General features: G+C 41.9%; 20 protein-coding genes across 43 annotated transcripts; 10 read left to right on the forward strand and 10 right to left on the reverse strand.

The window, feature by feature from the left end:
* Positions 1 to 609: 609 nt before the first annotated feature.
* On the reverse strand, positions 610 to 24,003 carry pikfyve (phosphoinositide kinase, FYVE finger containing). Of its 15 annotated transcripts, none has more exons than XM_067515296.1 (45): positions 23,867 to 23,964; positions 22,047 to 22,132; positions 21,430 to 21,626; positions 18,848 to 19,015; positions 17,780 to 17,889; positions 17,389 to 17,560; positions 17,002 to 17,209; positions 15,729 to 15,752; positions 15,544 to 15,570; positions 15,261 to 15,350; positions 14,995 to 15,151; positions 14,728 to 14,885; positions 14,293 to 14,404; positions 13,890 to 14,037; positions 13,569 to 13,742; positions 12,792 to 12,854; positions 12,565 to 12,694; positions 12,247 to 12,427; positions 12,065 to 12,139; positions 11,656 to 11,763; positions 11,411 to 11,551; positions 10,762 to 10,888; positions 9,823 to 10,667; positions 9,114 to 9,518; positions 8,909 to 9,009; positions 8,757 to 8,828; positions 8,425 to 8,596; positions 8,129 to 8,307; positions 7,698 to 7,811; positions 7,074 to 7,182; positions 6,839 to 6,990; positions 6,401 to 6,497; positions 6,097 to 6,154; positions 5,868 to 5,996; positions 5,505 to 5,625; positions 4,940 to 5,035; positions 4,758 to 4,838; positions 4,357 to 4,451; positions 4,210 to 4,269; positions 3,716 to 3,892; positions 2,787 to 2,890; positions 2,377 to 2,505; positions 1,829 to 2,090; positions 1,673 to 1,747; positions 610 to 1,140 (listed from the first exon to the last, which is right to left on the reverse strand). In XM_067515296.1, the coding sequence occupies exons 3-45, from the start codon at positions 21,620 to 21,622 to the stop codon at positions 1,025 to 1,027; spliced, it is 6,315 nt and encodes a 2,104-aa protein (XP_067371397.1). In that variant the 5' UTR covers positions 21,623 to 21,626; positions 22,047 to 22,132; positions 23,867 to 23,964; the 3' UTR covers positions 610 to 1,024. The 15 variants fall into 15 exon arrangements, with proteins under 15 accessions (XP_067371397.1, XP_067371394.1, XP_067371399.1 ...); XM_067515293.1 differs by having other exon boundaries at positions 21,430 to 21,629; XM_067515298.1 differs by lacking the exon at positions 23,867 to 23,964 and adding an exon at positions 22,880 to 22,966.
* A 912-nt stretch (positions 24,004 to 24,915) lies between these two features.
* Positions 24,916 to 30,308, forward strand: sgo2 (shugoshin 2). Of its 4 annotated transcripts, none has more exons than XM_067515313.1 (9): positions 24,916 to 25,260; positions 26,226 to 26,345; positions 26,476 to 26,651; positions 26,751 to 26,825; positions 27,201 to 27,271; positions 27,392 to 27,549; positions 27,671 to 29,707; positions 29,885 to 29,996; positions 30,088 to 30,308. In XM_067515313.1, the coding sequence occupies exons 2-9, from the start codon at positions 26,270 to 26,272 to the stop codon at positions 30,221 to 30,223; spliced, it is 2,841 nt and encodes a 946-aa protein (XP_067371414.1). In that variant the 5' UTR covers positions 24,916 to 25,260; positions 26,226 to 26,269; the 3' UTR covers positions 30,224 to 30,308. The 4 variants fall into 4 exon arrangements, with proteins under 4 accessions (XP_067371414.1, XP_067371413.1, XP_067371412.1 ...); XM_067515312.1 differs by having other exon boundaries at positions 24,996 to 25,589; positions 29,882 to 29,996; XM_067515311.1 differs by having other exon boundaries at positions 24,996 to 25,573; positions 29,882 to 29,996.
* A 523-nt stretch (positions 30,309 to 30,831) lies between these two features.
* LOC137132954 (uncharacterized protein C2orf80-like) lies at positions 30,832 to 33,871 on the forward strand. The gene is made up of 8 exons (XM_067515990.1): positions 30,832 to 30,842; positions 31,043 to 31,166; positions 31,491 to 31,573; positions 32,180 to 32,270; positions 32,396 to 32,473; positions 32,656 to 32,743; positions 33,396 to 33,514; positions 33,746 to 33,871. Exons 1-8 carry the CDS (start codon positions 30,832 to 30,834, stop codon positions 33,800 to 33,802), a joined length of 651 nt encoding a protein of 216 aa, XP_067372091.1. The 3' UTR covers positions 33,803 to 33,871.
* A 480-nt stretch (positions 33,872 to 34,351) lies between these two features.
* On the forward strand, positions 34,352 to 35,722 carry LOC137132579 (gamma-crystallin M2-like). The gene is made up of 3 exons (XM_067515314.1): positions 34,352 to 34,455; positions 34,901 to 35,143; positions 35,287 to 35,722. The coding sequence occupies exons 1-3, from the start codon at positions 34,444 to 34,446 to the stop codon at positions 35,560 to 35,562; spliced, it is 531 nt and encodes a 176-aa protein (XP_067371415.1). The 5' UTR covers positions 34,352 to 34,443; the 3' UTR covers positions 35,563 to 35,722.
* A 288-nt stretch (positions 35,723 to 36,010) lies between these two features.
* LOC137132580 (gamma-crystallin S-1-like) lies at positions 36,011 to 38,612 on the forward strand. Its single transcript, XM_067515315.1, has 3 exons — positions 36,011 to 36,260; positions 36,343 to 36,585; positions 37,557 to 38,612. The coding sequence occupies exons 1-3, from the start codon at positions 36,252 to 36,254 to the stop codon at positions 37,827 to 37,829; spliced, it is 525 nt and encodes a 174-aa protein (XP_067371416.1). The 5' UTR covers positions 36,011 to 36,251; the 3' UTR covers positions 37,830 to 38,612.
* Positions 38,613 to 38,937: 325 nt separating this feature from the next.
* Positions 38,938 to 40,614, forward strand: LOC137133546 (gamma-crystallin M2-like). Its single transcript, XM_067517255.1, has 3 exons — positions 38,938 to 38,949; positions 39,157 to 39,399; positions 40,206 to 40,614. Exons 1-3 carry the CDS (start codon positions 38,941 to 38,943, stop codon positions 40,476 to 40,478), a joined length of 525 nt encoding a protein of 174 aa, XP_067373356.1. The 5' UTR covers positions 38,938 to 38,940; the 3' UTR covers positions 40,479 to 40,614.
* Positions 40,615 to 41,182: 568 nt separating this feature from the next.
* On the forward strand, positions 41,183 to 42,100 carry LOC137133545 (gamma-crystallin M2-like). Its single transcript, XM_067517254.1, has 3 exons — positions 41,183 to 41,264; positions 41,370 to 41,612; positions 41,760 to 42,100. Exons 1-3 carry the CDS (start codon positions 41,256 to 41,258, stop codon positions 42,033 to 42,035), a joined length of 528 nt encoding a protein of 175 aa, XP_067373355.1. The 5' UTR covers positions 41,183 to 41,255; the 3' UTR covers positions 42,036 to 42,100.
* Positions 42,101 to 43,503: 1,403 nt separating this feature from the next.
* Positions 43,504 to 44,242, forward strand: LOC137133555 (gamma-crystallin M2-like). Of its 4 annotated transcripts, none has more exons than XM_067517278.1 (3): positions 43,504 to 43,539; positions 43,638 to 43,880; positions 43,970 to 44,242. In XM_067517278.1, exons 1-3 carry the CDS (start codon positions 43,531 to 43,533, stop codon positions 44,240 to 44,242), a joined length of 525 nt encoding a protein of 174 aa, XP_067373379.1. In that variant the 5' UTR covers positions 43,504 to 43,530. The 4 variants fall into 4 exon arrangements, with proteins under 4 accessions (XP_067373379.1, XP_067373376.1, XP_067373377.1 ...); XM_067517275.1 differs by having other exon boundaries at positions 43,531 to 43,551; positions 43,638 to 43,893; positions 43,977 to 44,242; XM_067517276.1 differs by having other exon boundaries at positions 43,531 to 43,539; positions 43,638 to 43,893; positions 43,977 to 44,242.
* Positions 44,243 to 46,898: 2,656 nt separating this feature from the next.
* Positions 46,899 to 47,675, forward strand: LOC137133554 (gamma-crystallin M1-like). 2 transcript variants are annotated; one of them, XM_067517274.1, is made up of 3 exons: positions 46,899 to 46,944; positions 47,056 to 47,298; positions 47,386 to 47,675. In XM_067517274.1, exons 1-3 carry the CDS (start codon positions 46,936 to 46,938, stop codon positions 47,659 to 47,661), a joined length of 528 nt encoding a protein of 175 aa, XP_067373375.1. In that variant the 5' UTR covers positions 46,899 to 46,935; the 3' UTR covers positions 47,662 to 47,675. The 2 variants fall into 2 exon arrangements, with proteins under 2 accessions (XP_067373375.1, XP_067373374.1); XM_067517273.1 differs by lacking the exon at positions 46,899 to 46,944 and having other exon boundaries at positions 47,038 to 47,298.
* Positions 47,676 to 52,261: 4,586 nt separating this feature from the next.
* Positions 52,262 to 53,043, reverse strand: LOC137133589 (gamma-crystallin M3-like). Its single transcript, XM_067517362.1, has 3 exons — positions 52,999 to 53,043; positions 52,669 to 52,908; positions 52,262 to 52,556 (listed from the first exon to the last, which is right to left on the reverse strand). The coding sequence occupies exons 1-3, from the start codon at positions 53,011 to 53,013 to the stop codon at positions 52,278 to 52,280; spliced, it is 534 nt and encodes a 177-aa protein (XP_067373463.1). The 5' UTR covers positions 53,014 to 53,043; the 3' UTR covers positions 52,262 to 52,277.
* A 2,699-nt stretch (positions 53,044 to 55,742) lies between these two features.
* LOC137133539 (gamma-crystallin M3-like) lies at positions 55,743 to 56,803 on the reverse strand. The gene is made up of 3 exons (XM_067517244.1): positions 56,667 to 56,803; positions 56,243 to 56,485; positions 55,743 to 56,151 (listed from the first exon to the last, which is right to left on the reverse strand). The coding sequence occupies exons 1-3, from the start codon at positions 56,676 to 56,678 to the stop codon at positions 55,876 to 55,878; spliced, it is 531 nt and encodes a 176-aa protein (XP_067373345.1). The 5' UTR covers positions 56,679 to 56,803; the 3' UTR covers positions 55,743 to 55,875.
* Positions 56,804 to 58,331: 1,528 nt separating this feature from the next.
* Positions 58,332 to 59,206, reverse strand: LOC137133538 (gamma-crystallin M3-like). The gene is made up of 3 exons (XM_067517243.1): positions 59,040 to 59,206; positions 58,712 to 58,954; positions 58,332 to 58,607 (listed from the first exon to the last, which is right to left on the reverse strand). The coding sequence occupies exons 1-3, from the start codon at positions 59,067 to 59,069 to the stop codon at positions 58,332 to 58,334; spliced, it is 549 nt and encodes a 182-aa protein (XP_067373344.1). The 5' UTR covers positions 59,070 to 59,206.
* Positions 59,207 to 60,754: 1,548 nt separating this feature from the next.
* LOC137133543 (gamma-crystallin M3-like) lies at positions 60,755 to 61,577 on the reverse strand. Its single transcript, XM_067517251.1, has 3 exons — positions 61,515 to 61,577; positions 61,178 to 61,420; positions 60,755 to 61,073 (listed from the first exon to the last, which is right to left on the reverse strand). The coding sequence occupies exons 1-3, from the start codon at positions 61,545 to 61,547 to the stop codon at positions 60,795 to 60,797; spliced, it is 555 nt and encodes a 184-aa protein (XP_067373352.1). The 5' UTR covers positions 61,548 to 61,577; the 3' UTR covers positions 60,755 to 60,794.
* A 3,056-nt stretch (positions 61,578 to 64,633) lies between these two features.
* LOC137133544 (gamma-crystallin M3-like) lies at positions 64,634 to 65,468 on the reverse strand. The gene is made up of 3 exons (XM_067517252.1): positions 65,394 to 65,468; positions 65,057 to 65,299; positions 64,634 to 64,952 (listed from the first exon to the last, which is right to left on the reverse strand). Exons 1-3 carry the CDS (start codon positions 65,424 to 65,426, stop codon positions 64,674 to 64,676), a joined length of 555 nt encoding a protein of 184 aa, XP_067373353.1. The 5' UTR covers positions 65,427 to 65,468; the 3' UTR covers positions 64,634 to 64,673.
* Positions 65,469 to 68,475: 3,007 nt separating this feature from the next.
* Positions 68,476 to 69,239, reverse strand: LOC137133541 (gamma-crystallin M3-like). The gene is made up of 3 exons (XM_067517249.1): positions 69,188 to 69,239; positions 68,845 to 69,087; positions 68,476 to 68,756 (listed from the first exon to the last, which is right to left on the reverse strand). The coding sequence occupies exons 1-3, from the start codon at positions 69,200 to 69,202 to the stop codon at positions 68,484 to 68,486; spliced, it is 531 nt and encodes a 176-aa protein (XP_067373350.1). The 5' UTR covers positions 69,203 to 69,239; the 3' UTR covers positions 68,476 to 68,483.
* A 3,104-nt stretch (positions 69,240 to 72,343) lies between these two features.
* On the reverse strand, positions 72,344 to 73,114 carry LOC137133542 (gamma-crystallin M3-like). Its single transcript, XM_067517250.1, has 3 exons — positions 73,061 to 73,114; positions 72,697 to 72,939; positions 72,344 to 72,619 (listed from the first exon to the last, which is right to left on the reverse strand). The coding sequence occupies exons 1-3, from the start codon at positions 73,067 to 73,069 to the stop codon at positions 72,344 to 72,346; spliced, it is 528 nt and encodes a 175-aa protein (XP_067373351.1). The 5' UTR covers positions 73,070 to 73,114.
* Positions 73,115 to 75,837: 2,723 nt separating this feature from the next.
* Positions 75,838 to 76,605, reverse strand: LOC137133513 (gamma-crystallin M3-like). Its single transcript, XM_067517191.1, has 3 exons — positions 76,561 to 76,605; positions 76,205 to 76,447; positions 75,838 to 76,129 (listed from the first exon to the last, which is right to left on the reverse strand). Exons 1-3 carry the CDS (start codon positions 76,567 to 76,569, stop codon positions 75,851 to 75,853), a joined length of 531 nt encoding a protein of 176 aa, XP_067373292.1. The 5' UTR covers positions 76,570 to 76,605; the 3' UTR covers positions 75,838 to 75,850.
* LOC137133512 (gamma-crystallin M2-like) lies at positions 76,041 to 84,752 on the forward strand. Of its 3 annotated transcripts, XM_067517188.1 has the most exons (4): positions 76,041 to 76,057; positions 77,755 to 77,788; positions 83,707 to 83,949; positions 84,439 to 84,752. In XM_067517188.1, exons 1-4 carry the CDS (start codon positions 76,041 to 76,043, stop codon positions 84,712 to 84,714), a joined length of 570 nt encoding a protein of 189 aa, XP_067373289.1. In that variant the 3' UTR covers positions 84,715 to 84,752. The 3 variants fall into 3 exon arrangements, with proteins under 3 accessions (XP_067373289.1, XP_067373290.1, XP_067373291.1); XM_067517189.1 differs by lacking the exons at positions 76,041 to 76,057; positions 77,755 to 77,788 and adding an exon at positions 83,571 to 83,579; XM_067517190.1 differs by lacking the exons at positions 76,041 to 76,057; positions 77,755 to 77,788 and adding an exon at positions 83,571 to 83,579 and having other exon boundaries at positions 84,451 to 84,752.
* LOC137133511 (gamma-crystallin M3-like) lies at positions 78,791 to 79,588 on the reverse strand. The gene is made up of 3 exons (XM_067517187.1): positions 79,533 to 79,588; positions 79,183 to 79,431; positions 78,791 to 79,079 (listed from the first exon to the last, which is right to left on the reverse strand). The coding sequence occupies exons 1-3, from the start codon at positions 79,539 to 79,541 to the stop codon at positions 78,798 to 78,800; spliced, it is 540 nt and encodes a 179-aa protein (XP_067373288.1). The 5' UTR covers positions 79,542 to 79,588; the 3' UTR covers positions 78,791 to 78,797.
* Positions 84,753 to 85,939: 1,187 nt separating the features above from the next.
* On the forward strand, positions 85,940 to 88,376 carry LOC137132955 (gamma-crystallin B-like). Its single transcript, XM_067515991.1, has 4 exons — positions 85,940 to 85,955; positions 86,077 to 86,161; positions 87,283 to 87,580; positions 87,997 to 88,376. The coding sequence occupies exons 1-4, from the start codon at positions 85,940 to 85,942 to the stop codon at positions 88,267 to 88,269; spliced, it is 672 nt and encodes a 223-aa protein (XP_067372092.1). The 3' UTR covers positions 88,270 to 88,376.
* Positions 88,377 to 103,982: the final 15,606 nt, after the last annotated feature.

A 103,982-nucleotide genomic window follows, 5' to 3' on the forward strand; every position in this document is an offset into this window, starting at 1 on the left:
CATGGGTAAAATAAATATACAGCAGAGGGAGAAATCACGTCATAGTTAAATGTGTATTGTAAGACTCCATTGGACACACATTGATTTAAATCAAGCAATTGTGTTTAGTTAGCAAGAGCTGAGCTAAGCTGTTCGCTGAAGTTCAAATATCAGAGGGTCAATGAGAAGCCGCAGAGTTTTGGTATCATTTTAGTATGAATTGGCCCAAGTATGTAACGTTTGCATTAATGTGTCTAAAACAGGTGAAGTCACATCACCACTGTCCTCCCTTTCCTAACCCCCCCCCCTTTTTTTCCCACCAAATTTACATTCATTGAAAAGCTAAGTTTTTTTTTTTTTTTTTAGCATCCCTCAATTATTCATTAGTTTGCAATAAAATATCCACTGATTAGCAATTCTAAACCAAAATTAAATAATTTTGTTACTAAAAGCAGCAAATATTTGCCATTTTGCTTAGTTTCTACACTGAATGATCAAAACTCAATTGTTGTCTTTGAAGCTTCTACACCAACCGGGAGTAATATTTGATGACTCCAGCATTTCTAAAGTGTGTGTGGATGCAGCCCCCATATGAAGAAAAACAAAGAAAACAGATGTAACTTCAAGAAATCTGTGTTAATGATCTTTTAATAGTTACATAATCTCTGTACATTTACAAACTTTAAATTACATTAATTAGCTTATGGACCATAATAACCACAGGAGGTTTGTAGCTGGTCCTTTTGAAACTGTGGAGTCATGTCACTAATAAAATAACAAATCCGCTGTGAATGGATCCACGAGAAGATAAATGATAACTTCAATGAGTCCCCAGTGATTAAAAAAAAAAAAAACTGATTTCAGTGGTCTCATGAGTCCCAGAGTGACTCTGCTCCTATGGAATGATATTGTGCTGTGTCCCTGCCGAGCCTCAGTCTGCACAGACCCACTCAAACGTACTGTCCAGGAAACAGATTTGTGTGCGTAGAGACTCCAAGGTGGAGCCCCCTGTGTGTTTCGCTGCACCTGGACACACCCACACCGCTCAGCAGTTGATGCCCAGGCCTGTCCAGTGGTCAGGTACCATCAGGAAGTATTTGTCCATGGCCTCGCAGAAACGAGCTCTGTACAGCTCCGGAGAAACAACAGTGGGCATTTTTCCTGGAGACGAAACAAGATTCATCAGGCCGTGCACACGTGGGAGGTAACTGAGTACTCGAGTACTTAAGGTACTTGTACTTGACTGGAATATTTCTATTTACGTTACCTTTGTAACAAAATAACAGCTGTGAAATGCTCTTCTCTACCAGTTTTACTGCTGTGTAGCCTCCAACATTTGCTTTTTTAAATTGCTTCTAACTTACTTCATTAAAGTTATTAAAAAGGTACATTTTAGAACGTGCACTTCAAGTAGAGTAAACTTTTGAAATTTTTTAAATCTTCTGAGTAAATCACATTACTTATCACCCAACATAGATACCAATTTATCTAATATATGATTATCTGGGTAAACTGGCCACAGTCAGCGACTAGTTCACTCTCACTTTTGTTTAAGTTAACATTCATGTTTTTCCTGTGTTCTCTCAGTTTCTGTCGAAGAGCCATTGATAGTACAAAATACTAGTACATCATAATTAAAACTGAGAATTCAAACAATTAAACTATTTGCCGATTGTGGACTGAAATGATTTACCTTGACCTCCCAAGATTCCGGTGGATTTGACCACCATTTCCAGCTTCTTGTCCCAAGTAAATGTCCTGATATAATCTGCAGAACAACATGAGGAAAAAAAACATTAACTTAAAAATGACCACACGATCCTTCAGATGTTTCCATTGCTCCTCTCACCAATGATCCCGACTACGAGCTGGTCGGTGGCATCGTCCCGCCCCACAAGCAACGAGTAGTCGATGATGAGGTGGCTGGAGAGAAAGTAGGCGTCGCTGTGTATGGCGGCTCGCAGGATCGCTTTGCAGTGGGAGCGGATGTACAGCGGGTTGTCATGGATCAGCTTCAGGAGGTTCTCGTCCAGCAAAACCACCTCACAGCTTTCTTTTCCCGAGTCGGTCTTCACATTACGGTTCCTCAAAGAACCCTTCAGGTCAAACACCTGTAGAGGAGATGCCACAGCTTAGGACAGTGTGAAGATCTGAGGATGTCGTAATATCAGACGATATTAAAAAACCTCGTATTAAACTAGAACATGCGAAAACTGAGGTTAACGTGGCAAAAAGTGCTCGATAAAGAGAACAGCCAACTAAATTCAATATTTTAGACCTTTTACAGCCTTTAAAGTGTTTAAAATGGGCTAAACCTAATACAACATGGGAAACGATATGTATTTCCTTATTACATAAAAGATAAAAAACTGTTTTTAAACAGTGGCCAAGTCTAACCTGAGCCATCTTGCGTCCGTAGAAGAGATTTTCCATCACAAGCAGGTCCAGTTTCTTCTCCGTGTTGTTCTGAGAGTTCTTGTAACCGATTCGATAAACACCCAGGATCTTTGCCAGAGCAGTCGGCCTCTGTGGTGCAAAGATAGTTAGTTATTTCTCCCCATGACCTGGGAAAAAAAAAAAAGTGTCCACACGCTCATCTCCTCTACAACTGTTTACATGTAGAAGAACTAGCTTTAATGCTTCTTAACTGATCTCTTCTCAGTAAACATCAAACGCTCTAAGTTCTGATTCCTCCTTCACGTGATTTCTGATCACTACTTTAAACGCTGCTATATAAAAGAAAGAAAAAAAAAAGCCATTTACTAGTAATAAACCTCAGATAGAAACACTGTCTTTAGGCTGCCTACTTTCTGCTGCACAGCTCCAGTGATGTAGGTGAAGTAGTGAGGTGCGAAGTCCAGGAAAGACTGGACCTCCAGCCTTGGCATCTGCTTCAAGATGAACCGGTCGTCTGACAGGACACATGAGAAGAATTACGTCACGAGGACGACACAGCAAACTCCTGATTATTAGTTTTACAAAGCTAGTTTTGCTTTGTCCATTTTCAGTTATTAATTCATGTATTTTTTTCAAACCTGAAACTCATTTGCTCTGGTCAGAATAAGTGGACCAGTTTGTGAATTTGGGCTGTTTTCTCCATTCGGTTTCCTTTCATACAAAAAAAATCCACACAAACCAACATGCATCACTAGACGCCACGTGAGAATAGCCCACAAATGACCATGTCCGGTTAAAGGGTGATATTGGTTCACATCCGAGTGTGATTGTTTTGTTGAGATCTGCCCATACAAACTGTGCCAGGGGGAAAACCAAGCCAGAGATCGATCCATCCAACTGGACTAAAACAGGTAGGTTTGAAACGCCTTTAAAAACTCCTTCGATAACTCGCTGTATTCTTGAAATAAGACAATACAATGTCTGAAAACCATTGTCTTGCATTCCACTCATTAATAAGCAAACTATGATTTGTCTATAATATATGAGCAATCTTGTCTTCTCACTTCACAAAAATACAAACCTCCTTACAATAATGTTTAGGTTTTTTCTTCTCGGTTTAATGCCAGTGTTCGAGGATCTTTGTGTGTGTGTGTGTGTGTGTGTGTGTGTGTGTGTGTGTGTGTGTGTGTGTGTGTGTGTGTGTGTGTGTGTGTGTGTGTGTGTGTGTGTGTGTGTGTGTGTGTGTATATATATATATATATATATATATATATATATATATATATATATATATATATATATATATAAAAAAAAAAGGGATGGAGATATTTAGAACAACCTTCTGTGGCGTAGAAAACCGCTCCGGACTTCCCACCGCGAGCTTGCCAGTTGACGCAGTGAGACAGCGAGCGGATGAAGTCCTCCTCTGTGCTCTCCATGATGACCTCGCGCATCTTGTGAAACTCCTCGGCGTAGTAGACCCGGCAGTAAAACTTGGCATTGGCATCAGAGAACTCTGCGATTTCAACAACGGACAACGAAGAGGATAGGAAAGCTTTTATTTCTCATCCTTGTCTGGCACAAAGTCCAGATCTATTCCACATTTCTCTCAGCATTATTCTTTCATCCAGATAAAGCCTGATGACCCATAATTACTATTTCACAATTCAGCTTTTCAGTTTTTAATTTTCATTTGAAAGGAGCAGCTTTCAATCTTGCTTTTTTAATGAATCTTCACTGGGCTCGTAGTTTTTCTAAGAGCAGAAATTCCAAGCGTGTTATTGTTAAAGGTTTACAGGTTTCTCCAATTGTAGAAAATGAGCAAGCACTCACGTAGCTCAATGTGTGGATTCAAGGTCTGTTTCTTCTGTTTGTCTGCCAGTTCTGCATCCTCTGCACAAAACAGTGATGAAAGTGACCTTGAAGTAAACAATCGCAACTTAAACTGCTAGATTAACAGCAGCGGACCCGAACACTTACTGAGGGGATCGGCTTCAACGCTGCTGCGGCTCTGCAGGGATGAAGCCGACTCACTGGGCCTGGCAGGGCTGCTCTTAGCCCGACTCTCCCCCCCACTGAGGAGAAAACAGAATTTTTTTTTAATAAAATGTATTTGGTTTTTTGACATCTTGCCACGTTTCCCTGCCTGATGACCAAATGAATTTTTTCCACATTTCACTAGACCAACAAACATTTTTTACATAAATCTGCTGGAGGTTTATCCAGAGTTCCCATTGGAGGCTTAGCGAAAGTTATTTGCCCCCATCTCTAAAAATAAATAATTAAATCACACAAATCTGCTTCCTGGACAGTATGTAGACTGAGGCGTGGCAGGGACATGGCACAATATCAGACTACAACTCAACTCAACTCCTGCGTACCTGGTGACCATGGGCATCTCATCGCCTGCTCCATTTGACGCCTTGGACAGATCATCCAGTGCTGTCTTATACTCCTTACAGCTGGAAGTCCAACACATAACACAGTGTTTAAAAAAAAAATAAAATAAAATTTCTGAAGTTAACAATCTGAGCTAAGTCAGAGGGAGGATGCGGGCAGTCACCTGAGAGCGAATGCTATAATGGAGCTCGGCTCTCTCTCACACACCGCGATGGGCACTCGCTCGTGTTCGTACATCAGGTAGTGCTTGTCTGGGTCACTGTTAACGCAGACCACACCACAGTCAGACATGAAGCTTGTAGTGATTTCTGTGCACAATCTGTACTTAGTTATCAGTAAAGTTACAACGTGATAAACTGAACGGTTTAAAAAGAAATATGTAAAATTAAATTAAGTACCAATATTTGATCACTTGCACGTTTTATTTTACAGGTCACCCTTTTCAATTAAGGTCCTATTTTTCCTCCAAGCCCACACTCATTGCTGTTTGTACAATCTGCGAGCATGTACACGGTTTGTTCCTCTGAATTACCTTGTAGCACGAGTGGGTAAGGAATTTATAGTCACACGATGCAAAGATCCGACGTTTGTTTTGTATTAATACGTTTAAAAAAAAAAAAACAAGGGAATTTGCACCATTAATTAATGCACAAAGAATGGAGCATAATATGGAAGCATAAACATATTATTGTGTTGTGCAGCGCTCTTCCCTCTGGAGCTGGTCTTACAAAGGTAAGGGGATGGGGTTGTAGCTGTTGCCAGGGAGGAAGTTGGCAAGGATTGCTTTCATGGTGGATTTCTCCTTCACCTGGCTGTCAGTGGAGCCCAGTAAATGTCCATCAAACACATCTGGAAACAAGCAAACACAGAGGAAATATTAGAGATACAGTGTCTTACAATGATAAAAAAAAAAGAGGCCACTACCCACTTTAGCCCCAATAACAAACACATAGTAGAATTATCAGCTTTCAAACTGTTTTCACCTAAAAACTCAGAAATGATAACCTTGTAATTAAAGCATTAAATTGCAGAGGTGCTCATATTGTCAGGCCTCATTGGGGTATGCAGCAGAGCAGAGTGTGTGAGCCTACCCTCTGGGGGGCTGACAGGGTCCTGCTCAGTGAAAGAAGGAACAGGTGTGATCGGTTCAGCTCCAGGGTCTCCTGGTGATGGCAGCAGGGAGGAGGAGACCGACGGCATGGTGCTGAGGAGACGATCCTCTGTCAAAGAAAACAAAATCCTCAGCTACAGCCCAGGAACGAAGTGCCATTCAGTCACCGTAGGCCGGGACGCAGTTTACTTGTTGGACAACTAACTCACCCTTGTCTCCATTCTGTACCACAGGAGATGGGTTACGAGGGGAGGCATCAAGGGTGGTCTGTTAAAAATGGATAAGATAATCCTATCAGTAAATTAAACTTGAAGGCTCTCCAAAGCAAAAATTATAATAATTATTATTAATTTAAAAAATAAAATCTAAATTTTTTAAATACAAGCGACTTAGATTATATTACACAGCAAATATGATGACAATGAATTTTATTTTCCTGAAAATAGGACCTGTGTGTTGAGATTTTGTTTCGTTTCTTGATTACGGACATAAAACGGGTTCCTTGTGACCAACCTTGCTGTCTTCTGTGTTGGTCTGTCGGTGCCTGCCTGGGCTGGGAGGGACCGACAAACGCTTTCTGCCTTTCTCCTGCTGGAACAAGTCCTGAAGCCTGGGATGGCAGCAAACAACAAAGCAAGACTTAAAAGAAGGAAATGAAGAGCTTTTGTAATACATTAAAACATGAATTAAACACTTCTCTCTTACAGCTTCATTTCTGGTGAACTCTGTCTTTCACATGCAACATTGATAGTTTAAAGATTTAGTCAGACTTGTTTAAAGAGAAAAAGGGCATCAACCTGGGTTAGGGTCTCTCTTTTCAACCCATCAATCCATCTCCAAATTCCTTGAAATCTTTGTCCAAGTGAGGAGGACTGGTGCTGTTTTTTTTCTTAACATTACTGTTAAAGGTAATTTTGGGGGCGGAAAAGCACTAAAAGCCGTGATTCTGACCTGCTGTTCCACGACTGTAACATCTCACACAGGCTCTGTTTCTTCATCACCAGTGACTCCAGAACAGCTTGCAGTTGCTGAGGAGAATCACCACAGGCCTGCAGTCGAGCTTGAAACTTGTCAAAGCAGTTCCGCAGCTCGGCCTCTTCCATCTGCACACACAGGAACAGCAGTGTGAGCCTACAAATGAGCACAGTACACGCAAATACAGACACAGTGGTGGGGAAGAGCCTACGTCTTTCTGAGCAAAGAGGTCCTCCATCTTTTCCTCTCGCGTCTTACTGAAGGTATCGGTCTTGAGGGAGGTGAGGCGGTCATCAATGGCCAAGTAAACCTGAGTCACTCTAAGATGAGACCAGAGGGAAACAGTGTTGGTTGGATGACATGTGAAAGTAAACTGCAAAGTGAAGGTGGTCTAATCACTGCTGCATTAACATACGGCTTCATCTTCTTCTTTAAGCCGCGACTATTCTCAACCGTACACAGACTAAAAAAAGGCATGAACTGAGAGCTGACCAAGCTGAAAGAGGCCACAGAATTTTAACTTCTTAATTTTTTTTTTTTACTTTCAACACTGTTAGTTGTTGCTTTAAGTTCTCAGTTAGCAATATTGGATTTTAGCCTCCTGCATGAAGATATCAACAACTAGCTGCCAATCAAAGTTTGTGAACTTACGATAAATAACCCAGAGCACATGAATGCAAAAGGGATTAGACCGTTTGATGTTAAGGCTTTTGTGGACTTTTCTTTAAACAGGACTTTGTTTAGACTGGGACCAGCAAGTCAAAGTACATCATTCACTAGCGTCTTTCCTGTGTGTTTGGTTTGCACAAACGAATGTGGACTGATGAGGATTTACTTTTGAGAGAAGTCCTTCAGGTCGTGCTGCAGGTTTGTTTTGGAAGGTCCCAGGTTCCTGATGAGAATCTTGGGACGAGGAAGACAAATCTCTAACAGCCTTACTGGAGTGTAGCTTAAGAGAAAACAGGAAACTTTTGTTAGTTATTTCCATTCTAAAAGCTTTGTATTTTATTTTTTTTTTAAGTATTTGTCATAATTTTTTGTCTCTCTTTTCATATATAGAGTCACTTCACATATTTTCTTTGTATGTGGTTTGATTTGATATTTCTTGTTTTGTTTTAATCATGTGATGCAAAAGAGTTACTTATTCCTCAATATCTTTCCCAATTTTATTAATGATTTTAACACCATCTGCTCCATCTTTTTGCTACAGATTAACTCGCTGGTGGGCAAATGAAGGACACAAGGACAAACTGAGAGCTGACACACCTGAAGGAGGCCACCATCTGGTTGTATGAGAAGTACTGGTGGTAGTCTTTGTGGATGGAGTGTCCACAGGGCTCGGCATTAGCCCGTCTAGTGTACTGATGGCCATAGAAGCGAAGCTCCAGGTATTTGGCAAAAGACATGGACCACGAGTCATTGGACAGAGGCACCACTGGGGTAACCTTAAAAAAAAAAAAACAAAACAAGGAACAGGGCAAGAAATTTCATTCAAAGTTCCATTAATGCAATGAAATTGAAACCTGCAAATGTATGTTTGTGATTATTAGATTTTAACTGACCTGTTTGCAAACGCGACACCAGGAGTAGTTGAGAATGGTGTGCTGATAGCCAGGCACAGGGGAGTCCAGCTCCTTCAGCACAATCTGCACACAGCCGTTGCCGTGCACAAACCGACGGATGTGGTGCACCATGGGAGTCTCACAGAACATGCTGGGGCACTGGTAGGACGGCCTGTAGAAAACAAACAATCCTGAGAAACGTACTTTGGGTCGAGCAATTCTCTCTTTTTCTAGCCACACATTTACATGTTGTACTTACTCTGTGAAGGTCTCATAACATTACACGTCTATCCGTATAAAAATGAATTTGAAATGCACTACCATCGCCTTACCTGAAGCAGTATCTTTCCAAGAACACGCCAAGAGAGAGGTCATTCTTGCCATAGAACTCCATCGTGACAATCCTGGAAAGAGAGAAGTTGGTGAGTGAAAACGAGAAACGAGGTGAAAGATTGATTTCGTTGTTGAAGTCTAAACAGATTACCACGGGCTGACGCAGGGGTTGGGTGCATTGTTGGACTGAGCTGACGAACTGCTGAAGAGTACACACAGTCTCTGATGGTTGACAGGGTTCAGACAGTCCAGCTGAAGACATGAACAACAAAGGAGATAAAGGCCACAGAGACCAGTGTGCGCGCTCACATCCTGTCACCTACAGTTTGTAAATGTTCGAACTACGTGCCGCTCACCTTGGGAGACAAGCTCAAATCATTGTGTTTACTTGGCTTCTCCTCTTCACTGTCACTCTTCACTGGTTGTTTGACCGCTGCCTCCCCCATCCTGCTCTGGCCACTGACGGGAGCTGCCGTACATGCAGTGCTGAAGGGGTCTGTGGCTTCCCTCTGCCGTATGCGGCCCCCCTTTGCTCTGTAGTCTGCCAACATCTTGGCCAGATCCTGGCTGCTGCTCAGCTGCTCCACAATACGGGTGCCGGTAAGACTGTGGCAGGGAAGGACACAGAGAGCCTTTTGTGGCCCACTGCCGTTAGGCTGGCCTCCAACCAGGGAGGAGGGGGCCGAGTCTTTAAGAAGCTGGCGTTTTCTGCGGCTGTCCAGCCTCTTAAACTCCTTGTTTAGGAGTAGAGAGAGGTAGACCTGTGGAACAGGAAAAAACTGAAATAATAAAAGAAATCTAGGAAGTTTTTAGAACATGACTTTTTCATTTTCAGCCTTACAAAGACTAGGATTTTGTACTTTTATCAGTTTTAAAATAATTGACGGAAAATTGTTGCTGGGACAGACAAAATCAAACATTCGTCATCACCATGAACCTTATAAACAATCATCAATTAACCTGCTGATTGTTAACCTTTTGAATTAAAATTCAAGTTTTGCTACAGCTTGTTTGGTTAGTGTAAAGTAAACCGATGGTTCGAAGAACAGCAACTATGCTCCGTACCTGCTCAGGGAAGTAATCCCTGCTGGGACAGTGCATGCCCGCAGACGTGAGAAGGAATGGTTCTTTAAATGTGATGAAAGGAGAAATGCACAGGATGATGTCCTTAAGCTCCTGCTTGAAGACCGCAGAGATGGTTTTCAGACGGTCTTCAGATGAGGTCACCTGCTCGGCCACAAACATTCCTGTGTCGTCCTGCAGCGGGTCTCGAAACAACCTGGTTGTAGGCGTCTCGGAACTTTCCCTGTCCTCCATACAAACCGACTCCCCCTTCACCAGGCCTCCTTCTCCACCCGTCTCCTCCTCAGACCCCCCAATGACAGTATCTGAGTGTGTCATCTCCTGCTCTTCCTCAATGAGGTACGGTGGAGAAAAATGTGGTGCAGGTAGAGTGGAAAATGCAGAGGATGTCACTGTCCCCGTGTTTGCAGCCACCTCTTGGATGGAGGAAGTGCATTTGGGGTTCAGTTTCTCTTGAAAACTGTCCGTCTCTCCATTTTCAAAAGAAAACTCTGAGGGGAGCCTGTCCTCCTCGGACTGCCCTCCCAGTGCAGAGTCTTCCGTCCCTGCGATTGTCTCCTTCCCTCTCCTTTCTCCACCGGCCTCCTCCAGCACAGTGGCGCCTTCCAGCAGGCAGGGAAATGGGGTGCTCTGGGCCAAACTGGGAGGCATGGCAAACTCATCCATGAGGAAAGAGATCTCCAGCTGGGAGTGGTAGGCTACACACATCATCAGCAAAATGATCTCCTTCACTCGGGACAGCTCGTACTCTGAGGCACCACGCAGCTTGATGGAGCAACCAAGGTGAGGAAGACAACCTTCGAAAAACATCAGAGTCTTCACCTCATCTGAAAGGACAGACAAAAAAAATAAAAAAATTACAAGGTCTAAAAAAGGTCTCGCAATAGATGTCACTCAGGGGTGTAGAGGGAAAGTACTTACTGTTGGCCAGGGTGAATGGCTGCATGTAGAACTTGTGGCAAGTCCCAAGACGAGGTTTTGTGAGTAGCTGGTCCATTGACATTACCAAGTCTCCCTGGGTCATATGACTCACCCGATCCAAGACTTGCTAAATTGAAAAAGGAATATAAAACAATTCACTTTAAACAACAGACAGTGTTGCACAAAGCATTAGGAACAACTAAACAGGAGTAAATAGAGAAATTAGTATTCATCACATTTTATCTAAATGTACTGTTGGTGATAAGGTGTTCAGCACTAAACTGGTCTGTGCTGTAGACAGAGTTTCAATTAAGCAGGGCCCAGATGTTACCTTGCTTCCTTGCTCTGATCAGACTGATCACATGCTACATGGAGCTGTGACTTGCTGTGAGAGCATTTCAGTTACTCTTTAATGAAATGTTAATAAATACTATGGTGAAGGACTTAATTTGTTAAAATGTGTAACCAGTTGCTTGGAGTGCATACTAGTCTACTCTGTGCTTGCACTAAAAGTATGTTCCGTTCTTGTATAGTGTTTAAATATAATATTCCTTTTTTGCATTTGAAGAGTAAGGTTTTATGGGAGTTTGACAGGGTTTTACAAAGCTATAATAAAAAAACAGCCACTGACAGTACAAGCATCACTGACCGGTTTGACATTAATGACCAGTGTGATGCCGTGCTCCAACAGCAGGTCCTGAGCAATGCGCGACACAGTCTTCTCCACTAACACCAGGTTTGGACGGACGTCGACTATTCGCTGAACATAGTTCTTCAAAAACTCTCGTTCCTGGGGGAAAAGAAAAGCAAAATCGTTTTAGTTCCACATAACAGTGAATTTTTTCTTTTTTTCCCCCACTTTTCTGTGAGAAATGCAGGCAGTGGCTTAGCGACCTGAAGCACGATGGGGTCGATGCAGGTGAACTTCGTCTCCTCCCTGTACAGATACTCTATGGAGCACTTCAGCAGCAGGATTTTGGGATTCTTGATGTAGGGGTTCATCTGATTATAGACAAACAAGACAGACAAGTATTATAACCGTTAACTAAAAAGTATACGAGACAATGTTGATATTTAACAAACTTATTTTTATATCTGAAAGTTAAAATACATTTACATATATTACATAAGGGTCTTTGGAAAAGAGGTTACTTTGTTTCTGAAATTTCATGAGTGATTATTCATATTAGATAAAATACTCTTCAAACTCTAGTTGAGAGGCTTCTCTAGCGATTCAGAAATCCAAAAGCTTATAACGCCATACAAATTGTACATTTTTGTGCACATTAGAAAGTCACTCTACCTTCTTGTGGGCAATGTTTTTGGTGCACACAAAGCCATTCACCACTGCGGAGTCAAATTTTCTTCCTCCAGGAATCTAAACCACAAAGAGAGATTACGTTTGACCTCAGTTTTTCCCACGCACAATTAAATGAACAGTATATCGTCCAAAGAGTGACTAAACTAATGTGTCAAGAGACTGACCTTCTTGATGTGGACCAGCTGACGGATGTCCATGTCATCATCGCAGTTGCGAACATCGGGCCGTACTGTCTGAACCACCTGTTGAACCACAGGGACAATGATATCCCTCCAAGATAGAGACAGCGACTCACTGTAGAGCAGCTGCTGCAGCAGCGCCATCATGTGGCTGTGGTTGGCAGAGCTGAGGGACGGAAATGTTGGACAAATGACAAGTGAACAAGTTGAAGAGTGTTAAAAGGTGGTCATAACATTTTGACTCATCAGTGGGACTGTATAGACAATCATACTGGACCCAGACATGATGTCATTTCCACTCACAGCAGCCTCTCCATGGCCGCCTTCTCTCCGTTTTCTTCCCTGAGCTGGTCCAGTGAGCTGTGGTGCCAACCCAATGGAGTAAACAACATTTCTTTGAACTTTTCCTCCACGCGACGGTTGAACAGAGACTCTGCAGCAACATCAAGTAACGAAGCGGGTTTGCTTAACACAATAGGCAACTCAATATGTGGTCTGAATAAATGAACACAGAACCGAACAGCTCCTACCCTTGATGAAGGCATCACTTATGACAATGTTCTGTCCTCCATCCTCAGACACAAGAAATTCAGCTAAAAAGAGGACACACATCAGTAGGTTAGATACAAAGATCCGTGTTGCACCTAAACCAGCGTAAGGAATTTTTTTTCCTTTGTAACTGGCTGCTGCTTGAACGGACATAATATGTAAGTTTTGTAGAACTTTTAACCGTTGTAGAAAGTAATGAATTTTTACTTGTTAATTCATTAGCTTCATTAAGTCACTACCATCAGTACCATGTGTCCACTCACAGGTTAATTAGAGCATTCAAATCGAAACATTTGTACAGCAAGTTATGAGTACTTAAAATGTGAAATTAATTTGTGATGAGCGTGATTAACTACAGATATTTTGATTGAATACATTCAGCCCTAATCTGTTAATTATTATTTAAGTCATGGATTAGCCATAACTATGAGTAAGAGTACTTTACTTTGACAATTTAACTATATTTTGTATATAATGCATCCATGCATCCATCCATTAACTATATCACCAATCTAACACTTTTACCTAAGTGCCATTTAGTGTGAAGGTGGTTCATTGGCTTAAAGAACTTGACTACGTCTTCCACCAACAAAATTCAATTATAATAAACCATTATTTTCTTTAGATGGTCCTGTTGACCTGTGTCATAATTTACTTCACTAGTCAGGTAAAGCCACAGGTCAGGTCAACAAATGTGTGAGTACTGACCTGCAGAATGACTTCATTGTCAAATTGTATGTTATTTGGAAGGGACTTACTGCATTTACCTTTCTGCTCACCAGCAGGGGGCACATGTGGATATTTGGACTGTTTCTTGATGTGGAAGTTCACATTGTTTTGTTCCATGTTGAGGTTGATGGAGGAAGCTGAGTCACTATCCATCACTGACTGGAAACTACTGACAGATGTCCTCTTGCTTGGGCTGGCTGAGTCTGGACACAGAGAGAGGTCAGTGAGCTGCGGCTAAGATTCTATTCTGAGAAACTAAACCAAAGCCACCGAAAGGAAGTTTTCCCAATTATCCAAGGAAACCCAGTAAAATAAAAGTTGTATCAATGCAATAAATGTGAGACACATACTGGATGTGGTATATTCAGTCTCATCTGCGAGCTGCTCTGTGTCACTGTCATCAACCTTGATGTCTTTGAACCAAGATGGCTCTGAGTGTCCCTCCAGTGAGTTGATACTATCACTGTCTGGAGATGGCGTTTCAGAGAACTCTGTGCTCTAGAGACCAGACAGAGAGACATCACCATGAGCCCAAACACATTACTGAGATAGTCATAGCTGTTTTTTTTCTTCCCCCAACAGAAAATCATAGCCGTTTATGATGCATCCTCTTGTATAATGAAAATACCAGGCTGAATAAACAATATCAACACGTGACATTTCCAAGCGTGCAGTGGAAAATGATTAAATCTTTATATCCATTTAATCTCTCTGCCATTGTGTGCAGTGTTTACTCATCAGTCTTGTCCTTACCTGGAGGGGGCGGTAGAGAGCATACTCATCCCTGAACAGCTGGTCGTGGTGAGTGACACAGTCCAACCACCGACCATCCACTAATGCCTGGCCTATGGCGATAGCCTGAGCCCTGCAACACAAGATAAAGATGAGAAAACCAGAGACGGCCCCAACACCCAGCATATCTAAATTAGGCCATGTAATAAGACCGTACAGCCCTGAACAGGTCATGTGGGTACACATGTTGGCATGGATGTTTTTAGAAGAATTTTAGGATATTCAGACACAGTTTGACATTTAGGGAGATGGGCTATTTGGCTTTCCTACGTTGTTGCAGCAAGAAGAGTAATACCATTCTCAGATCTGTACAGCAAGACATCTCACAAAATGTCAAACTAGTCCATCCAAAGATCATCATAGAAAATAGAAAAAACATCTCTCCCGTAACATTACCTGTTGGAGATGGTTCCATTCCTCAGCAGCCAGTTGACAAGCTCCTTTCCCACAATGCAGTTTGGGTAGGTCCTCAGCCAGTACCTGTGGTCCTGGAACTCCATGCCGGTGTTGTTGTGGCAGATTTTCTTCCACAATTCTTTTAACTGGGAGGAGTCCTGCAACAAATATTGCATTAAGCAAAGCAGAATTTATACACACAACAAACTTATATTTTATTCAAAAGGAAATGAAAAAGCACTGAAATTGAAAGAATGAAGCAGCTACCAGTAGGATCTTCCTCTCCTCATCACTGTGATCGAGCTTGGTGCCTCCTTTGCTGCATGACATGGCTCGACTGGTTGGCGGGCTGACTGAGCTGTCATAGGAAGGTACCATGGAGGATCCAGAGCGATCCAGAGACAAGTTGGTCACACTGGCCGACCTGTGGTGAAGACAAGCAGGCTCCACTGGCAACATTGACTTGACTTAACAGTAGTGACTCATGCAGTAACTCTGTGTACTCTACAAGCAAACCAAAAGGAAAGACTGACCTCTTCCTAGCAGGAGATTTGCCCACGTCTTCTGGTAGTGATGTCAATCTGGAAGGGAGACCACTGTTCTGAGGCTCCTGGAGAATCATACTAATGAGCACACAAACACATAGACTATGATTTATACCTTTTCTGTAGAGATCTTCCCACTTCCTCTTTATAAAATATATGGTTAGTGAATGTGAGTGCAGAAACTATTTCCGTATGGAGCAAGAAATTATTAACCTTTAGTTACAGACAGTTAAAGCTCAGACAAGTGAATAAAACAAACACCAAGACTCACTTCTTTCTCATCCCAATGGGAGATTTTCTATGCCAAGAGAAAGACAGATGAAAACAGAAGAGAGCTTCATTGAGGAAGATCGGTAGAGAAAATAGGAAGCGAGCACAACAGCAGTAAAATAAGCATGCAGCTATGAAAACCATGTATTTTTGGACAAGCCTTTAAATGAAAAAGCTTGTATATACCCTTTAAAATGTACTTCCTCTGTTCTGTGTATGACAAAAGAAAAGTTAGTTAACAATTACTTAAAATGCAACAGAGAGAAGGATTAGGCCAGTCCTCCATAAAACAGATGCAACATAATTTCCTCTTTTTAAGTAATAATTTAATTAAATATTTATAGTTTCCCAAACAGCATTACTATCCTTTAAGATCACATGCTGGAAAGTTCACTCAGTGACTCATATGTGTTTGCACTTAATGAGTCATGAGCTACAGGCTTAGCATAAACTTCTTTGGATGACAAAGAACTAGTCATGATATATACAGGAATTATTTAACATGCACCAAGGGCAGTACATGGAAAGATGAATTAAACATGAAAATTAAGTAAAATGAAGATGAGGAGCGAGCACAGATGAAAATAGAGACAACAGTAGAGCAGTTTGAGTCCATCATAAGAAAAGAACCAGTGCATGCACTAATAAAAGACAACAAATCAGGCAAGGATGTGTAAAAAAAGGTGCAGTGCTGTGCAAAGGGTTTAGGAACTTCTGATGTAATCCAGCAAACATCTCAAACTCATTCTGCAGCACGGTGACAAGCCCAAACCGTCTTCAGCAGCAGAAAGAACCAGGAGCCCTTAAACAGATAACATGCCCCTCAATCCCACAGACCTCTGAACTGAACATCGCGACATCAGTCCAGGATCACATAAAGAACCATTAGACACTGAGACACACTTAATGCAGGAATATGGGAAGATCTCAAACATGCTGCAACAGCCTGTGCTATAAGAATGTTTAATTGTAATTGAACATTTCTTTGGTGGAAGACGTAGTCAGGTTCTTTTAGAGATGACACAAAAGACTGATTTGAGATTTTTTTCCCCCTTTACTGCACTTGAAGTTAAATGATAAAAATATATAAATATATATATAATTTTTTATGAAATTTAATTTCAGTGCCTAAAACAGTTGTACAGCAACAAAATGAAACACGGTGATAGGAGGCACAGGTGTGGTGGGATGAGGCATGAATTCAAAGCTGACACTGAAGACATCAAGCATCATTTGTTATCGTTAGTTTTTGTTTGCAATTTGTTAAAATCAAACGTAAGACTGGTTCTAATCAAATTTAATCTAAATATAATTAGATGAATTAATTAGTTCATTTCTATCTGTGCTGGAAAACCTAAAGAAAAGATCAAAATTCTACCACAACTTCCATGATATTATCTCACAGTGTTTATGTTTAACACTGTATGCATTGTGTGTGTGTGTGTGTGTGTGTGTTCACCTCTGCCAAGTTAGGTCTTCCTCAAGGAAGATGTTCCTGCTGGCCTTACGCCCACCCACCGGTGTCCGAGGTTCGCTGGGCTCCAACACACACACAGAGCAGGGAGAGTCAGACAAAGCGCTAAGGTCCTCTCCGATGGACCCAGAGTCAGCAGAGTGAGCATAATTTAGTGCTAGTTTACGACAGTACGTACAGGCTCGAAGGTCCCCTGGATATGGACAGAACAAGTCCAACAGAGAACAAGGAAAAGAGAAAATGACAACTGAGAGGTAAACAAAAACAAAAACAAGGGACTTAAATTAGCTGGAAATGTTTGTGTTTTCACAGTGTAAGGAAATCAGTCTTAAGTTTACTTGGTTATGAATGTATCATAAGTGTTTCACTGACCTGTGTAGCCCATGAACTTTCCAGGGATTTCCTGATTGCAGCAGCGGCTGCAGAAGATCTGTCCACATAATCTGCAGTGGTGTCGGCGGCGGAAGGTGGTGAACTTCTCGTTGCAGTCATAACACTCCTTACACTGGCTATCAGGCATCCAGTACTGCTTTAGATCACTGTCCTGAAGAGTGACAACAACCATAGCACACTGCTTTCATATACAGAGAGCTACATGCATGGATTCACCAATACGCAGAGACCAACACAAGCAAGACGGTGGCTAAAGTAAAATATGTTAACTGTCTAAATACTTCATCGTCTGGAATGTGTGCAGTACTTTCAAGACATAGCATCAAGGTGAAATGTATAAATGTAATGTAACACAAGTGTCTGTAAATACCTGGCTCTTTCCCTCCATGATCTCCTTCAGTCTCTTCAGTGCAGTGCGAAGTTGCACAGCCGTGCGAGGGTCATGATTACTAAGCGATGCATCGGATTTTCTGCTGCCATCTACAATCATGCATGTACACACACACACACACACACACACACACAGATCACAAATGAACAAAGTAACTTTGTTGCACTATAACCGCTTTCAGGCTGCATTGTCAAATATGCCATTTTTAAAAACAAGTAGGATTCATTAAAATGGATTTAAACAGCTAAACTTTGACAATGCATCCAAAACAAACACTAACGAAATACCTTTCTTAAAAAGTGAGTGAGAAAAAAAAAGAAACTTGATGCAATTAAAAAAATAAATTTAAAAAACTGGCTAAGAGAAAAAAAAAAAAAAAAAAAAAAAAAAAACCTGTTGACTATAGATGGTTAGCTTTAACATTATTCATAACAAACATTACAATCATTAGTACCCGATTAGAAAACATAGCAAACCAAGAGCTACAAAGCGCTGTATTGAAGAATGCAAATATCAAAACACACACATGCACGCAGCACACAACACACTTTGTGTATGGCCACTATCTCAGGCCGAGTTGTTACAGTCAAGCTAAAAGCGTCTTAAGTAAAACCACACAGTGCAAAGACCCCTCACCTGGCCAATCCACTGTAATCAGAAAAGACATGAGAACGGAAGTTACAGTCGGCACATGCAATCATTTTTTCAAAAATATTTTTTTCCCCCCCAAACATCTGTTGATTGCATTGGTACATATCTATTAAAATAAAAAAAGCAACTTAAACAAGAACTTGCTTGATACTTCCCTCTCCCTGCCCCCTATGCTCTTCAGCCCTCTGCAGGAATTATGGAAATCCTCTAATTGGTCACAAGCGCAAATCTCGTTTAAAGACTTTTAGAAGTGAATATTTCTGAACTGCTGGCAGGCATAGGAAATTATATAAAAGCGTTTTATCTTATAAAACTATCAGAATAATTTTGTTGGAAAGTTCATCACAAACATTTTTTACTGTGTGCAAATTTTATTTTTTTTTTTCCTTTTATTACCAGAGGCAGTGGAAGTCCGTCTGAGGTGTTCAGGATGTGGTTTCCTGTGCGTCCTCGATCCATGGAGGGAGTGGGAAGGACTGGGAGACCAGCTGCGTGTCTCTGACTGAGGAGAGGCCGATGGCACATCGGACTTCTCTAAAACGGTCGAGGGAGGCCGTCCCTCCTCTACACACACATAAATAGGAAAAAAGAAAGAAAAGAAAAAGGAAGTGACTTTTTAAGTCTAGAACATTCAAAGTTAACTTGGTGCACATTTACTCCGTTACAGTTAACGTATGGATTTATTTACTGTATAGAAGCTGAAAACAACTACTTGCACGTTTGCTTTTATTTTGGATAATTTCTCATTTCCTTATATTTAATATGTAGGTGATCTGCATTTTTTTTACTCCACATTGTCTCCAGCATGAATTATGGTGAGGAAGACAAAAAATGAAAACTCAGACCATAGCTTTTTTGTATGTTGTCACCTATTGAGTATCCCGTTCCACTCGTCAGTGGACATTTGTCATTCCAGGTGAGTTTCTGGTTATTTGCGATGTACAGTAGTGATCAGAAGTTTATATAGACACCATGGCTAAATGCAAATTAACATTTCAAAATATATTCTCTGTCTTGAATCGGTAATTTATTTTAATGACATGAAACATCAAAAACAGGATTGTACCTGAACAGGATAAGTGTTTATGATAATGGATGAATTTTAGAGTAATAATAAAGTTTATTTGCAGCTCGTATTCATTTTATCACACTGTCAGGGTGAAAAACCAAGTTACTATTTGTTAGTTCTGTGGAATTGCTTTTAATTGAGTAAGTTGAACACTTTCCACAAATTTCAAATAGCTCTGCAGGAACTAAATAACAGAGACAAAATAAACAATTTGAAGTCAGCTAGAATCTTATCTTTTCATATTTTTGTAAAATAATTTACAATTTTTAAAAATTTCTATTTGGCTTCGTTCCAAGGGGTTTTAGACAAACTTAAAAAATGACATACAATTAATAGTTCATGTGCAGTGAGGGATTTACAACACTCAAACTCAAGCTGTGATGAGAATAGAGGACTTTAGATGCAGAACTGTAAACAGTTGAGTCATGTGGCACTGATTCAGGCAATTTTCATCACATGATCTCACAAGATCCTGGTAAATGCCTTTACTTGTGTAAACGGTTACAAAAATAAAAGCAAAGCTAAAAAGAGCTTTAAACATATTGAAGTTTGATGCTTTCATGTTTGTCTTTTAGATTAACAGTCGTGCCTGTATTTGAACAGCGACAGTTTTTCTCATTCTGGCTCCGTATTACAAGGGATTCGAAATCAACCCACAAGGATGTTCTCAGAGTGAACTAAAGCTTTTCTTTTGTATGAGCCAACCAAGGTTTCCTCTGTTTTTTTTTTTCGAAGGAACAGACGTGGACCCCGAGAGAGACAGTAACTGGAGCAAAGGAACTGATTACAAGGTTTGGGGACCCCAACAAGGTAGAAGTGAAAGGTTCAGTGTGTAGCCAATTAGGCACAGGGTTTCTTACTTCTGGTTCTGTGGGTTTAGTCATACTTTGTCGTGAACGTGTTTGTGAGATTACTGTTCTTAAACTTGTATCTACCATTAGTCCGTTATCGGCTAAGTTGAGAGACAAATACGATAAATGTTCGTCATACGGCAATCTCCGAGTGAAAAACTTGTTGGGCCATCAGATACGAGTAAGATCATCTCTACAACTTTGAAGGGCTGAAAAACAGCCATTTGTAACCCTCAGGTTTAGTGGTAAAAAGTTGTGGCCAGTCATGTTCTCCTTTTTTTAATCAGATCTAGATTTGCTGTTATTGTTAATTGTCAATATAAAGTCCAAAGAGTTGCCACTTTCTTTGGAGAAAGCTGTCATTAGGCTTAAAAACCAAAACAAATTCATCAGAAGAAGAACATTGTACAAAAACATGTATCAATTATTTGGTACATTCCCAAAAAGAAACATCACACTGGTGTAGCTGCAAAAAAGAGCAAAAGGCTGGAGAACAACTGTGGTGGATGATGGAATAACTGTTTCCATTATGAATAAAAACCCCTTTACAATAGTTGATCAGATTTCAAACACCCCCCTTTGTGACAAATCCAACAAATCCAGAGAACACTTTACTAGTGATGTAGGTTTAAAAACCAGAAAGACCAGTTTACGGTTTCACAAAAAACACAAGTTTTAGACCAATATTCTATGGACAGATGATTCCAAGATCAACTCGAAAAACTAGAAAAATAGGAAAACAAGGAGAAGGGAGGGGAACCCTACCATCTGATTTGTGAACAATGACGGAATGATGTGGCTGCCAAAGGGAAGTTGATGGCTTATATTTTCTGTACTGATGAGTTGACTACTGACAAAGGCAGCAGAATGATTTTTTAATTGTTCAGTGCTCTACCAACAGAGCCACTGCCACCCGCCCTTTATTATTAGATCATTTGAATTACACTTCAAGATATCACCTTCACACATAAAATAATTTGACTCTGTGGAGCTTTATTAAAATAAAACCTTAAATACTTAATTGAATCTAGATGGGTGTGTAGACACGAGTTCCTGACCTTTGTTGTTGAAGCGAAACAGGTTGACAAACGAGCTGTATGCAGAGCGAAGAGGAGGCTCATCTTGCTCTGGAGTCAGAGGTTTGAAGTGGGTCAGGTGGGAGGGGCTGGTGGGTGAGATTATAGGGGGCTCGAAGCTCCAGTCCGTTGAGGATGAGGGCGAGGACTTGTCATCGGCAGCCATGTCACTCATACTCCTGCTAGAGAGGTAAAGAATGTACCAAAGAGCTATATGTGATCATCAACTTTCCATAAACTGTGTAAACACTCAAATCAAATTGTGACAGGGTCACTGAGCTTGTTTTGCAGAGCAGCACCAATCACAGGTCAGTTGCAAGAACGGATTTTTACATCTGAAATTAAATCTATTATGGGATTCAATATCACCAAGTTCTGTATTTTCACTTTCTCTGTTTCACACAATCACCATGAACTTTCATTCACCCTCATAAAACCGCAGGATCTACTTGTTACTGTAGCTGATCGGAAACAACATAAGCTATTTTGACAATCCATCCATTAAAAGAATTCACATTATGTTGTGAAACGTGAAAATTTGCTGTTGCATAGTAAAACAACAACAACAACATCTATACAGCATGTTTAAAGATGCTCACTTTTCTCCAGAATTTGCCCACCAATAATCATGCTTTTACGTTTTCCTTTTTCAAAGCACTTCTGTGATAATGGTCACTGGGTACAACTGAAAAAAAGAACAGCCAATAGCTTTTTCAGCATACATTTAATGGTTGAAATTTAAAAAAAAAAAAATGTGTATAATCACCTGATTAAGCCCCCACAAAGTAATATCATTCGGAATGACAAAAGACATAATTAGTAACACTTTTCGTTGACTGGACAATTTTAAATTTTCTTTTTTTCACAATTCAAGGTTGCAAATTGCATCATCAATGATGCACTTTAGTTTCACTTTAATACCACAACTAATGAGGAAGTCAAGATTTACATGGCACATTTTAATAGACTTTTAAAAATGTTAACTATTATTATTAATAATATTAACAATACAAAAATATATAATAGTAACGTACCTAGGACATGTTAGCATAGCTTTAAATAGGTTTCGGATCCTATTATTAGAAAGGAAACTGAGAATTTGAAATGTTTCTCTGTGATTGTGAATTTCCGTTTTCCCTGTGCCTCAGCATTTTACACTGTCCGACGCAAAAAAAAAAAAAAAAACGTTCTGACATTTTCTTTCATAACACACTGCTACTATAATCGAAATCTCTAATATCTAATGTTTGATCTGGATTTGACCACAGTTTGTCAAAACAAATTAACTCGTGAGATGAATAGAGGGTTAATATACTGTAAACTATAAACGCTACTTAAATCGACATTTCGTATTGATTGGCTGTGTTTAAAGAGCGAGATTTGCTTTAAAACTCCTTAGGAAAAAAAGTAAAAAAATCACCGTTACACTCACCCTTTGAAGAAAGCAACAGACTTTGAGTGAGCGATACATGCCATTTTAGATCATGTGTGTGAGGAGAAGCATAAGCAATACTATCACATTCTCCACTTAGTCATGTGATCACAACAGGCCGGAGCTTGACGACTGACAGCAAAGGAGGAAGGATCAAACCTCCCCTCTTATCACACGGGACGATGTTAACATCCCTCGGATGCGCCGTCAATCTGCAGGGAGATGCTCAAGAAAATACCCCTCGACATCCTTTAACTAGTCGATGTTGGAGTAACTAGTTAAGCTATCAACGACGCTGAAGTTGGCCTCCAATTCGGCAGCTGGGGAGAAAGTTAACGGGGACACTTCAAATGACAACATCGAGCGACTGTTTTTTATGCTTTTACTAACATATTTATCTAAAATGTGTTGGACGTCTTTGGTAATAACGTAATGCTAATTAAAGCCCACTTTCACAATTGTCACACCTGTATGAAAACAAAGAAATTGGAAATGTAACAGTTTCCCCGATGTTGACCACACAAGACCAGATTTACACCTACTAAAAATTTGTCAAACTCATTAACGAAATGTACAATGTCTTCGTTAAGTCAGGTTTGACAGGTCTAACAACGGCAGCGGCTAACGATTACTTGACGGACGGATCACAAGCTAGCTTACGAATGGGAAGCTAACTTCAGCATTTTGCCTGTTCACCTAGCTAATTTAATTGTTTAATTAAACTAATATGTCAGTCTTTTTGCCGTGCATGTTATTTGCCAAATGATGCCATGTACTCCCTGGTTATGGCTGCAGTAATTACATGATCCAAAAAAAAATAGTTTTGCTAACGTTAAGCTACTTGGCGTTAACCCAGCAGCCTTTAACCAATATAGCTAATGTTAGCCTGCTATGCTAACTAGCCGGTTGAAGCAACAACACTTTTTTATGAACAGGTGACACATGAAATACGAGTGAACTGTCGTGACAGCTAAAAATGCGGTTTACCCCTTCAGTCTACGAATTCGTCATCACCGTGTGAAGCACTCCGACGTTGCAGACATCTGTAAAACATCTGAAAACAGCCGAGTCCCGTGCCGACAAACAGCCCTGACGAATCGAAGCCGGTCTGAATTTAACCGTAGTGGTGGAGGGAAAAGGCAGTAGAGTTCAGAAACATCGATTAAACCAGGAAGCCATCTATGATGTGATGTAAATAATAACGTTCACTATCATTGAGGTATTGCTTGATCATTTCCATTTTATGTTGCTTTAATAAAACCAAACATTCATTAGACACAGGCACAGGACTCATATGTGTGTCTGACTGTTTATATACATTCATAGACAGAATATATATAAAAAATTGGGAGGGAGAAGGGGAGTATATGCGAGTATGTATATTAGTTAACTTTATGGCTTAGTCTGCTTGTGCAGCAGCATCCCTACAGCACACAGGAAGAGACGGGATAAATTGATCAGGGAGGCCAGCTCAGTCCTGGGGATTCCCCCTGGACACAGTAAAGGAGCTGGGAGAAAGAATGATGGTGGGCAAGCTATCATCCATGCGGGAGAATTAATCTCACCCCATGTATGACACAGTAACATCTCTTGAGCAGCTCTTTCAGTGACAGACTGTTACATCCCAAGTGCATGTAGGAGCAACATCGTAGGTCTTTTCTCCCTGCTGCTGTCAGACTTTACAACCAGAGCTGCTCCCAGTGAACAAATACCCACTATAATATACATTCCTACTGCTGACTGTTACACTGTTCTATCACTTCAACATTGTTTGTTTGTTGATTGTGTACTTATCTGTACTGTTTAATGACTTTTAATCTGTTTTTAAATCTTGTACAGACATTCCTACTCTACATTTGCACATGTTTGTCTACAGCTGTAACACGGAATTGTCCCTACTCTGGGACCAATAAAAGTTATCTTATCTTACATATTTTAAACAATAAATTCATTTTTGTATCCTTTGCTGCATTTTATCCACATATGTGGACATTTAAATATCTTCCAAATAAAACTGAATTTAATGTGAAATTGAAATGCATTCAATATTCATTAGAGTTTTACCAATTTCAAATTGTAAAAATTGCCTCTGAGACTTTGAACCTAAATAATCGGATTGATGGAGCTGTTTGCGCAAGCGGGATCAGCCTCGTGACAAATCTCATTGGTTCCAGCCTTTAGGGACCGCCTCCGTGCGCCTGCGCAGAGGCACGGCGGCGTTTTTGATAGTTTGTTTACGTTTAAAATGGTATTAGCAGCGTTTCAACGACACGTTCAGAAAGCTCACAATCAGTTTTAATTGACAAATTCACGGTAGTTATTAAGAATATTTGTTTGCACGACAAGGATCTGAGGTTACTGGTGGTTAACTTGTAATACCGGTAAGTTCTGTCCACACTTCGAGATGAACTTTCCGCCGGTTACACCAGTTAGCGCATCGTTAGCATAACGTTAGCGGGTTAGTAACCTAGCGTAACTCGTTTCATCGAAACAAGTTACTGTCGGCTAGTAGAGAACAAGTCGAATAGATTTAGGACGCAAAAAAACTTTTTTTCGAGTTTATAAAAAAGCAATCGAGACGCTTGTTAGTCGGAGCTGGGTTTTTTTTTAATTCATCCACACTTAACAAGAATTGAAAAAAAGTAAGGTTAACTGGGGAAGCAACACAGACGCAATAATCAAGTAACTAAAAGTGTAAGTACTTGCAGAAGTAAGTAAGATTCTGTTAGTTTTCATTTATTTTTGTTTAGCTACTCAGTTGCAGCTCAAATTATACAATGCATGTTGAAACATAAGACAGCTTATGTCAATTTTTGAATTAAAGACGTTGGTGCAGCTCTGCCCACATACCGACATCAGAGATCAAGCTATAAATATATAACATGTATAAAAGTGTTCATGTACCTGAGATATAATCTAACGTGATGATCTTTTTTTGTTTGTTTCAGTTCCAACATTTGTACTGCCACTAATGATCTTTTTTTTTCTCAATTTAACAAAAGCATCAAGTCATTACTTTTGTGATGTTTAGTTTTGCTTGAAAAATTACCATAACGAATGATCGGTTATCAAAATAATTGCAGATTCATTTTCCATTGATCAGGTTATTTTTCACCAAAGTGCATCACAAATAGATATAAATACACAAAATACCACTTTGTATTGGTTGTGTTGATATTTTGTCAACTATCTATTTAATATTTGTAGAACTTGTGCAAAATATAGATACATTTACTAGTTAACTGTAATGATTAACGTGTTTTTTGTAACTGATGTCTTCCAGCTTTGTTGCATGCTGTTACAAGTTACTTGTGTACACAAACTAAAAACTTTATTATCTTTTCAGGCCATTTGTTTCTTGCACAAGTGACTCGTCGTTTTCATTTCATTATGTTACCTGTGAAACCTTTAAAAGCTTTAAAGCAGACTTCAGCTGCAGCATCAAAGATCAAAAACAAGATTCTCAGTGAGTCTATCACTTCTGTGGCTTTTGTTTCATTGTAACATTATATTTAACATCCTTCAAACTTGAAACTTACTGAAGGAAAAGAAAATGTTCTCCTAATGCGAAATTTATGTTTCTGTGACCACACCAGACACCTCCTCCTTCTTCAAAATCTCCTTGAAGACCAACAACAAGGCCTTAGCTCTTGCTTTGGAGGCCCAAAAGGAAAGGAGTAGGCAGCTGGAGAAGGAGATCGTATACTTGCAGAAACAAGTGGAGGCACTGTGCTTTGATCTGGCCACCAGGAAATACAAGGACAGGAAAATGGTGTGTGTTTTACTTATTTAGAAAATGCTTTTGAGAATCGTAGTGCAAAGAAATGTCCAGTTTGTGTTTGTGTTTTTATTTTGTTACATTTTTTCCCAGGTCCTCATCTTGAAAAGTCTCCACAGCAATACTCTGCAGCACTTTGACATGGTGGCTGACTTGTTCTCTGACAGTGTAAGGATGCCTTTATTAATTCAGAGCGTTTTTTCAGGCTAGGCTTAAAGTTAAATATGTGTACTTTGGGACATACCAAGAAAACTCCACAATTAAAAGATTTCATCTGATCATTGTGATTCACTGCAATATCTCATGAACAATCTAAATTTTAAGAAGCGATACTTTATTGTGAGTGAGCTCTTGTTACTAGTGAGGAGCCACTTACCACTGTTATTAAATGCTTGTGACAACAGGATCTCTTTAGTCAGCTGCATATAAATAATGGTTTTCCAGTCCTCAGGAAAAACTTTTCAACCTTTCATTTCACATATTTATACATTTTTCAAATGTGTGTGTGTGTGTTTAACTTGTGATGTTGTTTACTACTCACAGGATCTTTTTAAACCCACTGAGGATAACAGGAGCTTATTTGGTGACACCAAGGAAGGTCCTGCACTATCAAGGTGAACTACAGCTATATTCAGATTGATACTGTGTGTATTAAGAACGATTTTTGTTTTAAGCATTTCTAAAGTAAATGTCATCCAATATTTCTCTCTCTGTGTCTTGCTTCCTCTTCCCAGCATCTCTCATTTCGGACTTACAGAACAGGTACCTCCTCAGCCAGAAGTGTTGTTGTGTCCCAACAAAAATAAACCAGTGGACCTACCCACAAAAAACTTAGATGAGAATGTCTTCTCCATCCAGAGTGGACCTGTAACGACCACAGATATTTCCGATGGTAGGGGGATGAACATTGTGTGTGTGAATTAACGGGAAATATTTTATACTTGTCTTGTGATGCTGATTCATACGTGATGCTAGAAATTATTCGTATGTTTTCTACAACTGCTTTCTCACAGAAAAAAGAGAGGCTAACAAAAGGCATTCAAGTCAACATATAGAAACTATCCAAACTGAAAGATCACGTCCTTCCAGCAGCCTGAGGGATAAAGTAGACAGGATGTCAATGATGTTCTCTCAATCTGGGTTTGATATGATGTCAGCCCCCTGTCCTCAGAACGCTCAAACCAGCACATGTGAAAGATCCACACATCCTCTCAATGAAGAAGTGAGTTCTCCCTGTGCCTCAGTTCTAGCAAATGAGCCAGAAAATTGGAACAAACAAGAGAAAACGGTGCTTCTGAATACAACAATGGAGATGACACTGAGCGATGCTACTGAGATAGTCACCGTGGAAACCAGGGCCAAAAAACCAGGCCGCTGTGGCAAGCGGAAAGACAAGAACAATAAGGAAGGACACTCTGGGTCAAATGGGAAGAACTCTGGCGTTTCTAAGATGAGTAAGTTTCATAGTGGTTCCACGGATGACGTGTTACAGACCGATGATGCTATGACAGAGGAAATTAAAAACCAAGAAGATATGAAGCCTCAGTCGTCCAAAATATTGTGCAGGAATGACATTACCTCTCGCATTCCCAAACTGATCACGGCCAAAGCTGGGGTCAATCAGAAAACGGCAAAGAATAAATTCATATCCCGTGACCAAGGCAAGTCCCCTGACACTGTCACGGATGTTGACGATTGTTTCACAGATCCCGAGTTGAGACTTTTTAAAGCCAGAGAAAATGTAAAATTGCCACCAGAGAACGACACTGCAGGAGAATCACTGTCCAAAATTACATGTAGAAGGTCGAGGACTAGAGGCAGGAGGATGTCTCCAGTCACCAGGAAAACGTTTGTCAAGTCACCACACTATGAAAGTGAGGACAATCAGCCGAAATTGGAAGAACTCTATCATGAAGTGGGAAATCTTGAGAAACCCGTGGTGTTCGAAAGTCAAGAATTACCCGAAGAGTTCCTGTTTTGTGCAGATCAAGTGTCACATCCAGAGTCAGACGATCGAGTCCGACGTCTTTCCTCTAAGGGAAGTGAAATGGCAAATTCTGGGGGAACACACAAACCAAAATGCAGAGGGACATTTGTTGTCTCAGTGGCCTCGGACAGAACCTCATCAAACAGTGTGACACCAGAGAAGGGTGCCACAGAGCAGGACTTTCTTTCAAGTGCAGGAGCTGACTGTGACGCCGAACAACCGTCAACATTCATGGATGCAAGCGATGTTTTGCAGCATTCAGAATCGAATCCACGCCGGCACAGTGATGAAACCTTTGAGGACACACACGGCTCCGGTAAGCGTCCCTGGGTGGCCACTCAGCATTCAGGAACCTTTGAATTGCAAGTCAATAGCAGCAATAACCATGATGAACGGCTGCTTTACCAAGACGGCTGTTCAGACACAGAGTTTCAGAAAACGAAAAAAGCCAGGAGAGAAGAAAAGAGTCGATCCATCAAGAAGAAAGCCTTGCAGGAGGAGGAGTGTGGAGATCTTTTATATGACAAGAAAAAGAAGAAAAGAAGGAGCTGTAGAAACAAAGGCTTCAGATCTGATGGAGAGTCACCTCATGTTCAGGAGCCAAGTGATCCCTCCCGTCTCTGTGGCATTGAAGCTGATACAAATAGAGAACAATCAGAAGACGTACAAGACGGTGACTCACACTCTGACATCAAGTTTTCATATGATTCAGGATCCACAAGGTCAGTGTCCAGCATGGATTTAAATTCAAAACAGCAAGGAAAGAAATTCAACCCGCATACACGCAATGAAAGTAGAAACCTTAGGGAGACGTTTGTTGTCTACAAACCTCAAGACGGTGTTTTTTCACCGAATGGCACGAAAACGTCTGACGTGTCAGACGCCCACCATCACAGCGATGAGGCAGTTCATCAGAATCTGGGAGACCTGCTGATGGATGAGGTGCCACCATGGCTGGCAGTAGATGTCAGCTTGGCTAACACTGAGACGGGCTCTTTACTCACGAGTCCAACAAGAGAGACACGAAGTGGCCTGGCAGTAACTCAGATGTCTGCTTCTCCAGGTGTGTAATTCATTTACTTCCATTCAATCTTATGGATTTAGGACTGTACAGACCCACGTAGTTGAGATGAAGAATATGAAGTCATGTGACTTTTCTAGTTTCAAAAATAGAAAAACTGTTGTCTTCATTCTCTGTTAATTAGTGACTTAAGTCATTTATTCTGTTTTGTTGCAGCAGGAAGAGTCTTAACATCCCTGACGAACACAATGACGGCGTCAGACAGCGAACACAGAGGCAGAACCAGGAGAGGACACTGTGTTGTCAGTTATAAGGAGCCGCCCCTCAACAGGTGAGTCGTCGTCTGTGACAAGCACAGTATTGTCTAAAGCTGTAAATGGCAAGTGAATGTTTTTTTTTTATTTTTTTTTTATATGTAACAGCAAAATCAGGCGTGGAGATAAGTTCACAGACAGCATGTTTCTGAGCTCCCCAGTGTTTAAGGACGGCAAGAAGAAGAAGAGGCTGAAGAAAACTGTAAAGGAGCCAACGATGGAAGGATCCGTTTTGGTGGAATGATTCTACATTTCTTTTATCTCCCTGGTTTATTTAAACAGTTTTACGTGTAATAAAGATTTTTGTTTTCTTTTAGTCAAACTTCAAATTTGTTTTCTGATGACTTTTTTTTTTTTTTTTTTTGGGGTTGTTGTTGACCGGAGAAGCACCGTGTGATTTAACGCTGCTCGTTCCACATCACAAAAATTGAAACCGATCTGCGTGTTCTGATAACCCACAGCATCGCACTGATATCTGGCTGCTAATGTTCAGAGAGATGCACTGGAGGGGGGTTGGCCATAAATTATTCAGCTCAGACTGTTCACCTGAGAAGTGTGAGCCACGTGTGGGATTTTGTATCATCACACGAACTCAAAGATTGTTAGCTCCCGTATTTGTTTTGCACTTGCACCGACTCGTGCGGTGAGTATTGATGCTTGTGTTTGACTTTTTAAAATGCCACTGTATGGTTTTGTCGCTTAACATTAAATGTGTTACTGCACAGGAGGCACGAGTTTCGTGTTCGATTCGCTCCACTCAGCTGCGTACCATTAGTCTTTCTGCACACTTGTTACCTTTTTGCTTTGTTGGTGGCTGGTTGTGTATCGAGTTCATGTCCTGCCTACATCACAATGCATCTGCAGTAAACGAATCCCCCTGTTTTAACAGTGTTATGCAAGCAGGCCTCGGTCAGTGCCATGGTGATGAAGGTACAGAAAGGTTTCCCTGTTGTCTTTGCAGGAGGTCTGCTTTAAAAGACATTATTAAGGAAATGGAAGCAAGGCAGCTCAGAAGAAATGTTGAGGCTCTGATGTGAGTGAGTATTAAAAGCCTGATGTGAAGGTGGTGCGTTAATTTTTTTAATGGTCTCTATAATCCACACAGTGGTGATTACATTGGGCAGAAACTCCGAGAAAACTCTTTTGATCCTAAGGGGAAGGGGACCTCCACAGTGTTGGACGACCTGGTAAAACCTTGACCATGACATTGTGCCATTGTCTGACGCTGAGCTGGTTTATTGTGACGGTGTTATATTTATGGAAGCGTTCTGTGTTATATGGGTGGATGGATTACTGACTGGGCCTGAGCCTCTGAAGCTACTGATCCGGTAAAACACGCCAAATGATAATATCCATGAGATGCAGAAAAGGACCAAAAAGAGTCTGGGGGGGGGGGCTTCCTCTGTCTGTGCCCAGGGGGCCTAGTTTTCTCCATCCACCCATAGCTTTGTTAACATTAAGATGATGACAAGATGTTTGCCTGTACCGTGTCTGCTGTGTGCGTGTTACAGGCTCATTATGATCTCGCCATCAATGTTGCCCTGTGGTGGCTGGACAAGGACGATGGGGGGGCAGTGCTCGACGGACACGCCACGTAAGCCGCTTGTGCTTTAGCTGCTGGACTTTTTACGGACGGGCAGCGTTCAAAGCCACAGAGACTTACTTGAAATTTTACAGCCACCTGTATGATTTACAAAAGGAGGGGAATCCATCATACCACACTATTTTTTTGCCAACACTTTTCTCAAAGATAAAAACAAATACAAATTATCTCCCTTGTAAAGAACCTGTGTCATATCTGTGAACCTGAGACCTGAGTTTTAACCTACTGGGATGTTTTACAACCGATTTGCTTAAAGTGTTGCTTCGTTTTCCATTTGAGGCTTCCTGTACCTGTGAAGGCAGGAAATGTGGACACTGTGTTTGGATTCTTCTTCTTTTATACTAAACGTATAGAAATAATACTAATGTGGCAGCAGTGCAGCGGTCACTTCTATGGGTGGTCTCTTGTAGAAAGACAAGAGACCCCAGACCCCTAACAGTCCTGCCTAATCAGATTAACTCACGCACTTGTATCTGTGAGTGCTGGCTACTTCAAAAACTTGTATCCTGGTTAGACCCAAGACAACACAAACACTACAACAATATTTTAGGGGGGGGGGAAAAAGACATATTTGATCCCACTCTCCCTCCCCCACAGTAGAGCAACACACAGCTCAGGATGTGCCCAGTACCCTAACCGCTTAGAGCGGGAGGCTATGATCCTGTCGTCCTTTGCTGGAATTATTATGGTGAGTGTCATTTGATATTTGATGCATTTTAGGATGCTGGGGCTTGATTTTTCTTTTCTTTTTTATGAGAATGTATTTGATGGGTAAATGCTTGAATTTAATATCGACGTGCTTTCCAATGCCAGAGTAACCTGCCCGTGGAGGAAATCTTGACTCTGTACAGATGTAAACCAGCTGCTTTATACCCCAGCCAGCAGTCCAAGGTACGTCCAGGACCAGCAACAGATACATGAAGCATGAAGCTTTTCTAAACAGTTGGCCATAACAGTTAATCCACCTGGTGGTTTAAATGTCACGGCCGATTTGCGTCAACAGACTCGTTGAAGAAATGTTCATGTACATGAAGCATAACACAGGTTGTATTGTTTTTTTTTTTTTACCCCAGGGTGCAATTGTCTATCCATTCACTCTGTCCTACCATCCGTTGGCCATGCTCAGCTCCTACAAGGCCGTGCACCACTCCGAGCAGCACCGTGAGTGTGTGGAAATGTTATGATTTGTGGCTTGTGATTCGAACAGTGTCCACTAATGACCCCCTCATCCGAGGCTGCGTTGTGTATATACCTTTGTGGTACATTCCATCTTTTCATTTCTACTGGGGGAAGCTTGACCAGAAGGGGTCAAAACAACAGGAGCTTCTGTTTCTCAGTAGTGGAAGAAGTGTTCACAGTCTTTACTTGATTGCTTTTGCTTTTGTACAGTATCACAAGTACTAGTTTTCAGTCAGGCTCAGAAATACTCTCAGTACAACACTAAAGTGTGTAAGAAGTAGTTGCTGCGCAGGACATGTCGCCTGTTTGTGTTACATTGTTTATATGTGACACTGGGTTGTTAAAGTTTCCCGACCGTCACACTCCAATCGGCCACAACATGAATACTCTCTAGTGGTTTTTATGAAGTGGGGGACGGGGGTCAGCGTGAACACTCCGATGCAGTGGGTCAACCACGACCAGCCATGAAAGACAACCAATATTGTGTGTAAGTGCGTCTAATAAATGTAGCTGCGTACAGTAGTTAGTACTAAAGTACAAGAACTGCAGTTTTTACTCTGACCACCTCAGTTTGATTCTGCAAGGTCTGATTTATTTCACGTAAACACTTAATCAACGGCAAAAACTCCTGTAGGTCAGAAGCTGAAAAGGTGGAAATCTGAGCGGGCAAAGGCGAGTGCTGCACCTCGACGGGTCTCGGCGCGGTCTTCATCCTCCTCCTCCTCCTCCTCCTCATCTCACTCCTTCCTCAGCGTGAGTGTTACAGCATCCGAGCGTCTGCAGCTGTTATCTGTTACTTTCCAGAATTCTGTCAAAGAGGGAAAATCAAATCTGAGAGGGAGACGTTCAGCTTCTGTGACAAAGAATTTGTGCCGTGAGCAAACATGTGCAAAGCTGGTTTGATGCGTAGGAGGCCTCTGCTGCCACACTGTGGATCTGAGCAAACCTTATCTCAGTCTGACAACACATCTGTTTCTGTTGCAGGACAGCAGTGATGGTCATGAGGACAGAGAGGGTTCACGGGAGTCTCTGCAGGACTGAAGTCAACTCCTGTACTATTTCTGTCTCCCTGAACTTCATATCTTTTATGATTATAATTTCTTACTTGTGCTGTTACCTGTATACTGTCACACTGACAAACAGTGATTAACATTTTTAGCTCTTGGGAGCAGCTCATAGAGACAAATCTGCATCATCCAGCTGGATTTTGTTCATAACTACATTAAAACAATGGTGCTTGTAGCTCACAACCTGTTGTGCAAGTGATTGACGGAGCAACGAGTATGAATTCAATGGTATCACTGTGAATGCAGGAGCAGAAATGTACATTTTCCACGAGTTTTCTCGCGCCTTTAAAGTCATTCTGTTTTGTGATGACCTCCGACATTCCGCACGCAAACTTTAATCCAACGTTTCTGATGTGCATATCAATAAAAAAGGGGCACAGCGGGTCAGTAATGTGCCTGCTAGGACTTTTGCTTTGATGAGTCAGGGAGTTTTGCTCTATGCGCAGGATCAAGACTTTTGGCAGCGACGCCAGCGCGTTAAATCCCCGCTCATTGAACAAACAGCTAAAGTGGGATCTGCTAACTCTTTGATTGAGGTTTATATAGCGGGGCTCGGGTCCTGCTTTGTGAGACCACCATTCTCTGTCGGTTACTGGCTCCAGCGCTCTTTGCAGGATGAGTAGTAAGGTAAGAGAGCGTTTTATTTGTGGCTCTAATTCAAAAAATTAATTCTTCAAAAAAAATATGGATAAAACGCATAATTACAACCAGTGCACATATACCGCAGATAAATGAAAGCTTTGGAGTTTTTATGCATTTTCGGACAAAGCAGCAGCAGCAGCACATTTGCTGTTTGTGATGAAGCCACATCCACGTTGTGAGCAGATGTAGCTGGACCAGTTTTGGCATAAATGCGCAGGCTACGCAAGAGTCCTTTAAATCTGATGACCTGCTTTATGTTAAAGAAAATCAACATGTAGGGAAAAACCAACACGTGTCTGTCAGTTTCCACGTCATTAAACATGAACTGCAACCGTTATGCTGCATGTTCAACAAAGATACTTGACAATAATAAAGCGTTGTACCAGTAAATTGATGGCAAGGTGACTTTCCCCTTCTCTCTGGGATCCAGATCATCTTTTATGAGGACCGGAACTTCCAGGGCCGCTCCTATGAGTGCGACACAGACTGCCCCGACATGCACCCCCACTTCAGCCGCTGCAACTCCATCAAGGTGGAGAGCGGCTGCTGGGTGCTGTACGAGAAGCCCAACTACGCCGGCTACCAGTACGTCCTGACCAGAGGCGAGTACCCAGACTACCAGCGCTGGATGGGCTACAACGACAGCATCCGCTCCTGCCGGACCTTCTCTTATGTGAGCAGCTTTTGTGGCGTGATTAGATGGTTTAGCTCTGAAAAAAATGTTTTGATGATTTCTCCCGTTAATGAAATGTTCGAGATGTGCTTGTGCTTGGACCCTGGTCCTAATTTGCCTCCCATTTGACTGTGTGTGTGCAGACCAGCGAGGGCCCGTACCGCATACGCATCTACGAGCGGCCCAATTTCCAGGGCCAGATGATGGAGTTCAGCGACGACTGCGAGTCAGTGCAGGATCATTTCCGCAGCCGCGACATCTACTCCTGCAACGTCATGGACGGCTACTGGACCCTGTACGAGCACCCCAACTACCGCGGCCGCCAGTACTTTATGAGGCCCGGAGAGTACCGCAAGTTCAGTGACTGGGGGGCCACCTGCGCCACCACTGGGTCCTTCCGCAGAATCACAGAGTTTTAATCCAGATCATAATTAACCCTGCACCTTCTCCCTCATCTATCTGTGGCACCTGGTAATGTTAATAAAAATCCCGTGGAGTGGAAGGTTTCATTTGACTAAAGAGCGGCCCGGCATATGAATATGAGATTGTTTTAAATAACTAAATAAACATCTACTGTGAACTGGTTTCTCTGTGCTTGTGAATGCATATTTCCGTACGGGCTGATTTAACGTCATCATGTTTGGATCTATTCATAATAATAACACTGATATTACACTGTTTCCCACATTTAATAATTGCATAAGTGATTTGGCAGCAATAGTCACTAGCACACATTTTGTACAATGAATATTCAATTCATATCAAAGAGATTGAGGGACATTCCGACAGGTTATTCATCTGTTAAAAGCTGCAGCGCAGAGCGTGTTCACACACGCAGATTCCCGTAATTCTCCATGGAACAAAGACAAGAAGGTGGAAAAGTGTAGTAGTGACTGTTCCAGCTCCTGTCTGCGCTGTGGCGCTTACTGGAAGCTGGACACTGAGGACATGACAAACGGGACAGACTCGTGTAGAGTCTGTGCTGACACCGGGCTTCATTTGAATAACAACACATGTGGCGGCAGCTGCTCGCACAGGCTCATGTATATAAAGATGATGGTCGAAAAAAAAACGAAAAAAAGCAGGTTGATGAACAGCAGCAGCCAAAATGGGAAAGGTTTGTGTCCAGTTTTACAGCAGAAATAAAAACAATGTCCAAAAGCTCTAATGTCAACGTGTGCTCTGCGTTGCTCCACCAGATCATCTTCTACGAGGACAGAAACTTTGCAGGCCGTCACTACGAGTGCATGAGCGACTGCGCCGACCTGCGCTCCATGTTCGACCGCTGCCGCTCCATCCGGGTGGAGAGCGGCATGTTCATGATCTACGACCGCCGCGACTACATGGGGAACCAGTACTTCATGAGGAGGGGAGAGTACTCCGACTACCTGGGCACGACAGGCATGAATAACTGCGTCAGGTCCTGCCGCCTGATCCCCTCGGTAAGGCCTTCCGTGGACCAGGCTTGTTGTCCTGGTCACACGTTGGACAGATGTCCTCTCAGTAAGGGCAGAATCCTAAACTGTATTTAAACTTTTAACCTCAGGGAGTTAAAGGTGTACGATTTGCCTCGAGCTGTAAAATAATTTGACTATAAATGTTCTACATTAAAAGTAGAACTCTGAGAGAAATAGAAGTATGAGAAATAATGAATATCACAAAATACTGTAGTTAGCAAGTATAAGAAGGTTTACACATGTATAAAGTAGAAGAAGTTTATACAGGTATATTGCTACATAGTATTCGTCATAAATTAAATTTTCTACTATGAAAACATATTTTTTAATATTAAAACCATATTTTCGCCACCTAATAAATGTTCACACTACGTTTTAACACTAATTAGTGAAACCTAAAGTACAAACCTAAGCGCTTAAAGGGATCTGGAGATTATATTTAAATTTTCTCCATGCATTCATAGATCTACAAATACTTCAAAATAGTAAAGGATGAATTGAGGAGTTTTTTTATCAGCTTAAAAGAAAAGAGGATTTTTTTTTTTAAACAAAACGCCTTCAGTCAACTTTATTCTCCATGAAACATGAGTTTTAGTATCATGCCAGTTACGAAAAGCTGGAACTTAACAATTTCTGTACTTAAATTACACGTCGCTTTAAGGGAGGAGTTTGACGTTTAGAGAATACGTTCTCATGTTTGTGATATTTTCCCATTCAGAAACTGCTGGGCCCAGTTGTAAGGCATCCGGCCGTCATGCTAATAACTAGCTGGTACCTTAATTTATTACTACATCGGCATCTGTGGTATCAATTTTAATGGTATCAATCTCTTCTAACTCCTGACAAGTCAAACACGGTATTTTATAAAATGCTGAACTAGTTCCATTCCAGGATGACCTTTGACCTTTAGATTTATAACTGAGCAATGTCACCCTTCGACCTTTTGCCCTCTTCAGCACACTGGCAGCTTCCGGATGAGGCTGTACAAGCATTTCGACATGGGAGGTGAGATGATGGAGCTGACGGATGACTGCCCCAACCTCATGGACCACTTCCACATGTCCAACTTCAACTCCTGCACTGTGATCGATGGCCCCTGGCTGCTGTACGAGCACCCCCACTACAGGGGACGTCACTATTACCTTAGGCCCGGCCAGTACAGGAGCTTCAGTGACTGGAGCGGCAATAGCTCCAGGATCGGCTCCATCAGGCGCCTCATGGATCTCTAAAGACAGAGCAACGGTTCTTGTGAAATGTCTGCTGTTTGCCTTGTTTCACACGCTGAATAAAATGGCGTCAGTGCTCAAGCACGTTCCGTTTTGTTCTTGCTCTCTGGCTTTCGACGGCATGTTTCCCCAGGACGCCGTGACAGGGTCATGGCCTGACATCCTGACTCTCATCAGAGGACTGAATAAACTATTTTAAGCACTGACACATACCATATCACACTGAGACTCAAGTGTTATCAATTGTCGAGCTGAGGGAACTTTACTTTTCTGCAAATCATACACTGATTTAAATCATCTCACTATGAGGTCTTGTGGTCCCTGTTCTAGGGCTTTTCATAATGTCAACAGGTGGAGTTTGAAAAGGTTTGTCTAGAGTGAACTTCATACCGTAGCGTTTTATGCCAACAGCAACAAAGTGCTGTGAGAAATGTAAAACCGAAACTGTTTTTTCCAACCTTTGGCTTTATTTGGACTCTTAAGAACAAAATTCTATTCTGCAAATATGAAAAACAAAAATTGAAGGTTTTATTAGTTTGTATGAGGCCCCCCACCGGAGGGCAGAGGTAAAGAAGTGAAACAACGAGTCTAACTGATGTTGACACAATAGTGACTGTGGACTTGGAGAGTTTCACATGAATAATCGTGTTCGCAAATGATGAGTTTTTACTATGGTCCTCATTAAAAAACATAAATGCAACAAATTAAAAAGTCGTTTCAGTTGTTTCTGTGCAGCTAAAAACAAAGGAACATTTTAAATTTCACGAGAAGTTATTTTAAAAATAAAAGCAGAAATCGGTCAAAAGGTAAAAACTAGTTGAGTAGAATAAATGCGTGAAGGATGAAGAGAATCACACCAAGAGTGCGAGTCTCTTTCTGCCTCAACACCAGAGCAGAATAAGCAGCCAGCTCTCACCTGTACAAACATCACTCTTAAATGTTTCTTCAGGCTAAAGCCAAAGCGCAGACGCCAAAGATTCCTGCGTATTACAATATGAATGACACGTGCAGAGTCTGCATTTCACATTCCCTATATATAATGCGCCAGGTGGGAGTCTTCAAAGAGGTGGATGGATCACACGGGGCAAGGCACGAGGCAGGCGAACTGGCCGAAATGGGGAAGGTAAACAGCGCTGCTCCGCGTGCACACACTCCCAGGGGGGATGACGACATGTTGTTAGTGCATATGTGATGGAACAATGCTCTTATTCTGAAGTAAAAATGCGAACAGATCTGGGGTTTTGTTTTGGATTCACATGCTTGTAAAAAATGAAATAAGGGCAAAAGGATTGAAAAGAATCCAATAAAACCCCTCCCCCCCCCTCTCTAGATCATCTTCTTCGAGGACAAGAACTTCTCTGGGCGCCACGTTGAGTGCGGCACTGACTGTGCGGACCTGACGTGCCTCCTCAGCTGCTGCAACTCCATCCGGGTGGAGAGCGGCTGCTTCATGGTCTATCAAAAACCCAACTACAATGGGAACCAGTACTACCTGAGGAAAGGGGAGTATCCTGACGTCCATCACTGGATGTGTGTCAGTGACTCCGTCAGCTCCTGCCGCCTCATCCCCACGGTGAGCTCCTGTTGCCACAGCGTGAACCACAGGAACGCGGGTGGAACAACCTTTATGTGACGTCATTGGAGTTGGCTGGGCTGGACAATTTCCCACTGCAACCACAGAAACTTAGTTCTACAATACATTTGCCACAATTGCCGTTTTACCTTAGAGAGTAAAGTTTTAGTGTCAGACATCTTTCTCGTTTTACGGACGTTGAGAGTAAAATCATCAGAGCAAATGCGAAGAGTTGGTTGTATTAGGCGTAAAAATAGTCAAATCTGTGTCAAATCATTTGGACTGTTAGTATTCTTACACTTGCTATCATCAGCCTCGTGGTGCTCGTCATTGAGATGAGTTATGTGAGCGGCAAACAAACTGCAGCAAAGTTTGTGCAGATCCAGCCTGTAGGCGTTAAGACGTTTCTCTGGAGAACTGAAGCCTCAGCTGGCTCGAGGAGAAAAGGGAAGGAACCAAGGAGTCATGTGAATGTCTTTCCTTTCCATCCGTCCAAGAGCTGCGGAGACATTTCAGCCTAGTTACATGATCAGATCATTGCTAGATTGTCGATTAATTTTCTGTGTTTATATAAGAAATATAATCATTACAGTGACACTGTAAACAACACATGGGACAAAATGTGTTACTGTGAAAATTTACAACCGAATCTGTGGAAATGTGTCTTTATTGTTTTATTGACATTCTTGTTATGTTTCTTTAATTATCTGTGTGCATTGCTGTTACTTTGGCACTTTGAGTTGCATTTAACATATAAAGTTGGATCAACTTATCAAACGACGTTTCCCCTCTCATTCCTCAACCAGGGGCCCGGGTCCTTCAACATGCGGCTGTACGAGCGGATCGAGTTCGGGGGTCAGATGATGGACCTTGTGGAGGACTGCCCCAGCGTCATGGAGCGCTTCCACACACATGACATCTTCTCCTGCAACGTAACCAACGGCAACTGGCTCTTCTACGAGCACCCGAACTACCGGGGCAAGATGTACCTGATAAGGCCCGGAGAATATAAGAGGTTCAGCGAGTGGGGCGGCAGGAGCGCCAGGGTGGGCTCCATCCGGCGCATCATGGACTACTGACCCCCCCCCCCCCCCCCCGTGTTATGTTGAGGGGACAATGGACTCTTACACGACAGAAGTCATTTTCCTTTGATAGATGGGACAATGTCTGAGTGCCCTGTAAAGCTTTTGCAATATTAAACCTAAACCAAAACAGTTTCCGTAAATCAAGAGCGATAAAAAAAAAAAAAAAACATGTTGGACCTGCTCTTATTTAAACATTCATTGTAATAAAGCAATTGCAAAATGTCATCTTCATAGTCCGCTGAGTTGCAAAGAGAACGTCAGACATTTAAACACACGTGCATGTGTTGTGAAAACAGCAGCCTCTGAGACTTTAGTACTAGAAAGCTAAGTGTGCATCTGATGCCAGATGGAAGGCACGTTAGTTAGTGTACGTCCTCGATATGAAGTGATATTCAGCACATTATTAGAAACATCTCCATAACTGATAGGTTGCACATAGAGTCACGTTGTTTGCTTTGCTAAATATCTCTTCGATCTTGCTGATGCTGTGCAAGTGCAGCCTCTGTCGCTCTATTGTGCGCCGGCGTTTTCGCGAGGCAATTGTGATGGACATGGAGGAAAGAAAGTGTCATCTATACATAAACAGACCCCCCCCCCCCCCCCCCCCCCCCCCCCCCTCGGTCCATCATCACAGTGAGGGGATGCATTTGAATGACAATGCTTTATGCTGTGCAATCACACTGCTGCTCTTTCTTTGGGGTTTTTTTTTTTATAAAGCACAGCGGCTCGGCTCAGGCACAGCACTCACTGGTAAAACCGTCTGATGCCAACATGGGAAAGGTAAAGAAAATCCAACCGACTCACCCACGATTACTGAATGCTGCTGCACGTTTTGGCAGTTGCTGTGTGCCGCTGCTCGACTAACTGCACTGACTGCTTCCCCAGATCATTTTCTACGAGGAGAGAAACTTCCAGGGGCGCTCTCATGAGTGCAGCAGCGACTGTGCCGACCTCCACTCCTACTTCAACAGGTGCAACTCCATCAGGGTGGAGAGCGGCTGCTTCATGGTCTACGAGAGGCCCAACTACATGGGCAACCAGTACTACCTGAGGAGAGGGGAGTACTCGGATAACCAGCGTGTGATCGGCATCAACGACTGTGTCCGATCTTGTCGCATGATCCCCCAGGTGGGTCGTGAAGACATATTCGTATGAAGTACAGATAAGTGTAGTTTTACCACGTTGTTGATATATCAGTGATCCATTTTTCAACCCTAACACCAGCAAAAACAGTGTAAATATGATTCATGAGTTGACTTTTCTACCCTGGGGCAGCACCGAGGCTCCTACAAGGTGAGGCTTTACGAACGCTTCGACATGTCCGGCCAGATGCACGAGCTCGAGGACGACTGTCCCAACGTGCAGGACCGCCTCAACATGTCCGACTTCAACTCCTGCAACGTGATGGACGGCCACTGGCTGCTGTACGAGCAGCCCAACTACAAGGGCAGGGTGTACTACCTGCGGCCCGGAGAGTACAGGAGGTACAGCGACTGGGGAGGCGTCAGCCCGAAAGTCGGCTCCATCCGAAGAATCACCGACTCCAACTGAAGTCACGTCCGAGTGCATTTGTGTTTCCCCAATAAAACATAGCCGCTTAATAAAACACTTACGTTTCAGTCTGTTCATCAGTAGTTTCACCTGACGTTGAGATGTTTTGTCACATCTGTTAAAACTGTGTTAATGCATGTGCAGTTTTTTTTCATCTACCAGTCACAGTAGAGAAAATATTGCGGGTCTGGTTCGCTCGTATCACCGGGGCTTAGTACCTTCTATGCAGAGACATACCACGCATTGTTGTCCTCTCCCTGTCTGCCCCCCCCCTCCCCCCCCTCCCCCCCCGGTTGGTTTTTCTGTGGCGGCTGAAACGTTGTAAAACTGAAAACACAATACAGAGACAGTGAAAGCCTGGAAAAGATGAAGATGAATGTGGAAGAGCAGGACACATGTCATATGCACAATTTCAAATTACGTTGTTCTGATTAGCACGTGGCTGTTAATGTATCTCATAATACCACCTTAAATGATGAGATGTGAACACATTCTGCCTACAGCTCCCTTCAGGGAAACAATATTCCAATGAAAATCCTCCACATCTACTGTGCAAACCAGAGAAACAAGTTATAGTTATTTACAGTTAGTTACAGTTATTTATTTTTGCCATTTTCTAACACGTAACACAAAGACAACAGATGTTCATAAACAGGACTTAAACGAAAGCCCAACTTACAATCATCAGTTTTTAATTCCATCATCATCGTCTTTACATTTGGCCCTTCACCACATGACACATGTTTATTAATACATATGTGTATAAACAATCAAACGTATTCGAAGAGACACCACACACAAACTGAGGCGGATGCAAATGTCATGAATTCAAATAATAAACAGAATTCAGCAGATCTGGCCTTTATATTCTGACTTTGTATTTATTTAATGGGGCCCTTTTTTTTTGGCGGGAAGGTGACCAGTACTCAGATATGTCAGTGACATGTAGTTTATCATAGCTGAACACAAATGATGCAGCACGGCCACATTAAAGGTGAAGTGTTGGCAAATCAGTTTAAATTGGCATAAAACACCTCTCACGCATAGCGAATTGCAATGATATGACTGCACACTGTGTAAATCCTAAAACCGCCCTTTGGTTCAGGGCACACTTGCTTTATTTGCACACAGAGGAGCTGCTCAGGTGGAGCAGCAGTGGCAGTGAGTGGCTTCCTGCTCTGTTACGCGACATATTTACCGTGAAAGAGGCTGTTCCATATTGTTCTGTAGCCTTTGTCCACAGGACGGGTGGATACCATACTAGTCTTTTCCTTTGTCCATGCATGTTGAAACCCCAAACCACTTAATTATTTATTCTTTTTTTTTTTTTTTCAAAATACAAATCCATATTTCGGACCCAATGTTGTGCTCCAACAAAAAGGTAAACATGTGCCAATAGCCTTCAACTATGGGAGAATTTAAATAACAATGCTTTGTTTGTCAAGAGGTGGTATAAAAAGCCCTGAAAACATGGGGAATCTCTCCAACAGAGACCATGGGCAAGGTAAGTTCAGCTGTTCCTGTCTGCTTAGATGATGTGATGTTGAACGGAGCTGGACTCAAACTTCACCTGCAGCCCACCCAACTTTTACTTTCCACCAGATTATCTTCTACGAGGACAAGAACTTCCAGGGTCGGAGCTATGAGTGCAGCAACGACTGCACAGACCTTCACTCGTACTTCAGCCGCTGCAACTCCATCCGGGTGGAGAGCGGCTGCTTCATGATCTATGAGCGACCCAACTTCATGGGCCACCAGTACTTCATGAGGAGGGGAGAGTATCCTGACTACCAGAGGTGGATGGGCTTCAGTAGCTGTATCCGCTCGTGCCGGATGATTCCCGTGGTGAGTGGGTTCAGTTAGCAAAAATCGAGTGCGCCCGAGCGTGTTTTGTGTTCAGACGTGGTCATTTCATCAATCCTGTGCTCCCACAGTATCGAGGCTCCTACAGGTTGCGCATCTACGAGAAGCCCGACTTCAGTGGTCACATGATGGAGTTCATGGATGACTGTCCTTGTGTGTCTGACCGTTTCCATCACCGCCACGTCTACTCCTGTAATGTTATGAACGGCTACTGGATCTTCTATGAGTACCCCAACTACCGAGGCAGACAGTACTTCCTGAGACCTGGGGAGTACAGGAGGTACCGCGACTGGTGCGCCACCTGCGCCATTGTGGGCTCCTTCCGGAGGGTCACCGAATTTTAGCCATCGAGTGAAATCTTGCTGTAAATATCAAATGCTTTGTTTATTAAAAATGTTGAGTTTTTACCCTCGTCTGTGAGCGTGTTTTCATTGATTTGTCCGAGGTCAAAGGTCGGGATTCTGGCCTTGAGTAGGTGCGAAAGCTAAGCAAAATGTTTGTTCCTCCTAATGGGGAGCAGGTAGGATAACGTTACTGCTTTGGCCCTAACAGTCCAAACTCAGAAAAGTGTATAGTATCATTAAAGTCCTGTCATTGAACATCTTGCAGTTCAAGTTACAGCAAGTGATTTTTCAGTGAGTAACAGCAATGGAGTTGAATAAATACATTTTTAATCATCAAAGTGGCAGCGGTCACATTTTTTCTCATGACCAATGGGATTTGGATACTATGGATCGAGATACTACTACAAGACGGTGCCAATTGATTCCAAGTACTACAACAACAACAACAACAAAAGAAAATGTTAATTCTTCTAGATTCCACTTCATGAAAATGACCTTGACGCTCTGCACACTTTGATGTTTAGGGAGCATTTACACCGACGTCCTCCACCTGTGAAAAAAACACTCCCCTTTGTTTCTGCTCATTTCATTTAGGTTTTTTTTGTGCCACTTTTGGTTGCGTTTTCGGTTGTTGTTTATTGCATCTTCTCTGTTTTGTTCGGTGTCTCTTCGCGGTCATTTTGTGCCTTTTAGCTAATCTCCTTCAAACACCGTGAAGACTGGGCCTGTTCGGCCGTCTTGTCCGAGCCTCTTGGCTCCCTGCAAACATGAGCTTTTGTAGACTTTCAACAAAATACAGAATTGATCACATTTTAATAATGAATTAATTCATTTAAGGGGTTTGTTAAGTTTAGTCATATGTATTTACAGTCAATGGGAAAAAGGGTTGTGCAGTCTAAACTTAGTCCAGTTGGTTTCCTGGAGGCTCAGTCATGACCAGCTAGTGTTGAGAACCAGAAATATTTAGTTCAGGTTACAAATGAATCCACCAAGACTCGACATTTGCATGGACAACAACTTGTCGGACGACGTTGCGTTGCTTTGCAGAGGAAGTTGCACAACCCTGCACCTGGGCGTGTTGCGATGCCCCTGCTCCATTAGATACGCTGCCCTGCAGGAATTAAGATGTAGAGGTGTGTTTTTTTTTTCACATATTGCGTCTGCCTGTCCACAACCCTGTTGCTGTATGTCGGTGCGGAATCTCAGTCCTCCAGGTTTGGTCACCCGGACTTCTTTTAAGTCCAGTTGACATGATTCAGTCTTCGGATGCCATTGCTGTGTTTCATGTAGTCATTTGGAAAAATGGTTTCACTCTCAGCTGTCCACATTTGGGTCTTTTTAGGAAGCCTTAAGTTTCTACTGGTCTTTTTCACATTTGGATTCGAACAACATGCCATATATTTAAACTTTGTTTTCAGATTTGCACTTTTCCATTCAGGCTTTTCAAACATAAAAACTTTGTAGTTACCCAGTTCTGACATTTTCATAGGTGCTCAAATAAATGATTCAATCACCTTTTTCCTCATTGAAATTTGTTTTATTTTTCAGCTCAGCTATGTTAAACAAATGAATACATATTTAATATCCTCTCCTCATGCAGACACCCTGCATGTTGACATATGCTGAATAAAATTCTCTAAAGAGCAACTTTTAAAGCACAAATGCACATTTTAATAACATATATGAAGTCAGGCCTAGTTCATCATGTCCTAGTTGTTGAACCCAAACCTTGTAAAACACTATCTTCGCATTACATCATCACACAAAAAGAGAAGCAATGAACCCTAACTAACTGTTATACTTCACCTGTACTTACAACCCCAAACTGCACAGCTGCACCAAGAGAAACAAATGCATAAAGTGTTTGTTTCACTCACTCCAAGTATTTGTGCAGTAATCTGCACAATTCTTATGGTTGCATCCTTGTTGTGTTTTATTTTATATTTGAAGTTTTATTGTCTCTAATATATTCTCTTTTGACACTTTGTTAAGCACCTTGTGATTTTATGTGTGAAAGGTTTCACTTCACCTTTCACAGATTTTACTTACTTACTTCATCTGCAGCAGTTTGACAGAAGCGTGTTATTAAGTGTGCGGTGTCTTCTTTGGTTATGGGCTATGTACTGTATCTTACAAAGCAGTGGTTATGATCCAACTAACTGCCACCTGACACTCTCTCATGGCAATTCATTGCTACAGAAACAAGTAAAAAAACAACTGTACAGATGTTCTTACATTACATTACATCACATGTAAAAAAAAAAAAAAAAAACAACTTGTTAATTTACATGATTTGCTGTAGTGAAACTTGAAACATACAACATATTTTTCTTTCCACTAGCTGAGTGTTCGCACAGGTTCTGGGTCACTCATGCGTTTGTCAGATATGTTTTTTCCATCAGCAACAATCCGACCATATGTGGAGAAGCTTCTGAATGAAAATGGAACACACACAAAGCTTATGCTTATAAACAGACAATGCAAATGTCTGCTGCCAGAAATGTATGGACGGAGAAGCATTGTTACACATTTACAGGGCCCGTTCAGCAAAAATCATCCTGCCAGTTCATCAGCTTTGCACATTTGAATAACAACACATCATGGGCCATGGGTTGTTGTATATAAAGGCCTTCGAATCACGGAATTGGCAGAGCAAGTTGAACCATCCACTGGGAACAACCTAAGCCACCATCATGGGCAAGGTAAAGGGAGATTTACTCATGTCTCTGCACATTTCAAATTTGAAAGAAACTTGAAACAAAAGAGTTCAAATGCAGTTTGATTCCTAAATCCAGATGCATGTTCTGTTTCAGATCACCTTCTACGAGGAGAGGAACTTCCAGGGTCGCTCCTATGAGTGCATGAGCGACTGCTCTGACATGACCTCCTACCTGAGCAGGTGCCAGTCCTGCAGGGTGGAGAGCGGCTGCTTCATGGTCTACGAGCGTCCCAACTACATGGGCATGCAGTTCTTCATGAGGAGGGGCGAGTACCACGACATGCAGCGCATGGGAATGATGTTCGACTCCATCAGATCTTGCAGAATGATTCCCTATGTGAGTAAACTCACCTGTACATCCCTTTGACTTATAGAAATGTTTGGCGATGATCGTACTTACGTGATTCCTGTCCTACATTAACAGCACAGAGGTCCCTTCAGGATGAGGATCTACGAGAGGGAGAACTTCGGGGGTCAGATGTATGAGCTGATGGACGACTGCGACTCCATCATGGAACGTTACCGTATGTCCGACTGCATGTCCTGCCACGTGATGGACGGCCACTGGCTGATGTACGAGCAGCCCCACTACAGAGGCAGGATGATGTACCTGAGGCCCGGAGAGTACAGGAGCTTCATGAACATGGGCCTGAGCGGCACGAGGTTCATGAGCATGAGGCGTATCACTGACATGTGCTAGACATCTGTATTTGATTTCAGTCAATAAAAATGATGTGTAATTCATAAACACGGCGTTTGCTTATTTTCTTCAGAAAGTCTGTCAGCTACGGTAAAAGCAGCAAAACTGGAGAATGTACGATAAAAAAAAAAAATACACGGTTAACACCATCAACCAAACCTTCAACATAAAAGTCCAATAACTGTCACATTTAGTGCTATAAAGTGAAATCAATAGAAAAGCACTATCAAAAAGTGCTTCAACGATCAGATTGTCTATGGTAGAAAAGTGCCTAATAACTTCCACAACCCGCAGTATAAAGAATATTTTTGGTTTTCTGTTGAATTCATTTAACATGAGATGTTGCTCACGAGGGATAGAAGACAAAACGGAATTAGTGAGTCATAATGGGGGGACCAGTAAGTTGTTTTGGTACTGAATTAGAGGTCCCCTTGCCTCCAGTATACAGGAGTCTGGGGTCGTTATTGAAGTTCATTTTGGGTTGTGTCAGTATGTTCAGAACCCAGTTGGATCTAAACAGACCTGAGCATCAGATCACATGGTACAGCACGTGGTCTAATCACTGTTTGGCAAACCCACCTCTTGCTCTTGTGATCAATTTCTTGCAGTACTGCGATGCAAAAATGTACAGAGCACAAACTGTTAACAGGATGCATTGAACTTCAAAAAGGATCATTTTTACTTTGTTCTGAATTGTAAAAGGTCCTAGTTTGAGGCCTAGAAATTAGTTTTATTCACCATCAAACTGGGTTCAGGTTGGTTTCTACAGGTCCATTTTGGATCATGGTTTGCCATTAGAAGACCTGTAGCATGAAAAACTGCACCCAAACAAATGGGTTTGAAGTTTTTTCCTCAAACACGAAAAACCCGTTAGCTCAGAAACAGTGACGGCGAAATCAGTCGCAGTGGCTCAGGACTAATTCTCCGACTGACGCAATTTCGTTGTACACCGTGTATGTTTAGGGGAAACAGGAAGGCCAGTGCCGAATGGTGAAGGTCAAGGAGATGAAACTTTATAATCAAGACCAGATTTTGTTTAGTACTTTATACTATAGCAGTATGAAAAAAGCATCTCGTGAGATCGCAGGTATTCTGTTCCATGTTAAGTCGGCATGTCAACCGGCAGTTGTACATAACATCCAACGCCCACAAATGTGAGATGGGAAGCAAACGGCAGGAGATTTTTTTTTACCTGCACAAATGTTGAATGTTTCTCAAGCAGCATTGAAAAATTCAGCTTTGACCAGAGAGACGTATAAAATGTGGTCCAGTCACCAAACAGTGTTGCTGCACGTTGGCTGGGCCAACAACATCGCGTGAGACAGTCTCATGCACTTTACAGACACTGGGCAAAGCAATTCCCCCTTTATTCATATTTCCCAGTAAATTGATTTTTATTCCTGTTATTCCTTGATGATTTTGCAAAACACACAAAGGTTCAGCCCAGAGAAGAAGGTTTTGCTTTTGCTGGAAAACCGCTGTTCACATATATGTTAATAATATATTAACTTTAAGATTTAGGAAATTGGATGAAGATGAAGCCCATCAAGACGATGACCTTATACGATGTTCCTGGTTTTGTAAAGACCACTCTGCCTGCATCAGCAGCACCTAAGAACTTTCATGTCAGTTTCGCATCCACCTGCATCTGGTGTTGCTTTTCAGGTTCGAGGGTAAAAGCGTAGCTCACTACCTTCCAAGTGGGAAAAGATTTCGCCCACTGTACGCGGTGTGAGACTAAAGGCCGGGACTCATGTGGCCTGTGATGTTCTTGCAGAATCTGTGCCTCTTGTAGAAGACAAATGTGGGTCTCCTCTACCCACCGATAATCCGGCACTTTCCACGGAAATTTCCACATTCAAAAAAGTCTAGTTAAATGAACTCGTGTGTGACTGTTGTTGCACAAAGTGGCCATTGTTCTGTTTCTAAAATGGTGGAGGACAAAAGAGCGGCGGCAGAGCAAACACCATAGCGTTCTCATTGTGTGTCAGAGTGCGATTGTGAGGAACGGGGGTAGCTCCTCCCGGAATACAAGCATGGTTTATGCTCATCAATAGTTTTAGACTGTCAGCCTTTCTGAAAAGCTGCCACTGATCACAAGTTACACGTTTCTACCAGTAAAACATCCTGTTGTCCCCAGACAACACACGGAAAAAGTATTTTGATCTGTATCTGTATAAATCAGTAATCACATGTACTGCAAATATCTATCGCACGAAGGCAACGCAGAATATTGATTTTCCTTTCTAAAAAATCGAAATATTTTTTCAATCATGCATAATGTCTAATTACAATCACCATGATTGGCCTTTTTTGTATTATTGTAATTTTTTTTTTATTCATTTACAATTCATTATTGCACTTTTACACAAAGCAACACGAGGGACACACACACAAAGGAGCAAGCAGGGTTTCAGTGTCATGTCATGTCCACATGTCATGTCCACATGTCATGTCCACCCTCCGATTACTGAAAAAGCTTTCAGTTTTAATTATGTCTAAATGGATATTGGGTCATAAAATATTATTACCTAAAACTTTATATACAGTATATATGTATATATATATATGTATATGTATATATATATATATATATATATATATATATATATATATATATATATATATATATATATATATATATATATATATATATATATATATATATATATATATATATATATATACACACACACACACACACATATATATATACACACAGTACAGTATACAAAGTATTCAGACCCCTCATTCCACATTTTGTGACGTTACAACCACAAACATAAATCTATTTTATTGGGATTTTATCTGATAAACCAACACAAAATGGTACATAATTGTGAATTGAAGAGAAAATGATAAATGGTTTAAATTTTTTTTACAAATAAATATCTGAAAAATGTGGCGTGCATTCACCCCCCCCCCCTGAGTCAATACTGTCTAAAACCACCTTTTTCTGCAATTACCACTGCAATTCCGTTTGGAGTTTGTCTCTACCAGCTTTGCACATCTAGAGAGTGAAACTTTTGCCCATTGTTCTTTGCAAAATAGCTCAAACTCAGTCTGATTGGATGGAGAGCAGCTGTGAACAGCAATTTTCAAGTCCTGCCACAGATTCTCAGTTGGATTTAGGTCTGGACTTTAAATGGGTCACTCTAACACATGAACATGCTTTGATCTAAACCATCACATTGTAGCTCCGGGTGTACGTTTAGGGTCGTTGTCCTGCTGGAAGGTGAACCTCCTCCCCAGTCTCAAGTCTTTTGCAGGTTTACTTCTCAGATTGTCCTGTATGTGGCTCCATCTATTTTCCCATCAACTCTGACCAGGTTCCTTGTCCCTGCTGAAGAAAAGCATCCTCACAACATGATGCTGCCACCACCATGTCTCACAGTGGGGATGGTGTGTTCAGGGTGATGTGCAGCATTACGTTTCAGCCACACATAGCATTTTGAATTTACGCCAAAAAGTTACATTTTGGTCTCCTCTGACCAGAGCACCTTCTTCCACCTGTTTGCTGTGTCCCCCACATGGCTTGTGGGACAATGGCTTTCTTCTTGCCACTCTTCCATAAAGGCCAGATTGGTGGACTGCACAACTAATAGTTGTCCTGTGGACAGCTTCTCCAACCTGAGCTTTGGATATCTGCAGCTCCTCCAGAGATACCATGGGCCTCTTGGCTGCCTCTCTGAGTAATGCTCTCATTGGCCGGTCAGTTTAAGTGGACGTCCATTTCTTTGTAGGTTTGCAGTACAGTGCTCCACGAGATGTTCAAAGCTTGGAATATAAAAAAAAAAGAAATTACATTACACATTAAATTACACACAGGTGGACTTGGTATCAGAGTAAACAGGGCTGAATACAAATGCACGCCACACTTTCCAGATATTTATTTGAAGAAACGTTTTAAACCGTCCTTTTCCTTTCACTTCATAATTCTTTGCCACTTTGAGTTGGTCTATCACATAAAATCCCAATAAAATACATTTATGTTTGTGATTGTAAAGCGACAAAATGTGGAACTTTTCACTGGGTTTTTCAAGACTAATTCTTTTAAAAAAATCTTGTTTATTGTTTAAATTCCTATTAATTAACCAAATTGAGAAAATGTGTGAGGGTTGTTTACCTGCATTTAGATAAAGTTGCACCTAATACTAGTTTATTCTGCTGTTCTGTTGCATCAATCCCACTAATGCATTTCAAATCTTTTAAGGTCACAACTTGGTCTGTTTGCTCTTTACATTTCATCTGCCTGTTTTTGCAGAGCAGACACACACAATTAATCTGTGTCTGTATGCGAAATGTAGAGGATGTGTGTGTAACTATTTTCCTTAACCCAGAGCCCCTTGACTGGTACGGATTAAGAATGGGATGATGCTGCCATCTGATGGCGTGAAAGTGTAGCTACTCTTCTTCTGAAATAAAAAGTAGAACACTAATATTTTAGTGTTTAAAATGTTGAGCTACATTTTCTATGTGTAACAACTGTAATGTCTGTTTAGTGTGAGTCCAGGTTGTAATTTGTTTCAGATCATTAGCAGTAAGTAACAGAGGAGATCATTTAAAAGAGATTTAAATGATTTTTATTTAAAATCTTGCTTTTAAACATTGCTACTTTAATAACAGGAATCTACGATACGCTTCATGCTCATGAACCTCGTGCCACTCAGGCCCATGTCCCTGAAGCTCCTGTACTCTCCGGGCCTCAGGTACATCATCCTGCCTCTGTAGTGGGGCTGCTCGTACATCAGCCAATGGCCGTCCATCACGTGGCAGGACATGCAGTCGGACATACGGTAGCGGTCCATCATGTTGTCGCAGTCGTCCATCAGCTCATTCATCTGACCGCCGAAGTTCTCCTTCTCGTAGATCCTCATCCTGAACTGGCCTTTGTGCTGTGAAGTGAAATGAGCAAACATGAAATCCTCCTCCTGCACTCAGGGTCAATATTCTTCCACACATCTATGGCATGTTTTTAAATGAACAGCAGATGACAAGCTACAGTACCATGGGAATCGTGCGGCAAGACCTGATGCAATCACTCATGCCCATACGCTGGTAGTCGGAGTACTCTCCCCTCCTGACGAAAAACTGGTTTCCCATGTAGTTAGTGCGGTCGTACACCATGAAGCAGCCGCTCTCCACCCTGCAGGAGTGGCACCTGCTCAGGTAGGAGGACATGTCAGCGCAGTCGCTGCTGGTCTCATAGGAGCGACCCTGGAAGTTCCTGTCCTCGTAGAAGATGATCTGAAAAAAGACCACACACACAAGGAAACATTATGAAGACACCATAACTCCTCAGCATCAGAACAGGCTAAAAGGAGAAGCTGCACACACCTTGCCCATGGTCATGGCTACAGTTACAACTGTTTTGGCTGAAAATGACTGCACAGTTTTCTCCATGTCCCCTCTGTTGCTTTTATACCTGACCTGGCACCCACAGGATACATGATCCCATTGTTCAAACTCCTGACAGAGCAATATGGAGCAGAGGCCCCAGTGTATAGTTCAATTCAAAGTGACCTTTAACAGATTGTGATTTGCGACGGTTGCATTTGTGGGAAGAGGCCCCGCTTTGTATTGTCTTTGCTGCTGAGTGACAGTGTTTTCCACAAACATACCTTTTTTTCGACGGGCTCGTTAGATAAGTTGCCTTCAGTTCTGATGTGTTTAACAGGTCAAACATGAGCCTGGACAGATTTTCTTTGCTAAAACACAGCTGAGCAATTAGCTTGCAAAAATTACAGGCTGGGAACAGTTCAGGACTGAAGGATTAACAGTGACTGTAGAAAAGATTTCAAACAATCGTGCACAAGAAAATATATTAAAAAACATATTAGCAATTCAAAATATAATTATCTTTTTTAGTAAAGTTCCTGCATTTGAATACTGTGATGCACACAAATCAAATCAAATCTTTAATTCATGCAAATTATTATTATTATTATTATTATTATTATTATTATTATTATTATTATTATTATTATTATTATTATTATACATTTGACAAACCTTGTATGTAAAGGGGAGAGAACTTTATTGTTATGACAATACAACATACATGAATCTTTTAGCACATTTGTTGGGTAAAAAGAAAAGGAACACGATCCGAAGAGGCTCTTTTGGTTTTAGTTTGGGTAGAACGTATCAATAAATGTCAATGAAGGTCACTCTGACTTCCCTTTAATAAAATAAATGTCTACTTCAAGCTAAAAAACAGCTCCCGATGACATAATTCGGAGGAACCTTAAATTCAGATTATGTCATCGTGTTCCTCACACTATGAAGTTTGTAATCATTGTTAACCTGCTGTTCCAGAGCATCCGGAAGATGTCATCTGGAGGATAAACTCCTCCAGATGACATGATCCTCCAGAGGGAAGTTTAAACTTCCCCCTAAAGTGAAGCCATAGAAAGCAGGTTGAGAATTGGTGTAGTTGCCCTATAAGCAAAAAAAAAAAAACCAAAAAAAAAACGAAACTGGTTTAAATATTCTTTTGAACTGATTGCGATAAAATAACTCATTCAGTTGGTTAAACCACTTTTTCTGTTTTTTCCTCTATCAACAAGCATCAAACCTCTGAAAAGAAATGATTTGATCCTAAATAAATTGCTGAAAGACATTTAGAAAACGACAACTGAGATGCACGTTATGCTCTCACACCTGCTGACTTACAGAGAAACTCTACACACTCCCCCAATGGACTCGTTATAGAACATTTGTCATGTGCCAGTAAAGTAAAGTAACCAAAGTTTGTAGCTTTAACTTTGGCGTCCCAGACACTTAACCACAATTTTATGTTTTCATGTAGTTCAGTCCAACACAACAAAGGAGCCGTTCCTCTTGTTATTGTCACTGGTGTGACGTTCCCATCATGCTTTGAATTGCACGTGGGCAGAAAGTGTCAGTGTACTGCAGGCGTGTCTCTGTTGGAGGACGTAGGGAAAGTATGAACTGGCCTTGAGTGGTCAGTAAACTGTTGGTGAACTCTAGAACTCCTAACATTTAAAACTTAAGGCAAGTTGTTCAGGTTTACACTAAATGTGTCACAGGCAGATTAGATACAGTAGCTGTCCATGAAAACCCCCAAAGTCACAATCCGTGAATTCTTATTTGTCAATGTGAGTAAAATCAGTCTTGTGTCTTTGTATCAGATCAGCTGCAAAACCTGCTTCTATTCTTCTTTGGCTGCTTTTTGCAGCCTCAGGTTGAGTCTTGCCGCCAGGACCCACTCACAATTCCATGTGATGTGGAAACCAGACACGGAGGAGCAGAGTAAGAGTAGACTTCTAACCTACTTACTACACAGTGTTGGAATCAGTCACCAGCAGTTCACAGCTGTCCACATTTTAACTCGTGACCCAAAAGACACCAGGAAAAATGAGGCGAAGTTCGAGGCTCGAGGTGTCAATGGTTTAATGAGCTCACGCAGTTTAAATGTGGGAGGACTCCCAACCAGTCAGGACTGCTGAAGGCTTTCAAAGAAGGGGGCCAAACATCTTCCTGAACTTTAGGCAAATCCAGTTCCCAGTGTTGGGGGGTAAGTATGATCTCTGTAGATTTATAATTCTACAAATACAGAGAACTTACTCAATACTGCATTCGTTGTGTAGCTGTACTGAAGGTTTATCAGATAATTGAAATCATGGCTCACTTAGATTGCAGCTCTCGCATTACTTCAAAATACAGTAAGTGATATTTGTTAATATTTCATATGTGTGTGTTTGTGTGTGCGTATTTTACTCAAAGCCCAGTGCTATACTTTTAAAGTTCTTTAAAATATCTTATATGAAAAACAACTATTTATGTATTTAAAAAAAAACTAGAAAACATGACTATGACATCAGCATCAACCCTTTTATTAGCAGTTTTACAGTTTTTGTTTGAATCGCCAACCTAATTTATGAATTTTTAAATAGTTATTTAACCACTGTTTGTTCATTTTAATTTCCCCCCCCCCCCGAAAAAAAAAAGGAATAAAGAGAAAGCTTTATAGTGAACATTGTTCAAAAGATCTATAAAAATGAGATGGTGAGAAATGATCATTTTGCTTGCTTGTCATGCCTCATAACCTGGTGCTCACATAGAGGGAAACAGAATCAGCGAGCCGTGTGGTCTGACACTTTGTTTTTATTACATCATGCAGTCAAAGTAATAGATTACCATGATTAGTAATTGTGTGCCATGTTGATTGTGAAAGATCCTTTTGAAAAGTTAACAGGAATCGGTGATGCGTCTGATGGAGCTGAAGGTCATGCTGTCGTATCCCATGTCCCTGAAGCTCCTGTACTCTCCGGGCCTCAGGTACATCATCCTGCCTCTGTAGTGGGGCTGCTCGTACATCAGCCAGTGGCCGTCCATCACGTTGCAGGACTGGCAGTCGGACATTTTGTAGCGGTCGCGGATGTTGTCGCAGTCGTCCATGAGCTCATACATCTGACCGCCGAAGTTCTCCCTCTCGTAGATCCTTATTCTGTAGGAACCTTTGTGCTGTTAGGACACAAATATGCATCGTTAGTCATTATCATGGAACCTTTCCTATACGTGATACTCTGCATTTCCTAAATTCAGAGCATCATACCATGGGGATCATGCGGCAAGACCTGATGCAGTCACTGAAGCCCATCATACGCTGGTAATCAGAGTACTCGCCCCTCCTCAGAAAGTACTGCTGACCCATGTAGTTGGGGCGTTCGTAGACCATGAAGCAGCCGCTCTCCACCCTGCAGGAGTGGCACCTGCTCAGGTGGGAGGACATGTCAGCGCAGTCGCTGCTGGTCTCATAGGAGCGACCCTGGAAGTTCTTGTCCTCGTAGAAGATGATCTGAAATCCAAGAGAGCGGCTGAAGATCAGCATCATGCATTATGACGGATGGATCTCAGCTAAACAGCTACAGAGATACTAAGAGGTACTAAGAGATGCAATACAGTAGTGAAATACAACCAAAAACTGCATGGGACAACATCATTAAATCCTGTCAGGATAAAATAAATGTACTTCCTACCTTGCCGTGCATGGTGGCCGATACAAGGAGCGATGCTATAGCAGTCCTATCCTGGATTGTAGCCTTTTTTATACCTAACGAGACATGCAAACAATCGATGGGACCATTGTATAGAAGCCACGAGTCAGCAGCATGCAATGTCAGGCCCTCTGTTTGCGAATGCTGATGGGAAAGGGCTCATTATGTATCCTCTCGCAGGGACTATCATTCTAGATCAAACGGTTCCTGCATCAGTCATTTCAAAGCTCTGAATTTTAACAAGATCTCCGGTTTCGAAATAACACACTGGCACAGAAAAGCAGTTTAAACCTAGTTACTAAGAACATCTCAGTACAAAAACGTGCCCTTTTTATTTACTTCAGGAGTATTTGTATCTCTTTTATATTCATTGCACACATGAAGAACCCATGCGGGGCCATCAGCTGTCCGCATGATTACATTAATTTACTTTATGTTGTGCACTGCATGCTGAACTCATCGGTTTGCAGTATTCATTGATATAAGCGTTTGTTAAAAACAGCTATAGTTAAAAATAACCAAACTTGCATTAGTGCAAACATTTGCATCCTCCTTGATAAGTCAATTAAAAATTAACTTTAATCATATTTTATATTTGTATTTGTATTTATACTAGCTGGACGCGCATTACATGTTATGTTAATGAAACACAATCTTGGCAGCCCCATGATTAACTCGTTAAAAATCATTTTTAATGCGTTTCTGATTAAGGGAGCATTCATACATTTGTAGGTGAATGTGGATTAAATATTATGTTGATGAAAAAAACGTTTTGTTTTGAAATTTCAAAATAAGAGGTTGCAAACTTTTGCACCCACTGTAGATATATACTGTATATATATCTCCATATCTGTCGCTTGCATTTAATAATAACAATACTATAAAATAGTAATAATAATAATAATAATAATAATAATAATAATAATAATAATAATAATAATAATAATAATAATAATAATAATAATAATAATAATAATAATAATAATAATAATATAACAATATTGTGAATTCTGAGCAGCATTGAAGACATGTTCACTCAGCCCAGGGCTGCCAGCTAATGTCCTAAATCATAAATCAAACACATGGACACAGGAAGAAACTCACAAACTCATTTTCTTATAAAGACAGAATAATATGCTAATTCTTACTACATCTTCATAACCATTACATGAGATTGGTAAGTTGTCTTTCTGTTTGCTTTGAATCAAAGCAAATGACATTATGGAGATTAGTGTGAACAAAATATGTTTATTGGTCATGTTGGTAACTAACTTTAAACTTGATAGTAATATTAATAATAATCTGCAAAGAATACTAGTATTGTGTTTTATGACATTTTCTATTGGAGAATGTGTGTTTGCAAACTTGTTTGATATGCGATATTTAATTCTAACTATAATGAATGTTGTGTGCTGTGTGTCCATGATTTTTACTGTTTATAGCTTGTTTGTTTTAAACATTTTCATTTGCAGTTGGACAAGCAATAAGCTGTTTGTTTGGAAACTGCTTCATGTATTAGTGATCCTTCTTATTTCTTTCATGTTTTACATGGAGTCACAGGAGTGTGTTGATATGAACGGAGAGGAAAATATCAAAGAAATCAAGTTTATGTTTCATGTTTTCATTTTTTATTCAAAATGAAAATGTCTAGCACATGTCCACGATACGCCTCATGCTCATGAACCTCGTGCCACTCATGCCCATGTCCCTGAAGCTCCTGTACTCTCCGGGCCTCAGGTACATCATCCTGCCTCTGTAGTGGGGCTGCTCGTACATCAGCCAGTGGCCGTCCATCACGTGGCAGGACATGCAGTCGGACATACGGTAGCGGTCCATGATGTTGTCGCAGTCGTCCATCAGCTCATACATCTGACCCCCGAAGTTCTCCCTCTCGTAGATCCTCATCCTGAACTGGCCCCTGTGCTGTTTTTCAGGAAATAATACATCAAAATAAGTAAATGTAATGTGGATTTACACTTCATGTGTTTTTCATAACCACAGAATGATGGATGCCGCTTTACACTCACCATGGGGATCATACGACAGGACCTGATGCCGCCGCTCCATCCCATCGTGCTCATGTAGTCGGCGTACTCGCCCCTCCTCATGAAATACTGGTTTCCCATGTAGTTGGGACGGTCGTAGACCATGAAGCAGCCGCTCTCCACCCTGCAGGAGTGACACCTGCTCAGGTAGGAGGACATGTCAGCGCAGTCGCTCATGCACTCATAGGAGCGACCCTGGAAGTTCCTGTCCTCGTAGAAGATGATCTGGAAATACAACGAGATACCTTTTTCATTTCCTGCATGAGCTCCAACATTCAGAATTTGTGTGTGAAATGATCGTGAACCTTACCTTGCCCATGCTCATGTCAGTGGTGGACATACTTGTAGGTGAGCTGCTGCTATTGCTACCGCTACCGCTGCACTGCTGCCCCGTTCAGTTTAACCCTTGCTTTTATACTTCACCAAGCCCTACAGAGTCAGTGGGCCCCCATTGTTTAAACCCCTGACCCAGCAACATGGTATAGAGTGCTGTACAGGCCTTTGCTACTGTGTCGTACAATCATGTGACTGGGCCTTCGAAGACTAGAAATTTTACCCTTTTGACCAGGTGCACAAAGGCTATTTTTGTCCATTCCGAGGTTGCTTAATCCTGTTTCAACATGCCAGTGGCAGTTCAGTTACGTTCAGTCTTAGTTCCTCCTTGTGAATAGTTTCAGTGTGAAATGATGCACTATAATGGTGTGTCACTGTAGATCTAATGTAGATTTTTTTACGCAGAGTAGACAAACGACAAACACCCAAGTTTATTATTGTAATTTTGTTCATCTCTTTATTTTTACACAGGTTTTGTGTGTGTGTGCGTAACATCTGTGCTTATGTCACATAAGAAAAGAATTTCTGAAGGGACGACAAATGAAAATACTCCCTACAGAGTGCGTGTTTGTACAGGGTGGTTTTGCTGTAGGTATTTTATTATACATGGCTGGACTGCGACCAAGCAGAGCAATAGTCTGAGCTCCGGGTTTGGTGGTTTCGTTCCCAGTTCCACTTGGTCACATGTTGAAGTGGACAAAATTCTGAAACCCTTGAACTAGTGCAACAACCTATGTGCAGCTGTTTAACAACAGCTTGGCCACGAGGATCAATAGAGCATCAGCTGTATTATTATATTGTGCATAAGCTTAATTATGTTTGACATTTCCCTGTAACAATTCCTATTCAAATGACTGACATGCGTCATGGGGCAGTTACTATTTAACAATAGTGTAATAGACCATCCCGCCAAAGTAAAACACCCCCACTGCATAGAGTTACCGAGTGAAAAACCTCTATGTATCATTTAATTGATAAAACAATATTCCTCAACCTAGAAACACAGACACTAAAACGCACAAAGTATTTGATTCCAGTTGTCGGCAATTCTACAGAACCGTGCCGAATGTGTTCAACATGATACCGAGAATATAGGAATGACAAAGACAACCAAATGCAAGTCTCGAGTGTCAGTCCCTGCTCGATTCTGGGGGTGGGTAAGGTGCAGTGTGTATTTACACTCAGTTCCTTGTTGTGAGGATGTCGTGGTTGAGTTTCAGTATGTCCAACATGTACGGTACAGGATGAGCAGCTTTAATGTGGTCAGCTGTTAATGAGTGTAACGACCTGTTCTGATGACAAACGGAGCTCTGTGACACATAGCAGAGGGGAGAAGCTCCAAGTGGGGCCTTCTTTTTTTTTTAGGATGGAGTTGATGTTCGCCCAGCTCGAGCTCCACAACACATGAAGGTTTCCTCATTTCATATGAGGCTGGTGTGCTGACCATTTTATTCAATGGCCGACAGTTATATGGTGAATGGCTTTAAATTTGGTCTTGTCTTGGTTCTTCCGCTGACATTGCTGTTGAGAAAACACTAAACTTAGGGGCCATAAAAATGAAATCGTGTTCCAATAGCTGCTAGCAGATGGTTGCTTCATTACTGTAAGTGAACTTAATGACTAGTATATTATTGTACAATTTTTTCACTTTGGCATATGGACAAACTTGACAAAATTCAAAGTAGTGCAGCAGTTACTTTATTGACTTGTAATTGACACATTCAGTGAACATTTAGTAGCAGGAATCCACGATACGCCTCATGCTCATGAACCTCGTGCCGCTCAGGCCCATGTCCCTGAAGCTCCTGTACTCTCCGGGCCTCAGGTACATCATCCTGCCTCTGTAGTGGGGCTGCTCGTACATCAGCCAGTGGCCGTCCATCACGTGGCAGGACATGCAGTCGGACATACGGTAACGTTCCATGATGTTGTCGCAGTCGTCCATCAGCTCATACATCTGACCCCCGAAGTTCTCCCTCTCGTAGATCCTCATCCTGAACTGGCCCCTGTGCTGTTTTTCAGGAAATAATACATGAAAATAAGTAAATGTAATGTGGATTTACACTTCATGTGTTTTTCATAACCACAGAATGATGGATGCCGCTTTACACTCACCATGGGGATCACACGACAGGACTTGATGCAGTCTGACATTCCCATCATGTTCATGTAGTCGGCGTACTCGCCCCTCCTCATGAAATACTGGTTTCCCATGTAGTTGGGACGCTCGTAGACCATGAAGCAGCCGCTCTCCACCCTGCAGGAGTGACACCTGCTCAGGTAGGAGGTCATGTCAGCGCAGTCGCTCGTGCACTCATAGGAGCGACCCTGGAAGTTCCTGTCCTCGTAGAAGATGATCTGGAAAAAGTGAAATGCGATGTTCAAGAAAAACAGCAGCAAAGTAAATGTAGAAACTAATTACTGGTTAGTCGAAAATAATTTTGGACTGTACCTTTCCCCTCATGCTCATGCCGGTGTTACTCATGTCGGCTGCAGATGTGTTGTTGCTGCGGCTCCTGTGCTGCTCTCCTACCTGGTTTAACCCTTTCCTTTTATACCTGACCAAAGAACCGGTGGCCCCTTCAGAGAACCCCTTACTCAGCAACACGCCATTCAAGCCCACAGAATGCCTGCAGGGTTCATGTCTACTTTTTTCAGGCAGCGGGAACCTTTATCTCTCATTGCAGAAAAGCACGTTCAACAATGCTTGACATGACATGAGTGGGTTGCCCATGTGACCTTCATGAACTGTGTGTATGACGTGTGTTGGGCAGAGTTTTCTTTTATTTCCTATGTAACAAAAATAGTAGCTTTGCAATTTAACCATTTGATCAAGTCAGTGCAGATGTGGGAAAGTACTTCATATAGCTGTGTTCACATCTTCATGTATTTAGCATCCATAATGTGGAAATTGTTTATAACACAATAAAATGTATTTGCTGATATAAGGACAAGCAAGATTATCAAAGTATATTATACATTATGTACAATTACAATTACACAGTGACAATAAATGAAGTCTATCAAGACATTTTATGTTATTACAACTGTGTTTTACCATATAATAAATTATTCGATACAATTATTACATATGCCATATCTAACCTTGCCAGGAATGCTTTGAGTAAAATTAATCTTGTAGTTGCTCTGAAAATGTACATTGTGTTTGTTTGCTGACAGTTTATGACTGAAAACGTTCCCTGATCTTGAAAATGAGATCATGACTTTATTGACACGGAGTAAATAAATAAACTGCATAAATCAGCCTCATATTATAGGCACATACATGTTTCCACATCTATATGTAGTCAGTATTTCTAAGCAGTATATGAAAAAGCAATGTCATATAAGAGGGAGCGCTGTTGTACAGCTGTGATATCTTTGGCCGGGTCACAGTCATGCTGAGATTTGGTCCAACAGCACGACCTCGAGTGTGATATTGCTTTTATACAACAGTTCTGCAAATGCTATTTATTCGTTGACAGTAATGATCCACAACAGATTATTGTTTGTTTATTTAATCGGTTGTTCAGCTCCGCCAGCACAAACAGAACCGAGACTGTACCCGACTTGACTGTTGCTAAGCAACATAAACAGCCGTGGCCAGATATTTTCATTCATGTACATTTAGCTGTGTGTTTCCATTTATGGTGCAACCAGAGAAAAGAGCGCTGCTTTGGTGGGACAATAAGTTGATCCCACAGTCCACTGCTCCGTCTTCTACTGGTCCCAGTGGATGGTCTCCAATAACTTCAGACCTGCAGTGGAACGCGTCTTTTGTTTAGGCTAAAATTTTGTGTTCCGCAACACATTCTGTGCAGTCATATTTTATTGGTGTCGTGAACTCTTTGTGTGTTTTTCCCGTGCTTTTCACACTGTAGCATTAAGCTGGTGAACTAAGGGTTATTAGAACAGCTGTGAGGCGGAGGGACACATACAATGTCCCAGTGCTGTTATAGGCTCGTGTCCAGTCAAATTTCTTGGTCGGAACTAACTGTTTTGTAAGAGTTTATAACGCAGGACGGTCACAAACGAAATTATAGTCTTTTAAAAATGACACGCAGTAATGAAACATCCCAGTCCAGGCTGCAGACCGTGGGGGCTCCCTTATGAGAAGACACGGTTCATTGTTAGATTTAGTGTCTGTGGGAAGAAGTTAGGAAAAGTTGTTTCGTGCCTTTGTTTACTTATTTGTTCTGTGGCAAGTTCCTGATTTGTTTTTCTGTGGAGTCTATATATATATTGTACGTAAAATTCGAAGAATTGGTCATTGTATAAAATACCAGTCTGTTATAGACACACTGTTCTGTCCGACCGTGTGCGTAGATGTCAGCACACAACATTAGAAAACACAGTCGGAGACAAGCAGTTTCATAAAGCGTATTACTGTAAATCCAAAACACTTGCATAGAGCAAAACGACGTCTGAAGTTGGTGCAAGACTTAAAGCAATGCTGCCTTTCAATATGAAATGATTTATATCATTTGAAGCAAGGCTGGGATCCGCATTAAAGAACGCCTTCACTGATATTTAACGTGGTTCCTCTGGTCCTAGTTTGGGTAGAAGATATAAAGAAATGTCATAAAATGTCTCTTTAGTTGTAGGTGAAATATGCCTCCAGATGAAATCACTTGGAGGAACCTTCAGGTTGGATTATGTCATCTTGTTGCTCAGAGTTTGGGAACGTGGTCGACTTGCTTTTCCAGAGCTCCTCCAGACGACATCACCTGAACTCCTAATGACGAAAACTCTTCCGCCTCATGTCATCTGGAGGAGTTTCTGGAGGAGAAATATTTGAATATGGGGAAGGCAAAGGCAAGTTTGAAAAGCGTTAATGCCCATTTACACCCTAAACTAAAGCCATAGAAAGCAAGTTGAAAGTCTCTCTTTAAATGTTTCCCCACATGGTTCTGTGGGGCTGCATAACTGTGCTCCAGAAACTTGTCCGCTTCTTAGATGTTTAATGACCTGTGTGAATTGGAGGTGTCCCTAAAGGTCAGCGTGAATAAATATTTTTGCCTTTTTAATCTGGACGATTTCTATAAATTAGCCTTGGCAATGGCGCTGCAGTAACAGTCAAGAGTTCATCTAAATATCTGAATGCGGTTCTTTGGGCCATGAACATTCCCTGTCAACCCACTGGCAGTGAGAGCCTTCCAACAATCATTATTCTTATATTGTATGTGAAAGCGTTGCACAAAACTGAAATTTGTGATTCTCTTACCGAAGTGGTACTTGTATAAATCCTAAGATCCCACTATAAGAGTAATATATCTTTCTGTGAGTTTTGCCGTGTTGGATTAACAACAGCCATAAGCTAACATCAGTTAGGTTAAGTGGCTACTGATAGCAACATCACAGGGTGACTGCAGCTGCATCTCTAAAACAAAGTTGTTTTCAACATTGTGTACGCTAAATATGTTCATGCAAATTTTTCTGTGGGGTTTATCTGTAAAATGTCTCTTAAAATGTATAATTTATAGCAGCTTAATAGCTACTACCAGTTGCTATTGTACAGTCTTTTAATGTGGCATTTGGATAGTAGATGACAAAATTCAAAGTAGTGCAGCAGTTACTTTATTGACTTGTAATTGACACATTCAGTGAACATTTAGTAGCAGGAATCCACGATACGCCTCATGCTCATGAACCTCGTGCCGCTCAGGCCCATGTCCCTGAAGCTCCTGTACTCTCCGGGCCTCAGGTACATCATCCTGCCTCTGTAGTGGGGCTGCTCGTACATCAGCCAGTGGCCGTCCATCACGTGGCAGGACATGCAGTCGGACATACGGTAACGTTCCATGATGTTGTCGCAGTCGTCCATCAGCTCATACATCTGACCCCCGAAGTTCTCCCTCTCGTAGATCCTCATCCTGAACTGGCCCCTGTGCTGTTTTTCAGAAAATAATACATCAAAATAAGTAAATGTAATGTTGATTTACACTTCATGTGTTTTTCATAACCACAGAATGATGGATGCCGCTTTACACTCACCATGGGGATCACACGACAGGACTTGATGCAGTCTGACATTCCCATCATGTTCATGTAGTCGGCGTACTCGCCCCTCCTCATGAAATACTGGTTTCCCATGTAGTTGGGACGCTCGTAGACCATGAAGCAGCCGCTCTCCACCCTGCAGGAGTGACACCTGCTCAGGTAGGAGGTCATGTCAGCGCAGTCGCTCGTGCACTCATAGGAGCGACCCTGGAAGTTCCTGTCCTCGTAGAAGATGATCTGGAAAAAGTGAAATGCGATGTTTAAGAAAAAACGCATCAAAGTATGTGTAGAAACTAATTACTGGTTAGTCGAAAATAATTTTGGACTGTACCTTTCCCCTCATGCTCATGCCGGTGTTACTCATGTCGGCTGCAGATGTGTTGTTGCTGCGGCTCCTGTGCTGCTCTCCTACCTGGTTTAACCCTTTCCTTTTATACCTGACCAAAGAACCGGTGGCCCCTTCAGAGAACCCCTTACTCAGCAACACGCCATTCAAGCCCACAGAATGCCTGCAGGGTTCATGTCTACTTTTTTCAGGCAGCGGGAACCTTTATAAAGGCCTTGTCTCCATTACAGAAAGCACGTTCAACAATGCTTGACATAACATGAATGGGTTGCCCGTGTGACCTTCATGAACTGTGTGTATGATGTGCGTTGGGCAGATTTTTTCTAAATTTGTTTTATTCCCTATGTAACAAACATAGTAACTTTGCAATTTAACCATTTGATCAACTCAGTTCAGATGTTCAGATAAAATGTATTTGCTGATATAAGGACAAGCATGATTATCAAAGTATATTATACAGTATGTACGATTACAATTACACAATGACAAGTCTATCAAGACATTTTATATTATTACAACTGTGTTTTACCATATAATAACTTATCCGATACAATTATTAGATATGCCATATCTAACCTTGCCAGGAATAAAAGTAATTCATATAGATGTGTTCACATCTAAATGTATGTAGCATGTGGAATCATATATATATAAACAAAGTATATAAGCACATGGTTCTAAATTAATAACAGTACCTTTAACTCCTGCACAGAGTTTAAGATGTTACTGATTTCCATAATTATGCAACAAAGGAGCAGGAAAACATATACAGTTGCAAGAAAAAGTAATGCCAGTGTTCATACTTTGCTGCTTTTCTGCATTTATTGGCCATAAAACGTGATCTCATCTTCATCAAAGTTACAAATATTAACAACGACAGCATTTTTGACAGAATACAAACCAAACACAAACAATCATGATCTTCCACGTCTTTATTGAAGATACCCATTAAACATACAACGAGATGCTGGTAAAAATTATGGTAACACTGAAGTCACTTATGTCAATGAAACGAGAATGAAGGTGCAGTTTAGAACCAACTTGACCTACAAAACCAATCAAACAGTGTCGGCGTGCATCAGCTGATGTGAGCCATGGCTCACAAAAAAGATCCTAGAAGACCTATGATCAAGAGTTGTCGGTTTGCATGTAGATAGAAGAAGTTACAGAGTATTTAAATGACTTCAGATAGTCATCAGTCCACGGTTAAATATACTGTAACGGAGAAGAATATATTCCTGTGGCTTCTCTTCAATCAAGTGGGCACTTAGCCGAGATCACGCCAAAGGCACAAAGCAGGATGATCAAACCGCCGACCTTTTAGCTGTGATGTGGCAGGGCTAACCGCTCCACCACCGTGCTACCCGACGAAAACATCATCCCACAAATGAAGTACAATAGAGCGAGCATCATGATTTGTGGCTCCTTTGCTGTTTCTGTACCTGGACCATTGGACCATTTGCTATTGTGGAAGGGAAAAAGAATTCCCAAGATTCTCAAGGTATCCTACAGTAGGATAATGACCCTACTGCATTACAGACTGGCTTCAGAGAACCAAAATCCACCTTTTGGAGGGACCCAGCCAGAGTCCAGACCTCAATCCAATAAAGATCCTGTGGAAGGACACAAAGAGAGCTGTTAACACCGGACACTTTTAAGAATATGGCTGAACTGAAGTAGATCTGTAAGGATGCATGTCGCAAAATTCTGCCTGAACGTTGTGCCGGTCTAATCCACAGCTACAGGAAGCGCTTACTTGAGGTTTTTGTCGACAAAGGAGGTTCAACCAGTTAATAAAAAACTGTTGCCATTACTTCTTCTGTTATCACTTTGTATGTTCCACGGGTGTGTTTGATGAATGCATGAAAGATCGTGACATTTTGTGTTTTATCAGCTTAGAAATCCTAAACTACAGAAAGACTACTCTCTAGCTGCAAATTACAGAAGACCTACATCATGAACCCCCCTCATCTGCAGACCCGCAACTTTTGACCGAAGCAGACAGTACACACAAAGGAAAATGATCAGGTTACAGTTCAGTTGCATCAAGAAAGACTTGTTCTTGTTCCTCTCCAATTCCCATCTGGAGTTAAAAGTAGAGATACATTTCTACTCTACGGTTTGATTAGATTGCTGATCAGCATTCGGCTCAGGGAAAGCGAAAACAATTTCAAGAACTACTATCAAAGTCGTTTCCATATGTTGTATAATAATTCGATAATTTAATTATTGTGACAGGGCGGCACGGTGGTGTAGTGTTAAGTGTTGCTGCCTCAAAGCTAGAAGGTCTCCGGTCCAAATTTCCTTGCTAGCCGTTTCCTTTCTGTGTGGAGTTTGCATGTTCTCCCCCGGCTTTCTTGGTTCTCTGGTTTGTCTGGGTTGGCCCTGAGATAGACTGTCCAGGGTAGAGCCAGCCACTCGCCCTATGACAGCTGGGATAAAGGTGGCTCCAGGTCCCCCACAATGATGGATGGATGGAATTATTGTCAGGTCCATCTGTGGATTTTGGTACATCTTATATTTGCCACCACATAGCTCCTCTGGTTCACGTCTCTACTCTTTTCTCCACAGGGACATCTTGTGTACAGTCCCATGTGTTGTCGCCAGATAATACTCTTCACGATGGACTAATAAACAAACACTGAGCGCAGGTAGTGCTCGTGGTAGTTGTATTGCTGTGGTGGCAAATTGCAATTGATTTCAGATGGACATGAGACAATATTTATATAAAATTCAAGTAGCTAGTGGGAGTGACTGTGACCCACCACTGAAATCCACACGTGCTAGGTGGGTGGGCAGGTGTTAAGCCCTGGTTGTCATGTACGTTTAGATCTAGTTATTTGGCAGATCCTAAAAGTTGGAACGTAGTTATGTAAGAGTGTAATTCACACATTAAGATTTTTTAGGAGTGAAGAGATGATGAAAACATGCCAAGTGAGTAGGTGCTAGAATTTTAACACTTGTGGCCGCTCAGTGATCCGCTAAACTTTAATGGATGAAACAACAGGTACAAGAACTTTGTCAAAAAAGGTTTTATTATTTTGACTTATTTAGATATATTCTGCCCGTCTCTTTCTAGAAGTCCACAATACGCTTCATGCTCATGAACCTCGTGCCTCCCATGCCCATGTCCCTGAAGCTCCTGTACTCTCCGGGCCTTAGGTACATCATCCTGCCTCTGTAGTGGGGCTGCTCGTACATCAGCCAGTGGCCGTCCATCACGTGGCAGGACATGCAGTCGGACATACGGTAGCGGTCCATGATGTTGTTGCAGTCGTCCATCAGCTCATACATCTGACCGCCGAAGTTCTCCCTCTCGTAGATCCTCATCCTGTACTGGCCCCTGTGCTGTTAATTGGAAAACAGTTTTAGTCTTAATTTGGACTCACAAAAACATGTGGACTGTTATTACCCAACCATTCACTTTCACTCTCACCATGGGGATCATACGACAGGACCTGATGCAGTCTCTCATTCCCATCGTGCTCATGTAGTCGGCATACTCGCCCCTCCTCATGAAATACTGGTTTCCCATGTAGTTGGGACGGTCGTAGACCATGAAGCAGCCGCTCTCCACCCTGCAGGAGTGACACCTGCTCAGGTAGGAGGTCATGTCAGAGCAGTCGCTCATGCACTCATAGGAGCGACCCTGGAAGTTCCTGTCCTCGTAGAAGATGATCTGGAAAGAATGTAGGGAGATTTGAGCCCAGGAATGATCTGATGAATGAACTGATAATCAACAAAATACAGTTGAGGGAGTGTGGGGTGAGTGTGCTTACCCTGCCCATGCTCATGGTGGTTGTGTTAGTTCTTCAGAGAACGGTGTTGCTGTAGCACTGATGGTGGTCCTGGTTTAACGGTTACTTTTATACCTGACCAAACCCAAAGAATCTGTTGCTCCCATTGTGTAAACCCCTGACCCAGCAACATGGTATAGAGGCCTATAGAGTGCCGAGGGGCATTTGTCACGTTTCCATGTGACTGGATGCCCTAGAAGACTTTAGAATGGATTTTTCCATAGGGAAATGAGCGCGATAAAAACAATAGTCTCATTTTCACATTACAAAACACACAGTTTGGCCCTCTGACTGGCAAATGGACAATTCATAGACATGAGTATTCTTTTTTCGACCACGGTAGTCTGACATATCAGTATATACATTAGTGCACATCTCTGTGTACATGAAGCCTTAAATAGGATAAAGCAAACAATTTTTTATTTTTATTTTAAGGTGATTTATTCAAGTTACTTAAGATATTTTTGAGCAGCTGGAATATTGTCAGTGTGAATGTTATCTAGTCAAAGCCAAAAGCTTGGCATCAAAGTTGCAAATGCACGTTTTGTTCTTTTTCTGCTGTATTTGGTTTCCCTACGTAATATAGTTTTGTTATGTTTTGGTTACTTCGTGTAAAAATGGTTACATTTCTGTAAATACAGCTGCTCAACGAATTACATACAAGTGGAACAGTGGATACTTATTTTGTACTGTGTGAATTACAGTTATTTAGGACGGTTATTTTGCTATGAATCAGCTTGAAAACATTTTTTGAAATATAATCCATCCATCAATTATCTGTAACCGCTTATCTTATCAGGGTCACAGGGGGTGGGCTGCGGCCTGTCTCAGATCTCAAAGGGAGAGTGACAGGGTCAACCCTGGGCGGGTCACCAGTCTATCCCAGGGCCAACCCGGGCAAACCAGAGAACCCACGCAAGCCCGGGGAGAACATGCAAACTCGACAAAATATCTAATGTAATGCAGAAACAGTAGGTTCAGTTCAATTCAGCCAAAGCACAACAAAAATCATCTCAAGGCACTTAACACAATAAGACCCTACACATTTATACAAAAAAGTCTATAAATCCACCTTGACCAAACACTGGGCCACACTGTGGAGGAAAAACTTCCTAGAAGAAACCTCGAACAGGTGAGTGGCTCCCTCAACTCAACAAATTCCTTTAATCACTTCTACATGGTCGAACCCCAAAGAATACACAGTATATTTCCCATAAAGCAGTGAGATAGTATTTTAAACCAGCCCTGACTGGTATATGTACATGAGTCTATATATTAAGTCTTTCTGCTTTGTAACATTTTTGTTGAAAATTGGTAAACTCCAGCCAGTTTGATTGAGTGACGGGCACTAGAAGCAGCTGATGCATTTTAAACTACTTTACTGTGTCAGCCATGTTTCTGGGTGCAGAATATGGATGGTGTCTTATAAAGTCATTTTAAATGTAGTACAGGATGTCAAATGTCAAATAAATGTAGCTTAGTAAAGTTTGCTAAATAATCTGGCACCAAATTTCTTTGTAATAATTACATTGTCCTTTTTCTGTTGGGTAACTGCTAAACTACGTCATGGATACAAAAAGGAAAACGACATTTAAAAAAGTTAATAATCTTTATCGTGTGGTTAGCTTTAACCGTGGAGTAATATATCTTTGTGCTGAGAAATGTGTTTTTACAGGAAATAAATTACACAGGGATCAATAAAGTTGTTAAATCACACAAGCGCGGGGAGAACATGCAAAGTCCACAGAGACACACAGCAGCACTAAACACTCCACCACCGTACTGGCCAACAAGATATTATGGCTTTGGTAATTATTGTTAAATTGTGATGTATTAATTTTGCCAGTATATTTTCAAAAAGTATTCGTGAAATTATTTAAAGACACAAAATGTGTCGGGCCAAATATTAGCAAAAGGGGTATGAAATTAAATAACAATTTTCAGTTGGCTGAATAGTTTGTAAGCGTTTCAACTTCATAAGAGTAAGGACTTTTAGATCTTAGCTAGAAGTGCCTAAATTCAATCATTCCAAAAAAAAAAAAACAGATCAATAACACGACTTTTCTATAATAAGTGCTCAGGCTCAGCTTCTGTGCCAGCTGCTACTCCTGAATAGGCCTTTTCTAAGATGAACTACTGTAAAACATGCCTGACTATTTGTGGAATAGCAGCTTACACAGCGGTAAATCATTCATATAAAAAATAAATCAAAATTAAAAAATCAATTAATACCTCATGCATGGAGCACTTAAATGCATTACATGCATCGTATTGTAAAATAAATGTTACCAGCAATGTTATATTATTAACGCATTTTGTTTGAAGTTGCATTTGTAGTAATTTCACCTCCTTGTGCGTTCAGTATGTGTCACCTCGGCCAGTCCCATCCCCCCAAAACCTATGTTCCTTTGCAGCTAACCTGAAACAGCAAAAGTGCCATCCCACCTTCTCCTCTCAGCTTTTTCTTTTTGAGGTAAATTATATTATTCATAGTATTTTGTAACTTTCCATTAATGTGAAACACTTGCTTATCCTGAAATCTTATGGAAGTGTTGTTCGGTGTAGACGGAGTCCCGTTTAGAAAATGTTATTGCAACCAGAGGGACATTACTAGGGTTGCTTAGTGTTTCGGGGTTTAAGAGGATTTAATACTTGATTGGTTCGTATGTGGACACCTGGAAGGTTTGAGAAGACGGAAGCTAATCGCATTGCCAGGGACAACAATTTTCATTTCCATGTATTGCAAATTTAAACCAAATAGTGGCTAAATCATATAGGACTGTTGTGATGGCTCAGTTTGCCTTTGTGTGATGCACTTAAACACGACACTGAGAGCACATTACATTCTGCACCTATTTAAGGGGAAGGGAAATCGGAGAACCCATGAATGCTGATGTACAAAGCGCAAACAAGTTAGTTTATAATTTTCACACCGCTCTCATTCACCGTGGGTTTATAGGCACCGTATCGCAGCCAAATAAGAATAGGTCCTGTAGGAAGTTGCACTACATGTGTGCTCATCACGTCTTGTCTCATTTGTAAGTAAAAATTGTCTTTTCTTGAAGGGAGTTTGCTGATCGAACACCATGAAACCAGAAATTAGAAAGTTTTATCATTTATTGAAGTCAGATTTTACATTTAGCACATGTCCACGATACGCCTCATGCTCATGAACCTCGTGCCACTCATGCCCATGTCCCTGAAGCTCCTGTACTCCCCGGGCCTCAGGTACATCATCCTGCCTCTGTAGTGGGGCTGCTCGTACATCAGCCAGTGGCCGTCCATCACGTGAGCAGACTGGCAGTCGGACATACGGTAGCGGTCCATGATGTTGTCGCAGTCCTCCATCAGCTCGTTCATCTGACCCCCGAAGTTCTCCCTCTCGTAGATCCTCATCCTGAACTGGCCCCTGTGCTGTTTTACAAAAACAAAACGACTCATTTGAGAAAATGTCAGCCTCTTCCTAGAATTAAAGTATGTTTCGAACGTACCATGGGGATCATACGACAGGACCTGATGCCGCTGCTCCATCCCATCATGCTCATGTAGTCGGCGTACTCGCCCCTCCTCATGAAATACTGGTTTCCCATGTAGTTGGGACGCTCGTAGACCATGAAGCAGCCGCTCTCCACCCTGCAGGAGTGACACCTGCTCAGGTAGGAGGACATGTCAGCGCAGTCGCTCATGCACTCATAGGAGCGACCCTGGAAGTTCCTGTCCTCGTAGAAGATGATCTGGAAATAAAAAAAAGGGTTTTAATTTTAAAAAAGCCATAATGAAACTTTGCCATTGCGTGTTTGTAGGCAAATTATTTTATTTGATTTAAATTGTATTAAAATTTCGGCACTTCCTTACCTTGCCCATGTTGATTGCAGTGGTTTCCTAGATCTCTCAGGGAGCTGATTTGGAACTGATTGTCTGTCTGTCTGAACAAGTTACATTTATACCTGGCCAGAACAAAGACTCTGGACCCCTCTATTGTTTAAATTCCTGAGCCAGCAACCTAGTATAGTAGCCTATAGAGTTTTGACTTGCTCACACATATACCAATAGGGTCACGACCTCTAAGCAGAATGTTCCTTTAACATGAATAGAGCACATTCAAAAAACAGTCTAGAATTTCGTTATACATGAGTTTATTTAGTTATATAAAGTACAAAAATAGTTGATGTATACATGCACAATGTGGTTGCCCCTTTGATTCGATTCAAACGCTACACTTACTCCAAATATAGTTTGTTTAAATTGATTCCCCTAAAGCCAGTGAGCTTACATTTTGCCAAAGCGACAGTTATATATAAGTGGACAAAAGGTTTGTGCTTAAATGTTTTACTGTCATCTAAAATATCTTGTAAAGTTAAATACTACACGGTACCTTTGAGCTGGTGTTAAGGACATTAATTAGGAAGCAAGAAATAACACAGTGATTATTTAATTCCAATGGATTTGCATTCAGTCATTTGACAGATGCTGTTATCCAAAGCAACTTAAATTAAAATAAGCACATATCAGGGGCAACTAAGGCTTTAGTGTCTTGCTCAGGGCCATTTTGACCAAACTGGGTATAAAACCCTTAACTCTGTACCCTGTAGCCAGTAAGCATCACTGAATCCGCACTACTAGTGCTGTTAAAACGTTTTTTAACTCTTCCCCTGTCCAACAAGCATCCTCTCGTGTTTTCCACCTGGTTCTAGTTTCATAGAAATTTGTTGTCCCTCCGTAAACTTTCAGCCGAAATGCCCCATTCGTTCAGTCCTTCATTTATTTATTCATTTATTCATACTGTAAGTCTTCATTTCTTTTAATTAAATGAATATTCGTCATACATATTTAATTAATTCTTAATCGATGTCTTCTCAGTGAAGGAGGAAGTCGACCCTAGTGGTGCCGGTACCGAGCCAGGATAAAAAGGGGAGGGTGTTCCGCTGTGGCGAGCCCTGAAGGGACAAGCCGAAAGCTGACGATCTTTTGAAATCATTTTTTTTGTTTTTTCTTTTTTCTTTCAAGTAAATTTTACCGCAATAATGTGGGTTTTCATATAAACAGTAAAGACATGTCGCTATCGATATTTTGGGAGGACAACAAATAGCCTTTCCCGGCTTTGTAGACATGACAGCAAGAAAGAGAACAGACGTCAGAAGTTTTTTCTCCACCCAGAGCTTGAGTGAGTTAGTTAAGGCAGTAAACGAACTAGCCTGTAGCCACAGGTTAAAAAATGTCTTTAATGAAAATCTGCTGGCTACTTAACTTCACCAGTCTCACCACTGTGGAAACGTATGTGTTATTTAGCTAATATTAACCAGCAAGCTAACCCTGGTTCCTCTTAGTAGTTAACTCAATAGCGAGCAGTCATTTGACATTTCAGATGTTCGTTGTCACGTTGTGTCCTCACTAACAGCTGTTTGAGCCGCGCGAAGATAATTGTCTCATCTCTAAAAACAGGGAGCATTGCATTGTGAGACTGTTACCAAAAAGTGTATTGTACTTTCAGTATTGCATTGTGGGATACTTTAAATGCACTGTATATTATTTATACACTCAACATGCAGACACAACTACAAAATGGCGAACACACTACATAGTGAGTAGGTGTTGATTCTGGACACAGCCGATGTGTTACTTAACCATGTTAGCTAATGTTAACCACCGAGCTAACCCTGGTTTCTCTTATCTGTCCCACTGCTCACAGGAAGGGACACGCCGTGTCCCTGCCAATGCTGAGAAAACTACTCTGCTCAAAAGTAACATTGCTGTTCATTAAAAGTGAGTAGTTAAGTTATTCGGCCCCAGTTATAACCACACAGCGTTAGCTCCAACAGCGCTAACACTAGCTAGCTAAAAGCCACACACTTTTTCATGCATCAGTGAAGCCACTTGGTCACAGTGGACCAGAAGACAATATGAGCATTACTCATTACTGCGTTGCTTTACTGATGAGGTGCCGTTATCATTACGTGGCCCTCGCTAGCTGTGTCTCTCTTACTGCGTCCTGCAGTTCTTAACACTGTCTTTCCTATAACTCTGATGTCTCAAGGGCCAAACTGAGGTGACTGGTTACTTTCTCAGACGTGACAAAGCTCCTCTAGACACGCAGAAAAAAAACCTTTGAGTCTTACTGCATCATGAAACCGACATTGCATTATGAGCCTTGTACACCATCACGTTTCTGAAAAAGGCACTGAAAGCATTTAAAGCCACCTGCCTGCAGACAAACATCACTATTGCTGTTGAGATGGTCACATTTTGACCTCAGTCGTCACATTTTTCCACATACAGTTTCTCGCAAAAGTATTCATACCCCTGGAACCTTGAACCCCCTTAGATTCATGTTCATTTGCCCACTAAATGTGATTAAGCAGGTCGTTATATTTTCTGGAAAGGACTATTTATAAAAGGTAATTAGATCAGCAACGAAACAAGACAAAATACAAGAGAAATAAATACCACTGTAATGCAAATTTTACAGTTATTATTATGCAGTTGTGGGCTTAGAAGACCAAATATAAGGATGTGGCTGATGATCAACCTCTTTATTCCCGTTAACATCACCTTCTGAGCTGTTCAGGCCTCATAACAATTAGTAAAAAAAAAAAGAGTCCTTTTAGAAAAGCAGGTTACTTTATTTTGTGGAATTTAGTTACAAATTTAGTAGCAGGAATCCACGATACGCCTCATGCTCATGAACCTCGTGCCACTCATGCCCATGTCCCTGAAGCTCCTGTACTCTCCGGGCCTCAGGTACATCATCCTGCCTCTGTAGTGGGGCTGCTCGTACATCAGCCAGTGGCCGTCCATCACGTGGCAGGACATGCAGTCGGACATACGGTAGCGGTCCATGATGTTGTCGCAGTCGTCCATCAGCTCGTACATCTGACCCCCGAAGTTCTCCCTCTCGTAGATCCTCATCCTGTAGGATCCACGGTGCTGCAGAAAAGGACATTTATTAACATTTATTCAAAACGTAAAGGGAAACAAACATCAGGAGAGTAATTGTCCTACCATGGGGATCATACGACAGGACCTGATGCAGTCTAACATTCCCATCGTGCTCATGTAGTCGGCGTACTCGCCCCTCCTCATGAAATACGGGTTTCCCATGAAGTTGGGACGGTCGTAGACCATGAAGCAGCCGCTCTCCACCCTGCAGGAGTGACACCTGCTCAGGTAGGAGGTCAGCTCAGGGCAGTCGCTGCTGGTCTCATAGGAGCGACCCTGGAAGTTCCTGTCCTCGTAGAAGATGATCTAAAGGCACCATAATCTTCATCAGTTCCACTTTTTTTTTTTTTTTTTTTAATTAAATTAATTTGCTTGAAAATGAAGTAACATTGTCTGGATTATTCTTTCCCAGTACCTACCTTGCCCATGGTCACAGCCTTTTTGGTTGTTCCTCAGGACTGAGCTGTGGCTGCTGTGTGTCCCTGTTGGTGGTAACTGTTACTTTTATACTTGCTCCATGTGAAAAATGTACGTACGGCTGCTATTGTGCAAACCCCTGACCCAGCAACATGCCATAGAAGCCTACTGAGCAGTCAGGGCACTAAAGGGTTATTATGTAGCTCTGTACCCGTCCAATGGAAATGTACACATGCAGTATTGTTGTCTAACATAAAGAAAATAAAGAGAAGCTTCCAACTATAACATGACAGCCACCTCTACCTTGTGTACAGGATAATTCACTTATGTTCTTCAAACTATGATTTTGTTTATCTTAGCAGACATTGATTGAGACTCTAAGTCAAGTAAATTCACGTTCATTTAATAGGTTCCATATCACAAATGTGCCTTTATGGGCTGTTACTGTTTATGCAGCATAAGACACCATGTATTGTTAGACGATCAATTTCGACTACGGTACCAAATGTTGCATCAATGAAGCACAAGTCGAGATTACTTCTATTGATTGTGAACATTCTCATTTGCTGGTTGAGTATAATTGTGAAGCCATAAAGTCCATAGAATCTATGGCCAATAAAATGTCTCATGTCTCAAATGCATTCATGTCTAGTTGAGTGCATGACTTACATACAAATGTGGGGGGCCTGGTGGCTCATTGGGATGGGACTTCGAATAGCCCCGTCCAGCCACCAAGGTTCACCCAAATGCCGATGCCGAGCCTGGATAAAATAGGAGGCCATACGGCATAAAACTCATGCCAAATCACACATTCCGCTGTGGCGACTCCTGAAGCCGAAAGCCGTTGATCTTTAATTTACTTAAATCGAATAAAGATTTGATAAGATTTGTTGAGCCTCTCAACCAATCCACGTATTTCAAATCTTACCTCTTCAGAACCAGCTTTAGAAACACAGCCTCACCTTTTCTTTCCCAGGAACGTTGGACACGATCACGTTAAATTTACCCTCACTTCAACACTTATAATTATACAATACAGGTTATTTGGGGAACGTTAATGCATCCAGAAGCCATTTATTCTTCCCTTGGAAGCTCATACCTCACTTAAAACATCCTTTGACTGCTGTGTGGAAAAGGAGAAGAGTGTCCACAAGCTGACTTTCTATGAGTTTCCGGGGCTTATTCTCTCGACCAAGAGTTTTCCCTAAACCCAAGCATCTTTGTCTCAAGGTACATTTTGAATGAGCAACTGGCTAATATCTACTTTTGCCTGCGGAGGTTGGTAGTTCGCCATCTTTGTATCCAGTCAGATATTGCTGACTTTACCTGTCATGAAGTAAACATGTATAACAGTAAAGCCTATTTTCTTTATCTTACAAGTATTAATATTCACCTGTTTAAAGGTTAATATTAATATAATTACCAATAATTGGACTTGGTGTTGAGTGTTTTAAGGATTTATTTTTTCATTTTTTGAAAAGTCTAACAAAGCCTGTGAAAGCTGAGTGGTTGAAATTAAGCCTCTGAGCAGTGAAAATATTCTTTTGTGGTAATTTAGCGTATTGTTTCATCATTTAGAGGATTTTCACATAAGAAAATTAAACGTTTTTTATCGTGGGAACACTTCCTCCGCACAAAGTCAAGCCGGACACCAGTGGAACGGTTCTATCTGTTGAACCATAGGGTAATTTCACATTTTTGTAAGCATGTCCTTTTACTGACCATTAAAAGGTGATGAAACGTATTGCAAGCGTTTAGAGATGTTCAATAAAATGCTGTAAAAACACAATACAAAAGTGTATCTGATTTGAATATGACACCTTGGGTGTCTGAGTTAACCAGTGACCAGTTAACCAGGCTGTATCAGTACTGTCATTAATATTGTTAGTTTTGACATGCCAGTGTGTGTGTGTCAGTTTTTTTCATATCTAAAAAACCATGTATGTCTTTCTAAAACCAGATTTATCTTAGTTTACTTGGACTTTCAACACTCAACTATGATACATTGTATCCGTTGTGGTAATTTTATCAAACGTAACTTTTTACTGTTGTGTGTCAAATAACAGCCCGAAGAAAACTAGAAAAAGATAACTAGAAGAAAAAAGGTGCCTAAATTGTTATTCTGGATCAGTGGTTGCAGAGTTAAACCTCACCGTGACCGATAAATTTAAGAATTCTTTGAAGACACGAAGCATTTATTAGGATTTATTTAGGACATTTTCAAGTGTTGAGTCGTTTTCTAACAGGATTCCATGATACGTTTGATGGATCCGATCCTCATGTCCATGGAACCCATTCCCATGTCTCTCATGCTCCTGTACTCCCCGGGCCTCAGGTAGAGCATCCTTCCTCTGTAGTGGGGCTGCTCGTACATCAGCCAGTGGCCGTCCATCACGTGAGCAGACTGGCAGTCGGACATACGGTAACGGTCCTGGATGGAGTCACAGTCGTCCATCAGCTCGTTCATCTGACCTCCGTAGTTTTCCCTCTCGTAGATCCTCATCCTGAATGGGCCTCTGTGCTGTAAAATAACACACGAAGGGACAGATAATAACATTTTAACCCTAATCCCTCAGGAGGAGGTCTCTGTCTGCATCCGAGAGCTAATCTGAGTCGTAACCTACCATGGGGATCATGCGGCAGGAACGGATGCAGTCACTCATGCTCATTCCCATGAGGCGCTGGTTGTCTGGGTACTCTCCCCTCCTCACCAGCATCTGGTGGCCCATGTAGTTTGGACGTTCGTACACCATGAAGCAGCCGCTCTCCACCCTGCAGGAGTTGCAGCGACTCAGGTAGGTGGTCAGCTCAGCGCAGTCGCTGCTGGTCTCGTAGGAGCGACCCTGGAAGTTCCTGTCCTCGTAGAAGATGATCTGAAAAGAGAATAGTGCATTTAAAACCACTCTCTGTCCTCCCAGATGACACAGACCCACAGTGTTAAAACTTATGAAACTACATAAAAATGCTCTCTTACTCGGCCCATTTTGGTGTTCAGTCCTCCACCTGATTGCACTGGTACTTGGCCCAGCGAAACTGTCTCTCACTTATATACCCATCATAATAAAAGATCTATGGAGCCATTGTCTTAAATGTCTTGCTCAGCAGCATTGCATACGGGGCTATAGTGTTTGTTAAATCGCTCTGTAAATGGTTATTATTCCAGACTGTATGCATCTGGTGACGTGCCAACGGCTGTAGCTCTCCTATGGGGTACAGGTGGGTGACAGCAGCAAATGTATCAGCTGGGACCCTTTGTGCTCTCAGTGTTTGGTCTATGGTGACAAACCCTGTTTTGTCACACGTTACTCAGCAGTCCATGAGCTGAGTATATTCAACTGTGTCGTCGTCGTCTAAAGAGCCCAGCAGTTCACCAGCAGAACTACATTTTTAATATTCTGAATCTAGTATGTTTCAACATTAAATGATACACCTAATTTTATATTTTCTGAAGTTGTGTTCAAAAGATCAGTTTGACCTTGATCGCTACAAATTTGATTAGGTCTTTGTAAGTATGACAAGAGTTGACCTAAGTGCTGCACCATAACAAAATACTTGTAAAGTGGGGGGCATTTTTAAGGAAGCCAAACCAAAGGGACCAGCCAGGAGATTTTTAAAGTTTTACCTCAACAAAATAATGAGTGAGTGGGCTACAGGTTCCAAACATATATATTACAGACTTCTTGCCAAGTCCAGAACCTCGTCAATGCTGTCGCATCTAAAAAGCTTCTCAGCAGAAAGTGAATTGTCCATAACAAAGCAATGAGTCCTTGTGCCCATTCGATTGGAGCACAGATAGCTTTACCTACCAGCTACCAGCTCCATAAATCCTAATCCCTCCTTCCTCCTTTCTGAAACACATCTCTAGTCTCAGTGTTGGTCTGTCTTCAGATTCATTCATTCATAACTGCACTCACTCATGTTTTCTTATTGGTGGGTCACTAGCCTCATCTGATCGGTAATCAATCCGTTTTTGTCACCATTAGGTTGAATACATTTGCCAAGCGCTGCCTGCTTTCAGTAGGAGCGTGATACAGTGATTTGACCACACAGAGTCGCTGTTTTACTCATATGCACTTAAAGAGAAACAGCACAGAGAAATACAGAAAGTGTTTCTGTCAAAATGACAAGAGAATAACTGTAGAAGCTTGGCTTTACTTAGGCCACTTTGAGAAAATGCTACTCATCCCAGCCAAAAACTACACCACGAATACAAAAGAACACAGCAAGCAACTCCACCAGAAGATGATTGAAAAGCAGAAGTCAGGGGATGGAAAGAGGGAAAATGTCTCGGACTGCACGCACAGAAATATGCCCGGAGTAGGCTGTCCCCCAAAACTATGCAAGAAGGGGAACAGAGAGAGAGGTCAACAAAAAGCCTTTAGGCTCCTCTGAAAGCTTCAAAATATATCCATACATCTGGGAGTTGAGTCATGACAGCAGGACTTCTTTGATAATTGTTTCACTACTCACCACAGTGGATTCTTCAGTCTGTGGAAATTTGGTTAGGAAGCTTCCAAATTCAGGGGACCGGAAGTGGCTTGTTGGGTGGACAATAGAAAGGGGGTTTTCACCATGGAGCATCATTAGGATGTACGAATCACAGCTGCCGTAACCCATCACACCCCAGAAATGGATCATAAGATGTAGCCTGGTGGTTATCTGAAGTGTCTTTATTTACTTAAGTACATGTAGGGGGTGGTCTCAATAAGGGATTGACACGGCCATTTGATAGCCGATGTTTCTTTTTAAATGAAGCACTTTTTTTTAACCCCAACAATGATATTTCATTAAACCTCATCAAGACGTTTTGGTGCCTGAACACAACTGAACTTTAACCACAGCACTGACACATCAGTAGTTATTTTTAGCAAATTAACTGAGACATATCCCCTGATAGAGTAGAGCCACTAATTTCAGAAACGCTTTCCGAGGATTGTTTCCGAGGGACAAAAAGAAGTGAAGCATAAACTAGGTTTTTGTTTCATATGTATTATTTCAATGTTCGCGTGTAGTGGTTAAACATATTCTTTGATCTCTTTCCCTTTTTCAGATAGTTAAGACAACAGATAAAGGAGCTCTACTTCTCGCTGTAGCTAATATATTGAGTTGCCATTATATTAGTATTACTAATAGAAGTGAGTGGGGGTTCATAGTGCAATTATGTGTCTGTTGAAGGAAGAAGAAGAATGTAGTGTATGGTAAAGGATCATTTAGTATTATTTCGTTTTTACTTAAGTAAAAACCTAACTAATGTCGACATTTTGAATTTTCGCGTTCCTAGTCGAAACTTGAACGCCCCCTGAAGTTGGATCACTGATTCGGTACGTTAGTTAAACCTTAGTGACCCTTAACTGAAAATCCATTATGGCTGCTGTGTTTGTCAGCAGAGCAAAAGCTTTAGTAATTTAAACTTATTACATATGTAATATTTGTGTCTCAGTTAAGGTTAAAAACACATAGTTCTATTCAATTAAGTATTTTGGTGGAAAAATACTTCGTAGCTGGTCAACTGGAATGTGGTCAACTTGGGGTAGAATCCAATTTCCAACTTCTGAGGTAAATTGAACGCACCATTACCACAACCACAAGAGGTCACCTAATAGTAACAATGAAGGGTACTGAGAGATCATGAAGTAAAATGTTTCTTTAAAGAGGAGGACTTGGTAAAAATCGAAATAGCTGAGACATGCTGGCTTTAAGGTCCCCATGTGAGTCAAGTACTTGAGATAGTATTTGATTTTCATTTTATTCGGCTCATATTTTTGTACTTCTGTCGGCCTGACAGAACTAAGCCTCATGCCGCTGTATCCCACATCCCTCATGCTGGACTAAGGTAGATCATCCGGCCTGTGTAGTGGATCTACTCGTACATCAGCCAAAGGCCGTCCATCACAACTCAGTGGCTCCCGTTGAGTGTTGGCCAGCTGCATAGCAGCTCCCCCATCAGTGTGTGTGAGTAATAGTGAGCAGCGTAAAGCTCTTTGAGTACCGACAGGTAAAAAAGCGCTACATACTGTAAGTGCAGAGCATTTTGATGGATCGGGACGATGGATTTTTGGATTCTAGTAAAACGATTTTTGGATTATGGTCATTTTCGATGCAATACTGCCCTCAGGGTGAACTTGCTCTTTGGTCGAGTTCTGATGCTCACATGCCCATTCTAGATGCTTTTGGTGGTGGAAATGGGTCAGCATAAGTAACAGCACAAGTGAAGTCTGTGCTATGCAGCTCCACATGCAACAATAGCACTGTATTTTGTGATACCTTTCTATCTGAACCAGCTTGAACCTTTTCAGCAATTTTCAGCTACAGTTGTTCTTCTTCTAGATCAGACTCCATGGGTCTTTGCTCTCCAGTGAGCCTTGGGCACCCATGCTGAATCACCAGTTTTCCTTCCCTGCGCCACTTTTTGTAGGTCCTGACCACTGCAGACTGAGAAAATCCCACAAGAATTGCAGTTCTGACAGCCATCGCAATTTGGCACCTGGCAAAGTTGGTCAAATTCACTTCACCTGTCAGAGGTCATGATGTAATGGCTTTGTGTATATTCTTTGAAGTCCACTCTGGGTAATTACAGTAGGATCCGAATAGGTCTCCAGTTGACAGTAAAAACTTTCATTTTGACAGAAAAAGGCATCAAACGCTTTATTATTATTATTCGACTAATGAGAGTATTAGTGGCTTTGTGATTACGATATTTATCACGTGTCTGTATTTATCAAGCCTCTGTCAGTTTTGAGATAATTAAGTCCCATCACACCTCAAACCCATGAAGCTGTAACGAGGGTGAAAAGGGGGGTTATTACCACGTAAATACCTCTCAGTTTTACCACTTCTTTGATATGAGGCCACGTGTGGACAACGGGAAATCAAACTTCACCAAACCATTTTGCTGATATGCAAATCGAGCTAATTTGGATGACAATAGCTTCCCCTTGTGTGCACATTCTGCATTTCGATATAAACCACAACACAGCTGCAGCTGGCTGGGAGGCAGGCAGTATCATTAAAAATGGGCAAGGTAAGAAGCAAATAGTATTGAAAGAAATCATAAGGCAGTTTCTTTAATTCATGTAAACCTTTTACCTAATTTGTGTCTTTTTAACTGCAGTGGGGTATAATATGCTGTTGTTGTTTCTTTAATCCAGATTTTATTCTTCGAGGACAAGAGCTTCCAAGGGCGAAGCTATGAGTGCAGCACCGACTGCCCTGACCTGCGCTCTAACGTCGACCGCTGCAACTCCATCAAAGTAGAGAGTGGTTGCTGGGTGCTGTATGAGCGTCCCAATTACACCGGCTTCCAGTACATCTTGAGCCCCGGGGAATACCCTGACTCCCAACAGTGGATGGGATTCAATGACAGCATCAAGTCATGTCGCTGTATCAAAAATGTAAGCTTAATAAAACAGAACATGCTTTGTACAACATCCTTCACCAACAGGTAGCAGAGTTTTGAAAGTTCTTGAAAATTGTTATAGTATTGGATGGTTTAGTCCTTCAATGATGTATTTAATTATGTAATGATGTAAGTTTTAAGCTGGGGTAGAGTTACGCTATGAAGATCAAATTGAGTACAAAAAACATCCTTTTTTCAACATTTCTGGGTTAATAATGTTGAGGAAAGTCTCCACTAGTCAGCATGAAATACCACAGAGTGCATGAACCAAGCAGTAATCAGTCAAAGGCCAGCAGACAATAAGGCGAGATAAAAGGCTCATGATTTGGCAGCAGGGTGCTTGTCCACGTCCGTACACATCAATTATTGAAGGGAACTAGAAAAAACAGGCAATAAATCGATTTGCAGGTGTTAGCTCAAGGCAATGAAACAAAAAGGGTCAGGACAGAGCTAAGAAATGTTAATGATGTGACTTTTTTTTAAGGTATACGGAAAGTCCTGGAAGATCAGGTTCTTTGACAAGCAGGATTTCGGAGGTCAAGCCGCAGAGTGTGTTGATGATTGCCCATCAATTTATGAAGCCCTGAAGTTCTGGGAATTCCACTCGTGCGTTGTGGTCGACGGTGCTTGGGTCCTCTATGATCAGCCCAACTACCGAGGTCACCAGTACTTTCTGGACCGCGGCGAGTACCGCAACTATACAGACTGGGGCGCCACCTCCCCTGGTGTGGGATCCTTCCGGAGGGTCACCGGGTTCTAGAACAGTGACACCCACCAAAAAGAGCAATTTGAGTTTTGCTAATGCCACCGAAATTGTAGAAAGTGAAATTGTATAGTTCCAAGGACTGAAATCAACCCAAATCCCAAATTCTTTAGAAGTTCTAGAACCATTCGAACGAATTTGGTGTTCCAACAGGCCAGGATTTACAAACTCTTAATTTCCCATTGTTCTTCTCTCAAAAAAAAAAAAAAAACTCAACTCAACTCAATACTCAAATAAAGATCTAACCCATATCAGCGCTTATTGTATTCTTTAGTTACCTGACACCTCAACAGCTTACAGTGTCACCTTAGTGTTCACCACAAATATTAGCAGTGTTACACAATAAAGCAACTGACATATCATTCAATATACAAACTGATATAAATAGTTAAAATTTCAACATCAAGAAGTATTTTTAACATAAATCAATTAGTTCTAGCTGGATTGCAATACTGCAGACCTTTTTACGTGAGGTCCATTCCATAGCATTGCCTTAATGTGAGTCATTGTTTATTAAAACCATAATACGAGATTCCTACTGCATGTTAAATCTGCAGATCATGGAGAGAGCAGAAAACATGGCAATTCAAATGTACACAGCATACATATCATTTTTACATGTTTGCCTCTCTTAATTTGAAAAGCTAACCATCACACAAACCATTGGTGTGTTCCTGTCACCAAAAAATGTGAGTTATGTGAAGTGTATTATATGTAAGTTATTGTTATACAATATTCTCAGAAAATGTATCAATTGTGATATATTTAGTGCATATTCATATTTTACTGGATCGTGTTGCACAAATCCTAATAGACTGAATATTGGTGTAAATTATAAACAAAGATAATTTTAATAATAACGCTCAACTCTTATTTGCATTGAACTAAATGCATAGTCTATGCAAAGTAACGTGAAGTTGCATACACAAAAACAAATTGAGTTCAACAGTTTTGATCAGGTGGCACTGAACAGGTAGATGGAAGGGTGGGTGGGTATGAACAACGGGTATCTGAATTGTAAAAATTCACACCTGCACTGATAAATGTGCAGTGTGGTTACCGGGTTTTTTCATCAGAAGGATTGTCGGTGAGGATTTAAATAAGTACAAATGCTCAGTCTGTTACTATTGTTTTCAGATAAGTATTTTTTTGGGGGGGGACCCCGACATGCAGGAAACGGATCCAGGGGGGATTTGGCTGATGTGCATGGCAACACCCGCTGATGCAACTTGATCAAGGTATAAGGTAAACAGTGTGTAGTGGATTCGGGGGAGCACAGTGGCTACTGTCGCTGGGTGGGCTTCCGTGACTGTCTCATACCCAACAGTGGCTCTTAAGCTGTTTGACCGGGTCGGACAGAGCTGACAGGTCTTGGTCCGTCCAAGAGAAGGGACGCAGACAAGAAGTCCACTCCTGCAAGGTCCTGCAGAGGTCCTGAGATCATGTGAGGTCACCAGCACCTGCTGGGGAAAGCAGAGAGACCCCTGATACCGGTGCACGCAAAAGTAATACGCAGAATAATAATGTGAAATTCAACCAGTTAGAATGTCATTGATGCTGATCCTTGTTTGTGTCTATTTATTCCACACATTGTGTTATAGAATATAATATCATAGCCATAAGAGACAAGAATGACAGATTAATGCATATTTATTTTGTGTCACACAGTATTCGCTGTACTGATACTGTACATATAAACACTCCTCCTGTAGGTTTACAGATATAACAGTGTCAGACAGACGAACCAATGACCTACAAATGACCTCTACTGAGTCACAGCATCAGGTCCGTCATGTTTTTTGGAGATAGGAATAATATTTCAGGTACATTGAAGAGATCTTAGTGACCTCTCACTCCACAGATTGTTTGGCCTATAACTTGAAAATAATTTTGAAATAAAATTTCAAATATAAAATGTTTTTGACTCACTGCTCCCTTAACAGACTAATCCTTTTGTGTTTGTACAACTGGGCCAGCAGCTGACACGAAGACAGAAAACTGACCCCTCCGTCCCCCGGGTCAGCTGACTGCGTACAGAGGTGTGGGGAGCACACACAGGGTGGAGGGTGTCCTGTCCCCTCCAACACGGACGCTAAAGCCCGCGCCGCAGCGCGCAACGTGGCCGCAATCCAACTGCACTGCGCCCGTCGCGGCTGCGGAGAAAAACGTTTAATTGGATCAATCAATTGCTTCTGGAATCAGGCACCGACAGAGGTCACGGGCGGCGGTCGTGAGTAAACACTGAGCATTTTTAAAACAATTGCAGCATCAGCCATTGTCCGGATATAAACGCTGAGGCAATTAAAATGACAACGATGCCTCTGGCAGCGCATTTCAGTGCGGCCCACATCACTGTATATATAAATCTGGAGCAGGCCTGTGGGCAATGTTGTGTCTGTAAGAGTCGGGACAAACAAACGCTGGTGTGAGGCCCAAACATGGACCTTGTGGGAAAGGTAGGCAGGCGGACACATAACGCTTGTGACTATTTGCATTATTTCATTTGACAGAAGAGGTCAAAAGGTTTTGACCTTTTTCCGTGCAGTCACTTGAGTTGTGACACAGAGATTTGGGAGGTTTCACATCGAGGCATCTCTTAAACACCACTCCTGTTCCACAGATCGTATTTTATGAGGACAGAGACTTCCAGGGCCGCTACTATGAGTGCAACAGTGACTGTCCTGAGCTCAACGTGCACTTCAGTCGCTGCAACTCTGTCCGCGTGGAGAGCAGGGCCTGGGTTCTGTACGAGAGGCCCAACTACCTGGGCTACCAGTACATCCTGAGCAGGGGGGAGTACCCTGATTTCCAGAGCTGGATGGGCTTCAACGACAGCATAAGGTCATGCAGGATCATACGAAATGTGAGTTCCTCCAGGAAACCCAGAAGAAACAATTCAGTTCCAATTTCTACAGGGTTCAGGTTGAACCAAAAAGAGATTTCTATACTCTGCACCTAGTTACCATTTGGTAACGGGGCTAATGGTTTTCTTACTAATGTTCAAGTGAACTTCCCAAGTCATAATTGTGGCCAAAAATGTTTATACATTTTTTGAAACTAAAATGGGAGGACCTTAAAACCAATCAGCCCAAGTGCCTCATTCATAAAGTGTAAGATTTCCAGGGAGGTGGTTCCTACACGACAAATCTGTGGCACGTGAATATAATGTTGAAACAATGTCCTCAAATCCGTTTACACTCTAAACTAACTAAGTTGCATATTTGATTGGACTTCACAACCTTTGTGGCAGCAGGGTCATTCGAACTTCTTTCCTTTCAGACCTCTAGCGTGTTCAGCATTCGTGTCTACGAGCGTCCTGACTTCAGAGGTCAGATGCTGGAGTGCACTGAGGACGTAAAGAACCTGCCCGAGCGCTGGCACCTGCCGGAGGTTCACTCTGCCCAAGTGCCGGAGGGCAACTGGGTCTTCCACGAGCTCCCCAACTACCGTGGACGTCAGTACCTGCTGGAGAGGGGACAGTATCGCCGCTTCAACGAGTGGGCGGCCATGAATCCCACTGTGGGCTCTTTCCGCCGCGTCCGTGACTTTTAAACTGTCTGTCTCTCTCTTTAGGTTCATGTTTCACATACTTTTTCTTTGCTTATTTAGTAATAAAGCATTGTGCTCATTGAGTTCATCCCTCTGTGCTCTGCTTTTGTATTTCCAGTCTACACAAGGGGATATGAATCTCTCCCAACAACACTTGATTGTGCTTTGGTGACATATGATTCCACCACGTTGGGACCAGTCACAGTCTTTAAAGTGATCACAGCACAGTTCCTGATTTACAGAACCCATAAACCTTATTTCTGTGTCTTTGGGCAACAATCAACGCAACCCAAATAAAAGTCCACTGCCAGCCAGGTATTTTTCCCCTTTCAAATTACAGCCCTAACCGGTCCAACACCGACCCAAAAAGGACAAATGTAATAGAGTATTAATGATAGCAAAGATGTCTGACCATGTTTCTGTGACCTGACGTTTCAGTGCATGTTGTTGGTGCACAGTTTTCCCAGAATGAGTTGCCTCACTGAAAATCCCTTTAGCTGTGATACACAACACATGTGTCAGGCATAAACACAACTGTGAGTTAAAGATTGGTCAAACAAATGATACAAATTACATGAATATGACAATAATAAATAACACATTCGACTCACACTTCAGGAGAAATGAAACTGCTCAGTTCCTCGGGGTATATGAGAATATGAATATTTAAAGATAATGCTGCAAAATAAAGAAATACTCAACACATATATCAAAAACGTTTGAGCCTAATGCTCTTTTTCATGTGTCTGACATATTTATTGTTTTTGTATATTTATTTTAATAAAATCTATGTAGAAACACAGTAAGACATCAGCTGAATGAAACTGATTTTATTATATAACATATTGCATACACCAGTGTTTCTGACGACCATTTCTGCATTACATGAATTGATACATGAGTAAAAAAGCCTGTGGTGTGGGATTCTTTCATTACAGGAATCGTTATTTGGCAATAGCCACCTTTAAAAAGAGGCTTCTGTTTCTGCAGAACACTTGACAACACTTTATGAACCTCCACATTAAATGTGCCTGATGGCTGAAGTATCAGTCCAGAGATTCATGCACACTCTCCACGTTAGTTCTTTGAGGACAGTGTGTGTGTGAGACAGTGTGACACAGGACTGCAGGAGGGAGGTCACCGAGCTCAGCTAAACCTGGGGACAAAGAGGCGCAGCTCGCTGATGACTCACTGGGATTTGCCAGTAAGAGGCCGGAGCATGGCAGCTGCCATTAGTGCTGACGCTCAGCTCGCTGGAACAACGCGGTGACCTCGCAAACACAAAAGGAGTCCAGCCAGCACGTTCTGCCAGCTGGGGCTCATTCGTGTTTACTGCAGCCCCCTGATGCTTTTAGTGGGCAACAGGAGAGAGAGTTCCGCATCTCTCTGAACCAGTGAGCCCCCCTTGTGGGTGATGTTTGGAGCTGCAGTCCAGACAGTTCTGTTTACATTTGGTCTGGGGCTGTGTTTAAGGGTTTGAAGGGTTAGAACTCCTCCGACTTTGGCCCTTTTCTGACTCAAAGAAAAAATGTTGGGGAAAAACTTTTGCCTGATCCAGCTGCTTTAGCGATGAACTGATCTGATGGAAACTGATGATGACGATTACATGAAACAAGTAAATAAGTTATTCAGGAAGTAATTCTGGAAGGAAGGATCTCAGTCGGGCGGCTGTAGCTCAGTTGGTAAAGGCAGTCGTCCACGGGCCACAGGGTCAGTGGGTCGATCGGGGGTCCCGGCTATATGTCAAAGTGTCTCTGGGCAAGACACTTAACCCCCAGCAGCCCTTTCCCATCCCCAGCTGTACAGTGCCGGTTAGAAACTGGGGAGGGTTACGTCAGGAAGAGCATCCGGCCTAAAAACTGCCAAATCAACATGCGGACAAGGCAAAAAGGACAAAAACATTGGCAGGAAGGATGTAGACATCTTGGGGTTTTTAAAAGTGACCTATTGAGGTCACTTTTGAGGGTTGGTTCTATTTAAAAAAAGCTTGTTTCATGATCATAAACTTCTTTGGTTGAGTCCTAAAAAGTTTCTGTCCAAGCTGCATGTTTCCTCCGGCTCAGTTATTTATAACTTTGCAGTAGGATTTTTCTCGGCTGCTGAGAGGAACTATGTTAATCCCCTAAATCCCCAGGAAAGAATGTGAAAGATTTACCTTGTATGGCTGAAAGGGATGAACAGGAGAAGAGTGGAGCAGAGAGAGAGAGAGAGAGAGAGACGCACAAATGCATTAACCAGGGTTAAAAATAGCAACGAGAAAAGCACATTTTAAAACAGACCTGAAGCAGCGAGGCAGCCGAAGATGGAGCTGATGAAACCCTGAAGTGTTTCAACCACCATGATGTAAGCTGTTTTCTTCCAAATTTCTCCCAGCAATTCTGCTAATGGACGGTTCCATAAGTGATGACTGCTGATGAAAGGCCGCGATACGACACAGCGGCCTGTTTGAAGCCTCAGGAGCTGATCCAGGATGAAGACAGTCACGAGTAGAACGTCTCTGATCCCCCGATATAGGGTTTCCCATATGTTAGTGTCACAGTATGTGTGATGTGTTGAGTCTATTTCTCTTTGAATTTATAGAATGTGGACACACAGAATAAAATCTCACATATTTTTAGACAAAACAATTGATAGTGTGTGAGCACAAAACGAATGGCTGCAAAACATTCTCAGCAACTTACCACTGTTTAAAGCAAACTTCTTACATTTACTAAATTATCTTAAAGCTGAATTCCCACAAGGCTTAAACATTTTTACTAGTCAATAACCAATAAGACGACAGATGTGTTTTTAGATTTTTCTTTTTACATGTATTAAAAAATAAGGCTCGTTACAGTCACAAAACCATTCACACACTTTGATGTGGTGCAGTTATCTGCTTTCAGTCGACTTGAAATTTACTGATGTGAAAAGACTTGACGTCTGAATGTATGAGATCCCATAACTCACACCGCGGGCCAAACTCGCAGAAATGTCCAAGGATCGTCCTACTACACTATAACATGTTGTGATGAGGGGCTGTCTGCTGCTTCATTGTTGTTCATCGTTTCCAAACTCTTTACCAGCTCTCATCCAGGGCAACAAACTCCTGTAGGCGGACGAGATAAATTTGCTCTCGGCCTCTTGGCACCCTCTCGTCCTCCGAGCAGACAGACCACAGAGAGGTCATGTCCCTGTTATGTGACACCCTCAGTTAGCCAATATCCTTTACGCACACACACGCACACCTGCCACTCAAAACACACACATGCAGCATTGTTCACACCGGTGCTGTGTGTACCTGGCACACATGCAGACCTGCTGGGATCTTAATTTTGGCCTGGACTCAAAGCAAGGGGAGCTCCGAGCCACCCTGTAGCCAAAGATGAAGGCTACTCTCTGAAAAGCCCCCCCCCCCCCCGAACATGCCTGGGTTTACTGGCCCGGCCAACCTGCCTGATCTTTGTGCAGATGTGCTCCCATCCTGAGCCTGGTTCCGTCAGAGCTTTCAGCTGCCACCTTAGTGCTTGCTCAAGGGCTATATAGACTAAGTCCAAGGTTTATTAACAGGGTCTTTATTACGTTGTCGTTCATAGCATTCTGTCTATGTCCAAGTCTCACAGGAGACCACAAGATGGCAGAATTGTACGCAGAGAAACAAACTATTGGTAAGTCATCACTGAAAGGACAACATGAAAGAGATTTTTATGCTTTTAGCTGAAATCTATTGCAGACACAAGAGACAAATGTGGTTTAGTTGCATGGGACATACAGAAAACAGCAGCCACTGCCTCACCACACAATGGACCACTCCCATTATCTCCACCACGTTCACAATGAACCAACAGATCTCAGTCTCGCTTTGCCCCATTTTTTTTGTATTCATCCCTCGGCTGCTCTGTGTGTCTGTGCGTACACACCTTTGCGCTACAGGTTTAACAGGGAGCCTGATGTGACGTCAAGCTGGGGAGAAGGAAAAAGAGACAGCATTGCCATGGAAACCCATCTCCCTCCATTTCTCTATGATCTCTGATCTATCCTGGATCTGAGAACATGAAGGCTTTATTATTGCACAGGACCCCCCCCCCCCCCACACACACACACACACACACACAAGGGAAAATCATCTTTTAGACAGCGAGACAATCCTTTTATGAATGTAGAACAGAACTGGATGAGAGCCATGTTAAAATGTTTTGGGTTGGCAGCTCAGTCGCAGACTTTGTGTTTATCTTTAATGACAGACTGCTACGTAAATAGCTTTTATTAGCTGTTTAAAGTGCACCTCTGGTTGAGTTCCATTTATAGACTCATAAACGTCGAGGCATCACCAGCAATTTTTAAGAACTCTTTTCCCATTGGCTGGTGGCTCAGCGTTGAAGTGATTTCTGACTGTTTACCTACACCAGTGACTGCTACGGTGATGTCACCGAGTGTTGTCTTAAACCTTGACGGACGCCGTGCAGATGTTAGCAGATGTTTTTTTTTTTGTTATTCTGTGGTAAATCGAGTTACATACGCATGGCCAGTGTCTCATGTTTATTTCCTCAGGAGTGTTGAAAAATTAACATTCCACACTAGGAAATTGTTCCATCACATCCAGTGTTGAGTTGCACATGATGGAGCTGCTCTGTGGTATTTTTAGTTCAGGTTGTTAAGTCCTCATCTGTCTCAAAAACAGACTTTGTGTCTCTGGAGGCTTCTCCAGGCTGCTGCGCACATGTTGTCGTCCTCAGTCACATGGATTCTTTGCCGTGTGGGGTTTTTGAGCTTGTTCTGCATTGTTGACGTCATTTTCCCCCTGAATTCAGTGCGCTGGACTTAAATTGAAGATTTCGATGTTCACAGACAAACTCATCTGTGCGTTTGGCTTTAAATTAGATGACGCTGTCGGATACAGTTTCACTCCACTAATTTTTTTTTTCATGGTGCTGTCTAATATAGATTAGAAGTGAGGATGAGCACATATGTGCATGTGTGCACAGAAGTGGACACTGTTTGCTTACAGCTTATAAAGTGTGGACACCCTGCAGTGTAATTAACGGCTGTCTCTTTATATAACAAGTGCATTCTGCCTGTTGTGATGCTTCCACAATGTCAGTCGTTACCTGATGGTAATGCTAATTTTCATAGTTTAAATATATGTAGGTTCAATTTATTGATCACCCCACAGATGGCTGTAATTGTACAGCAGATCCATGATGCACACTGGCCAAACCAAAGACGGGTTTATGACTGAGCAGGGGGAGGGCGAGAAGGACTGCAGTGAGTCCAACACACACACACACACACAATCGCAGGGGCTGCCTGAGTGTTTACAGTGCTGTGTGAGGGGGGATCCTGGGAGGGAGCTATTTTTAGCTCTGGTTTCATCATTCCTCTCCCTTCGCTCTGCGTGCAGCTGCAGGCTGGTGCTGCATTCTAATGAAGAGACGAGCGGATGGGAGTAAAACACCTTCTGCCTGCTTCACCCATGCAGGGAAAACGGACAGCTGTGGCCTCTCTTTCACTTATCCGGTGTGGGTTTCCCTTCCACACTTCCACTTTGCGATGAAGTGAGAAGGAGAAGCAGCGCAAAATGTAAATTTACACGAGAGCTGAGCTCTGGTTACGACCTGTGACCAGGCAGTGAACTCGAGCCTCAGCCTGCAGTGTCGTAATGGCCGACAGGAATGTTAACAGTCAGTCGTGTGCTCCAGAACGGCTGCCTGCCACTGTTTCCTTCCCCAGGTTGCCACAACAGACTGTTCAGCATCTCACTGCTTCCCTCCTGACACTGCACAAGCCTCTCACTCCCCTTTATCATTCTTCATTCTGTGAAATGTTTGAGCAGCTTCAGCTACTTTGATTTGGTTTTCTGGCCCCTTAACGTTGCCATTTTGGTTCTCTCTCGCTTTTACTGCAACAGGAATCATGACAAAAAGCTGCAATTAATCACTGTGCACAGTCAGACCAAAAACAGAGCTCAACAAAGTGAATGTTGGACGTTCATTCAGCAGGTTGCCAGAAACATGTCTCCAAAAGCAGGATAAAGTTGGTGCATCCCTGGAAGAGAGAGAAAAAACAGATCACGATCTCCATATCAGCTTTTTAAACTGATAACATGGAGAAGACAGCTTTATTTATTTGGCACATTTCAAACAATGGGAACTCAGGGTGATTTACAGAGGAAAAGAAGAGCATTTAAAAAAAAACATGATAAACATTAGACAGCAGATTAAATTCAGTACAGCAATGACAAAATTAATTCAATTCAATGCAATTCGTACGGTGAAATCATACGGTGAAACCAAAAGACAAATAAGTCAACAGTAGATCTAAAACACACCATTGGTGCAATAACGAGCTCTGAATGCAACAGAGAAAAGAAAAAAACAAAGTTAAATTTTTCTTTTCTAAGTTGGAGCAGCAGCATCTGGATGAGCTGAAAAGAGCAGACAAAAGATGTTACACCCTGCTGATGATGAATGTGTGAATCGCCCTGTAAAATAAATTGCCTGACATGAGATCATTAATTCTTATTATTTGCCTGAGATGATAGATGAGTTGATCTGTGATTTGAGGGATGGCAAGATACACACGAAGTGGAAGGACTTCATTTTTCTGTGGGTTCAACTGTAAAAAAAAAAAATAAAAAAATTGCAGCCATCTTTTTATACTTTGAATGTAAATGACAATTTAAAGTGGAGGAAATCTGGTCAATTTCGCAGCTACAATAATTAGTGCATCATCTGCGTAAGGGTAGAAATATTTGTTTCCTACTAGCCTATAGTTTGAAAATAAAACTCGGGCTGAGCACAGAGCCCAGGGGAACCCCACAAAGCAGAACTGAACTTCAGCATCTAAGCTCACTTCAACCAACATGAAAAGGTCTCAAACCAGTTTGAGCTATTTTACTGACCCCTACCCACTCCTCAAAGTGGGTTAGCAAAAGTTTTTTTAAAGAATGACACAGTAGTCGTTACCAGAGTTACCAGAAATTGTGTTTACATTTTTATGCTGCAAAAAAAAAAAAAAATTCATGTTTTATTCAGACTCTGTGGTCAACTGAATACAATTTAGCATCCAACCAGCTTCCTGCAAACAGTAGCAAAAAGTAATAAAAGAGTTGGTGGGTGGTCCTGACTTCACAGTCTGTAAAACGTTGTCCGAATTAGAGACCCTGGGACAAAGACATGTGTCAATCCTCAGGAAATGAGATTTGAACCAGGAGACCTTGGATGTCCCAATGGTGCTTCCAGTTCAGAGTGTGCATATTTTGGGAAATTATCTTGCTGTACCCGTCTCTTTGAAGGGAAATGGCCATGGAGACGAAACAGCAAACAACTCATAATGGAATCAGAGGTTCCCAAAGAAAGGCCTATTGATAGCCCTTGCCGAATGGAAAACGGACATATCTGGGATGAACTGGTGTATTTTCCTTTCTTCAACCTTTCATCTCAACCCCCCCCGATTCCCCAGTGTTTTTACGTAACTGCAGTCATCAGTGCTTCCCTTTAACGTCACCAGATCCGTATTACATGGTAGTCACCACATCTATTCTTGGAAATATAAACTGAAATTTGCTCCAAAGCAGCACAGTGTGGTTTGTTTAGAGAGACGGGTTACGTCACGGCAATTGAGATGCCAGTAGCAGAGGGCTGTGTTTGAGCTGGAGGAGGCACTGGATGAGGCCGATAAATGGGAGACCCTGGGCTTGCAGTCAAACCCGAAAAGAAGCAGTAATGGCTTTGATAGATGCTGGAGATTTTCCATCCTGTGAAAACAACTTAACATGTTTTCTTATGCACGGGTCCCTCGTGACTAATGCCTGGCGAGTTCATGGGATGTGCCTTTTGTAGTGCAGTATAATAGCAGTGTTGTCATTTTAAATACTGATTTCACTGCACATATACCAACCTTCTGTCTGTCAGTTCACTTCATTCTTACAATCGAACCTCCACTACATCTCGGAGGGAATTATTGTACTTGCTATTTTTATTTGATGGCTCTTGCCACCAGCCCCGACACAAGTGTTTTCACACTTTGATACACAAAGTAAACAAAAAACACAAAGTTTAAAAAAAGGTCGCTTGTCATTCAAACCGCAGTTTGCACACACAATTTATTTCTGCTGTCCTCAAAACCCTGGTGTTGCAGTTTCAAATGAACGGATTAGACACTGTTAGATGTTTCGAGAATAGCCAAATGATTAAATTTAGAAAGCTAACCACGGAGTGCATGCTTTAAACAATGAGGTCTATGTTTCCATCTATTAGATGATCTTACGAAGGTTGGCCTGCAGGCTCAGTGGTAGAGCAGTGAGTTGGGATAAAGAAGGCCCTGCCCAGCCACTAAGGGCAACGCTGGTGCCGGTCCTGTGCCCGGATAAAATGGGAGGGTTGCAGCAGGAACGTGTGGAACACGTTCCACCGTGGTGACTGCTGAAGGGCCAAGCTGAAAGCCGCTGATCTTTGACTAAGGTTGCAGCACCGCAGATATGGAGGTGAGTGGGTTGAAGGTCGTATTATTCTACTGTTCTGTTTTCTTACATTACTATTCTAAAGGTCACACAACGAGTAAGAGAGTCGTTGCTTTCTGACATTGTGCCACTATCTGGTGTCTCACTTTATTTTTCAAAATGTGTGTGAAATTGATTTACTGGGTGTAATAACATGTTTGCTCAGGGTAAATGAGTCAGATGGAGCAAAGAGGAGCTCGGTATGTTCATATAATGTCCATGGGAAGATGGATCGTACACTGAACTGGTTTGGATTCTGTCAACAAAAACGTTAACGAAGGATCAACGGAGGTTCTCCGCAGTCATTTAATTGTTCTAAGTTCTGCGCACCAGACGTGGAGCTAATCTGATCTCCAACAACGACTGCACAGAAAATGAATTATTGTTAATCAGTAGGTTCAATCCCTCCAACGTGACTGAAGAGGTGAGTGGAGGACAAAGCTTGTGTACAGCAGCAGGGAAAATAAAGCCAAGTACTGCAGTGATGGTCATCACAGAAGGAAAGAGACAACGCATGGGCTCTGTGCTGGAGGGAAGAATGGGCCAATCAACCAGTCCCGCGGCTCATCACACAATATTTCAGGGTACAAAAATGGGGTAGTTTGCATTTTAAAGCTATAAAATAGTGGTGGTATCAAGTAGGTGGAGATGATTTACGTCGATTCCTTTCTGTTTACATAAAGTCCAGAGAAAACAAGATCCAAAAATAGATTTGAATTTACTTTATCAATCCCCATGGAGAAATTGTGGACAGGCTGCCAGAGTTAGGGCACTTAGGGTTCAGTCTCTTGTCCAGGGACACTTAAACATGTCGAATGACCCTGAGGTTCATGGACAACTGCGTAACACACTGGTCCACAAGCCCTGGTCCGCAGCGTCCTTTACATATCACAGAGCTAACGTGAGTAACGGGATTTTTGTGCTCTAGTGCCCCCCCCCCCCCCCAAAAAAAAGCAACATCAAAGAGAAATTACTCCTGGAACTGAAGACACAAAAGTAATCGGGGAGGGGGGGGGGAATCCTATTTAACACTCTACTTAACACTTTGACACTCGCTGTCGGTTGACAGGTTAAAAAGCTCTTCAACATTTAAGAAGACATGACTGAAGCTATCTGGAGATTGACTGCAATCAGTAAAAAAGTCTCTTTTTTTCCTTAAAACCTTGTAAGGACGCATTTTGTTCAGCAAGAAAATCTTCAGATGTACAAACTTTTTAAAGGTTTAATATAACCATCGTTATATTAGACCAAGCTGCTGTTATGCAATTAACAAACGTAAAGACTTTGATGTCACCACCATTGAACCTCCAGCTTGTAGTTAGATTTAGTGCACTGACTTCTTCTGCAATAGCCTTTAGTTCCTTTGGTTTAAAGGAAGACTTTGGGATTTTTCAAGCTGTTCTCAATAGAAACTTGTAAAATATCTATACACGGGATACAGGGTCTTGCTTGCTTCGAGTTCCACAAGTCACAGGTGGACTTCAAAGTGTTTTTTTTTGTAAAAATGGAACAAGAGCTGTACTCTGCAAAAAAAGGTTCAGTCACGTTTCTATTAAAACCAGCTTGAAAAGTCCCAAACTCCTCCTTCAAAAGAAACATACTTTTAATAATCTGGGATAATGCTACATGTGCAGGCAGTAGGCGAGAAATTGTAGTTTTATTGGCAGTTCCAAACACAATAATCATTAATCTCAACAGTTTGCATCTTTTGTCTTCTTTCTAAATTAGCATTTCATCAGGGCTTTTAGTCAATAACAGTAAACAAGCCCCCAAATGTGGTTTAAAAAATGGCATATCAGTCCTAATAAAATGCTGTGAACGTCGGAGCTTAGCCAGTGGGGATGGATGGATGCAGTCATTTATTCCCTTACATTTTCTCTCCCAGGCAGCTGGAATAACGTGGCACAAATGGAGCATTTTAATTAAAACTGCTGAGACACAGTGATCCTGGAAGAAGGCTTGGCAGCCGCCAACGTGTCTTCCCTCTCTCTTACCCCTGTGTAGGCAGCCGCACAATATGGTGCATCTAATTCAGTTGGAGAAAACCAATAACAGGAAGCCAATTACTACCTTCACAGGGAGCCCGGATCCTCTCCGAGCTCTGTACACAGAGTCACTACAGGTCTGAAGATGAGTATGTGATCACTGCAAATCTGTGATGTGCAGGACAACAACAGATTTACGTACGATGATGATATGTTATCCATTATAGATGAGACAAATTATTAAATATTCATCACCAGATCCTCAGAGTTGGACCCCCGAACAGTTCCATGATCCCCACCTAGATCCCTAGATCCCCATCAGTGAACACACATTTTCAGCTTATTTTTCACCATAACCTGGCTCCTACATGCTGTGTTATACGATAAGTGACTACGTCCTGCAAAGAGGGCCCGGTAGCTCAATGGGTAGAGCATCGGGTTGGGATGGAGAAGGCCGCGGGATCGAACCGAGGGCCACCTCGGTGGCGAGCCTGGATGAAAATGGGAGGGTTGCGGCAGGAAGGGCATCTGGCATAAAACGACAAATCCACGAGTGGAATGTGTTCTGCTGTTCCTGTTCCTGTTTATCCGGAATCGGAAATATGCACTTATAAATATTACTATGCACTTATAAATATTAATATGCACTTGCAAAGATTACCCTCTGGAACAGAGGGTAATACATCCAAGACAAGTTAGGGATGAGACAGTTGCAAGTGTTTGTGCATTTGCTTTGAAGCAAAGAATGTGAATAGAGAATTTCCCAAAGGGCTAATGGAAAAGCATTTTGCTGAGAGTAAACGGTCTCTCTGCTGAAAAGAGCAATGATTGTATCATCAGGGAGACATAAACAGAAGACTTTGCATTGTTTCTCAGCTTGCAGTATCAACAATGCTGCAGAAAAAGGCCCCACTCTTACTCTTCATTTCTGTCTGCAGGACCTTACTCTATTTCCGTTAGGGCTGCCTTGTCTTCTGTAATTGCTCATCTAGACTTCCACAGTTGGCCTTGTTCACTAAAGCATGCTGATCACATTAAGTGTGCAGCTTTGGGGCAGTGGAATAACAGGACATCAGTGTGTTTACGCCCGGCAGCTGGAATACATCCACGACCAGCAGCGGAAATGACTGAAAATGATCAAGGATGGTCACATGAGGCTTAAGGACCAACGTAATCAGATGACCATTCAGCTGGGGATTCTCTAATTCGCTAATTGCCCGGTTCGGCTTTCTCTTTTTCTTCTCGTGACACAGTCAATGTGCTTCGGACATGAGGAACTGGGTGTTTCACTGTGTTTGGGTCGACATCAATCCCATTATTTCTTATGTCTGGTGTGTTTGGAAAATGTGATTTGTCTTGATTAGACCAAAATATGATTGCAAAGAGAGGACACCGCAAGGTCATGGACATAATTACAACTTTCCATCACTTTAATACGGTCGAAGTTTATAACATTAGCTTTGTGTCTATAAATGTATTACTATTGAATTATTCAGTGTATAAAAATTGAGACTTTCAATGCTTCATATGTGCATTTTTATCCTTCTAGTAAAGCTTGTTGGCAGCAGGTTTTTCATACTGTTGTGTAATTTTAGCAGGAACATTTACACACTTTAAATGCAGTATACTGTATAACAAATGATGAAAAAAATGTAGAAACACCAACACACTTTTGTATATGTCTTTTGGTTTTATTTAATCAAATAATTGGTGGCGGCAGTGGCTCAGTTGGAAGAGTGGCCGCCCACAAACCATAGCCTGAACACAAGTTCAAGTGTTCCTGGGCAAGACCCTGAACCCCCCAACTGCCCATCCCCATCCAGCCAGTGTTCTTTAACTCTTTGACTGCAGCTTCTCCTACACCAGCTCAATGGAGCTCAGATCTGGCGATTGAGCTTGCCAAGCCATCACCGAGAGCAAACCAGCAGATAGTTGTCACACAACTGGGAAGAATGCATGGGCTCATTCTCGAGCTGCAAAACAAAGTTATCCCCAATCAGTCGTTGCCCAGATGCATTGCACATAATTCGTACCACCCGCTCTCTCATTGCCAAAGCTCATCCCCCAGATCATCACACACATCCAAGCTTCACTGGTGGTTCTTGGCAGGTATCTATTATCTTTTCCTGAGCTCTGTGTCTGACTTTTGTTCTTCACTTGGCTCGTTGACTTATCAGTCCACAAGACATTTTACACTGTTTGTGCCCACCGCCACCTTTTCTTCTGATTCACCGACCTCAGCAGGTTTAGTTTTTCTTGGCCCCTCTGCCCATGACACCAGTGACCTGAGTCTCCTGTACACAGTGTCTGTGCACACTGGTTTCTCTCTCTTTTTTCATTCAACGATGCAGCCAGCTCGAGAGGAGTAAGGTGACTGTTTTGTACTTTTGTTTTGTCTTCTTGGCCAGATGTGCTGTTGGGCCTTGCACCTTCTGTCCAGTTGCAGCATGTCTCTGGAGACTGTACACCTTTTGACTAAATCTTTAGTTTCTTTGGGTAATCAGATTATCTACTTGATGCATGTAGCCCTTGTCCTACGTTCCACTTTCCTGGTTAGCTGTTGTTGCTAGTTAATTGTTCATTCTTTTTGCCTCAGTATGCTGCTTTTCTGCGCACAGCCGTGTGCTTGTGGGTGTCTGTATGGTACATGCAGGATCATTATCTGGAAAACGTGGCAAGTGACAGATTTGAATGTCAAATAGTTGTGAGCACAAAGGACTTTGTGACATTTCCATTTCAGAGCATTGACCTCTCTGCAGTCTGTTGTCATCGTTGCAATCTGCTCAGATGTCCACTGTGCTAATGTCGCACATAAACCTTCGGCTGTGTACCGCTTGCGGGAACTTGCTCATCTCACTTCATTTTCACCTTGGAGAGGATCTGCCTTCACGCCCTCAGAGGGTGAGGTGACAAAGGGTGATGCTGCATTTCTGGGAGGAAGGTGTGAAGCTGGGCAATAGTTTCGAGCTTTCCTTCATTCATGTAAAACAGGTTGGATACGACATTATAATCAATTCCAAGGTCGAGGGTGTTGACCTTTATAAATTCTCCAAATGAGGGAGTGGATAATGTCTCTACGGAATAGTTGTACGCCCTCTGTGTTGTTTCACTTTCACTAGTAAATTGCTGTTTCCAATCCTCACTGACGGTCACGACCTTTGGGTGGTGACTGCAATGATGAAAAATTTGGACATGAGCGGCTGAAATGCGTTTCCTCTGTAGACTGCTTTGAGCTCAGACATTCGGGGGAAGCTCGGAGTACTGGTTGGAGACCCCGGCAACGATCCAATACACAATGGAGATGTTAAAAATCTCGTTTTAGCCGGAAACATCTCTGGAGGAGCTGGAGAGGATGGGAGGGTCGACCTGGATGCTGCCCAATTTCAACATGTCACAATCTATCAATCTAATCTAAGTACTTTGTACTTAGACAGAGAAATTGGCTAAAAATCCACCAAAGTATTTTTATATTTGGGTGAATCAGAATGACATTTTAAATAAACTAGAACATTTTGGCACGAGCTGATTGAATATTTAAATGCTAGTATCCAGAACAATTAACAAAATGAAGGTGTGTAAGAGCATTTGTTTTACTATGTTTTTTTGTGTGTTTCTGTGCGCTATCAATGTGTGTGTGTGTGTGTGTGTGTGTGTGTGTGAAAATGAAGCGGACGTCTCCGCAGAGCTACGTCTGGCCACCTCTCACACCAGTTTTCTGTTCATTTAAATGACAAAATTTTGAGCAGGTTTTTGCAAATGTTTTCGCCATTTTAAATCCAAACTTTACTAAAAGTCATAGCACACCGTTCCTGACCGAGACGGTTGTTTTTGATAATTCTTGGGTGTTCTCATAGCTGCAGGACCGGTTATACCGGTTTTGTTGGTTTTATTCAATACAGTGAGTGTAAATGGACCACAACACACGCAAACATGATAAACTATTTGTTTTAAAGCACAATTTAGCACATAATAAAATGGTGGAATCAAATCTGCATGTTGAGCTTTATGTCACAAAAAATAAATTCTGCTTTTTGCTGAACTTCCCAAAGGTCGGGCTGTGCTGCTTGTTCCTCAAGTCTTCGGTCCAACTAATATTCAGCAACAGAATGATGAATACAGATAAAATGGAGAAAGACGGCGTTGACATAGAAGGAGTAAATGTCGGGGTGTCATCATTGAAAACAAGTTGTGTTGAAAGACATCACCTACTCTAAACAACAACCAAAAAAAAAAATAGAGACAGAACAAATTGGAAAAGCAAACGCGTTTCAGTCAAAGGGGTGAATTTATGGACCCAACTTGAGGACGAATTTAAACAGTGCGCTTGATTTAAGAAGCCGTCCAGCTGTTCGAAAGTAGCAGCTGAAGACCTTCATGTGTTTGGGTCTAGGGACGACAAATTGTTACGTAGAATTCTGCATGTGTGTCGTTTGTTGTCTATTTGATTATTGCATGGTGAACTCCTCAATATCTCAGATATTTATTAACTGATTAATCTTGGGTATGAAGGGAAACATAATGATGCGTAGGTGATTACAGTGGGGTAGGGTTTATAAATAAGCTTCAGCCCACTCCCTTTCTGTCTCGTTGGAGAGGACATCAATCATCATATGATGGAGCGCTGATTGTAAATTATCCCAAGATGCATCTCTAATATCTAATTATAAAGCCTAAAGTCATCTATTGCTTGACACTAGCCCATTTACACTGATTTTGATTCATGGCCACTGTATGTGAAAAAAAAAAAAAAAGGCCAATTATGCAGCCCACCTCTTTCGTGATAAGTAGTCAAGGACTTCCTACAATGCTGAGATAACACTGCTGCAATAATAATCACTGGCCTCGCTTCATATTTCATAAAGAGCAATTCCTTGTCTGCACGGGTTCTGCATTTGAATGCGCGGCTGAATTCCTCCTCTGTGCCCGATCCGTCATGGCTGAGGAAACACAGCTCGTCTTCTCTCATTAGCAGTCAGCATGGGAAAAGTGGCTCAGTGACATCAGAGAGGGATTTACCTCGTAGGATCAAAGCCACCCTTGATATTTTAGCGCCCTTCATCACGTCGCTCTGCGTCCCATCTCCTCCCACACCCACCCACATGAGTCAGCCATCTGGGATGTTTTCAATAGACTGGGTGCCGCACATTAATGCCTCTTTAGCATGGGAAATCACTTTCACACGTATGTGCACCACACACACGATTTTTTTTCTTCAAGTAATTTCACGCTCCACCAATCAGGAATGGAAACCC

Source organism: Channa argus, chromosome 9 (assembly GCF_033026475.1).
Source record: "Channa argus isolate prfri chromosome 9, Channa argus male v1.0, whole genome shotgun sequence".
Lineage (NCBI taxonomy): Eukaryota > Metazoa > Chordata > Actinopteri > Anabantiformes > Channidae > Channa > Channa argus.

Bases quoted from the DNA above. Each gene is read 5' to 3' on its own strand.
- LOC137133513 (XM_067517191.1), bottom strand. The intron at 76,130-76,204 runs GTAGGACAATTA...CCTTTTCTGCAG, and splicing joins CCTGTCGTATGATCCCCATG to CACCGTGGATCCTACAGGAT.
- LOC137133555 (XM_067517275.1), top strand. From the start codon at position 43,531: ATGGGCAAGGTAAGTTCAGCT. The intron at 43,552-43,637 runs GTTCCTGTCTGC...ACTTTCCACCAG, and splicing joins TGGGCAAGGTAAGTTCAGCT to ATTATCTTCTACGAGGACAA. The intron at 43,894-43,976 runs GTTAGCAAAAAT...CACAGTATCGAG, and splicing joins TCCCGTGGTGAGTGGGTTCA to GCTCCTACAGGTTGCGCATC.
- LOC137132579 (XM_067515314.1), top strand. The intron at 35,144-35,286 runs GTGAGCAGCTTT...GTGTGTGTGCAG, and splicing joins CCTGCCGGACCTTCTCTTAT to ACCAGCGAGGGCCCGTACCG.
- LOC137133512 (XM_067517188.1), top strand. The intron at 77,789-83,706 runs GTACATTTTGAA...TCTTTAATCCAG, and splicing joins CCAAGCATCTTTGTCTCAAG to ATTTTATTCTTCGAGGACAA. The intron at 83,950-84,438 runs GTAAGCTTAATA...CTTTTTTTTAAG, and splicing joins CATGTCGCTGTATCAAAAAT to GTATACGGAAAGTCCTGGAA.
- LOC137133554 (XM_067517273.1), top strand. From the start codon at position 47,038: ATGCATGTTCTGTTTCAGATCACCTTCTACGAGGAGAGGAACTTCCAG. The intron at 47,299-47,385 runs GTGAGTAAACTC...CTACATTAACAG, and splicing joins CTTGCAGAATGATTCCCTAT to CACAGAGGTCCCTTCAGGAT.
- LOC137133541 (XM_067517249.1), bottom strand. The intron at 68,757-68,844 runs GTGAGAGTGAAA...TCCAATTAACAG, and splicing joins CCTGTCGTATGATCCCCATG to CACAGGGGCCAGTACAGGAT.
- LOC137133544 (XM_067517252.1), bottom strand. From the start codon at position 65,426: ATGAGTAACACCGGCATGAGCATGAGGGGAAAG. The intron at 65,300-65,393 runs GTACAGTCCAAA...CACTTTTTCCAG, and splicing joins GCATGAGCATGAGGGGAAAG to ATCATCTTCTACGAGGACAG. The intron at 64,953-65,056 runs GTGAGTGTAAAG...TCTGAAAAACAG, and splicing joins CCTGTCGTGTGATCCCCATG to CACAGGGGCCAGTTCAGGAT.
- LOC137133545 (XM_067517254.1), top strand. The intron at 41,613-41,759 runs GTGGGTCGTGAA...ACCCTGGGGCAG, and splicing joins CTTGTCGCATGATCCCCCAG to CACCGAGGCTCCTACAAGGT.
- sgo2 (XM_067515312.1), top strand. From the start codon at position 26,270: ATGTTACCTGTGAAACCTTTAAAAGCTTTAAAGCAGACTTCAGCTGCA. The intron at 26,652-26,750 runs GTGTGTGTTTTA...ATTTTTTCCCAG, and splicing joins AATACAAGGACAGGAAAATG to GTCCTCATCTTGAAAAGTCT. The intron at 26,826-27,200 runs GTAAGGATGCCT...TACTACTCACAG, and splicing joins CTGACTTGTTCTCTGACAGT to GATCTTTTTAAACCCACTGA.
- LOC137133542 (XM_067517250.1), bottom strand. The intron at 72,620-72,696 runs GTACGTTCGAAA...TTTGTAAAACAG, and splicing joins CCTGTCGTATGATCCCCATG to CACAGGGGCCAGTTCAGGAT.
- LOC137133538 (XM_067517243.1), bottom strand. From the start codon at position 59,069: ATGTCCACCACTGACATGAGCATGGGCAAG. The intron at 58,955-59,039 runs GTAAGGTTCACG...TTGTATTTCCAG, and splicing joins CTGACATGAGCATGGGCAAG to ATCATCTTCTACGAGGACAG. The intron at 58,608-58,711 runs GTGAGTGTAAAG...CCTGAAAAACAG, and splicing joins CCTGTCGTATGATCCCCATG to CACAGGGGCCAGTTCAGGAT.
- LOC137133546 (XM_067517255.1), top strand. The intron at 39,400-40,205 runs GTGAGCTCCTGT...TTCCTCAACCAG, and splicing joins CCTGCCGCCTCATCCCCACG to GGGCCCGGGTCCTTCAACAT.
- LOC137132955 (XM_067515991.1), top strand. The intron at 86,162-87,282 runs GTGAGGTCACCA...GTTGTGACACAG, and splicing joins TGCAGAGGTCCTGAGATCAT to AGATTTGGGAGGTTTCACAT. The intron at 87,581-87,996 runs GTGAGTTCCTCC...CTTTCCTTTCAG, and splicing joins CATGCAGGATCATACGAAAT to ACCTCTAGCGTGTTCAGCAT.
- pikfyve (XM_067515284.1), bottom strand. From the start codon at position 22,923: ATGGCATGTATCGCTCACTCAAAGTCTGTTGCTTTCTTCAAAGG. The intron at 15,753-17,001 runs GTGAACACACAC...TGTCATACACAG, and splicing joins GAAGACCTAACTTGGCAGAG to AACAGAGGAAGTACATTTTA. The intron at 2,091-2,376 runs GTTAGACTTGGC...TCTCCTCTACAG, and splicing joins ACGGACGCAAGATGGCTCAG to GTGTTTGACCTGAAGGGTTC.
- LOC137133589 (XM_067517362.1), bottom strand. The intron at 52,557-52,668 runs GTACTGTAGCTT...TTCACTTCACAG, and splicing joins CTTGCCGCACGATTCCCATG to CACAAAGGCCAGTTCAGGAT.
- LOC137132954 (XM_067515990.1), top strand. The intron at 32,271-32,395 runs GTGAGTGTCATT...TTCCAATGCCAG, and splicing joins CCTTTGCTGGAATTATTATG to AGTAACCTGCCCGTGGAGGA. The intron at 33,515-33,745 runs GTGAGTGTTACA...TTTCTGTTGCAG, and splicing joins CATCTCACTCCTTCCTCAGC to GACAGCAGTGATGGTCATGA.
- LOC137133511 (XM_067517187.1), bottom strand. The intron at 79,080-79,182 runs GTAGGTTACGAC...GTTATTTTACAG, and splicing joins CCTGCCGCATGATCCCCATG to CACAGAGGCCCATTCAGGAT.
- LOC137132580 (XM_067515315.1), top strand. The intron at 36,586-37,556 runs GTAAGGCCTTCC...TGCCCTCTTCAG, and splicing joins CCTGCCGCCTGATCCCCTCG to CACACTGGCAGCTTCCGGAT.
- LOC137133539 (XM_067517244.1), bottom strand. The intron at 56,152-56,242 runs GTATGATGCTCT...GTGTCCTAACAG, and splicing joins CTTGCCGCATGATCCCCATG to CACAAAGGTTCCTACAGAAT.
- LOC137133543 (XM_067517251.1), bottom strand. From the start codon at position 61,547: ATGAGTAACACCGGCATGAGCATGAGGGGAAAG. The intron at 61,421-61,514 runs GTACAGTCCAAA...CACTTTTTCCAG, and splicing joins GCATGAGCATGAGGGGAAAG to ATCATCTTCTACGAGGACAG. The intron at 61,074-61,177 runs GTGAGTGTAAAG...CCTGAAAAACAG, and splicing joins CCTGTCGTGTGATCCCCATG to CACAGGGGCCAGTTCAGGAT.